At 48.0% G+C, this 143,379-nt stretch overlaps 3 protein-coding genes across 4 annotated transcripts; 1 reads left to right on the top strand and 2 right to left on the bottom strand.

The window, feature by feature from the left end:
- Nucleotides 1-28,554: 28,554 nt before the first annotated feature.
- Nucleotides 28,555-67,817, bottom strand: ATPSCKMT (ATP synthase c subunit lysine N-methyltransferase). Of its 2 annotated transcripts, none has more exons than XM_065397947.1 (6): nt 67,749-67,817; nt 58,352-58,649; nt 56,031-56,168; nt 54,000-54,050; nt 42,466-42,660; nt 28,555-29,572 (listed from the first exon to the last, which is right to left on the bottom strand). In XM_065397947.1, the coding sequence occupies exons 2-6, from the start codon at nt 58,634-58,636 to the stop codon at nt 29,399-29,401; spliced, it is 843 nt and encodes a 280-aa protein (XP_065254019.1). In that variant the 5' UTR covers nt 58,637-58,649; nt 67,749-67,817; the 3' UTR covers nt 28,555-29,398. The 2 variants fall into 2 exon arrangements, with proteins under 2 accessions (XP_065254019.1, XP_065254017.1); XM_065397945.1 differs by lacking the exon at nt 67,749-67,817 and adding an exon at nt 67,349-67,633.
- Nucleotides 67,818-68,027: 210 nt separating this feature from the next.
- CCT5 (chaperonin containing TCP1 subunit 5) lies at nt 68,028-81,737 on the top strand. Its single transcript, XM_065397944.1, has 11 exons — nt 68,028-68,212; nt 71,423-71,483; nt 71,590-71,754; nt 72,263-72,461; nt 74,809-75,001; nt 75,222-75,371; nt 75,708-75,827; nt 76,304-76,489; nt 77,531-77,668; nt 78,567-78,747; nt 81,089-81,737. Exons 1-11 carry the CDS (start codon nt 68,108-68,110, stop codon nt 81,214-81,216), a joined length of 1,626 nt encoding a protein of 541 aa, XP_065254016.1. The 5' UTR covers nt 68,028-68,107; the 3' UTR covers nt 81,217-81,737.
- Nucleotides 81,738-111,730: 29,993 nt separating this feature from the next.
- LOC135874996 (serine/threonine-protein kinase SBK2-like) lies at nt 111,731-125,156 on the bottom strand. Its single transcript, XM_065399965.1, has 4 exons — nt 125,049-125,156; nt 113,324-113,498; nt 112,702-112,904; nt 111,731-112,300 (listed from the first exon to the last, which is right to left on the bottom strand). Exons 1-4 carry the CDS (start codon nt 125,154-125,156, stop codon nt 111,731-111,733), a joined length of 1,056 nt encoding a protein of 351 aa, XP_065256037.1.
- Between the last annotated feature and the right edge of the window lie 18,223 nt (nt 125,157-143,379).

Here is a 143,379-nt window from a genome sequence, read left to right as displayed (position 1 = left end):
GCCGGTGGGGCGAGCGCAGAGGGGGATAATCCCCTTCCGCCGAGCGTCCCGGGCCCTGCCCCACCCCACCCCACTGCTAGCGCGGTGCGCACCACCCGCAGGGCCGGGCCCCTATGTGGGCAGATCCCGTGATCCACCGCTAGATGGACTGCGCTGGGCAGCGAAAGAGCGAGGTTATTGCTCTCTCGCCTGATTCGTCAAAGCACCCTCCAATCAAAGACAGCCAGCTCACCTCTCCCTGAGCGCCCTGTCCCCGAAAGTTGCAAACTCCCGGCCCACCGGCCCCGTCTACCCCCCGCACCTCTGTGCCAGGCAGGAGGATGGGGCGCGTAGCTGTGCCTCTGTGCTCCCATCATGGCAGCAGCTGCTGCTGGGAGAAGATCTGCCACTGCAGCTTCTCCTCCTGCTGCTCTTGCAACTGGCGGAGGCTCCTCCAGCCCCTGTCAGTGCAGAGAGGAGCCTGGTTTGGGGGCCCGGTCTGGAAGCGGAGCTCACGATGCCTGTCAGGTATTTCTACATCCAGGCGGTCAGCGCAGCTGGACAGAACTTCACCCGCTCCCCCCGCTCTCCCCACACACACAGGTACTGTGCATGCATCTGCTCTTTGCCCCCGCCCCTGGTTGTGGCTAGGGGGACCAGATGTCCCGATTTTATAGGGACAGTCCCGATTTTTGGGTCTTTTTCTTATATAGGCTCCTATTACCCCCCCCCCCCCCCCACCCCGTCCCAATTTTTCACACTTGCTGTCTGGTCACCCTAGTTGTGGCTTTTGTTCTCCAGGCTGTGATCTGAGCCGCAAGCCGGCTCAGGGGGGTCTGGGGCTGAGAAAACTGTCACCTGAAGGAGTTGACTCAGGATGAGAAGCGGATCCAAACAGCCTTAAGTTTTTCTCCCTACTCTTTCCCCTTTCTAGCGCCTGAGGCGTTTGGTGTGCTCCAGTAACCCAGGATCAATCACTGCTGCTTTTTCATGTTGCAACGTCAGATGCATTTCACAATAATACACATATGTTTAAACACAAAGTCTCACTCTGTGATAAGCTCACTGAAAACATTAAAATCCTACATTCATAGAATCCTAGAATATCAGGGTTGGAAGGGACCTCAGGAGGTCATCTAGTCCAACCCCCTGCTCAAAGCAGGACCAATCCTAACTAAATCATCCCAGCCAGGGCTTTGTCAAGCCTGACCTTAAAAACCTCTAAGGAAGGAGATTCCACCACCTCCCTAGGTAACCCATTCCAGTGCTTCACCACACTCCTAGTGAAAAAGTTTTTTCCTAATATCCAACCTAAACCTCCCCCACTGCAACTTGAGACCATTACTCCTTGTTCTGTCATCTGGTACCACTGAAAACAGTCTAGATCCATCCTCTTTGGAACCCCCCTTCAGGTAGTTGAAAGCAGCTATCAAATGCCCCCTCATTCTTCTCTTCTGCAGACTAAACAATCCCAGTTCCCTCAGCCTCTCCTCATGAGTCATGTGCTCCAGACCCCTAATCATTTTTGTTGCCCTCCGCTGGACTCTTTCCATTTTTTCTGCATCCTCCTTGTAGTGTGGGGCCCAAAACTGGACACACTACTCCAGATGAGGCCTCACCAATGTCGAATAGAGGGGAATGATCACGTCCCTCGATCTGCTGGCAATGCCCCTACTTATACAGCCCAAAATGCCGTTAGCCTTCTTGGCAACAAGGGCACATTGTTGACTCATATCCAGCTTCTTGTCCACTGTAACCCCTAGGTCCTTTTCTGCAGAACTGCTGCCTAGCCCTTCAGTCCCTAGTCTGTAACAGTGAATGGGATTCTTCTGGCCTAAGTGCAGGACTCTGCACTTGTCCTTGTTGAACCTCATCAGGTTTCTTTTGGCCAAATCCTCTAATTTGTCTAGGTCCCTCTGTATCCGATCCCTACCCTCCAGCGTATCTACCACTCCTCCCAGTTTAGTGTCATCTACAAACTTGCTGAGAGTGCAGTCCACGCCATCCTTCAGAGCATTAATGAAGATATTGAACAAAACTGGCCCCAGGACCAACCCTTGGGGCACTCCGCTTGAAACTGGCTGCCAACTAGACATGGAGCCATTGATCACTACCCGTTGAGCCCGACGATCTAGCCAGCTTTCTATCCACCTTACAGTCCATTCATCCACCCCATACTTCTTTAACTTGCCGGCAAGAATACTGTGGGAGACCATATCAAAAGCTTTGCTAAAGTCAAGGAATAATACATCCACTGCTTTCCCCTCATCCACAGACCCGTTATCTCCTCATAGAAGGCAATTAGGTTAGTCAGGCATGACTTGCCCTTGGTGAATCCATGCTGACTGTTCCTGATCACTTTCCTCTCCTCTAAGTGCTTCAGAATTGATTCCTTGAGGACCTGCTCCATGATTTTTCCAGGGACTGAGGTGAGGCTGACTGGCCTGTAGTCCCCCGGATCCTCCTCCTTCCCTTTTTTAAAGATGGGCACTACATTAGCCTTTTTCCAGTCATCCGGGACCTCCCCGGATCACCATGAGTTTTCAAAGATAATGGCCAATGGCTCTGCAATCACATCCGCCAACTCCTTTAGCACCCTCGGATGCAGTTCATCCGGTCCCATGGACTTGTGCTCATCCAGTTTTTCTAAATAAACCACTTCTTTCTCCACAGAGGGCTGGTCACCTCCTCCCCATACTGTGCTGCCCAGTGCAGCAGTCTGGGAGCTGACCTTGTTCGTGAAGACAGAGGCAAAAAAAGCATTACTCTTCTACTGACCAGTGTGTCTTTCCATGCAACCCTGCATCTTCTCTCCAGTTTCCTAAATAGTAGGAACAAAACAAAACAAAAAACACTGCAAAGTGCAAACGTGTAAAAGCCAAAAATAAGGGGGAGAGGGGTGGCCAAAAATTTTGTTGCTTGGGGCGGCAAAAAAACTAGAGCCGGCCCTGGTAATGTAGACATGGCTAAGTAAACCCAGAGTCCTAAATAGACTTTACTAGCAGTCTCATACCAACTCTAGACTGTGGGTTTTTTTCTGGTGGAAATCAAAATCCGCATGATTAAATACAGATGACAGGAGACTTCTGTCAGGTGTGATGAAGTTGCATCTCCTCACCACGATTTCACACAAGAATTCACACATCCATCAGCATCTGAAGATTCAATGCAAAGAAGTCTGAAATTGCTGTTGCATTTTAACAGACAAATTAAGACAAAAGAACTGATTGCCGATATGCCTTGCTGCATAGAAATAATTTATATGTGAATTGCATTTTGCACAGAAAATTTGCTAGCAATTGAGGATTATTTTTCCTTAGATTTTTTTTTTTCTACATTTTTTCCATCAAACCAGGATAATCATCCCCTCAATGTTGAGCAAACTTTTCCGTTATCACAATCAAATACTTAGGGTGTGATCTAGCCATTCTGTTTCGACTCAACAAAGGACTCCTATTGTATTTTCATAATAAACTTTTTTGTTGAACACATTTCTCTCCTTTCAGCAAGTTATAAGTGTATCTTTATTCAGTATATTAAAAATTTAAGTTTATTCCAAGTGGATTATATATCAGTTTCATGGGCTGAATCTCCTATGTGGCTTTGGAAGCTCATTTTGCAAACTTACATTTCAGACTATTAAAAATAAGGTGGTATGCTTTCTTTAAAAAAAAAACATTTTGATTACAGTTTATTATTTCACTTTGTACAAACATCAAGAAAAGTTAATTAACTGGCATGTTGTACTAGAAGATAGTTAAAGGGAAGCCAAAAGAGTAAACAAACATCTGCAAAGAAAAGTAAACTTGGAATAAAGCCATTTGTATTTTAGATGAAGTATCAATCTTGAATACAATTACAATTTAGTTGTTAGTGTGTCATTCAGAAATATAGTAGATATTTTAATGTTCTACTTTTCAAACTATGATGCGAAACTTTGGTAATAAAGGACAGTTTGAAGAAATGGAAGACCATAAAATGAAAAATGTAATACATCTAGTTTGCAGAAGGGAGACAGACAGGCACATGAAGCATTAAATGGGACTGGTATCACTGTAATATTTTAGAAAAAGGCAAAATATCTGGTCCAAAGTCTCAAGATAATTGGGTAATACAGTGAGTTTGGATATACCAAGAAAAAAAGGACTTCATAGAATCATAGAAATGTAGGGCTGGAAGGGACCTTAAGAAACCATGAAGTCCAGCCCCTTGTGCCAAGGCAAGACCAAGTAAAACTTAGCCATCTCTGACAAGTGTTTGTCCATTTTGTTCTTGAAAACCTCCAATGATGGGGATTCCACAAACTGTCTTGAAAGCCTATTCCAGAGTTTAATTACCCTTACAGTTAGAAAGATTTTTCTTAATATCTAACCTAAATCTCCCTTGCTGCAGATTAAGATGATTATTTCTTGTCCTTGGGAAAAGATATTAATAAAGGATAAAATGTCTAATACAATACAAAATAGGCTCAGACAATAGGACCATCTCAGCAATTGTGCTATGACAAACCCATGTAGCATCAAGATTAAATTATCCAAAAAGCCAATAAATTTCTTCAGGCATTTTTCTAGAAGAGATATTTTTATATCACTCAGCAACTTCATAGTCGTCAGGTGACACATATCTCTCTCTGGTGGTAATAGTACACTTTTGTTTATGAAAGATGTTTATTTGATTAACCTAACACAAAACTGCAATGAACAGTACTGCAGCCGCCTACCTAGTAAATAATCCACTAAATTGATGTATATGGAATCTTCTGGGATTATCAGATGTAACTAATCGACCTAGAGAGAAAAGATAATACCACAACTTGACATTTATTTCTCTAAATATGAACATTCCAAAAATTAAACTATGATTTTTCTTATTGAGTGTAGTACTGATCAGGAAGCAATGCATAACAAAAGGGGGTGGGAGAAAATTTATTAGCTTCAGTGTGGAAGCTAAATCACTTCTCTGCCTGTCACATGACCTTATTATAAGTGTATCCGTTCACCAAGGTAATAGCTAGCCACACTGATGCTCTGTGTATCTTCACAATCAGAACTGGAAAACATTGGGCCAGTCTGGTGGCATAATGACCAGTGGTGGATTAGCCATTGGGCCAATGGGGTCCGTTCCCAGGGGCCCCAGCCAATTGGGGGCCCCCCAGAAAAATGGATGCCCCCACGCCCCGACCCGCTCCTCCCACCCAGCACTCCTGACTGGGAGCGGGGTCAGGGCGCAGGGGCTTCTCCCACTCCGCCAGCCCGTCTGGCACTCCTGTTGGGGAGTGGGTCGGGGCGTGGAGACTTCCCCCACTCCCCCCAATAGAAGCACCAGTTGGGTGGGCAGAGCAGGGCAAGCCTCCACACTCCAGCAGCAGCACCAGGCAGGTGGAGCAAGCCACCAGGCCCCGACCCTGCTCCCCAGCAGGAGTGTGGGGGAGGTTCAAGGGGGCCCCCCCTTGCTCTGGCCCAGGGCCCCACAACACAGTAATTCGCCTCTGATAAGGGCAACGCAGAATGCTGCCAAATCTGGGTTCTGAGTTTCCTGGGTTGACAGAAGCTAGGAGTGCTGCACAGACACCACATCAGCCTCTGGTGGGGGAGGGAAGAAACCCTGCTGAGTGCCAGACAAACACACCTTCAGCCTGTGTCACTGGGGGAGAAGATTGCCTGGACATGGCACATCTGAGGGACACGGGACAATAAAAAAGAGAAAAATAAGGAGACACTAAAAGCCCTTTAGAAACAGTGAGAGGACACTGTGCCAAAGAGAGAGAAGTGTGGTTTAGTGGCATGAGTCTGTACACTGGGAGCCTGGAACTTCCAAGTTTTAATCCTGACTTTGCCACTGGTTCCCTTTGGTGGTCTTGGACAAGTGACTTAACCTCTCTGCTCCAGTTTTCCTGTTTGTAAACAGGGAGGTAACACCTATTTACCACACAGGCATGTTGTGAAAGTTTGGAAAGTGCTTCGAAAAGGGAATAGTGCTATATAAGTGTTAAGTATTATTATTATGGAGCTGAGAGCTAACTCTTTAGTAGCTAGCACTCAGGCTGTCTTGTTCTACACCTATTTCCATTTAATGGTTCTATTTTCCTTCAATGCATACCTGCGAATTCCTTCAGCATTAACGGGAATGATGTGTGCTCATCTAGGGGAGAACAGACCTGTATAATTTATCTCTCATTGCAAACCAGAAATCCTAACTCAGTAACACTGGCTTATTCTCTGGCCAGTGTGCTTGCATTGGATTACTTTTACATTTTCATCCATCATATGAATGTGTTGTAATAATAATCCCTTTTATATGGCAGTATCAAGGCATTGCTACAAGCCACAGGGAGCAAAGCCTGCTATAAGTAAAGAAGAGCAACTGTCTATATTCTTCTAAATTCCTTTACCTCCCTCCTGTCTCCCCCTTTATCAGACCAATCATGTGGAGATCAGTAGCATCAAGCATGTTGACTTCATCAGTCTGATCAGTACAATTTCTAAGCTGTTTTAAAAACTGATCTATTAAGAATTACAAGCAATTTATGCTTAGCAGAATAAAGCATGGTTTCTAAAAGATGACGTGTGAGAACATTTTATGAAACATGACCAAGCAATATTTTTAGTGCTCTTATAATTGTTAATGCAATCTATGCCTTGTGTAGATGTGTGGAATAATGTCAATGTCAAAAAGCAAATATATTTTAGCTGTTCCCACGTGTTACTGTCCACGTGATTCAAGGGAAGTACTGTAGAATTTATTGGTCAGATAGTGTTACATTTTATATGGTCTGTGTCACTGAACACTAAAGTAGTAAAATATAGTGCAGAGTAAGCTACATGCTTAGATATTGTGAGCACCTTGAAAAAGTTCCACTGGTTTGAAAGATTCTACCAGTACTAAAGGATTTTCCCATTTTAAAAGTAGGGAATATGGTTCCAGTCCAACATAGAATCATAGAATCGTATGCTGGAAGGGACCTCAAGAGGTCATCTAGTCCAGTCCCTTGCATTCATGGCAGGACTAAGGCCTTGTCTACACCGGCAAGTTTCTGCGCAGTAAAGCAGCTGTCTGTGCTGTCATTCCCGAGGTGTACACATTGCCAAGCTACTTAGTGCGCAGAAATTGCACAGTTGCAGCGCTGTAAAACAACCACCCCAAGAGGTGTACAGCTTTCTGCACTGTGGCTACAGCGCTGCGGTGCCAGTGTAGACACCCTGGTCGATTACAGCGCTGCGATTGGTCTCCGGGAAGTGTCCCACAATGCCTGTTCTCACCTCGGTTTGAACTCTACGGTCCTGCCCCCAGGTGACCAACTGTCATCCCCACCCCTTAAATTCCTTGGGAATTTTGAAAGTCCCCTTCCTGTTTGCTCAGTGATGCGTGCAGTGGTCTCAGTGCATCTTTCCAGGTGGCCATGCCTGCTCCGTGCACCAGGCAATCCCCCGCTTGAAGCAATGCCGAGCTGCTGGACCTCATCAGCATTTGGGGAGAGGAGGCTGTCCAGTCCCAGCTGCGCTCCAGCCAAAGGAATTATGATACCTATGGACAGATTTCATGATGCATGACAGAAAGGGGCACATTGCAGTGCAGGGTCAAAATGAAGGAGCTGCGGAACACCTACCACCAGGCATGGGAGGCAAACCGCTGCTTCGGAGCTGTGCCCACGAGCTGCCAGTTCTACAAAGAGCTGGACGCGATACTCCATGGTGACCCCATCTTCTCTGTGAAGGCCACTGTGGATACTTTGGTGGCTCGTGTGCCAGTCAAGAGTGGACCGAGCCAGGAGGAGGAAATCTTGGATGAGGATGTGGAGGTGGACCCAGAGGCAGAGGACGACTCAGAGGTCAGAGATGCATGCAGCCAGGAGCTCTTCTCTACCCAGTCACATCTGTCGGATCTTGGTGAAGCGCAAACAGGAGAGGAGGCTTTGATTTTGGGAATCACTAAAGCGAGTTGTAGAGGGCAGGAGGGTTGCAGAAAGCAGGCTTGTGTTACACCACATGCCTACTCTGAACGGCAGAACAGGATGTTGATTGACTCCCTCATTTCATGGGAATCTGCCTCAGAGATCTCCAGGACACTCTCATGGAGATACTGGGCAATCTGCTGCCGCAGGTTCTTTGGCAGCTGCTTTGTTTCTTGCCCCATTTAGGGTAACTTTCCGGCATCACTCAGCGGGGGGGAACCATTGCTGCACACTGGCGAGTCACATAAGGGCCAGGGCGGAAGCCACAGTCTTGGAGAAGACCCTCCCTTGATTCCCTGCTCACCCTCAGCAGCAAGATATCTTCCATAATGATCACAGCCTGTGGAAAATGTGGAGACGGGAATGATTATCAGGCCCCCTCTACAGTGCTGGCTTTCCCCAAGAGCCATGTGCCCCGTGTACAGTACGGTCCTGGAACACTGATTTCCCCTGCCCATGCAGTTACTCACCATTTTGGGGGTCTTGTGGCTCATGTGTGCTTGCCTGGGGTCAGCCAATTAGTGACAGGTGTGTGAATAGTAGCTGTGTATTAAAATCACTGAATCAGTGTTCTCTGTGTTGCAAACAATACTGCTTCTGTAAAATGTTGCATTTTGGCTTCACAGAGGTGACCTTGGGAGCCCAGGCTCTCTCTTTATTAACACCAGCTGAATGGCTGCACAGAATTAGAAAGCGGCCACGAAGAACTAAAGAGGACTTTCTGCGTGAGGTCATGATGCACTCCGTGGCCAAAAAACAAGAATTGAAGGAGTGGCGGGACAGCGGGAAGAGGGACCGAAAGGAGAACGTGGCACACCAGAATGAAGCCACGGAGCGGCTCTTAAACATTATGAGCACCAAGCGGACATGCTCCAGGCGCTACTAGCACTGCAAACTGAGCAGCTCTGCGCCCGCCCTCCCCTGCAGCTGCTGTCACAAAACTCTTTCCCATGCACCCCCCAGACACTGCCAACTCCCTCTTCTCAACCTCCTGGCTCCAGCCTATACCCACAGCATTCCACTCCTCCCTCCTCACAGTCCAGCACTGCGGACTCCCAGTACCCACTGCACTCAACACCCATCCCTCTGCACTTTAGCCCTGCTGAACCACAGTACCCACTGCACTGTACTCCAAAGGAGAAAGTTGAATATGATACCTGGACATATACAAATCTTTAACCATCCTGGGATCCCACCTCCTCCTGGGACCCTCCCTTCCCCCATCCCCCTTAGTGCTGATGTGTTTTTTTTTTGTTTGTCTCTCTCCTCAAGTTGTTATTTTTTAATAAAATAATTGTTTTGGTTTGAAAGCAATCTTTATTCTATTAATTGAAAGCAAACAAAGCCCTGCAAAGCAACAGGCAATTTTCTTAAACCTTCATAATGCATCATCACAATCACCTCCTAGCATTACAAGCTTTCAGCTTCAAATTGCTGCCTCAAGGCATCCCTGATCCTTATGGCCCCACGCTGTGCCCCTCTAATAGCCCTGGTCTCTGGCTGTTCAAATTCAGCCTCCAGGTGCTGAGCCTCAGCGGTCCAGCCCTGAGTGAAGCTTTCACCCTTCCCTTCACAAATATTATGGAACATACAGCACGTGGCTATAAGCATAGGAATATTGTGATCGGCCAGGTCCAGCCTCCCATATAGGCAGTGCCAGCAGTCATTCTGCACTTGCTCAGCCTGTTGTTGAACCACTCCTTGCTGCTGTCAAGTTGCCGCATGTATGGCTTCATAAACCACAGCATTAAGGGGTAGGCAGGGTCTCCCAGGATCACAATGGGCATTTCGACTTCCCCTACAGTGATCTTCTGGTCCGGGAAGAAAGTCCCTGCTTGCAGCTTCCTGAACAGGCCAGTGTTCCGAAAGATGCATGCATCATGCACCTTTCCGGACCAGCCTGCGTTAATGTCCATGAAATGCCTACGGTGATCCACAAGCACCTGGAGAACCATTGAGAAATACCCCTTCTGATTAATGTACTCGGTGGCTAGGTTGTCTGGTGCCAGAATTGGAATATGTGTGCCATGTATCGCCCCTCCACAGTTAGGGAAAGCCATCCACAATGTCACGCACGTTGCCCAGAGTTACAGCCTTTCAGAGCAGGATGCGATTAATGGCCCTGCACACTTCCGTCAACACGAGTCCAACCATTGACTTTCCCATTCCGAAATGGTTAGTGACTGATCGGTAGAAGTCTGAAGTAGCCAGCTCCCACAGTGCAATTGCCACGCGCTTCTTCAATGGCAGGGCAGCTCTCATTCTCGTGTCCTTGCATCGCAGGGCTGGGACGAGCTCATCACACAGTCCCATGAATGTGGCTTTCCTCATCCGAAAGTTCTGCAGCCACTGCTCGTCATTCCAGACGTGCATGACAATGTGATCCCACCACTCAGTGCTTGTTTTTTGAGCCCAAAAGCAGCGTTCCACTGTGGTCAGCACCTCCATGAATGCCACAAGCAATCTTGTGTCGTAGCTACTACGCATGGCGAGATCAATGTCTTTGTCTCTTGCCTTCGCAGTTTAAGGAATAACTCATGCCACTCATGATGAGTTAGTCAGAGCAAGCAGCATACTGGTCAACAGTGCAGGATCCAGTCCTGCAGACCAAAGAGGCGGAGCACGCAGTACACAAACCATTCAAAGATGGCACCAATGTGGACAGAAGCACAAGGATTACTGGGATGCGAAGCAGTGCATCATGGGGCATTGGGACAGGACACAGGATGCCCCGCAACCTCCTCCACCTTCCCACAACTCTTACCAGCAGAAGAGGAAGAGATGCTCTGTGTGATAACTGCCCAGAATGCACCACTCCGAATATCTCTGCAAGTGCCACAAGTGTGAACACGCTATTGCACAGGCAGCTGACAGTGTGAACACACAACAGTGGTTTCCCTTCAGAGCTCTCTGAGCGGCGCTGTAACCATAGGCACCTACTCCGTGGGTGCTCCAGAGCTGGAGCAACCATGGGGAAAAATTAGCAGGTGTTCAGCACCCACCGGCAGCCAAGCTCCCCCCACCCCCGCCTCGTCTCCTCCCCCCCTCCCAAGCGCACTGCGTCCCCGCTCCTCCTCCTCCCTCCCAGTGCTTCCCGCCTCCCCTGCTGCCTAACAGCTGTTTGGCGGCGCTTAGGACTTTCCTGGATGGAGGGGGAAGAGCGGGGATGCGGCATGCTCAGGGGAGGAGGCGGAGAAGAGGCAGGGACTTGGGGGAAGGGGGTGAAATGGGGGCAGGGACTTTGGGGAAGGGGTGGAATGGGGCAGGGCAGGGGCGGGAAGAGGCGGGGCAGGGGTGGGGGCAGGGGCGGAGGGGGTCAAGCACCCACTGGGCAGAGGGGAAGTCTGCGCCTATGGCTGTAACTGCCAGCACTGTAACTAGACTCTGCCAGTGTAGACATACCCCAAGTATTATCTAGACTTGAAGTTAATGGGGCTCCTTGCATGCTTAAAGTTACACATGTACTTAAGATCTTAGGTGTATCAGGGCCAATCTCTGGAGCCAGCAAATTCTGTTACACTAGTGGAACCTTTTAAATGTACCCCTCCCCACCCATTGTACCAAGGTGATAGACATTAGAAATACCGAAGACAAACAGAACTGATAAAACATGATGGAAACCCTTTTTTAAATTAATACAAATTAATACATCAGGTCTAATCAGTAATACAGTGCCGGCACTGTAATCATCAGACAGTTGCAGCAGCAACAGTGGGTTCTGGAGTAGGGGGCCTTCTTCCCCTCCCCCCTTCCCATGTTTGAGCAAAGTTCACCTGGACATTTTCTACTTATTTTAGCATGAAAAAGGTGTGATTTTTAAATGCTTTAAATCTTTATTCAGGGGTTGGGGTTATTGATAGGTTTGAGGTTTTATTTTATTTTTTTAAGTTCAAACTTAGTATGTGTGCAGACCCCAATGAGAAATATATATTTGGCTGAGAAAAGCATTCTGTTTGTGCATAATATATCATTATTCTTATTAATTTAAGTGCACTTCAAGTGCCAAAATCTCCTCTCAGTGGGGTGACATAGCTGTAACTGAGGAGAAATTAGCACAGAGAAAGAATTCAGATTTTCACATGTGTGAACATACACTGCACTGGCTCTCCCGCAATGGAACAAATACATACACATCCCACACACACTGAATTTATTATAATGTTATTTTTATTTTTAAAGTGTAAATGCAATAAATGAACCCTATAGGCTGGATTGTGATTTGGAGTACATGACGGAGCAAGGAAAAAGAAGAAGCCACTTATACCCATGTGTGGGCACCTGAGCCTTAGCTCACAGTGGGGACACACCTCATTACTCCCTCTGGAGAGCATATAGATGGGGGATGGGCAGAGTCTTGACTCCACAGCCTCTACCTGCAGGCAGCACAGCTGTGCAAATGGGAGGAATGTTGTAATTTGCTACTCATTTAAACTAGCAACAAATTACTACCCGTGGAGCAAGGAGGAAGCAGGGAAGGAATTGTGACTGAGAGGCACAGTGCCTCCTGGTGCTACTCTTGGGCAGTTCCCCTGGCTCAGGGCCCTGCCTAGAGCACAATCTAGCCCTATGTTAATACAGATTTATTGGTGCAATTTTACACTGTCAAGAACCATAGGAAAGTCAAACAACATTCTCGTAGTAACTGTTGCTTGGCCAAACTGCACCGTTTATTAAAGGAAAAATAGTGATTTTTTTCTCTAAAATTTCAGAATTATAGAGTCGTGTATGAAAAACAATAGAATGGTCTTGAGGTTACCATCATCCCTGGGATCATATTAACCAAGATGGAAAGAAGAAACTCATTGATATCCATGAGCACAGCGAGTGACTTTGAATGCCCTGTTTTTGTAAGCTTCAACAAAAATTCACAAATTTTATGTGGATAAATAGAGCTTTGCTTTAAATTCGCTTTTTAATGAGTTTGTTGTTGTTTTACTTTCTAAGCTGATGGGATCTGATATTTCTAGATAAAGACACAACATGTACCCCTCCTCCCCCAATGTCATAAGAACAGGTGCTACTGTTCCACTGTCACCTGTGCACTGTCTCTCCTGCTCCAGGGACAGGAGTAAGGGGAATGGGAAGAAAAATTTCCCTGTGAGTCCTCTCCTCTTTTTATTCATACCTAAAAGTCTCACTGACTCTAACTGAAGAAGTTTTTCTAGAACAAAGAGGTAACGAAAACAAGCTACCTGGAATGTCCCAATCCAATTTGGCATTAATGGTGTTAGCTTGTTTTTATGACTCCTATTAGTGACATTTCTTTTGTTACTTTCAAGTAAACTTTTGAGTTAGAAGAAACAGAGCGTTGAGAACTGACAGGGCCAGACAGAAGCCAATGTGGGCTGCCTGCTGCTGCCAAGGGAAAGAAGCAGAGGAGCCAAGTCTGGCTGCAGTCTGTAGTGGCAAGGAAAGAAGGTGGCTTTTGGCAGAAGGGCAGAAACTGCTACGATTCCCATGCTTGCCCCTGACAGCTCTGTAGAAGTGGTGCCCCTGGCTGCTTGCACCTTCACTCCCTCACTTCCCTTCAGAGTTGCCCACTACACCTTTAGGACCCCTGAGTTCAAAAGCAGTAACTCTACTGTTTGAGGTAAAGGAGAACTTCCAGTAGCTGTCATTAGCAGTAACATTAATATTCCCAAACCATTATGATTTGCTGTTAGTTATTAATGTTTGGTCTGAGTAGCACAATTTGAATTTACTAGAAATCTGAGTTAGTGCTTTTTAGCATTCTGGCAGTCTCCATAGAAGTAATGGTAGCCTCTTCATTCTCCAAACCTATTTATAGCAGTACCAAATTACTTTTTGAGCACCTATAGAGTAAAAATAAAGTCCTCGTTGTTAAAAAGATACCAGCTGACAAATGCCTTGTAACATGGTGGGATTCCTCAGCAACAGGGTTTCCTTTTAGTTAAGATTTATGATCCTTGGAAAGCCTAAATTATCTGCTAAAACATAAAGGGAAAATCTCCAACTGCAAAATTACAAATTTCTTCGCTCTGAGAGCCAACCACCACCATTTGTGAACTGTGTCACTCTGCCAGGTTAGATGGCTCATTCTTCCACTGCATTTGACACTTTGGACAGCAGAAGTTAACAGAAGCATCAGTTTTATGGAATCTTGGCAAATGTGAAATATAACCCTTTGCTTGATCTCAGATAGAATACGGTTATAGTTGGAATTTGCAGAGGATTGCCGTCTGCATTCTCACACCATTCCATTCCAAGTCTAGGCTTAATTCCTCATGTTTGTTTTCTCTGTGAGGGAGTAGGGCCATGGTTTATCAATGCTGAGTAAATAACCATCCTCTACCAATCTGCAATCCTCCTTCCTCTGTCTAATTAGCAAGATAAAATAAAATATGTTTTTAAAACAGAGAGCTGGAGTGCTTGGAACAGAGGAGCTCCTATCTTCTCTTTAGAATATAGTTCTAAAGAAAAAAAAGAGAAGGTCACACTCTGCCAAAGGGATCTCTGATGAATGTGCACCAAGTGGCAACTTGCGCACATCTGACTCTGCTTCTGCATGTTAACTGTTGTGATAGTGAAAAAGCTGCAATTCAATCTGGCCACATCTCTGAATGAATCTGATGAAGAGGGTTCTAGCCCATGAAAGCTTATGCCCAAATAAATTTGTTAGTCTCTAAGGTGCCACAAGGACTCCTCATTGTTTTTGCTGATACAGACTAACACGGCTACCACTCTGAAACCAGCTATCTATATTTCTAATAATTGAATCCTACATTACTACTATCTGTCTGTTCCTAACAACTGGTGTCCCCTCCCCTGGAGGGGTTCCTCGGTGTGAGAGAATACCATGACATCTTCTGGAAGGAGGATTCTAACTATGGAATCATTTCCCTCCATTCCAGCTTGATGTTCTCCTTCCCCATGACTTTCATCCTCCTCAACAGCACAGAGACTGTCAGACTAGGGGTGGAACCCCTCTACTGTTTTCCGGAAAGTCTCCTCTCTGTACCTCTCTGTATCCCTTAGCTCCTTCAGTTCAGCCACTGTGGTCTCAAGAGCCTATACGTGGTCTCTGAGGGCCATGAGCTGCTTGCAACATATGCACACATACTCCACCTGCCCACAAGCCAGGTAATTGTACATGATACATGCAGTGAAACAAACTGGATAGATCCCACTCTGCTGCTGGGCTTCTGCCTGCATTATTTTTACTCTTGAAAGAGTTTGTTTGTTTGCTCTGGGGAGGAGGGGTTATTGGCCTAAGAATAGACTGTGTTTATTAGGTGTATCTGCCTCTCACATTCCCTCTCTAAAGTCTCTTGCAAAACTCTCCTGTTTGCTAGCTTCTCTGGTACCATATAACCTGGCTTTTTAAACCCCTGTTCTCCATGCATTATCCCCACCCACTGTCAAGGGATTCTAAAAAGGGGTTAGGGATTAAAAGATCTAGGGACTCACTAGTAAGCTCTCAACCTAACATAGCAAGCCACTTTGCTCAGTACACAGCCCCCAAAAGAGATCACACTATAATCTGCACACAAGCACACAACAAACAAACTAACAGACAAATTTACCCCATGGATCACGTAGTCTTTCCTCTTTCACCTGGAGAACTCCCTCACAAAACTCTCCTATTTGCTAGTCCTGTTCACTAGCTCCTCAAGTCACTTTGAACCCCTGTGCAGACTGTAATGGATAGAGATAACACATCAAAACCCAAAAGGCATACAGCAGTAATGGCAAGGGAACTTGCTAGTTACAGCTACCCTGAGCTAAACCAGCCTTGCAGACGAAGTCTCCATAAAGGAACTAAGAGGTTCTTTTAGAAAGGGAAACAAGCAGAGGAAGACAGACTTTTTGGCAGTGGGCTTGCCATTAAAAACAACCTCCTGAAATCACTGAAACAATTACCTGTGGGCAAAAATGAATGCCTAATGACTCTACAACTTCCCATGGGAAAAATCACGCTTTGAGACTCTGATCAGTGCTTATGCTCCAGCCATGTCTTAAGAGGTCTGAAACTTTTGCACCAGGCAGACAATTAACCATGCAGTTCTCCCAGTCATCACAAACCCAGAAGAAACAAAAGAGCAGTTCTATCATGATTGGGATGACATAATTAAAGCTATACTCAGTGAAGACATGCTCATACCTCTCAGAGACTTTAATGCCAGAGCTGGAAAAGATAGTGAGGCTTGGAGTGGTGTCATAAAAACCCATGGCATCAGAGAAACAGCAATGGTTTCCTCCTCTCAGTAAGCGCACTGAGCATGAGCTTGTTATTACCAACACAATCTTCAGGCAAGCCGACAAATATAAACCTGTTGCATGCAGCCAAGATCAAAGCACTGGTACCTAATTGACTATGTCATTATATGGCAAAGGGACATCAAGATCACCAGAGCAATGCAAGGGGCAAAGTGTTGGACTGACCACAGAATGGTCAGAGCCATTATTAATTTACATGCTGTTGCCCAACAGTGAAAACAATGCTGAACAGATTAAACTGAAACTGAACAGAGCAAAGCTAAAATATCCATTTCTTCAAGAAAAACTGACGGAAAACTTAGAAGAAGAAATTGATAGCATTACATCATCAGCCAATAACGCATTCAAAAAGTCGAATATATTCAAATCAACCATTCTTCAAGCCTGGGAAGAAACTCTAGGCAAAAATCAAAGACGGCATCAACACTGGTTTGATGAAAATGATGAGGAAATCAAAAAGATCCTCAAGGAAAATAATGTGTTTATGTCTTTGCAAAATGACAAAGAATCAACATCAAATAAAGATAAATTTAAGCACCTGGAAGCCACAGTTCAAAGACAGCTTTGTGTCCTAGAGGGTGACTGGTGGGAAAAGAAAGCCGAAGAAACACAATGTTATGTTAATACTAGCAACACAAAGATGTTTTATGATTCCCTGAAGACCATTTATGCCCCGTCAAAACTGGGACCAGCTCCATTAAAGAGTTCAGATGGATCTACCTTAATTAAGGACAAGAGAGGCATCCCTGAAAAATGGATGCAGCACTTTACTGAGCTACTTAACCATCCCTCTACTGTCAACTCACAGACGCTGGAGGCACTTGACCTAACATCCCATATATGAAGAAATTGCCCAGCCAGGGATGTTTGGGATATAGGAGAGGTAGTACCTCTGTAAGTCAGAGCAGTCACACTCAATTTGATCTTCTTTCACTGGTCCTCACTTTTCATTCTTTCTTTCATTGGTCCTCACTTCACACACAGCTCTCACTTGTTACACTACTATTGGTACATGGTTTACTGTTGAAGAACTGGTCTTCATAACCATGCTGAATTATTTAAGATGTAGCAGTATACAGAATGTGGTTTACTTTAAAAGTTTGATCAGTCCAAACACAATCCACTGGATTGTATTGCAGTGACTGGATGGTGTTACACAGGCTGCATAGCACATCACTATGCTAAACCTGAAACATCAACACTGCACTTCAACAGGAAGTCTCTAAATAGACAGCTCCAAATTATGTTTAAAAGGAAAATCAGCAAAAATCCACCTGAACAAACAACAAACCCACAAAACTACTAAATGGACAAAAATCCTGGATGAATTTGCCAACTGGTAAAATATAATAATAATAATAATAATAATAATAATAATGTAAATTCATTAAGTACTTAAATTTCCAAAACACTCAGAATTACTGTAGTCTGAAACTATTTTTTAGTCTAAATACTATGTGGGTGGATGTGTTTTTCTTTCATTTTCTGGAAACAAAGTGGTGCTGCATCAGCATATAGAATGCTAAATAAAACAGGGAGGTAAGTTAAATACATGCTAAAATATAAAAAGAAGGGACATTTCTAAAAATGTATTTTATCCTTTAAAAACTGCAAAGAAGTTAGTTGGCAGAAGGAGGCAGTTGCTTTATAGGAAAAAATAAAAGGGAATGAAAATGAGGGAGAGGAGGACGTGAGATGAGTCTATGAAGGAAAAGGACCAGTTCATAGACAAAGGAATCAGTCAGAGAATCCAAATAAGATCCAAGTCAGAAACCAAATGCTGAAATAGGAGTGAGAGAGAATTCAGACAACAAAGGATGACATTTAAAAAAAGAAAGGTAGAAGTGGTAACTGTAGTTGTAAAAGAATGGAATGTAATATCGATGAAGAGAATGAAAGAATGGACACAAAACTAATTTCTAGTGAGAAAAAAACTGTTTAATCTAAATATTAATTCTGCAGTTTTCACAACCCAGGAATAAAATCTCTCTAGGAAATTACTCATGTACCGATATTATTATTCTTCCCGCACTTCACTCTAAAACACAAGAATCCTCTGTGCACTAAAATTGACCACTTTACTCAAAAAACCCATATAATGGCTGCAACATTAAACCACAGGCACAAAGCTTTCACAGGGTTGGAAAATTCACACAGGGGAAACTAAGGAGCAGAATCGGTTCACTCAAATGGAAGATGGCAACACTAAACATTTTCAGTGGGAACTCCCAATATAGCAGAATTACTCAGGAAGGTAATTCAGAATCCTGAATTTCCATGCTTGGAGAGAGTAGAGGTAGGGCAACCTGACTCAAAACATGAAGCTACACATCCAACTGACCTACCCAGAATCAGGAACACACTGGAATTTAAGCAGATAGTCTGGAAATAAGAACTACTTTGAGTGGTTGTCCACAAAGATTCCACTCTTGGTGTGCATGTGTCCTGTGCATGCAAGATCCAATTTTTTTCAATAGCAGTGTCCGTTGGGGCCCCACCTACATCCCTGTGTGCCTTGTGTTGCTCTGTGTAAGTGACCAAGGCATAGGCAGTCTGGCCTAGCAGCCACAGCAAGGCTGGAGTTCACACATCAAGGATGGCAATCAGTGAACAAGGGTTGGAGGAATCACCAGAGCCGAGTTCAGTAAGCAAAAGTCGGGGTTAGAGTCAGGCTGGGGTTGGAGATCAGAGGTATTCCAGGCTGGAGTCAGGAGGCAAGAGTCAGGGTTAGAGACCAGACATCAGGAGACAAAGTGAGGTCTGGAGTCACAACAGGCCAGAAGTCTGTATGGTTTCCCAGACAATTACCTGGGCCACCCTCTAGGGTTAAATAGGGCACTTAGCCAATCAGAGAGTCATAAGGTACTGTCACTCTGGGTCCCTTGGGTGGTACTTCCTGCAGCACCTATTCTCCACAGTGCTCCATGGCTGTGCCTCTACATGGCCTCCTGGGGGCACTGTCCCAGGAATGTCAGCTGCTCCAGGCTCTGCAGACCCATGTTCTAGTGCCTGCATCCTTACACCCTGTAGCTTAGGGCATAAAGGGTGAAGCAGGCTGAAGCACCCCTCAATACCATCTCACCACCAAGGCTGCAAGACACAGAAGCATCTGTATCCCTTGTACTGTGTGAGTAGTTCGTAGTTAGGATAGTTATAATATCAGTGTAGTTAGTTATTAACAACCTTTCCTTTTTCCTGTTGGGTGACAAAAGACTCAAAGTAGGTAGTTAGGTAAATTTCATCCCTCCCTCCCCAACAAGGATTCTACAAGATGGCAGATAATAAATCACTGGGATTTACAACATGCCCCTAGTGTGGCACAGCTATGCCTGTTAATCATAGAATCATAGGGTTGGAAGGGACCTCAGGAGGTCATCTAGTCCAACCCCCTGCTCAAAGCAGGACCAATTCCCAGACAGATTTTTGCCCCAAATCTCTAAATGGCCTCCTCAAAGATTGAACTCACAACCCTGGGTTTAGCAGGCCAATGCTCAAACCACTGAGCTATCCCTCCCCAACGTGCACTCTTGGTGCCTCATTTACCTCGGGGAGGGGCACATCCTGGAACGTTGTTCTGTGTGCTGTTCCTTCTTGAATCATACACTGAAGATGAAGGAGACAAGACTCAAGTTTTCCTTGCTGAAGATCTATGCAGACCTCCTCTGAGTCCAGGAGATGTTCAGAGAAGCCTCCTCAGATGGGTCAATCTCACAGTGTTGGTGCATCAGTGAGCTGCAACACCACTCCAGGCTCTTGGGCTGCTTCTCCCAAACCCCATTCATCTGCCACATCAGCATCAGCATCTGAGAGGGGGAGGAAGAAGCACCACTCCTGAGAAGAGGGTAGGCACAGACCACCTTCTCCAATGCCCAGCAAGAAGCATAAGACCCACACCACTCCTCACAGCCTCAAGTCTTTCCACCAAAAGACTTAAGTCTGGGACCCATACAGTACCTCCATTCTGAAGACTAAGTCAGCACCAATGGTTTCTTTACATAGCAAAGACTATGCTGCCCTTGGTATTAAGTGCCTCATCTACAACACCAACTGCTGTGTCGGTACCAACAGACCGTACAGCACCAGATATCTTGGTACTTACAATCTCGGCACCAAAGCAGTTCATGGAACCAAGTGACCTCTCACTGGCCCTGGTTCCAATCTCACTAGCAAGAGCAATTAAGGGAGGTTGTAGCTAAACCCCCAGTTGCTCAGTCACCACTGACATTGACATCTGGATATCCTAGACATAGCACTCCAAATAGGACTGCCTTCCCCTTCAGGAGGTTTACTCCTTTCTTTCCTTCTTTGGAAGAGCATAGCAAAGCTTCTTCCCCTGCTCATGACTCATCCTCCCTTGCATGGCATAGTGAGAGTCTGGGAGGGATTCCAAAGATGACTCTGTTAGGGATGCCAGAAAGATATTGGAATAACTTCGGGAACACCCTTGTTGGTACCCAACCCGTGTATCCTCCTTGTTACTTGTACCAGCCATAGTCATACTGATCCCCCTAGGGTATGAAACGCTACACCAGAAAACGCTACACCAGAAAACCATCATCCTCAACCATCTCAACAGCCAAATCTCCTCCCCACAGGAAGCAGATTCAACCTCCCCAACCACCCAGCTGATTTAACCTCAGCTACTGAAGGGCAGTGAGGAGCACAGTGAAGACAACAATCATTCCCCAGAACAGGAGCACCCAGCACCTCCTACCATATCCTCTTCTTCCCCAGACAAGGCCACCAGCCCTCAATCTACAGCCTCAGATGAGTTCAAGCTCTTTCAGGACCTAATAAAAGTTAGTAGAAACACTGGACTTTCCTCTAAAGGTCTTCCAGAAGAAGTAGCATAAACTCCTGGATTTCCTCCATATGACAACACTAGGAAGGCTGGTGATGTCTATAAATGAGGGCTTACTCAAACCTGCCAGGTAATGTGGCACATTCCTGCATCAATCCCAGCTACCTTCAAGAGAGCTGCGAGGTAAGTATCAGGTACTGGTCAAAGGGGTTGGGTACTTTTGCCAGCATCCTGCACTTGTGTCCCTGGTAGTACAAGCAGACCAGGCAAGATCAAAGTAGCAGGGTTATCCAAAGTCCTTGCAAGAAGGACCCAAAGAAGCTGAAAGATATATTCATCAATGAGTCTAGGAATGAGAGTGACACATTTCCCCAGGGTACAATCTGAACTGCTGAACAACTGTCCCCCCTCAATTCTCCAACCTGGGGTGTCTTTTCTATTGCTTTGCTGTAAGAACATCCACTCCTGGCCTGCTCACACACAGCCTCAAGCATGCAAAATCACTCCCAGCTGTTTCATGAATGCTCTGCCAGCCACTCATGAATTGTATTGCAGACACCAGCAAATTCTCAATCCCAGCCCTGTCCCCCAGAAATGTGCCCAGCACTCTAATGGACAATGTAAGCTTATAGAAAGTCCATCATTTCATCAAAGGAAAATGAAATGCACCAGCCTTGTTATGCCAAATGGAGTTTCCTACACACTTAAATCCAAACAAACTGGTTAAGATAAAACAATAAGATAAGTTTATTAACTACAGAAAGAAAAGAAAGATGTTAAGTGACTACAAGTAATGAGTCATAAAAAGTCTGGATTGGTTACAAAAGAAATGAAAGATAAAATGCAACTGACATCTAACTTAAAAAACTAAAATGGATTCAGAGCAAATGTCTCTCTCTCACCTATAAGCTATAATAGGCTGGATTTACTTCCAGCCAGGAGTCCCCCAAGCAATTCAGTGTGTTCCTTCTTTGTTATTCAGATGTTGATGATGTTGTGAGCAGAGATAAAGGGAGGAGTAGAGTAAATGTTTTACCCCTCTTTTATAACTAAGTCCCACAGTCTGAGACTTCAACTAGGCAATACTTTTGATGCCAATGTCAAGAGCCTGATTGGACCACCACTGTAGTGTTCAACCCCTCCATTTGGCAACCATCTATTTTCTTTTCAAGAAGCCTGAGCTAGGGAAACCTTGGAATGGTAGGTCCTGGAGATTGTAAACAAGGAGTATCCCATCCAGTTTCAGTCTATTCCAACTCCTATCCCATGCTCTCTGTCCCGCTTCAGGGACCTCTCTTACAAATGACTGTTGAAGCAGGTGGTAGAGACTCTCTTTAGCACCTGGGAGCAGTGGAGGAAGTGCCCTTAGAGTCAGGGGCAAGGGCTTTTATTCCCACTATTTCCTAATCCCAAAGGAGAATGGTTGGAGACCCATCCTCAATCTTTGACATCTGAACATTTCTATTCATTGTTTCAAATTCTGCATGGTTACTCTGACTTCCATAATCTCTGTCTTGGATGCTATGGACTCGTTTGTGGTTCTTGACCTGCAAGATACATATTTTCACATTGTGATGCATGCAGCACATAGAAATACTTCAGGTTCCTGGTAGGCTCATCACACTACCAAGAGTTTTCACCAAGGTTCTGGCTGTTGGGGAAGCTCAAAGAATGCAGGGACTCCAGGTATATCCCTATCTCGGTAACTGGTTAGTTCGAGGAAGATTTCCTCAGGAAGTGATCTACTCACTTTCTGTGATTCTAGATCTCTTTGCCTTGCTAGGACTCAAAGTCAACAGGGAGAAATCCACACTAACTCCCACCCAGAGCATTGAGTTCAGTGGGGCACTATTAGACTCCAGGTCAGTGAGGGCATTTATTCCTCAACAGAGATTCCGGAAAAAACAGACCTCATCAACTAGCTCCAAGCACAGCTAAGGACACCAGTGGGAACATGCCTCAGACTCATGGGTCAGACATGCACCTATGTTACAGAGAATGCCAGACTTCACCTTCAGTCCATGCCAGGGTGGATGAGATCAGTATACCCACCCAAAGGCACTGCACAGATTTGATGATCATAGTCCTACAAGAAGTCCTCTCCTGAAACTGGTGAGCAGAACCAGGTGTGCAATGGAATTCCTTTTTCCATGCCTCCAACTACAAAGACTTTAGCAACAGACGCCTCTACTCAGGTATGGGGCAGAAGGGGGGAGTGCATGTTGAACAACAGAAAATTTGAGGGATATGGTTTCTTCATGAGGCCTACCTGCACATAAGCATTCTGGAACTCAGGGCATGCAAGGCTTTCTTACTCCTTCTTCAGGGTTTAGTAATCCAAGTGCTGACAGAAAACTCCATAGCAATACACTATATTAACAGACAAATGGGAGCAAGCTCCTCTCCACTCTTTCAAGAAACCATGTGTCTCTGGGATTGGTCATATCACCCTGGTATCTCTCCACCTACCCATTCTACAGATTACCCTAGCAGATCAGATCAGCAGGGACTTTTCCAAAAATCATGAGTGGTCCCTGAAAGATTCAATCCTGAAGGTGAATTGTTTGTGACATGTCACAATAACAAGTATCAAATATTTTGCTCCAGAGGGAGATCAAGCCCAGGCTCCCTGACAGATGCCTTCTTCATTCTGTGGACATCAGGATTAATGTACATCTTCCCACCAATACCCAAGATACCTAGGATTCTGAGAAAGCTGAGCCAAAATAAAGGTTGCATCATCGTGATAGCCCCAGCATGGGTCAGGCAGTCCTGGTACTCAGTCCTGGTGAATCTATCAGTACAGACCCCAGTTACCCTACCAGTTCTGCCCAATCTCGCTTCCCAGCTCAACATTCAGATCCGGCAGCTGAATGCAGCACTGTTACACCGGACAGCCTGGAAGCAGGCTGCATGAGGTCCATAGAAAGAATCTGCTCATCTGAGGTTCAAAACATTTTGCCTCAAAGCAGAAAACCTTTCACCAGACTGACAAACAAGGCCAAATAGAACAGGTTTGCTCAGCACCAGCACAACTGAGAGCTCCAATTCCAGCCATACTAAATTATTTGCTAGCCCTCTGGACTATCCATCAGTTCAGTAAGAGTCTATCTAGCTGAGATATTTGGAAATCACCCTCCTGTCCAGGGCCACACTGTATTTTCACACCCTGCAGCAGGGGTAGGCAACCTATGACACGAGTGCCAAATGCGGCATGCGAGGTGATTTTCAGTGGCACTCACACTGCCCAAGTCCTGGCCACCGGTCCGGGGGGCTCTGCATTTTAATCTAATTTTAAATGAAGCTTCTTAAAACATTTTAAAAACCTTATTTACTTTACATACAACAATAGTTTAGTTATATATTATAGACTTATAGAAAGAGACTTTCTGAAAACGTTAAAATGTATTACTGGCACGTGAAACCTTAAATTAGAGTGAATAAATGAAGACTCGGCACACCACTTCTGAAAGGTTGCCGACCCCTGCCCTACAGTGACAAAATTCCTGAAAGGACTGTAAAAAGCAACAGAGGGTCCTGTGGCACCTTTAAGACTAACAGAAGTATTGGGAGCATAAGCTTTCGTGGGTAAGAACCTCACTTCTTCAGACTTGCAGCTGAAGAAGTGAGGTTCTTACCCACAAAAGCTTATGCTCCCAATACTTCTGTTAGTCTTAAAGGTGCCACAGGACCCTCTGTTGCTTTTTACAGATTCAGACTAACACGGCTACCCCTCTGAAAGGACTGGTTTGTTTTCCCCTCAGCTAGGGAGCCCCCTCCTTCTAGGGACCTTAATATAGCACTAGCTGGTTTGATGGGTCCCCCTTTTGAGCCCAGGGCAATCTGGTCCTTTTACTGTCTTTTAATTAAAATGGCTTTTCTGGTGGTCATTGCATCAGCTAGGACAGGGAAATCCAGACTTTCCAGGAGGGGAAGGGAAGGGAAGGGTCCCTTGTCTTTCACAAGGACCGTCACCCTTAGACCTAACCCAGAGTTCCTGTCTAAGATGGTTTCAGAATTCAACATAAAGATCAATCTTTTCACCTCCAAGCCTCATTCTAACCCAAGAGAAGCAAAATCCCATGCATTAGATGTAGTGGGAGCATAATATTTTTATTTAGATAGGACAAAATCTTTCAGGAACACTCCTTGTGGCATTCACTGATAGGGTCAAAGGCCTATCTAGAGGTTGTCCAAAGTGGGTCTCTGATTGCATAAGGACTTGTTACCAACTAAGCAAGAAAGAACCCCTGGCCATAATATTAGAGCTCAGGGGCCCAGACTGACTGCTACCTGTCTGGGTAACATTTCCATACCTGATCTATGTAGGGCAGCAATATGGAGCTTGATCCACATACTTACAACTAGTCCAGGCTTCCAGATTGGATGCCAGTTTTGGTAGGGCTGTCCTGTAATTGCTGTTCAAGTAGGACACCTCTTACCTACCTCCAAACAACTGGGCAACTGCTTGTTAATTGCCCGGTCTACACTACGAGTTTAGGTCGAATTTAGCAGCATTAAATTGAATTAACCCTGCACCCGTCCACACAATGAAGCCATTTTTGTCGACATAAAGGGCTCTTAAAATCGATTTCTGTACTCCTCCCTGACGAGCGGAGTAGCACTGAAATCGACATTGCCGGTTCGAATTAGGGTTAGTATGGACGCAATTCGACGGTATTGGCCTCCGGGAGCTATCCCACAGTGCACCATTGTGACTGCTCTGGACAGCAATCTGAACTCGGATGCACTGGCCAGGTAGACAGGAAAAGCTCCGCGAACTTTTGAATTTCATTTCCTGTTTGCCCAGCGTGGAGAGCTGATTAGCAGAGGTAACCATGCAGAGCTCATCAGCACAGGTGACCATGCAGTCCCAGAATCAAAAAAGAGCTCCAGCATGGACTGTACGGGAGGTACTGGATCTGATCGCTGTATGGGGAGACGAATCCGTGCTATCAGAACTCCGTTCCAAAAGACGGAATGCCAAAACATTTGAAAAAAATCTCCAAGGCCATGATGGACAGAGGCCACAACAGGGGCTCAACACAGTGCCGCATGAAACTTAAGGAGCTGAGACAAGCGTACCAGAAAGCCAAAGAATCAAACGGACGCTCCGGGACAGAGCCGCAGACATGCCGCTTCTACGCAGAGCTGCAGGCAATTCTAGGGGTGGCCGCCACCACTACCCCACCCCTGTCCGTGGACTCCAATGATGGGGTACTCTCAGTCACCATGCCTGAGGGTTTTGCGGACGGGGAAGATGAGGAGGAGAACGAGAAGGAGGAGGTTGAGGAGACCACACAGCACACCTTTCTCCCCAACTGCCAGAATCTTTTTCTCAGCCTGACTGAAATACCCTCCCAACCCTCCCAAGGCGGTATTCCAGACCAGGAAGCCATAGAAGGGACCTCTGGTGAGTGTACCTTTGTAAATATAAAACATGGTTTAAAAGCAAGCGTTTTTTAATAATTAATTTGCCCTGAGGACTTGGGATGCATTCGCAGCCAGTCCAGCTACTGGAAAAGTCTGTTAACATGTATGGGGATGGAGCAGAAATCCTCCAGGGACATCTCCATGAAGCTCTCCTGGAGGTACGCTAAAAGCCTTTGCAGAAGGTTTCTGGGGAGAGCAGCCTTATTTCGTCCTCCATGGTAGGACACTTTACCACGCCATGCTAGTAGCAAATAATCTGGTATCATTGCATGACAAAGCCTGGCAGCGTATGGTCCCGGTGTTTGCTGGCATTCAAGCAACATCCGTTCTTTATCTCTCTGTGTTATCCTCAGGAGAGTGATATCGTTCATGGTAACCTGGTTGAAATACGTTAATTTAATTAAGGGGACATTCATAGGTGGCCGTTCCTACTGGGCTGTTTGCCTGTGGCTGAAAAGAAATCCTCCCCGCAGTTAGCCAAGCCGTGGGGGGGGGGGGGGGGGAGCCCATTGGCACTGAGCTGTTTGCGTTTGGCTAGCAGGGATCTTCCCTGATACCAGCCATGCGGTTGGGGAAGGGTTAAAGCGATTATCGCAGAGAAAAGGATGGGGGGGCTTCACGCTGAGCTGTTTGCATTTGGCTAGCAGGGATCTTCCCTGATACCAGCCATGTGGTGCAGTGGGGGGAGGGTTAAAGCGGTCATCCCAGAGAAAAGGAGGGGGGGTGTTAGTTTGGTTTCTGCTGCTGCTCGTTAACACGAAAACTGCAGCCCTAAATGCACAACTCAATGGGCGGATTTTGCTTGGTATGGGAAAGGAGGGCACGGCTGTTATGAAGGTTGCAGAAGCCGAAAGACTATGGCTTACCATGGCCGCCTGCAAGCCAAATTCTGTTGCCTGGCGTGTTTGATGTCTAAACACCAAAGTCGCAGGCACTCAATATAAGATGCAAAAAATGACCTTGTACCGAAATCACATGTGCTATGTAATGTGAATAGTGTTGTTCACAGTGAAAGAGTATACCCATTGTTCTGTAAAATGTATCTTTTTAAATACTTCTCTCCCTTTTTTTCCTCCTGCAGCTGCAAATGTTTCAAGCCTCCTTCCTCCGTCCCAAAGGCTATCTCAGATAAGGCGGCGAAAAAAATGCACACACGATGACAGTGGACAGAAGGCTGCCATTCAACAAGTATTGAAGTGGCCTCTTCCTTCCCTCCTCCCCCACCCCACCCGGGCTACCTTGTGAGTTCTCTCCCTGTTTTTATAATCAATTAATAAAGAATACATGGTTTTTAAACGATAGTGACTTTATTTCCAATCTGTGATCGAAGGGGGGAGGACGGTTAGCTTACAGGGAATTTTAGAGTCAACCAAGGGGGCGGGTTTTCATCAAGGAGAAACAAATAGAACTGTCACACCGTAGCCTGGCCAGTCATGAAACTGGTTTTCAAAGCTTCTCTGATGTGCAGCACTTCCTGATGTGCTCCTCTAATTGCCCTGGTGTCTGGCTGAGCGTAATCGGCCGCCAGGCGATTTGCCTCAACCTCCCACCCGCCATAAACGTCTCCCCCTTACTCTCACAGAGATTGTGGAGCACACAGCAAGCAGCAATAACAATGGGGATATTGGTTTCGCTGTGGTCTGAGCGAGTCAGTAAATTGTGACAGTGACCCTTCAAACGTCCAAATGCGCACACTACCACCATTCTGCGCTTGCTCAGCCTATAGTTGAACAGCTCCTTACTACTGTCCAGCGTGCCTGTGTATGGCTTCATGAACCAGGGCATTAAGGGGTAGGCTGGGTCCCCAAGGATAACTATAGGCATTTCAACATCCCCAACAGTTATTTTCTGGTCTGGGAAGTAAATCCCTTCCTGCAGCCATTTAAACAGACCAGAGTTCCTGAAGACGCGAACGTCATGAACCGTTCCCAACCATCCCACATTGATGTTCGTGAAACGTCCCTTGTGATCCACCAGTGCTTGCAGCACCATTGAAAAGTACCCCTTGCGGTTTATGTACTGGCTGCCTTGGTGGTCCGGTCCCAAGATAGGGATATGCGTTCCGTCTATCGCCCCACCACAGTTAGGGAATCCCATTACAGCAAAGCCATCTACTATGACCTGCACATTTTCCAGGGTCACTACCCTTGATAGCCACAGCTCAGTGATTGCATTGGCTACTTGGATCACAGCAGCCCCCATGGTAGATTTACCCACTCTAAATTGATCTCTGACTGACCGGTAGCTGTCTGGCGTTGCAAGCTTCCAGAGGGCTATCGCCACTCTCTTGTGAACTGTAAGGGCTGTTCTCATCTTGGTATTCTTGCGCTTCAGGGCAGGGGAAAGCAAGTCACAAAGTTCCATGGAAGTGTCCTTACGCATGCGAAAGTTTCGGAGCCACTGGGAATCATCCCAGACCTGCAACACTATGTGATCCCAACAGTCTGTGCTTGTTTCCCGGGCCCAGAATCGGCGTTCCATGGCATGAACCTGCTCCATTAACACCATGATGTCCACATTGCCGGGGCCCGCACTTTGAGATAAGTCTGTGTCCATGTCCTCATCACTATCGTGATCGTGCTGTCATCGCCTCCTCGCCTGCTTTTGCAGGTTCTTCACATACTACAGGATAATGTGCGAGGTGTTTACAATGCTCATAACTGCTGCCATGAGCTGAACGGGCTCCATGCTTGCTGTGCTATGGCGTCTGCGCGGAAAAAAGGTGCGAAACGATTGTCTGCAGTTGCTCTAACGGAGGGAGGGGCGACTGATGACTAGCTATCCCACAGTTCCCGCAGTCTCCGCCAACCATTTGAATTCTGGGTTGAGCTCCCAATGCCTGATGTGGCAAAAACATTGTTGCGGGTGGTTCTGGGTACATGTCGTCAGGCCTCCCCCTCCCCTCCGTGAAAGCAACAGGAAAAATTTGTTTCTCGCCTTTTTTCACTGTCACCGTATTTCTACTGGATGCTGCTGGCAGACGTGGTACTGCAGCACTAAACAGCAGCATCCCCTTGCCTTGCCTTGCGGACGGCAGATGGTGCAGTATGACTGGTATCTGTCATCGTCGTCCTGTGGGTGCTGCTGGCTGGCCTCGGTGAGGTTGGTCGGGGGCGCTTGGGCAGACGTGGGTGCTCCTGGCCGGCCTCGGTGAGGTCGGTCGGGGGTGCCTGGAAAAAAAAAGGGAATGACTTTAGGTCATTCTCTCTTTAAGGTCTGTGTAATGGAGATTCAGTCCTGCCTGGAATATCATGCCAGCTGGAGGCTTCTGCCTCAGGCTGCTCTCCCAGGCGGCAGCACCGCGTGGTCGCACCTACCCCAGCCTACCCCTTGCTCCCATGGCTCATGAAGCCTGGACAGTAGTAAGGAGCAGTCCAACTATAGGCTGAGCAAGTGCAGAATGGTGGTTCACTCTACTTCCCTGTAAGCCAACCGCCCTCCCATCCCCCCTTTGATCTCTGCTTGCAGAGGCAATAAAGTCAGTGTTGTTTCCAATTCATGCATTCTTTATTACAGGGGTAGGCAACCTTTCAGAAGTGGTGTTCTGATTCTTCATTTATTCACTCTAATTTAAGGTTTTGCATGCCGGTAATACATTAACGTTTTTAGAAGGTTTCTTTCTATAAGTCTATATTATATAACTAAACTATTGTATGTAAAGTAAACAAGGTTTTCAAAATGTTTAAGAAGCGCCATTTAAAATAAAATTAAAATGCTGATCTTATGCCACCAGCCTGTTTAGCTCGCTGCCAGCCTGGGGTTCTGTTCACCTAGGCCAGCAGCGGGCTGAGCAGGGCCTATGGCCAGGACCCCAAACATGGGGGGGGGGGGGGTGTTTCTGGGGTCAGGGCACAGGACTGGGGGAGGGGGTTCAGGGCAGAAGGCTGGGGTGGGGGGGGTTCAGGGATAAGGGCAGAGGGCTGGGGGATGTGGGGGGGTGCAGGGCAGAAGGCTGGGTGTGTGTTGGGGTGGGGGGGTTCAGGGCAGAGGGCCGGGGGTGTGGGGGGTGCAGGGCAGAAGGCTGGGTGTGGGGGTGGTTGAAGGGTCAGGGCAGAGGGCTGAGTGGGTGGGGGGGGGGTTCAGGGCAGAGGGATGGGGCTGTGGGGGTGCAGGGCAGAAGGCTGGTTGTGTGTTGGGGTGGGGGGCTCAGGACAGAGGGTGTGGGGGGTGCAGGGCAGAAGGCTGGTGTGTGTGGGGGTTCAGGGATAAGGGCAGAGGGCTGTGGGGTGTAGGGGTGCAGGGCATAAGGCTGGGTGTGTGTTGGGGTGGGGGGGTTCAGGGCAGAGGGCTGGGTGTGTGGGGGCATTCAAGGGTCAGGGCAGAGGGCTGGGGGCATGGGGGTGCAGAGCAGAAGACTGAGTGTGTGTTGGGGTGGGGGGGTTCAGGGCAGAAGGCTGGGGTGCTCGCCTTGTGGGGGTGCTCCCAGCCCCCTGCCCTGAGTGGCTCATGGCAGGGGGCTGGAAGGGATATGCCCTGTTCCACCCCCTTCCCCCAGGCTCCATCCCTACCTCTCTCTGCCTCCTCTACGGAGTTGTGTGCATGCTGCTGCTCTTCCCCCTCCCCCTCGCTAGGGCCATCAGCTGATTGGCGCAGGGAAGGAAGGGAGGAGGGGCAGGGAAGAAGCGGGGGAGGGGGAGAAGCTTGGCTGCCACAGAACCAAGCTTCTGCCTCCTGCCCCCGCAGGGGAGAGCGGTGGGCGGGGAGGCTGAGTGGGAGCACAGCAAGCAGGAGGCTCCTGGGAGCAGCTGGCCAAGGATTCCAAGGCATAGGGCAGGAGCATCACGGCTGCAAAGTAGCAGGGGAAGGGGCACCTGAACACATGCTGCTGGATGTGTGCAGCTCTGCTAATGAAGTATGCGGCACTTGATTCACTCCTGGGTGGCCGGGCAACCACGCAGATTAGAGCAGGGGTGGGCAAACTATGGCCCAGGGGTCGCATCCAGCCCTCCAGATGTTTTAATCCGGACCTCGAGCTCCGGCTGGGGAGTGGGGTCTGGGGCTTGACCCGCTCCAGCCGGGGAGTGGAGTAGGGGGCTTGCCCCACTCCACATGGCTCCCAGAAGCAGTGGCATGACCCGCTCCAGCTCCTACACGTAGGAGCAGTCAAGGGGCTCCACATGCTGCCCCTGCAGTGCCCACTGGCTGGGAACCATGGCCCATGAGAGCTGCAGGGGCGGCGCCTGCAGTCAGGGTGGCGTGCAGAGCCGCCTGGCCGCGCCTCCATGTAGAAGTCAGAGGGGGAACATGCTGCTACTTCTTGGAGGTGCTTGAGGTAAGCGTCGCCCAGAACCTGCACCCCTGAACTGCTCCTGCATCCCAACCCTCTGCCCCAGCCCTGATCTCCCTCCCTCTCTCTGAACCCCTCAGTCCCAGCCCGGAGCACCCTCAACTCCTCATCCCCAGCCAGAGCCCTCAACCCCCCCCCCCCCCCGCCCGCACCTACCCCCAATTTTGTGAGCAGTCATGGCCCGCCATAAAATTTCCATACCCAGTTGTGGCCCTCGGGCCAAAAGATTTGCCCACTCCTGGCTTAGAGGGAACACAGCTGAGAATCCCTGGTTCTTCCATGCGCCACCCACACAGATTTTCACATGGAAAAGTACTATTAGAGCCTGTTTCATCAGTGGGGGGGCGGATGTCTAGCAACAGCAGAAGCAACTTTACCAATGTTATATAATCAATTAACCTAATTACTGAAGCTATTTACCTTCAGATGGCTTTCTTTGCGATCATACTCCTGCCTTGCTCCTTCTGTAGCCAATAGCCCTGTGCAACATGAGTGTAAAACACTACCAAATCAGAATGGTAGCATTTTGTACACACTTTGCACAGGAGTAAATGATGCCACAAGGAGCAAGGCAGTGGAGAATCAGACCCATACTTTATTTTTGTTGTAGTCTGGTATTAATCTAGGTTGCAAAGTGCATCTGCTGTTCTTTTTCAGGCAGCAAATTACAGTTAATTAAGGGCACGTCTTCACTACCCGCCGGATCGGCGGGTAGCAATCGATCTATTGGGGATCGACTTATCGCGTCTAGTGAAGACGCGATAAAATCGATCCCCGATGGCTCTGCCGTCGACTCCGGAAATCCACCGCGGCAAGAGGCAGAAGCGGAGTCGATGGCGGCGCGGCAGCGGTCGACTCGCCGCCATCCTCACAGCCAGGTAAGTCGACCTAAAATACGCAACTTCAGCTATGCTATTCACGTAGCTGAAGTTGCGTATCTTAGGTCGACCCCCCCGCCCCCCCGTAGTGTAGACCTAGCCTAAGAAGATGAAATTGATGAAGCACACAGTTAATGAAGACAAGTACAATTGAAATCATAGGAAAAAACAATATACATAAGTGTAAGAATAAGATAGGTATAGGGAAGCGGTTTCCTGCATTGTTCAGACTTATAGTCTTAGATTCTGCATACTTCACAACCTTATAGGGACCATTAGAAGCAAAGATGGAAAAAAGTACATGGAGCTCACCCCAAAAGAAAAACTTCCTACCCAGTTGTCCCATGTCATCATCTTGGCATCCCAACAGATTGGATAGCCACATCTTTTTTTATACACCTTTTCCTATTCTACCTATATGTCCAGGATCATATTTGATAAGGTTTCAGCTGCTGCCCAAAGAAGTGTGGTTTTCCCTCCATACCGACAGGAAAACTCAGTCTATGGGGAAACCCCTATAGTTGGCAGGTGTGTGAACATGGTATTCAACCCCCTCAAGAACATATAAACTTATGCTGACCATGCAGAGCAACTGAATCTGAGACATTTGCAAACTCCACCACCTGAAGTTTGGGTCACAGGAGTTCCCAAACTCTGCAGTGCAACTTAGTACCTATGCAAATTCCACCGGCCACACTAGCTGGATTGGAGGACTTTTTTTTTTTTTTTTTTTTTAAATTAGACCATGCTTATTTCCTGACTTTCAAACATTTGTTTTCTATATTACTATAACGTTCTAGTAAAGTTATTGCAAGTTAATGAGTTTCTATCTACAACCAGCCGTCTGTCAGTGTGATTTGCTTTTTTCTGTGCTATAGACATAGCAAGGGTTTCTCCATCATCCAGATACAGCATGGATTTCACTGCTGTTCCTCTAGAGAAATGCTTTTGTGTACAACAGACACATGTGTGTGTTAAACTGTATTGGCATTTGAGTCTACAATTGACATAATGTATGATCTAATTGTGGCTGTCCCTGATGTGAGGGAAACATAAATGACTTGTATTATTTTTAGTTAGTGAAAGCCAAAACATTGTTCATTGCAATAACAGAGCACATCTCAGTGGATCTAATAGTTGATGAACAATTTTTTCCCCCAACAATGAAAAGCTGCTATAACTGGCTCTATTATTCTTTAATCCTGCAGCAACTAGATATTTCATATTTGAATACCTTTACTTGGTTTAGTGTGGAAAATACTTTTCCCCTAGTATATCCACCAGTCACAGAAGAACATCATTATCTTTCCAGCTACTCTGCTCAGGAGTTGGGGGAGGGTACCTCAACACCCTCATCAAGGTCTCCAAACATTAGGAACATTAGGCCTTGCTGTTAAGAAATTTTCTTACATATTTTGAGCATAAGAAGGGGCATACTGGGTCAGACCAATGGTTCATCTAGCCGAACATCCTGTCTTCTGATAAAAAGAACGAGGAGTACTTGTGGCACCTTAGAGACTAACACATTTATTTGAGCATAAGCTTTCATGGGTTAAAGCCCACTTCATCAGATGCATGCAGTGGAAAATACAGTAGGAAGATATATCTATCTACATGGATATATAGCTATAGATATATACACACAGAGAGAGCATGAAAAAATGGGTGTTGCCATACCAGCTCTAATGAGACTAATTGATTAAGGTGGGCTATTATCAGCAGGAGAAAAAAACTTTTGTAGTAATAAAACAAAAGTTTTTTTTCCTCCTGCTGATAATAGCCCACCTTAATCAATTAGTCTCATTAGAGTTGGTATGGCAACACCCATTTTTTCCATTCTCTCTCTCTATATATATATTGTGGCAGAGCTCTGACCTTGTCCCCGTGGGTCCCACGCTTCTAGGTGGTTTAGGCTAGCCTCAGTGGCTCACTGCAACCCTCCACATAGCCCTTCTCTCTCTAGGGCCAGGGTTACAGTCTACTGAGCCCTTTTCATCATAAGCCAGCAAGGAGGTTAGTGAGAGAACTCCCACAGTCTCTGTTGTCTCTAGGGCTTATTTCAGAACAGTTTAGCCTCCTGTCCTGACAGGGGCCTGTCTTCCCTTCCCAGGCAATGTTTCTGTAGTGGCAGGTTGGGGGGAACCCAGGCCCACCCTCTACTTCAGGTTCCGGTCCAGGGACCCTAATGGTAGCAGCTGTTGGCAGCCAACCTTTCACTGCCAGAGTTGCTACATTTCCCTGGGCCATTTCCCCACAGCTCTCCTGCTTCTCCCTTCTTCACCCTTACCTTAGGGTTCCCTTACCAATGGTTTGAGGGTGTCTTCATTAACCAGCCCTTCAGCCACACTTGCTCTCCCCACCATGACTGAAGTGAGCCCTTTTATAGTACCAAAAGGGCCTTAACTAGAGTCAGGTGGTCACATTACCTTAATGGACTCACCTGACTCTTTGCAGGTTAATTGGAGTCAGGTGTTCTCATTAGTCTGGAGCAGCCCCTGCTCTGGTCAGTCAGGGAACAGATGCCTGCTTCTCCAGTGGCCAGTAGAGTATCTCTCTTTGACTCCTCTGCTGTAGAGGGAAGGAGGGAGAGGGCTGCTGTTGCTGTTCCTGCTGGGCCCTCACTACTGCTGTTGTTGCTGCTCCAGCTGCTCCCCTAGCTGGGCTAGACACCTCCACCAACCACCTTTCTCTGTTACCTGCCTGCTGGCTGGCTAGTGGATGCCCCCCCCCCCCCCACCCTTGGTTGCTGCTGTCACTCTAACTACGGCTCCTTGGGGATGGGGGGGGCTGCTGGCTTGCTCCCCAGAGGAGGGGAGTGAGGGACCCCAGCTCCAGCCTTTGTTGCTGAGGACACCATCACAACCACCACCATCTGAGCGGGGTCCCTCCTGCCTGGCCACCAGACCACCACCACCTGGACCTGTTGGAACCCTGAGGAGGAGTAGAAGAGGACTACCCGCTGCTGAGGGAACACATGGAGGCTTTGAAGACCACTGTGGAGGGGGCATTTCTGGACTGAGTATTTTTCAAACTGTGCTCTTGTTATGGGGGTCTAGACTGTGTTTGTGGGGACACCGGGGGTGTGGCGTGGATCCTGCCCCCGGTCTATCCGTGTCCCCCTTTGCCCCCACCACCACCATCGTTTGCCCCCTCCACCACTCCCACTGGCTGTTTTCCATCTGCCTCGTCCTCCTGCCTCTGGGACTGAGCTGCTCGCCTGGCTTGCCATGCCCACTTCCACCATTTGGGCCTGCAACAGCAGCCTGCCTAACATTGATTTTGCGTACAAGGGCTCGTGGGCGCACATCTTCCCCCCGGACTGACCCCCTCTCCTTTGCAACAAGCCCCCCCCCATCTTATCCCTTGCTGCCGACCCCATTTGCCCCTACAGCCTTTGCCCCTCCCCAGCCTCAGCTTCACTTGGTTTGTCTGCCCTGCCCATTTCCCTCTGCAGCCCTGATTGTCCTGCCCCAGCCCCAAAGCTAGCCCCTTGGTCCCTCCGCCCCATTCCCAGCTCGATTCTTGTTCCCCCTAACCCGTAGTCCCCCCAGCCCTGATTAGCCCCCGCTCGTGCGCCCATGCCCCCTCCCATGCGCTTGTACCCCTCCCCTGTTTGAGTTTACCCTTGTTCACTGCACTCCCTTATGCTGTTATCACCCCCAATCCCCTAGTGCAGCTAGAGGAGCCAGAATTCCACTCTGAGTCAGTTACTGACACCCTCCCCCCCCCCAAGTCCTTGATAGCTCCCCAAAACCCATTTAGCCCTCCCCTTCTGGCGCCCTCCTCCCCTGCCCGCAGCCTAGCGGGGAGAAGTGGTTGCCTCCTCTCCCTCCCCTCCCTGTTTGTCCCCCTCCCCGCTCTCATTATGGCGGGGGACACGGCCGGGGAGACCCCTCACGATGATCCTACCACCCCTCCTCCACCTGCCCCTGTGTCCATTCCCCAAGCCTCTACCTCAACCACCGCTGCCGACCCACCTGCTACCACCACCCCCCCCCCCCGGGGCATCGGCAGCGGCGAGTACCGGGAAGACCTCCGCTGCTGCCTCGCCCCTTCTGATTTGGGGGGAGCCCCTCAGCCGGCGGAAAGGTCAGGGAAGAAAGAAGGGTAAGGGCCCCGCTAAAAAAAACGGGCCCTCCATGGCAGGGGCTACCCCCGCTGCCGCAGCCCCGCTACTCCCTCCACCAGCTCTGCAGGTGCCCCTCCCCCGGCCCCCTGGGCATATGCCCAGGTGGCGGCGGCCGTCCCGCCTGCTACTACTCCTCCGACCACCACCTCCACTACCATCTATAGCGGCCGGGGCCCCTTCCCCACCTTGACCAGGAAGCACGGCATCCGTTGCCTCCTGGTGCCCGCCTCGCCCCACGTGGAGACCTATGTGCAGGCGTTGGCGAGGGTGGTGGGGCCCACGGTCATCGTGGCGGCCTCCAAAATGTATGGAAGGGTAGTCTTCTTCCTAGCATCGGAGGCCGCTGCCCAGGAGGCGGTAGAGACAGGCCTAGCGGTGGGGTGTGTGTTCGTCCCCCTGGAGCCGTTGGAAGATCTGGGGGTCTGGTTAATCCTGACCTCCGTCCCTCCCTTCCTACCCAATGCCACCCTGCTGCCTGCCCTTTCTACCCTGGGGCGACCTATCTCTGTTATCAGCCCTCTTCCGTTGGGCTGCAAAGACCCCGCCCCCCGCCTTTGTTCGATCCCGCATCCGCCTCCTTCGGGAGATGGATCGCGGCTCCCGCTTCTTCTACGCCCTGGAGAAAAAGAGGGGGGGGCCAAGAAGCATGTCACCTGCCTCCTGGCGGAGGACGGCTCCCCCCTCACGGATCCGGCGGAGATGTGTGGAAGGGCCAGGGCCTTCTACGCAAATCTTTTCTCCCCGGATCCGACCGATCCTAACGCTTGCAGAGTGCTCTGGGACAGACTCCTGACGGTCAGCGCGGGCGACCGTGACCGGCTAGAGCTGCCTCTCACTCTGGCCAAGTTCTCGGAAGCCCTCCATCGCATGCCCACCAATAAGTCTCCGGGCATGGACGGGCTGACCGTGGAGTTCTACCGCGTGTTCTGGGACGTCCTCGGCCCAGACCTAGTCACCATCTGGGCCGAGTCTTTGCAGAGCGAGGTCCTCCCTCTTTCGTGCAGGCGAGCCGTGCTCGCCTTATTGCTGAAGGGGGACCTCCACAACTTACGGAATTGGCGTCCCATCTCGCTCCTCAGCATGGACTACAAAATCATGGCAAAGGCCATCTCGATGCGGCTAGGGTCCGTGCTGGCGGACGTGGTCCACCCAGACCAGACCTACACCGTCCCGGGCCGCACAATATTTGATAACCTGTATCTGGTCCGGGACCTCCTGGAACTAGGGTGTAGGGATGGTCTGTCGTTCACCCTCTTGTCCCTGGATCAGGAGAAGGCATTCGACAGGGTGGACCATGGGTATCTCCTGAGCACTCTGCAAGCGTTCGGCTTCGGACCCCAGTTTGTGGGTTTTCTCCAGGTGCTGTACGCTTCTGCAGTGTCTGGTCAGGCTTAACTGGACCCTGACCGAGCCGGTCAGCTTAGGGCGAGGACTACGGCAGGGGTGTCCCCTCTCGGGTCAGCTGTACGCTCTGGCGATCGAGCCCTTCCTCTGTCTCCTCCGTCGCAGGCTGACGGGGTTCGTGCTCCGAGAGCCAGAGCTGCGGCTGGTCCTGTCGGCGTATGCCGACAATGTACTCCTCGTGGTCCAGGACCCGGGCGACTTGGCGCGGGTGGAGGCTTGCCAGGCCATCTACTCGGCAGCCTCCTCCGCCCGGGTCAACTGGGTCAAGAGCTCTGGCCTGTTGGTCGGGAACGGGTGGCAGGCGAGTTCCCTCCCACCCGCGCTTCAGGCCATCCGGTGGAGCGCGGGTCTGCTGCTCTATCTCGGCGTTTACTTTTCTGCCATGCATCCGTCTCCGCCGGAGAACTGGCACGGCTTAGAGGGCAGGGTGACGGAGCGGCTCCGGAAATGGACAGGACTACTCCGGTGCCTCTCTCTTCGAGGGACAGCACTGGTGCTCAATCAACTAGTCCTGCCCATGCTCTGGTACCGGCTCAACACCCTGGTCCTGGCCCTGGCCCTGGCCCTGGCCCCGGGTTTCCTGGCCAACCTCCAGACAGCGATTCAGGAGTTCTTTTGGCCAGGAATGCACTGGGTCTCTGCAGGGGTCCTCCACCTGCCCCTGGAGGAGGGAGGACAGGGCCTGAAGTGCCTATACAGTCAGGTCCATGTCTTCCGCCTCCAGGCCCTGCAGAGGCTCCTGTATGGTGCAGGTAGTCCGACATGGAGAGTACTGGCGCACGCCTTCCTGCGCCGCTTCCGAGGGCTCCGATGCGACCGGCAGCTCCTTTATCTCCATCTGAGAGGTCTTCCGCGAGACCTCTCTGAGCTGCTGGTCTTCTACCAAGACCTCCTCTGGACCTGGAAGCTGTTTTCAATGACCAGGTCCGTGGCGGCTGATCTCCTTGCGGAGCCCCTGCTACACAACCCTCAGCTTCGTGTGCAGGTGGCGGAGTCCCCCGCGGTGCACCAGAGGCTGGTCTTGGCAGAAGTCACCAGGGTCGGAGACCTCCTGGACTACGACCGGGGAGACTGGCTGGATCCCCTGACACTCGCTCAGCGCATGGGGATCTCTAGACCTCGCACTCCCCAGTGCATACTTCAGGAGGTGAAGGCCGCTTTACCGCCCACTGCTCGGGCCTACCTCGATGGGGTCCTGCGAGAGGTCACGCCCCACCCACCCTCCACCCCAGGCCCAGTGGACCTTTTCATCGGGCCCCTGCCCCGTGGACCCAACCACCCCCCCACCCGCCCTTCCACTGTGAGCCGGCTGCACGATCTGCAGCCGGTTCTGTTCCAGACCGCGCCAAAGAAGCTCGTGCTCCACACCCTTCACTTCCTCACTCTCGCGTCCCGCCCCGACACAAAGTGGTGGGACCTCTTGCCACCTCTCGAGGGTGAGAAGCCCCGGTGGGTCAGCCTATACTCCACCCTGGTTCCAAGGCCCGCCGGGGATATCAGTTGGCGGCTCCTTCACGGGGCCGTGAGCACGGTCGTGTACTTGGCGCGGTTTACCCCTATCCCAAACACCTGCCCCTTTTGCGGCATGAAGGAAACCCTGGCGCACATTTATCTAGAGTGCGCCAGATTGCAGCCCCTATTCCGGCTCCTCTTAGATATATTATTACGTTTTTGGTTGCACTTTTCCCCTCACCTGTTCATCTATGCACTCCAGCCGCACTCTTCTACACCAGGGGCTGCAAGTGGCTGGTGTGGAAACCAGCTATGGAAGCTGTACTCTAGCTGGGGACTCCTTCATGCCAGAGCACCCCACTGGGAGAGTTCAGTGGCCTTTTCAGTGCATTTGTGCTACCAGATGGATGCACAGAGGTTGCAGTGAAGAAAATAACCTGGTTCAAAAGAGATGCCCTAGTTATGAGCACAAGCCTATAGATTAGCCACCAGATGGAATCGAACATTCATTCCTGGACAGCAACTGCACATTTATCTTCCAGCAGCCTGAAAACAAGGGGCCCTAAGTCTGCTCCTGTAACCAAATTTCCCACATAGTAAGAGTCCTGCATTATATTTTATGAAGCTAGCTGACATAGGAATTGCAGCAGTGCATACAAGTAGACTTTGGTTCAAACATCAAAAGTAGAGATCAAGGGCTATCACAAAACTTGATGTGAAGAATAAAAGGTGAAGTGCTAAGTAAATATTGCACACTTATTAAGAGATTAGATAATCTGTAAAATCATATTTGATTAGAATATTAAGAATGATTTTTTTAAAATTATATAAGCTTTGTCTCTTTAAAAATAGTCTAAGAACACTTTCATCCCAAATAATTAACATACGAAAGCATGGTCCTGAAGGTCAGCAGAAAAAGCTGTCATCTTTGGGTGGGATTTTTATTTTATTTATTTTTTTTTTTTTAAGATGGACGGGAGGAACAGGAAAACAGAACTGAAACTCTTTATCCAAAGCCATAAGAGAAAAAGAGACAAAGGCTTTTATTCTATTCCAACTAAACCAAAGGCAAATCTATCTGGCTTAGTTTTTGCTCAGTACTGTGATCTGAGACACAGGTGGAAATAGGACCATAGATGAGAATCATGTTTAAGGTGCATAGTGACTGATATACAAAGAAAGCCTGAATATTTTTGTGGGGGAAGAGTGGGAGGGGCTTCTGCTTGGTTTTTTGCATTAGAAATACCAGGTCTTGTGCTCCCTATTTTGGCTCCAACCCTTCCCTGACCTTGAAGGACGAAGAAACTAGTTTTTTGGGCCTCAAACATGCAGCAGTGCTGAGTCTCTCTCTCAAAAAAAGCTCTTCTCTCAAGTGTTTGCCAAGAGTTTAAGTTAAATAGGTGTTAATAAAACCAAACTAAATTCAAGTATCAGGGGGTAGCCGTGTTAGTCTGTATCCACAAAAACAATGAGGAGTCCGGTGGCACCTTAAAGATTAACAGATTTATTTGGGCATAAGCTTTTGTGGGTAAAAAAACCCACTTCTTCAGATGCATGGAGTGAAAATTACAGATACAGGCATATTATATGTAATTTATGTTACTATCTGTAATTTTCACTTATTCTCTTTTATATATATTTGCCTGTATCTGTAATTTTCACTCCATGCATCTGAAGAAGTGGGTTTTTTTTTACCCACAAAAGCTTATGCCCAAATAAATCTGTTAATCTTTAAGGTGCCACCAAACTAAATTCAAAGAGTTTTAAATACTGTGAAAAAAACTCTCTCTCTCCCAGTTGCAGATTTCAATCTCCTCGGATCTCACACTAGCTCTCCAGTCTTCCAAAATGCCCTTCTAGAAAAAATGGAAGGGGTGTGTGTGGATTTTCAGGCCTTTTTGATATATGATAAAGCAGTAGAAAGGACACAGATATATTTTCTCCCCAGGTCACCTTGAAGTCCTTTGTTTTGTCACATTTGTCAACAGAGAGAGTGACTCTGGTGTAAGGAAAGTCTTGATAATTTGCAAACACCTATACCAGTAGAAGTCTCTCCTAAATCATCATTTCTGCAATTTTGCCTAAAACTATTCAATTTAACGAGGCTATCAAGAGGTGTATATGCCCTACTGAGTAGCTGGGTTAGCTTGATATTGTAACCCAGGTCCTTCCTCTTCCCTCTATGACAAACAAGTGAGGGTCAATCTGAATTTAGAATGTAAGCTACTCAGGTGCAGGGCTATGGGCCTGATTCTGCACTGCCTTGCACAATTAAGTCCAGTGAGAGTAAGGTAGCTGCAACTTGCCATCAGATCAGAGTGCTAACATTTTACACTAATTTTATAGATGTGTTAATGACTCCACTGCTTTGCACTTTGAGTTTCGGACTCCAAGTCATTACTTGTTTCTGCAAAGCAGCTTGCCAACCACTTCTGGATACCCAAAAGTAATAAATAAGCTTATGAGCACCAATGATGAGAGCTCAAAAGAGGGCCAGACCAAAAACAGTTAAAAATAACTTTATTAGTAGAGCATTTAGTTTATACGTGTGTCCTTAACACTACTGAACCCTTTCTGCATCCTACCACTTTTCATGTAAAAGATAGAATTTTTTAAAAAAATTCTAACAAAATTTCTTTAATTTCTTCTTGTAATCAATGCATACAAGTCTTTTTTGCATTTTTCCATGGTATACCTTGTCTACATTTTACTGGCCTTCGCTTTGCTGTCATATAAAATAAGACTACAGTGCTGTTTTGCTTAACACCACAAGACATTCTGACAATGAAATGGGTTTGAGAAACATTCAGTGTTACTTATTGTTATCCTCCCACCACTTTAAGTATACTAAGAACCAAATCAGATGGTCACCATTTAAAGTTAGCTCCAACATTTTTTAACCTGAAATCTTACAAAGGATGCATCTTTTGCACAGTTTCTGAGCGTCTTTTCATTTCCTTTGAAAGCTTTTGAATCATAGGCCCACACCACGTCTATTCCTTCTCCAGTAGTATGATCTGGCATCCAATGTGGGAAAGGAAAACGGCAGGCAACAACTCTGGCATTGTGATCAAGTTCTTCTTCAAGCTTCTTCTCTAACTGTGGCATCTGTGGAGCAACAACAAAAGCCCTTCAGATGGTGTGCAAGACAGAAGCGTTCCCACTTGAAACTACTTCAGGCACTCAAAACTAATCCAAGGCTTGAAGATCCCTGTTTTAGTCTTAGGCTATGTCTACACTACAAAATTAGGTTGGATTTATAGAAGCCGGTTTTATAGAAACTGGTTGTATGCAGCCGATTGTGTGTGTCCCCACATAAAATGCTCTAAGTGCATGAAGTCGGCGGACCGCGTCCACAGTACCGAGGCTAGCGTCGACTTCCGGCGCATTGCACTATGGGTACCTATCCCACAGTTCCCGCAGTCTCCGGCAGTCTCCGGCGCCCATTGGAATTATGGGTTGAGATCGCAATGCCCGAATGATGCAAAACAGTGCCGCGGGGGGTTCTGGGTACCTTGCGTCAGGCCCCTCCCCCGCCGTCACAGCAACGGCAGACAATAGATTCGCGCCTTTTTACCTGGGTTACCTGTGCAGACAACATACCACGCCAAGCATGGAGCCCGCTCAGCTCAGCTCACTGTCACCATATGTCTTCCGGGTGCCGGCAGACGTGGGACTGCATTGCTACACAGCAGCAGCAGCTAACTGCCTTTTGGCGGTAGACGGTGCAGCATGAGTGGTAGCCTTCATCGGCGATCGGGATGCTGGTAGCTGTGGGGCTGGCAGCCGTAGGGCTGCATTGCACCAGCCCCTTGCCTTTTGGCAGTGGATGGTTTATTACGACTGGTAACAGTCCTCGTCAGACAATCATGGATATCAGTCATAGTATATTATTTTCTGCCAAGTATTGTCTGCTGAGCACCCAGAAGAGGCCGAGGGCGATCTGGGTGCTGGCAGACATATGGCTGGCACACGTGGGGCTACATTGCTACACAGCAGCAACCCCTTGCCTTTAACCGTCCTCGTTGGACAATGATGGCTACAAGTCGTAGTATACTATTTTCTGCCAAGTATTGTCTGCTAAGCACCCAGAAAAGGCAGAGGGCGATCTGGGTGCTGGCAGAGATGTGGCTGGCACACGTAGGGTTACATTGCTACACAGCAGCAACCCCTTGCCTTTTGGCAATAAATAGTATATTATGATTGGTATCCATCATCGTCTTACTGGTACGCGCCCAGTATTTGCTGCCAAGCACCCAGAAAATGCCGAGGGCTATCAGTCATGCTGCACTGTCGTCTTAAGATGTAAAAAATAGATTTGTTCTGTATTCATTTCCTTCCCCCCTCCCTCCGTCAAATCAACGGCCCGCTAAACCCAGGCTTAGGAGTTCAATCTCTGGGGGGTGCATTCTGTGTGACAGTTGTTTGTATTTCTCCCTGATGCACAGCCACCTTGCTTGATTTTAATTCCCTGTACCTGTACGCCATGTCGTCACTCGCCCCTCCCTCCCTTCTTCCCCTGGTCTTTAGATACTAGTTTCGCGCCTTTTTTCAGACCAGACGCCATAGCTATCACTGGGATCATGGATCCCGCTCAGATCACCACGGCAATTATGAGCACTGAACACCACGCACATTGTCCTGGAGTATATGCAGAGCCTGGACATGCCAAAGCAAAACCAGGACCAGCTGAGGAGGCGATTGCAGCGCGGCGACGATAGTGATGAGGAAATTGACATGGACCTCTCACAAGGCACAGGCCCCAGCAATGTGGAAATCATGGTGTTACTGGGGCAGGTTCATGCCGTGGAACGCCGATTCTGGGGCCGGGAAACAAGCACCGACTGGTGGGACCGCATCGTGTTGCAGGTCTGGGACGATGCCCAGTGGCTGCGAAACTTTCGCATGCGTAAGGGCACTTTCATGGAACTTTGTGACTTGCTTTCCCCTGCCCTGAAGCGCCAGAATACCAGGATGAGAGCAGCCCTCACAGTTGAGAAGCGAGTGGCGATAGCCCTGTGGAAGCTTGCAACGCCAGACAGCTACCGGTCAGTCGGGAATCAATTTGGAGTGGGCAAATCTACTGTGGGGGCTGCTGTGATCCAAGTTGCCAGGGCAATGAGAAACCTGGTGATATCAAGGGTAGTGACTCTGGGAAATGTGCAGGACATAGTGGATGGCTTTGCTGCAATGGGATTCCCAAACTGTGGTGGGGCGATAGACGGAACCCATATCCCTATCTTGGCACCGGCGCACCAAGCCACCGAGTACATAAACCGCAAGGGGTACTTTTCAATGCTGCTGCAAGCCCTAGTGGATCACAAGGGACGTTTCACCGACATCAACGTGGGCTGGCCGGGAAGGGTACATGATGCTCGCGTCTTCAGGCACACTGTTCTGTTTCGAAAGCTGGAGGAAGGGACTTTCTTCCCGGACCAGAAAATAACCGTTGGAGATGTTGAAATGCCTATCATGATCCTTGGGGACCCAGCCTACCCCTTAATGCCATGGCTCATGAAGCCGTACACAGGCAGCCTGGACAGGAGTCAGGACCTGTTCAACTACAGGCTGAGCAAGTGCCGAATGGTGGTGGAATGTGCATTTGGGTGTTTAAAAGCGCGCTGGCGCAGCTTACTGACTCGCTCAGACCTTAGCGAAAAGAATATCCCCATTGTTATTGCTGCTTGCTGTGCGCTCCACAATATCTGTGAGAGTAAGGGGGAGACATTTATGGCGGGGTGGGAGGTAGAGGCAAATCGCCTGGCCGCTGATTACGCGCAGCCAGACACCAGGTCAGTTAGAGCAGCACAGCAGGGCGCGGTGCGCATCAGAGAAGCTTTGAAAACTAGTTTTGTGACTGGCCAGGCTACGGTGTGAAACTTCTGTTTGTTTCTCCTTGATGAAATCGCCAACCCCCCACCCACCCGGTTAACTCTACTTCCCTGTAAACCAAGCACCCCACCCTCCCCTCTTCAAGCACCACTTGCAGAGGCAATAAAGTCATTGTTACTTCACATTCATGCATTCTTTATTAATTCAGCACACAACTAGGGGGATAATTGCAAAGGTAGCCCGGGATGGGTGGGGGAGGAGGGAAGGAAAAGGACACACTGCACTTTAAAACTTATTGCTGTGGAAATCATCTAGGGTGGAGTGATTGGGTGGCCGGAGGCCCCCCCACCGTGTTCTTGGGCGTCTGGGTGAGGAGGCAATGGGACTTGGGGAGGAGGGCTGTTGGTTACAGAGGGGCTGTAGCGGCGGTCTCTGCTCCTGCTGCCTTTCCTGCAGATCAACCATACGCAGGAGCATATCACTTTGATGCTCCAGCAGCCGGAGCATCGACTCTTGCTTTCTGAGTACAAGCTGACGCCACTTCTCCTCTTCAGCCCGCGTTTCAGCACGCAAACTCTGCTCTTCAGCCCGCCACCTCTCCTCTCGCTCATATTGGGCTTTTTTAAAATCAGTCATTGACTGCCTCCACGCATTCTGCTGTGCTCTGTCAGCGTGGGAGGCAGTCTGTAGTTCAGTGAACATTTCGTCACGCGTCCTTCGCTTCCTTCTTCGAATATTCACTAGCCTCTGTGAAGGTGAAACATTTGCAGCTGGTGGAGGAGAAGGGATAGGTGGTTAAAAAAAGATACATTTTAGAGAACAATGGGTACACTCTTTCACGTTAGATTTTGCTGTTCACATCACACAGCACATGTGCTTTCGTTACAAGGTCGCATTTTTCCTCTTATATTGAGGGCCTGCCGGTTTGGTGTGAGAGATCACTCACGCAGTGCCAGGCCACAGATTTCAGCTTGCAGGCAGCCATGGTAAGACACAGTCTTTTGGCTTTTTTAACCTTGTTAACAAGTGGGGATGGTTTAAAACAGTACTGCTCTCATTAACCATACCAAGCACCCGTTGGGTTGGCCATTTAAAATGGGTTTGCAATGTAAAAGGAGGGGCTGCGGTTTCAGATTTAACATGCAGCACAAACCCAACTAACTCCCCTCCCCCACACACCCAATTCTCTGGGATGGTCACTTCACCCCTCCCCCACACCGCGTGGTTAACAGCGGGGAATATTTCTGTTCAGCAGAGCAGGAAGGGGCACCTCTGAATGTCCCCTTAATGAAATCACCCCATTTCAACCAGGTGACCGCGAATGATATCACTCTCCTGAGGATAACAAAGAGCGATAAGGAATGGATGTTGTCTGCATGCCAGCAAACACCGGGACCATACGCTGCCATGCTTTGTTATGCAATGATTCCAGACTACGTGCTACTGGCCTGGCGTGGTAAAGTGTCCTACCATGGCGGACGGGATAAGGCAGCCCTCCCCAGAAACCTTTTGCAAAGGCTTTGGGAGTACATGAAGGAGAGCTTTCTGGAGATGTCCCTGGAGGATTTCCGCTCCATCCCCATACACGTTAACAGACTTTTCCAGTAGCTGTACTGGCCGCGATTGCCAGGGCAAATTAATCATTAATCATTAAACACGCTTGTTTTTAAACCATGTGTAATATTTACAAAGGTACACTCACCAGAGGTCCCCTGTGTGCCCACAGGGTCTTGGGTGAGTTCGGGGGTTACTGGTTCCAGGTCCAGGGTGATAAACATATCCTGGCTGTTGGGGAAACCGGTTTCTCCGCTTCCTTGCTGCTGTGAGCTATCTATGTTCTCTCCATCCTCATCTTCCTCGTCCGCCGAACCCGCTTCCCTGTGTCTTTCTCCAGTGAGGGACTCATAGCACACGCTTGGGGTAGTGGTGGCTGCACCCCCTAGAATGGCATGCAGCTCCGCGTAGAAGCGGCATGTTTGCGGCTCAGCCCCGGACCTTCCGTTTGCTTCTCTGGATTTGTGGTAGGCTTGCCTTAGCTCCTTAATTTTCACGCGGCACTGCTGTGCGTCCCTGTTATGGCCTCTGTCCTTCATGGCCTTGGAGACCTTTTCTAATATTTTGCCATTTCTTTTACTGCTTCGGAGTTCGGCCAGCACTGATTCATCTCCCCAGATGGCGAGCAGATCCCGTACCTCCCGTTCGGTCCAGGCTGGAGCTCTTTTGCGATCCTGGGACTGGGACTCCATCACGGTTACCTGTGCTGATGAGCTCTGCATGGTCACCTGTGCTCTCCACGCTGAGCAAACAGGAAATGAAATTCAAACGTTCGCGGGGCTTTTCCTGTCTACCTGGCCAGTGCATCTGAGTTGAGAGTGCTGTCCAGAGCGGTCACAATGAAGCACTGTGGGATAGCTCCCGGAGGCCAATAACGTCGAATTCCGTCCACACTAACCCAATTCCGACCCCCTAAGGCCGATTTTATCGCTAATCCCCTCGTCGGAGGTGGTGTAAAGAAACCGGTTTAAAGGGCCCTTTAAGTCGAAAGAAAGGGCTTCGTCGTGTAAGCATGTCCAGGCTTAATTCGATTTAACGCGGCTAAAGTCGACCTAACCTCGTAGTGTAGACCAGGCCTTAGAAAGCTTCCATGATGCAGGGTCATATGCGAACTTTGATGTGCAGGTACACAGTATATGAAGCCAGATCACGGTCTTTAATTTATTCTGATTAATGGTAAAATCAAGAAAGTTTTAAGTTTACATAACTTTTTAGAACTTATATATCACATTTATTGGGAGCTATATCATCCTCTACAGGGAAAAACTTGTGTAGGGGGACAGGATACTCCACAAGTTTTGACTCAATTTAATCCAGCTCACTGGACTGGGGGTGGGGTTTGACCCTCTATGGAACATCCATGTGGTTTCAGACCCCTAAAGTTTTATTATGTTCCAGGATCCATACACATCTTGGAGAGTGCCTCTAAGCTGCTTCATGCCCCTATGGCAGCTTTTGGAGAAGTCAATGGATCCCTGATGGCTAATGATCAAATCAACAGGAGTGGGGGTTGGAAGGTGGAGTTACTGAATAATATTGTGATTGAAGAGGAAACAATGCTACAGAAAGGCCAGTCCCCTTGGGTCTACCCTCTCACCTTGTGCAGGTTAATCCCTCCCACAATAGCACAGGGCCAATATGCATAACTCCCTTTACACCTACAACCCTCTGGCCCGAGATCCACTCAATCCAGCTTCCCTCCACTTGCAGAAGGCTGAGTATATAGTCAGGGACAAAGAAAATAGGATTTGCCTGACCAGAACAGACCAATGGTTCGTCTAATTGGTCATTTTACCTCCAACAATAACTTATACCAGATGCTCAGAGGAAAGTGAAAAAGATCCAAAATGTACCTAGACCTAAAAGGAATTCCTTCCTAACCCCAGATGCTCACCACTTTATGACCTGAAGCAAGAAGGCTGACAGATCTTCTAATTTGTATCCTGGCTCAGAAAAGGGCTCATGGTATGCATATACCTATCCAAGTTTAACTGTTTAGATTTTTGCCTCAAAATCTGCTTGTGGCAGTGAGTTATACAGACTATCTGTAGTGCTGTGTGGAAAAGTATTTCTTTTTATCTACTATAAATTATTTTCTTTTTATTTTCTAAAAAAATGACCATGTGTCAAAGAAGAAAAGACTAATTTATGCATATAAATAAGTTTAAAAAGCCACAAATCACAAATACAAATTCTGTTAAAAGGACCCAAAGTTTCTCAAAAATACAAAAAATGTTTTATATGGGATTCTCCATGTCATCAGTGGCCTCAGTCAGACAATAAGACATTCTTTCACTAGGACCAGAAGACAAATTTAGAGAAACATTATCAAAGGTTGTAAATAGTATCCACTATCAAAAACTTTTCTACAGCTGCAGAATACCTGTTATAATAATTCTATTAATAGCTAAATTAAAGTTTCAAATGGATCATTTCCTTTGAGGCAATGACATTAATAACTTAAAATGTACCAAAGAGAACTTTAAAATAATGTACTGTCCCATACTCTGATTTTGTCCATACAAAGAATGATTGTGAACATTCATGTTGATATTTCTTATAGTTTCAATTATTTTAAAATGACATTAGAATCTCAGACTGAGCCAAGATAAACCTGAAAAGAAAGGAGCCAATTCTGTATAGAAATTAAATCACTAAAGCATGCATAAATATGCAACTAATCTAATTCTTAATATACAGAATACGAAGTGGTTGTGTGTCATGTCTGCATAGTATCAGGCATAATTATGTTTGAGAGTTATATAAATTCATTAATTGTAACCCAGTTATAACTTTTATCCCTCAACTGACAAAGTACAGATATAAAAGATCTTAAAATAAACTGGAATTTACCCATAAAATTATTAGGAACAATAAATGTCTCGGACATTGACTGTTTAGATCAGGGGTCGGCAACCTACGGCACGCGTGCCAAAGACAGCACGCGAGCCAAGTTTGAGTGGCATGCTGCCTGCCCGGTGAGAGGAGGAGGAGGAGGGGCAGGAACACACCACGCCGGGCGGGGGGGAAGCTTGGCTGCCACAGGACCAAGCTTCTGCCTCCTGCCCCCGCAGGGGAGAGCGGTGGGGGGGGGGGGCGAGGGTCCCGGCCCCCAGCCCCACTCAGCACCCGCGCCCACTGCTCTCCCCTGCGGGGGCAGGAGACAGAAGCTTGGTCCTGCAGCAGCCAAGCTTCCCCCCTCCTCCACTTCTTCCCACAGCTTGGTGCATTCCTGTCCCTGCCCCTCCCCTCCCCTCCCCCTCCCCGCGCTGATGGCCCTTGCGAGGGGGAGCCGAGCCAAGCGGCAGCGTGCTCGCTGCTCCGTAGAGCAGGCAGAGAGAGGTAGGGATGGGCCTTGGGGAAGGGGATGGAATGGGGCATATCCCTCCCAGCCCCCTGCCATGAGCGGCCCCACGAGCCGAGCACCCCAGCCCTCTGCCCTGAACCCCCCCGACACCCAGCCTTCTGCCCTGAACCTCCACACCCCCCCCAGCCTTCTGCCCTGCACCCCCCCACACACCCAGCCCTCTGCCCTGACCTCGAGTCCTCCCCACACCCAGCCTTCTGCCCTGCAGCTCCACACACACCCCAGCCCTCTGCCCTGCACCTCCACCCCCCCACACACACCCAGCCTTCTGCCCTGAACCCCCCCCACACCCAGCCTTCTGCCCTGACCTCAAGTCCTCCCCACACCCCAGTCCTCTGCCCTGAACCCCCCCACACCCCAGTCCTCTGCCCTGAACCCCCCCACACACCCCCAGCCCTCAACACTGAACCTCCCCACACCCAGCCTTCTGCCATGCACCCTCCAGCCCTCTGCCCTGACCTCGAGTCCCCCCCAACACCCAGCCTTCTGCCCTGCACCTCCACACACACACCAGTCCTCTGCCCTGAACCCCCCCACACACCCAGTCTTCTGCCCTGCACCCCCCAGCCCTCTGCCCTGACCCCTGAATCCCCCCACACCCCCAGCCTTCTGCCCTTACCCCTGAATCCCCCCACACCCCCAGCCTTCTGCCCTGAACCCCCCACATCCCCACTGCCCTCTGCCCTGAACCCCACACACACCCAGCCTTCTGCCCTGCACCCCCCCCACACCCAGCCTTCTGCCCTGACCCCTGAACCCCCCCCCCCCCCCAGATCTGGGGTCCCGGCTGCCAGCCCTTTGCCAGCCGGCATCCCGGTTGCAGGCCCCGCTGAGCCCGCTGCCGGCCTAGGTGAACAGAACCCCAGGCTGGAAGCGGTCTGAGCAGGCTGGTGGCGTAAGATCAGCATTTTAATTTAATTTTAAATGAAGCTTCTTAAACATTTTGAAAACCTTGTTTACTTTACATACAACAATAGTTTAGTTATATAACATAGACTTAGAGAGAGACACCTTCTAAAAAACATTAAAATGTATTACCGGCACGCGAAACCTTAAATTAAAGTGAATAAATGAAGACTCGGCACACCACTTCTGAAAGGTTGCCTACCCCTGGTTTAGATAATTGGGTTTTTATAGAAGGATGCTGATTTTTATTTTGTGCCAGCACATGCTCATAGATTTATTTACTTCAGCTTAACAGACACTAAAGCAATAGGCACTATACAAATATATTATAAAATATATACAAAATTTTCACTGGATTAACATGTTTAAAAAAATTTCCCCAACCCATCCCAAAGTTCTCTTTCAGTTCACCCAATATCACAAAACATCTCCATCCACCACAGATAAGATCCTCTCCCTTCAATCCACCCACATGCATATACTGATCGACCCTCTCCTTCAGAGAAAGCATGTGGGAACAGAGGTCTTGCTGTGTGGCCTGTGGATCAATAAATCCAGGCCCTGTCTTTGTAAGTTAGTCTTAGACATTAAATAGAAAAAAAGTAATATGCTCATGGCTTCAAACTAGGCCAACATTGTAACTGACCTTTCTATAAGTAATAAGATATATTCATCCACAGAAAAAATGAGAGAGAAAATGTGTTACAAAGCATCCTGAGGCTGGGCTCTCACAACCACGATACTCAAGTCAATGGGGGCATTCCACAACCATAAGAAGGCCCTCAGCATTTACTTCAGACATTTGGGCCCATTGCATTTATGGCAACATTTGTGATCATACCAAAAAGTATTTTATTACTGGAGGGATTAAGAAAAAAAAAAAAAAAAAACCAAAAAAACCACCACAATATTGGATGAAAGAAGTAAAATACTCTTTTCTTCGCAAATGTTGTGGCTCTTCTACCTTATTAGGCCAGATAGCAACAATGACTAATTTACCTCATCTTAGGCTGCTACTAATTCTGAAGTTTGTTCCAAACACATATGTCTAATCAATTTGTTCACATTTGTTTTTCTGTGCAACTGTTAACTTCTTATTTGCCAAATAGTCTTCCTGCCTCTGCAGCTTTGCCCTTAGAGATTCTGCAATGCGGCTACAGAATTTCTAATTGCAAATTCATATCTGTACTGGCAAGTGAACCAGAGTGTGATCATAATATCACTCAGTTCAGAAAGGGTGGTCTAATTTCCTCACAAATTAACTGCTTCAAAGAACAATTACTACATGACAGTCTTGTCAAAATCATGCAACTGAACACTTTGTTTTGTAATTACAGATATCCCTGTAACAAAGGCATCTGCTGCCCTCTCCTGGAACAAAGATTGATACGCTGCAGTAAATCAACCAAAATGGCTGGGTTATTACCCAGTCTCTTGGGAATGCATACAATAAAACTGCTGGAACACTTGATAATGCAGACTTTCCTTCAATATGCCAACTACAGAAGTAGAAATAAAACTACATTTTAAAATACAGAGTTTTCAAAATGAGAGTGCTGTGGTTGGTGTCTGAATAAGATAAGCTTTTAGTCCTACTCCCTACAAGAGAAAAAAAGGACAGAAAACAAAACAGAATGTAGGTATTATTATGCTTCCTACTGTGACTCCCTGTTTATGTTACAACAATATTTTAATCACACGCTGTTCCCATTTTACACTATGACCATATAACACACTGCTCTGGCATAAACTCTTTACACATTCCATCCCACACAGTCGCCTGCCCTAAGGAATGAAACTACTTACAAACATTAATGGGGGAGTGAAAGGGAGATATCTCAGTGCATTCATAACACATACAAAGCAAGAGCTCTTATAATACTACTGTCATAAAAGTATGTAAATGGAATAAATAAATCTTATATTTTTACATTTTCCTTCAAAGGGCAAGAAAATACAACCAAATTGCACTTGAAAAAAAACACAAAAATGAATTTTAAAGTTTGAATAAGTCCATCTACTGTACCATAAAAGTGGTCTCTCTAGAAATACCATTTTCACAGTAATTTTAAAAAGCCATACAATTTCATCTGGAACTTGACATTTTATGGGTGATACACAGCTTTCTCAAAGTGAAAAACAATTTCCCTGTATGCTCTGCAAACTAGCAATTATATTAAAAGCACCCCATCTTACTAATCTTTACAAAGGCAACTGAAGACTATTGCAGAACTACGAACTGATACACCACTGAGGTGCTTTCAGTTTTTGAAAAGTGCATAATCAAAGTTCAATACTCTGTTCTTTACCATATAAATCCACAGAAGTGAGTTGAAACTAGTCAATACTCATCCTCCCTGAAAACTATTTTACTGAAAATCTGGAGAATGATCAATTTCTATGATCAAATGGAAATTGGAATTTCAAAATGGAATTTTGAACATTCCATTAACTTTTCAAGCAGTTTAAGCTGTTTGTAAGAGTTCACAGAACTATGGTTCTGAACTATATTGGAATTTGGACTTCATGAGGCAGTGCACAAATTGGAATTTCAGAACAGATAGACAATTGAGATTTATATCATCTGCACAAGTTTCAAGTTGTAACAACAGGTTGTATTATTTAAATGTCTATAAACTATAATCAGCATTTTGTCAAACCAAAGACTTGAATGTCAAAGGTCCTGATAAGTGGACTCACTTTACAGATCAATCTCTCTATGCTGAATGCCTTGCTATTATGGTCATAAAACACAATAAATACAATGAAAGAATGAAAAAAGACTTACCATTTGAGGTACCCCAAAAACAACAACATTTGTATACTGGGAAAAGCTAACCTATTAAAAAAAAATTATATATTACCGTCATTGTGGATGATTAATATTTATAATATGAGTGGATACTGGAGGGAACATTAGTAATAACAGTCTTCCCTTTATTCACACCCTTTTTCACAGCCAGGCCTCCTACACCAGGGACAAGGACAGGAAATGATACTGAAGCCACTACGCCAGCTTAACATAGCCAAGGATTCCCCAACACAGGGTAGCTTTGCACCAATTGAGTAGCACAAAACTGCTTCAATGTCACCAAGGCTCTGGCCCTAAGTTCCATAATATTAATCAATTCAGAGAAGTTGCACAAGTTTACTCATTTTTACTGCTGTTCTTATCCCTAAGGAAAACATCCTAACTTTGCCACCTGTCAATTAAGTCTTTAGCAATATATCTAGAGTTAAAACTGACTAACCATTTCTATTCCAAGTCTGTGTTTTGAGTCCCTCACAACTTTCTGCAGTTTTTAATTATTGGGAAGGAATTATCTGGGTCAGTTCTCTGCCTTAAGGTGAATTTTTTTAAAAACTCTCATTCAAAAATAATTGATCTGTTTTTGAATATATGGGGGGGGGGGGGATACACTTTTCCCATTCTACAAAATTCTTGCCATACTTTTTCTTTATCACTCAATGGCTGAAACAGCAAGGGGTAGGGTAAACTGAAATCTTGCAGAGAATTAATTACTAAGAAGTGTTCTGATAGAAAATTATTCTGATTCATCTGAATTATGAGGTTTTTGAAAAAAAATCAAACCATACTACGTTGCTTTAAAACAGCTCTGTTCAAAAATTGAATGCGCGCGCATGCGCACATACTATATACACATATAAAATGAAAGATAGTGCTACATGACGTGTATGCACAATAAGGAAGCTGCATATGAATATGCACTTCTTATACAGTGCCTATTGAGGCCTGATCCTGCACTATTACAGAGAATAGCCTTGCCACTGATTTCAATGAATGCAGGATTAAGATCTGTCTAAGGCAGGACTTTGTAGCACCCAGCCTCATTCAGTAAGTACTTAAATGTGAGCAAAATACTCAATGAATCAGGGCTCCAAAAGAGCCCTTGCAAAGGGAGTATATCTGAGGACAAAAAAACAGCAAAGCATTTAAGCTAGTGAGTAGTCATAGTTAGCATGTGCTTGTGTACTTTGCTGTATCAGGGCTTGAAAGATCACATTATGGGGGACAACATTCCAGTGGTGTCTAATAAAATAATTACAGATTATGAAAATTTTTTCTTTCCTTTTCTTTACAAGAAATACCTGAGACTTCCATTATTTAAAAAAAAATACTGCAATAAGAGAATGTTGAGGCTGCACAGTAGCATACTCAAGTCAGTAAATGCTAAAGTTGAACTTGCCAGTGGAACCATAACTCTTTTCCCTTGTGCACATGAATCAGTTACATAATACTACACTATTCTCAAATAATACAAAATAATCTAGTTAAAGTTGTAGAAACTATATATTTTTATATATTAGCATATTTAAAGTTGTAGAAAATATTATATGATATAGGGTATTATTTGAGAAACAGTGTGATTATCTAATTAATATCTGCATCATAATGCATGAGCACATTAGCTTTGCATCTTTACCTTTGGTATTTCCTGACTTTTGAATGCCTATATGTATAACATTAACATTATTTTAGCATAGTTGTTTTTTTTAATAATTATATTATCTGCAGTTGTGTGTTTTCAAATTGATCACTTGTAATTCACCAGTGAAATTATTATTACATACACCTCTACCTCGATACAATGCTGTCCTCGGGAGCCAAAAAATCTTACAGCGTTATAGGTGAAACTGCGTTATATTGAACTTGCTTTGATCCACTGGAGTGCGCAGCCCCGCCCCCCTGGAGCACTGCTTTACCGCGTTATATCCGAATTCGTGTTATATCGGGTCGCATTATATCGAGATAGCAGTGTACTTTGATTTCTATAGGGCTTTTTCACAAAACACATACCTTCCACAAATCTGAAATATAAAATTTGGCATTATGATGCATCCCTTCTCTCCAAGCACGATATCTGGAGTACCAGACTAGCCAGGGATTTAATTCATAACCAACAGCTTTGAATCCTTCTTTTGCAGCTGCTATCACCTACAAAAAGACAAAGTACTCTTCATTCAGGGCCAGAATAAACTACAGTAGGACACTATTTATGATAGAATTGTGCTTGCAGGAAACGTAATAAAATTATACTATTCTCTTAACAGCAGAAACCCCCCCGCCACATATGTCTTTATTAGTTGTGTTTATCCACCTTTGGCTGCTTGAATACTAAAGCCCCAATCTGCAAACAAACACTTACACACGTGCTTAACTTGAGTATCATGAGAAGCCCCATTGAAATCAACAGAACTACTCATGGTAGTGAAGTTAAGCACAGGAGTATTTGCTGGATCAGAGCATAAGGCCCCCATACTGCCATGACATATCCATATGCTCAATTTTAAGCATGCAAGTAGTTTCAGTGACTTACCTGTAAATTAAATGTACAATTGGCCAGGGGCATAGCAGTAAACACTATACACGTACATGCACTCACCTAAGATCAAAAATACAAAGTGACCTACCAACACTGAGTGATATACAACCCATCCTGGACAACGATCCCTCACTTTCACAGACCTTGGGAGGCAGGCCAGTCCTCGCCCACAGACAACCCGCCAACCTTAAGCATATTCTCACCAGCAACCACGCACCGCACCATAACAACTCTAACTCAGGAACCAACCCATGCAACAAACCTCGATGCCAACTCTGCCCACATATCTACACCAGCAACACCATCACACGACCTAACCAGATCAGCTACAAGATCACCGGCTCATTCACCTGCACGTCCACCAATGTTATATATGCCATCATGTGCCAGCAATGCCCCTCTGCTATGTACATTGGCCAAACTGGACAGTCACTACGCAAGAGGATAAATGGACACAAGTCAGATATCGGGAATGGCAATATACAAAAACCTGTAGGAGAACACTTCAACCTCCCTGGACACACAATAGCAGATGTAAAGGTAGCCATCTTACAGCAAAAAAACTTCAGGACCAGACTCCAAAGAGAAACTGCTGAGCTCCAGTTCATTTGCAAATTTGACACCATCAGATCAGGATTAAACAAAGACTGTGAATGGCTATCCAACTACAGAAGCAGTTTCTCCTCCCTTGGTGTTGACACCTCAACTGCTAGCAGAGCACCTCACCCTCCCTGACTGAACTAACCTCGTTATCTCCATACTGATTTATACCTGCCTCTGGAAATTTCCATTACTTGCATCTGAAGAAGTGAGGTTCTTACCCATGAAAGCTTATGCTCCCAATACTTCTGTTAGTCTTAAAGGTGCCACAGGACCCTCTGTTGCTTAGTTTAGACAATACATTTTCAAGATTTAAAATTGCCTGATAATTTAGTAAATGTCTTTCAATGAGTTAAATTCTCCTTGGTGTACTGATATGAGTAATCCCACTGAACTCAGTTGGGCAAACTAATCTAGTAAGGAAAATACGTTTTGTTCCCAAGTCTGCTGTATTTATTGATCTGTAGCATCAATCACTCTCACTCTCCATCTAATTTTTTAAATAAAGAAAATATACTGTAAATCTCACACACAAATAAAGCTGTGCATCCATGCCCTCATTTTTCAGAGGGGGATAATTAAAAACAATATAGATTAATCAGGGGAATATATGGTAACAAAATTAGCATCTTTCAAGCTATGCAATATGTAGGATTTAAACTACTTGACAAGTATCTTTAAATAATAAAATGACTCAAATCATGTAAAAATAAAATTAAAAAATTCTGTATTAGAAACGTATGGAAAAGTAGAAAAGAGTAAGAAAGTAAATATTTTGTTCCTGAATAAAACTAGTCAAATATTCAAATAGTTTATTCCACACATTTTGAAGTTTTCCATATCAATTAGTTAATGCAAATTTTTTCCATTATGCACTATAAAAAAAATTCAAACATATTCAAATAACCTGACACTTTCATATTATTTGAAGAATACTATTTTCATTATTTGCCCAAAGGTATTCCTGAATTAGTGTCAAACATTCTGAAGCCTGTAATATATACTCTTAAAAACAGTCCAATTGATTTTGTCTGAATTTTTGTGGGACGGGGAGGAAAACTTAACACAGGGTACAGAACCTTCACAAATACCAGGAAAAAGGGGTGCATAATGGAAAATATCTACTACAGTAGCTCACTTCTTTAACACTGTTAGATGTACATGAATTTAGAGGAGCCAGAGTTTTATAACTTACAATACGTCCATCGCCGCTACCTATGTCAACCAGAGATCCACTTCTGTACTGTAACATTTTCAAAACATTTTCAATCTGAGTTGAAGTTGCAGGTACAAAAGGAAGGCAAATTTTTCTCAGTGCTGGAGTTATGAATGGAGTGGCAACAGCATACAGTACCACCAATGTCCCACCAACAATGCCAGTGACCAACAATCCCCAATTTCTTTTTCTTGAGCTGTCATTATCAAGATTCATATGCAAAATGTCTTGGGTATGGCTTTCTCCTTGAAGTACTTTTGACATCGACAAAGTGTACCTGAAGAAAGGGAAAAACATATGTAACATGACTCCTTTGAAATGCCAAGTACATATCTATTTATTTCTACAGACAAAGTCTTGCTGGTAAATAGCATACAATAATAGAATCACATACTAAACTCTAAGGCTTAAGCTACACTTTATATAAAGCTTACCTCCTTTTGAGCTGGGATGTACTTATAAATCCTATTAACAAAATATTAAATGGCCTTGGAGAAAATCATCAGAAAATAATTGAATTTTAAAATCTGTTCTTTCTACCATAATTGACTTTTTTGCTCACTTAGGGCCCTCATGAATGTATTGGAGAGCAAGGAATATATACTAAGAAGCACACAGCCTATATTCATCCAGAAGACAGGGAAATTACGTATTTACCTCCCATTAATGCAAATAGAAGTTAAGTACATAAATCCCACATACACAGAAATGAAAACAACACCTCCACTCAAAAAACCTGTTCTTGTGCATAATGATTGCAAAGTTTTTATTTTAAAGTATCAGTAGCGGTTTTCTCATCAAAATAGAACGGTTTTCAGTCATGAAAGGAGCAGGTTTTCTTCCACTTAGAACAGAGAAAAATAGGTAAAAAATCAAGTAGTTAAGAAAGCACAGTGCACAGCCTGCTAATAAACCTATGGTTCAATGTAAAGTGTACAACACATTGTTCATGTACTGTATTTAATATCCAAAGCTAGCCAAGCATTCTTTGGAATACTATGTTAGCACCCTGGTCCTTAAGGAACAAAGGCCTGGTCCACACTAACCCCCCACTTCGAACTAAGATATGCAACTTCAGCTATGTTAATAACGTAGCTGAAGTCAAAGTACCTTAGTTCGAACTTACCGCGGGTCCAGACGCGGCAGGCAGGCTCCCCCGTCGACTCCGCGTACTCCTCTCGCGGAGCAGGAGTACCGGCGTCGACGGCGAGCACTTCCGGGATTGATCCCAGAAGATCGATTGCTTACCGCCGGACCCGGAGGTAAGTATAGACATACCCACAGATACATTATTTCTGTACAACTGTTTAAGCCTGATTATTTTTCTTTCAACTCATTGTAATATCATATTAACACTCCAGAAACAATATGCCTTTAAAATCTTAGAGGGAATCTGAATATCGTATTTTTTATGTGACATAAATATAGTGCTCATGAAAGGTGTTGACCTGACAACCCTGTCTTATATTTTGCTATATAATATAGCAAAGTCAGTGAAAGTACAGGCTTCCCCACATTGTCCCACTGGTGGGCTTCCATCTTGACCAATTTCTTTGAGAACATCAAAACAGTTCATACGATGTTGCTAAACTTACATACACAGGAGAGTCCCCCCCATGTCATAAGACATTGTCCATACAAGTGTGACATTTACCACTCATGATCCGGTACCACATGGTGTTGAGAGCAAGCTGCTTTGTGCCAAAAGAGCTATGGCATGATAGAAGTTTGAGTCCTTTGCAGAATCAGTGGCCAAGACTTTTAAAAATGAGTTCCCAAAGTGCCTAAGCTCTATTTTCAGGCACCTAAGTAACTGTCCTAATTTTCAAAAGTGACGAGCAATTAACAGCTATTGTTGACTTAAAATAAGAACAGCCGTACTGGGTCAGACCAAAGGTCCATCTAGCCCAGTATCCTGTCTTCCAACAGTGGCCAGTGCCAGGTGCCCCAGAGGGACTGAAAAGAACAGGTAATCTTCAAGTGATCCATTCCCTGTCGCTCATTCCCAGCTTCTGGCAAACAGAGGCTAAGGACACCATCCCTGCCCATCCTGGCTAATAGCCATTGATGGACCTATTCTCCATGAATTTATCTAGTTCTTTTTTGAACCCTGTTAAAGTCTTGGCCTTCACAACATCCTCTGGCAAGGAGTTCCACAAGTTGACTGTGCGTTGTGTGAAGAAATACTTCCTTTTGTTTGTTTTAAACTGCTGCCTATTAATTTCATTTGGTAACCCCTAGTTCTTGTGTTATGAGAAGGAGTAAATAACACTTCCTTATTTACTTTCTCCACACCAGTCATGATTTTACAGACCTCTATCATATCTCCCCTTAGTCGTCTCTTTTCCAAGCTGAAAAGTCCCAGTCTTCTTAATCTCTCCTCATATGGAAGTCGTTCCATACCCCTAATAATTTTTGTTGCCCTTTTCTGAACCTTTTCCAATTCCAATATATCTTTTTCGAGATGGGGCGACCATATCTGCACACAGTATTCAGGATGTGGGCATACAATGGATTTATATAGAGGCAATATCATATCTTCTGTCTTATTATCTATCCCTTTCTTAATGATTCCCAACATTCTGTTAGCTTTTTTGACTGCAGCTGCACATTGAGTGGATGTTTTCAGAGAACTATCCACAATGACTTCAATGGAAATTAATGTAAAGTACTTTGAGATCCTCAGATGGAAGACCCTACAGAAGTGAAAAGCAGCGTTACTACAAACATGTTTTATAAACGTGACTGTAAAAATATTTCTCATGATGACCTGCTCAACAGCCTTCTGGCAATGCAATGAGAGATATCCGAGGACTGCAGAAGGGGCAAATTTAGTACCTATCTTTAAAAAGGGGGGGGAAGAGAACTTAGTGATTGACCGACGGGGCAGCCTAACTTTGATACCTGGAAAGATACAGGAACAAATTGCTAGACAATCCATTTGTAAGCACCTAGAACAGTGGTTTTCAAACTGCGGGTCGCGACCCAGTACTGGGTCACGGAAGGTAAGGCACTGGGTCACGGCAGCTCTGGTCAGCACCACCAACCAGGCCGTTAAAAGTCCCGTTGGCGGTGCTGCCCAGCTAAGGCAGGCTAGTGCCTACCTGTTCTGACATCGTGCTGCACCCCGGAAGCAGCCAGCAGCATGTCTGGCTCCTAGGAGGGCCACGGGGCTCCGCACACTGCCCCTGCCCCGAGCACTGGCTCCGCACCACCACAGGCCGGGAACCAGCCAATAGGAGTTGTGGGGGGCGGGGGCGCGGCGGAACAGCACCTGTGGGCCAGAGTCACACTCCTCCGCCAACCAGCCAGACCTGCTGCTGGCTGCTTCCGGGGCACAGCACGGTCCGCAGTGCCAGGACAGGCAGGAAGCCTGCTTTAACACCTCTGCTGCGCCGCTGACTGGGAGCCGCCCGAGGTAATCCCACGCCTCAATCGACTGCCCCAGCCCAGCCCCCCCAAACCCGGAGCCCCTTCCTGCATACCAAACCCCTCGTCACCAGCTCCACCCCAGAGCCTGCACCCCCCAGCCCAGAGCCCTGATCCCCTCCCACACCCCAACCCTCTGCCCCAGCCCAGGGCCCCCCCACACCCTGAACCCCTCGTTCCTGGCCCCACCCTGCAGCCCTCACCCCTGAACCCCATCTTTCTGCCCCAGCCCTGAGCCCCTCCCACACCCCAAACCCTTCATCCTCAGCTCTGTTGGGTCACGGGCATCAACAATTTTCTTCAACTGGGCCAAACCAGCCTAATGGATGGATGGGGGGGGGGGGGAAGAACAGTAGGTATGATGTATCTTGATTTTAGAAAAGCTTTAGGCAGTCTCATGAGACACTCATGAGCAAACTGAAGAAACACAGTCTAGATGAAATTATGAAGTAGGTGTGCAACTGACTGAAAAATAATACTGAGTTATCAATGCACAGATACAAAATGAGGAATAACTAGCTAGACAGAAGTACTGCTGAAAAGAATCAGACTTATAGTGGATAACAAATGAGAGTCAACAATGTGATGCAGATGCAAAAAAGGCTAGTATTTTGGAGTGTATTAACAGGAGTGTTTTAGGGGAGGGATAGCTCAGTGGTTTGAGCATTGGCCTGCTAAACCCAGGGTTGTGAGTTCAATCCTTGAGGGGGCCACTTAGGGATCTGGGGCAAAATCAGTACTTGGTCCTGCTAGTGAAGGCAGGGGGCTGGACTCTATGACCTTTCAGTTCTAGGAGATAGGATATCTCCATTAATTTAATTTTAATTTAAGACCTGGGAAGTAATTGTCACACTGTATTCAGCACTGTCGAGGCCTCATCTGAAGTATTCTATCCAGTTCTGGGCACCACACTTTAGAATACATGTGGATAAATTGGAGAGAGTCCAAAGGAGAGAAACAAAAATAATAAAAGGTTCCAAAAACCTGACCTATAAGGAAAGGTTAAAAAAAACAGGCATGTAAAGTCTTAAGAAAAGACGACAGGGGGTAGAGAATCTGATAACAGTCATCAAATATGTTAAAGGCTATCATAAAGAGGATGGTGATCAATTTTTCTCAAAGTCCACCAAGGATCAGACAAGAGGAAATGGGTTTAATCTGCAAGAAGACAGATTTAGGTTAGATACACCTCTACCCCGATACAACGCTGTCCTCGGGAGCCAAAAAATCTTACCGCGTTATAGGTGAAACCGTGTTATATCAAACTTGTTTTGAACCGCCAGAGTGCACAGCGCTGCTTTACCGCGTTATATCCGAATTTGTGTTATATCGGGTCGCGTTATATCGGGGTAGAGGTGTATTAGGAAAAACTTTTTAACTATAAGGGTAGTTAAGTTCTGGAATAGGCTTTCAAGGAATGTTATGGAATTCCCATTAGTGGAGGTTTTTAAGAAGAGGTGAGACAAACACCTACGAGGGATGGTCTAGGTCAGTGGTTCTCAAACTTTTTTTTCCGCAGTCCACTTGAAAATTGCCGAGGATCTTGGCAGACCATTTAATGATCTTTCCAAATTTTGTTTGTATTGTTAGCTAATTATTGTAAAGCGCTTTGGATAAACGCACTATATAAAAAAACCTTAATAATAATGTTTTTTGTTCTACAAATAAAAGCACACAACTCATCTTTTAATATCAGTAGTCTTACCTTTCTAATGCGATGGATATGCCCTCTCTCCCCTGCCATGGCAGCACCCGAGCTGGGGCTGGGAAGGAAGGGGGGGCTGTCTCTCCCTCTCTACCCCACCGCAACAGCCCCCGAGCTGGGAAGGAGGCGGGTCACTCACCCACAACAGCCACAGAGCTGAGGCTGGGAAGGAGGGCCATCTCTCCCTGGCAGCCACAGCCCTGGAGCTGGGGAAAGTCACCTCTTTCTCTGGCCACCACAGCCCTGCACATCCCAAATTCCCCCCACCCCTTTTCTCACCCTACTGTCCCCTCCCACCTACCCCCATTCCCCCCAAGGCCACCACCTCAGCTTAAATGTGCATCTTTCTCCAGGGTCCAGGCACCTAATTAGTGGAGCCATGCCTGCACGGCTCCACTAATTAGGTGGGTGGCCCTTCATTCTCTTGTGTGCAGCTGCCAAGGTGCGCACCTTAGAGGGAACTGTCCACAGACCACTTGAATCGAGCTCATGGACCACTGGTGGTCCATGGACCACAGTTTGAGAACCTCTGGTCTAGGTTTACTTGGTCCTGCCTCAGTGTAGGTGCTGGACTTAATGACCTCTCAACGTCCCTTCTAGCCCTACATTTCTATGATTCTATAATTTAAAACTACAGTAGAACCTCAGAGTAACCAAGACCAGAGTTACAAACTGACCACTCAACCACACGCCTCATTTGGAACTGGGAGCACAAAATCAGGCAGTAGCAGAGACAAAACTTAAAAAGAAAAGAGTAAATACAGTACAGTATTGTATTAAACTACTAACAAAACAAAACAAAAGAAAGAAAAAGAAAAAGCAGCATTTTTCTTCTGCATAGTAAAGTTTCAAAGCTGTATTAAGTCAATGTTCAGTTGGAAACTTTTGAAAGACCTACCATAATGTTTTGTTCAGAGTTACGAACATTTCAGAGTTATGAACAACCTCCATTCCCAAGGTGTTCATAACTCGGAGGTTCTAGTGTATTTTTAGAGAGAAATTATGTGTGGATAATCATTTTGCAGGATTCAAGGTTTTAAAAAATATGCAAAGACAGTTATTTAAAGCTATAGATCTCAATACTAAAACCCCAACCAATTCAAAATCCTATCGCAAACAAAAGTATGATGTAATCCCACAAATACAAATGAGCTGGCTTTGCCCAAGTTTAGAACCCTACCTATACCTAACAAAGCATATATTAAAGTTATGGAGGCTCAAGTGATCTTCAGTAGGATACTACCTGTCCCTAGAGGAGAAGAGAGAAGGCAAGACAATTATGATTAGGGCCCTACCAAATCCATGGCCATTTTGGTCAATTTCATGGCCAGAGGATTTTAAAATTGGTCAATTTCACCATTTCAGATGTTTACATCTGAAATTTCACCTTGTTGTAACTGCGGGGGTCCCCTCCCAGAAGGGGGATCATGGGGAGGGTCCCAAAGCTGTTGGGGGGGGGGGTCCACAGGATTGACACCGTCACTTCTGTGCTGCCTTCAGAGACGGAGGAGGGTCCAGAGTTGGAAGTGGGTCCCATCTCCCCAATGCTGCTGGGAGCGCCCCAGCCAGGGGCTACTAGTCACAGCCAGTGGTGGACTAACACAAGGGCTCCAGGCAGTACCCCGAGCCCTGGCAAGAGCCACACGGGGGGGGGGCAGCCGCGGGGGGTGGGTGGAAGCCCCAAACCCAGGTGCCCCGAACCCCGATACGAGCCGTGTACCACCCTCACTTCTGTGCTGTCTGTGGAGGTGGGTCTGATCTCCCCCCCCATAACAGCCATGCAGGGGAAGGATTTTGGGGAGATCAGATTTCACGGGGTAAGACTTTTTTCATAGTCCATAACATGTTTTTCATGGCCATGAAATTGGTAGGGCCCTAATTATGATGATCAACAGATGGCTCTGGCAACGGTGCTATAAGGAGGGGTTTTAGATGTCTGAACATTCACTGGCCGATGAGTGTTCTCATGGGATGGACTCCACCTAAGTAGGGAAGGAAATAGACTTCTGAGATAGAGGGAAGTAGTTAGGGAAGTGGACTGGACGGAAGAACTCAAGGATCTGAATGTGTACGAGGCTTGGAATTACTTTAAGTCAAACATGTTTTTACAAAATGGTAGATTGTGCCAGACCAACCTGATTTCTTTCTTTAAAAAGATAACTGATTTTTTTAAACAAAGGAAATGCAGTAGATCTAATCTACCTGGATTTTAGTAAAGCATTTGATACGGTTCCACATGGAAAATTATTAAACTGGAGAAGATGGAGATTAATATGAGAACTGAAAGGTGGGTAAGGAACTGGTTAAAGGGAAGACTACAACAGATCATATTAAAAGGGGAACTGTAAGGCTGGAGAGAGGTTACTAGAGGAGTTCCTCAGGGATCAGTCATGGGACAAATCTTATTTAACCTTTTCATTAATGACCTTGGCACAAAAAGTGAGTGTGCCCTAATAAAATCTGCAGATGACACAAAGTTGAAAGTAATGCCAATAGTCCATTCTGGCCTTAAAATCTGAGTCTATGAGCACTGGTTATAAGAGATGGAAGACTCCGTTACCACTGCAACAACATAGAAGACTGGCTATCAACCACTATTAACTAGCTACTTGCAACTTTCTTTACCTCACCTGAAGTAAAGTATACAGGCCACTATAATTTTAAAAAGTGACTTTTAGGTTTTCAGACTTTAAATAATCAATTTTAATCTTGTTTTACATTTGTACTTTTATATGTTCCTAAAGAAAGGTTGATTTGCACTGAAACATAGATTCATAGAAATGTAGGGCTGAAAGGGACCTTGAGAGATCATTCATCCCAGCCCCCTGCGCTTAGGTAGTAAACCTAGAACATCCCTGAGAGGTGTTTGTCCCACCACTCCTTCAAAACCTCCACTAAGGGGGATTCCACAACCACGCTTCGAAGCCTATTCCAAAGCCTAACTACCCATATAGTTAGAAAGCTTTTCCTAAATATCTACCCTGAATCTCTCTTGCTGCATGTTAAGCCCATAACTTTTTGTCCTTTCAGTGGACATGCAGAATTGATCACCATCCTCTTTATACAGGCCTGAAATTGGATGAGTTTTATACCAGGTCCGCCCTCAGTCTTCTTTTCTCAAGACTAAACAACCCCAATTTTTTAAAATCTTTCCTCAGAGATCAGGTTTTTAGAACCTTTTATTATTTTTGTTGCTCTCCTCTGTACTCTATCCAATTTATCCACATCTGTCCTAAAGAGTGGCACCCAGAATTGGACAAAGTACTCCAGCTCAGGCCTCACCAGTACCAAGCAGAGCAAAATAATTATCTTCTAATGTTTGATATATGACACTCCTGTTAATACGCTCCAGAATATTAGCCTTTTTGGCAACTGCATCGCACTGCTGACTCATTCAATTTGTGATACACTATAACTTCCAGATCCTTTTCAACAGTACTACCACCTAGTTAGTTATTCTCCATTTTGTAGTTGTTAATTTGACTTTTTCTTCCTAGTGTAGTACTTTGCACTTGTCTTTATTTAAGTTTATTTTGTTAATTTCAGACCAATTCTCTAATTCAGGGGTGGGCAAACTGCAGCCCTCGCGCCGCACCAGCAGCTTGGCCCTGCTCCAGTGCTCCGGCCAGGGCGCTGGGTCAGGTGCTGCACCACAAGGCCAGGACAAGTAATAGGCTAAAACTGCAGCAAAGGTATATGCTACACATCAGAAGAAAAAGAACTTCCTGTCAGGGTGGTTAAGCACTGCCACAAATTGCTTAGAGAGGTTATGGAATCTGTCACTGGAGGATTTTAAGAGCAGGTTAGACAAGCTCGTGTCAGGGTCAATCTCTAGAGAATACCTGATCCTGTCTCAGTGCAGGGGACAGGACTGGATGATCTACCAAGGTCCCTTCCACTCCTGCATCTCTCTGGCAGCAACTTCCACTCTTAGGACTTCAATAGACGTAATAAAGGAAAAAACCAGCAGCCGGAGCCAGCTTCCCCCAGCGCGTCGCTTCAGGAGCTGGCGGGCGGGTCCCGGGTCAACACGCTGGGGCGGCTCCACCATTAGCCAAGCCGGAGCAGACAGGCCCTGCCCCCTGGAGGGTGGGGGTGGCACGGACCCGGTCCCGCACGGAGGGACCCTCTCCGCTCACCGAGGGGCCGATATCGCGAGACTCGGAGGAGCAGGCGGGAACTCCGACCGACGCAGGCGCACCGGAGTGGACGATACCACCTGAAACGCGGGGGGGGGCTCACCTGTGGCAGGCTGTATAGCACTGTAGAGTAACGTACCCTGCCTCGCAGCGCGCATTTGCGCCGTCTTTTTTTGCTCTCACTGTAGTGCCGTGGACCCTGCGAATATGATGTGTGTCGGAGTTCCGCTTAGTGGTCTCTCCCACTCTGACTTGCGCCCTTCTTTCCGTCAGACGCTTCCAGAAGGGCTCAGTGGGGGCGGGTCCCAGCTAAGAAATCCTTCCGGTAGTAACCCGCGGCGCATGCGCGGCGCAGAATCTCCCGGCCGTTACGTTACGTTACGTTACGTTGGGTGTGGTGGGTAGCAGCCGCGGCTCGTGCTCCGTCGGTTGGTGTCAGAGCGGCTCCGGTGCGGCAGGACCATGTCGGCGATGGGGACTCTCGCGTTCGATGAGTATGGGCGGCCCTTCCTGATCCTCAAGGACCAGGATCGCAAGAGCCGCCTCATGGGGCTGGAGGCGCTCAAGGTATTTGCGCATGCGCCACCCGGGAACCGACGGTTGCTAGCCCTGGATCCATGTGCTTTCCCCCTCCCCCACTCCGGGATCAGAGACCCCCCCCCGTGGTTGGTCGCTAATCCCCTTCCCCCTGTAGGGTCTGGAGCCGCCGGACCTTTGTGTGTCTCTCACCCCTCCCCCCGGGCTTCGGGCCGGGCCGGTGCGGGAAAAGCCGTGACCGGTGCGCGGAGCTCGTAGCCCCGCCCCCATCGGGGCCGCCCGGCCGCGGCCAGAGCGAAGGCTTTGATGACGCGCACTAGGCCGCCCAGAGCTGCTGCCTCGTGCGGATGGAGCGGGGCGGCTGGATCCGCCGGGCGCCTTGTTAAACGCCAGGGCCGGGCCCTGTGGTCGCTCAGTTACTAAACTAACGTTAAGCTGCGGCTTTCCCTTGAATCTCTCACACACTGAACCAGGCTCTTCTCCCCCAGTGCAAACGTGCGTTAGTCTCTCCTGGCTTAACCCCCGCCCCGGTTCTGGTCCCGTCCTATAACCAACCGCATTGAGCACATTGTTTGCAGCCCGTTTCCTCCAGTCCGCGTTTCTCTGCCTTGCACTCAACTGAAACCACTCAAGGTCTCTGATGATCTCAAAGCTCACAACCTGGATGTTATCCTCATTCTCTTTGACCTGCCAGCTGCTTTTGATACAGTTAACCACACTCCTCCTCTTGAAATGTTGTTCTCCCTTGGCTTCCTTCTCTTGGTTTTTCTCCTACCTCTCTAACTGCTCCTTCAGCATGTCCTTTGGAGGATGCTCTTCACCCCCCTTCCCCTTTCAGCTTTGGGGGGGAGGGGTCCACAGGGCACTGTGCCTTTCTCGTTTCCCTTTACACCTTTTCTCTGGGTATCCATTTCATACACAAATACAAATAAAATGACCACATGTATGTTGACAACTCATGCCCTGCAGCAAACCTGTCTCTTTCTGTCCAAGCTAAAATCTTGGCCTCTCTCTTTGACATTTCATGGATATCTAGCTGTCAGCTCCAAGTGAATATGGCTATAACAAAGCTCCTTATCTGCTCTCCCTGCTACTTCCTTTCTCAATTACTGTGGACAACACCACCATCCTGCCTGTCACTTACGCCCTGAAACTGGGCATTGTCTTTGACTTGGATCTCTGTATTGGTCTTCATATCCAGGTGGTGTGTGAATCTTGCCAGTTCTTTGTGGCTAACATGGTTAAGATATGGCCTATCTACTCCATCCACACAACTAAAATTCTTGTCCAGGCTCTTGTCATCTTGCATCTAGATTACTGCAACATTCTTTTCTCTGATTTGACAGATGCAGTTGTGCTCTGTTCATATCCATTCAGAATGCTGTTGCAAAAATCATTTTCCTATCCTGTTTCTTTGACCATGTCAGTCCTCTCTTTGCTTCCCTCCACTGGCTCCCCCTTCTCAGTCACTTCAAACATAAGCTACTTGTCTTAATTTTCAAGGTGTTTCATGGTCACGCTACCTATTATCTGTCATAGGCTATTGAGCTGTTCATATTCAACTCCAGTCAGCCCATGATGTCAGTCTCCATTGCCCACTTGTTACATTTTTCAAAGTACCTTTGTCCTTTCTCTCATGCTGCCCCTCATATTTGGGAAGCACTCCTCATAAACTTTCTCAAAGCTACCTCATTATCCTGCTGATCCTTCTTCCTAAGGGCTTGTCTACATGGATGTGGATTATGGGGGTGTGAATTGCAGTGCACTATAGCGTTGCATTTAACTACCTAGTGTAAACCCTGCTAGCGTAAACTAAAAAGTACCCAGTTCCCATCAGCGTAGTCCTGGAAACATGAATTAGGGTTTACATGGTGCAGTTACAGTACAACACTTCGGGGCATGCAACTCATATGCCCGATAGTCCAAACTTCAAGGCTATATAGACAAGACCTAAAATTTTGTTTTACCATGTTGCCTACGAAATACTGGGCAGCGGGTGTGCCGAGACCATGTATCGTCTCATTGTTTACTTGTACTCCATTGTCTGTCTGCCTATATCCATCTGTTGGCTCTTGTCTCGTACTTAGTGTACATCTACGCTTAAAATGCTACAGTGGCACCGCTGCCATGCTACAGCGGCACCTCTGTTGCGCTTCAGCCCAGACACAGTGTACAGTGACGAGAAGGGTTGTCCCATCACTGTAATTAATCTACTTCCTTGAGAAGTGGTAGCTAGGTCAACGGAGGAATTCTTCCATCGACCTATTACTGTCTACACTGAAGGTTAGGTCGGCATACTTGCGTCTCTCGGGTGAAGTTTTCAGTGTAGACCAGTCCTTAGGTTATAAACGATTGGGAGGGACCATATTTTTTTGTTCCATGTTTGTACAGTATATAGCACAATGGGGTCCTGGTCCATTATTAGGGCTCCTAAGCGCTTTGGTAACACAGATAATAAATGTGATGCATTTCAATCATTCACCTGTTGCATCGCTGAAGGAGACGAAAAGTATAATTTTAAAAATCCAGTATTTTTGGTGTTTTGCGCCTGCAGAGGTGGGATGCTCTTGTTGTATCCTAGTGGATAATCTGAGCAGTTTGACTATACTAGCAATGCAATGGTCTATTGAAAGGTCAACGGATTTTTAAAGAATGACTGAATGTTAACAATCCTTTATCTGGCGAAAGTCCTTCCCAGATCATCACTTTTGTATGAGAGAGTTAGAGTTCACAGGCAAAGGTCCAGCCCACTAGTCAGATGCCTTTAATGCATCTGCTAGCGGGAGGGCAGAAGGAAAAGTTTGGGTATATCAGTTATATATCAACACACACAATTTGCCTGATCTGGGTATAATTATAATATAAATTTTCACATAGTTTAACTTCTGCTTGAAATAGAGAAAAATCATCTGTAGCAGTTGTTTTGTATCTCACCCCCACTTAATGCTGTTTTAAAAAAAGGGGGGGGGGGGAGCTACTATGCCTTTTTCATTGCCAGTGCAAGTTTTATTCATATTTGCACCAATGGAAAACATTGGAGATGGGAATTGCTACTGGCTAAGCGATGGCCCTGAAAATACTGACACCTAATTTTCTCTGACACATAAGTGTACCTGCAAACAACTAGAATCCAAGGACTTTCTTTTTCACTATTTATTTGCATACTGTTACTAACAAAGTATTGTATTTTTAAGGATGTGTCATAATGATTGAATTTATGTTTGCATTTTTGTTTCATAGTCTCATATAATGGCAGCAAAGGCTGTGGCAAATACATTGAGAACATCACTGGGGCCCAATGGTAAGTATGAGAATGTAAGTTTAAACACTTTTTTGGGGGGGGGGGCGGGGGGGTAAGGTTTCTTTGATTATTTATAACTTGTATACTTTTTGAACACTTGTTTTAGGTCTTGATAAAATGATGGTGGACAAGGATGGTGAGGTGACTGTCACGAATGATGGGGCCACCATTCTGAGTATGATGGATGTGGATCATCAAATAGCTAAACTTATGGTAGAGTTGTCTAAATCGCAGGATGATGAGATTGGGGATGGAACTACAGGAGTTGTGGGTAAGAGACATTTCAAACCTATCACCTTTGAAATCAGGTTATTTAAAGAGTTGGCCCTACATAAACAATTAGCATCTCAAACAAACCTAGTAGAGTAGCTAGCATTTTAATTCTCTTGCAGCTCCTGTATTGCGGGCTCTCTATCAGAAGGATGGGGTAGGGGGCTGTTTGTTTTTGTTTTTAAAAGGGTAGGCTAAATTTGCAGGCAGTATTGACACTCCATCCCTTGTATTAAATGCATCCATGTATTTATTTTTTCACATATCTTAAATAGTTTTCTTCCAATTCCATCTTCACTCCTTAAGAAAAAGCAATAATTGGGTAGTTTCCTCACTAAGATTGGTCAACAGCTGTTGATGAATTTTAGAAACTTGTGTCTGGCATAGTGTAAGCCTGCAAGGGCAAGTCTGTTACACACACTTTCTGTGCTCTAACAACGTATTGCAAGATTAAAATAACTTAGTAAATTGATGGAGGAAAGTAAATTCTTGTTTTTTGTGTTTTGTAGTTCTGGCTGGTGCATTATTGGAACAGGCTGAGCAGTTGTTAGATCGCGGTATTCACCCTATGAGAATAGCAGATGGTTATGAGCAGGCTGCACGCATTGCCATTGAGAATCTAGACAAAATCAGTGACAGTTTTCCAGTTGATCCACAGAACAGTGAACCTCTCATCCAGACTGCAAAGACAACTCTAGGTTCTAAAGTGTAAGTTTATACTGGGAAAACCTAACTAATGAAGTTTCATACTTGAAAGCATTTTTGGGAAAAATCATTGACAGTTGTTTGGCTTTTTTAGCTGGAATATAAAATTCGTTACATTCCTCAATGAAATTTTTCCTTAAAGTTAAACGTCACTTTTTATTTTTATTTGGGCATAAGCTTTTTACCCACGAAAGCTTATGCCCAAATAAATCTGTTAGTCTTTAAGGTGCCACCGGACTCCTTTGTTGTTTTTGTGGATACAGACTAACACGGCTACCCCCTGATACTTTTTATTTTTATTACCAGTTAATTTCTCTACTGTAACTCCCTGATGCGGCAAGTTTAGGAGGAGGCATTAATAAGCCATTCTCTTTACACGTTTGATGAGATGTGACAAGCAGCTGCAATAGAAATTCCTCTATGCTATCTGTCTAATTCTTTCTTTTCCACTTCCACGCTTCCTAACTTCCCTTTATATATTTCTGTGTGGTTGTTTCCCCTCACTTTTAAAAGATGATAGTTTGCTTAAAGAAAAGATGACACTAGATGGATTTCACATGTGACAAATAGCTAATATTATTATAACCTTATCTGCTACCTTTACTTCTATTAAGAGTAGTGACAGAGCAAATTATTTATTTGGCTATAGTAAAATGGTATTTAGATAGTTAATTTGATACTCATCGTGGGTTAATTAATGAAATGTGGCTCTTTAATTTGCCGGGATAGTGATTTGATGGCATAATATGGTTTTCTGCTGACAAATGCGGATCAGCCCAAAGTGGTGCATGCATTTTAGGTGAGAGTCTCACAATCTTTTCAGGTTTGCAGCCCCTTCTTTGAAGTCAAAGGTTTTCACTACCTCCTTTCATTTAATTTATATCAGTGATGATGATAATAAGCCTATATAATTTGTGTGTATGTTGAGAGGCCGACAAAGAATATTTAACCTTGAAAGGTAATGGGGAGAGGAGAGAGATACACCTCTACCTCGATATAACGCTGTCCTCGGGAGCCAAAAAATCTTACCGCGTTATAGGTGAAACCGCGTTATATCGAACTTGCTTTGATCCACCGGAGTGCGCAGCCCCGCCCGGAGCACTGCTTTACCGCGTTATATCCGAATTCGTGTTATATCGGGTCGCGTTATTTCGAGGTAGAGGTGTATGTCCTTTGCTTTAGACTGTTAATAAATGTTCGTGACCCCTCGATTGATGTTCATGACCCACTAGTTAAGAAACACAGTATAGGGTAACCCAGCATGATGCATAAACAAGTATTCAACAAATCAATTGACCATTGACTGTTCTCAGTTCCCTTCTCAGGTGTGAGTTATCTTTTTGTGCTGGGCTGCCAGACACTTTAAAACAAAAGTTATTTTTCCTCCCTTGGTATCCTGCTGTTAATTGATTCATCTCGTTAGACTGACCTCACACTTGGTAAAGCAACCCCCATCCTTTCATGTCTTTATACCTCCTCCTGTATTTTTCACTTCGTGCATCTGATGAAGTGGGTTCTAGCCCACGAAAGCTTATGCCCAAATAAATTTGTTAGTCTCTAAGGTGCCACAAGGACTCCTCGTTGTTGGGTTTGTTTTTTTTTAAACAAAAGTAATCCTGTTGTTCCTTCCTGTCGCTATTGGAACAAAGGAAAAGCTACAAGTGATGCTTGACTTAACTGTAAATCTGATCAACACTATTTTGTTTGTTCTTAATGTAGGGCAGTTAAATCTGTGACATTTGCTGCTTGTCTTACGTTAACGAACATTTCAGGTCTCTCAGTATACTGTTCAAGTTAGTGTCGGAGCTGGAGACAACTCTCCCCTTCCCCTGTCTTTGGGGCATATTAAAGTGGATATATCAAACCATTTTGCTTTAATCTTAAAGAATTTAATCTAGAGTTTAACTTGTTCTGTGCAGCCAAAAATCTACATATGGTCCAGCACCAGTTGTCTATACCATGCTCCAATATATCAAGTATATGTAATCACATTAAAAGAGGTCCTTTCCCAGATGTACCTTGCATGTTGTTTGGCATGCACCCTATAGGTCCTTTATTGGTTATAACTCACTTGTAATCAGTTAAGTGTGAGAGCCCAAATCTGCCTCTTGGTAAGATATTCAAGAAGAGGTGTCCATCTCCACTTCACAGGCATACAAATTCAATTCTTTATCTCCTGTTTTGTAGTTTAACTATCTTTTTCTCCTCTTCTCTTCTCTCATCTTCCTACAATGAACAAACATTCAAAGCTCAAATAACGTTTGTTCTCTATTAGGACAATTGTTCTCTTGGGGAGGGGGGACGTTTTGAACAATCTTAACTAACTTCATTACATTTTGCTTAAATTTAGAATTAATCGTTGCAACAGACAAATGGCAGAAATTGCTGTAAATGCTGTACTGACAGTGGCTGATATGGAACGCAAAGATGTTGATTTTGAGCTAATCAAAGTACAAGGCAAAGTGGGAGGGAGACTGGAAGATACCCAGTTGGTTAAAGGAGTGATTGTGGATAAAGATTTCAGCCATCCACAGATGCCTAAAGTGAGTCAGTCTTTTTTGGTAGTTATTTAAACCATCAAGGAACTTTTCTTTGCCCCTCTAACTGCTGTATCTGAACACCTCTCATGTACTCTAAAATAGAAGTTTCTCTTTCCTAGCTTGTAGAAAAAATAGCTTTATTAGTATGGGGTGGGGGAGGGGGGAGAGTGCAGATATTATTGAGGTCAAAATAATTAATCTTTATCTTTATTTTAACATATAGGAAGTTAAAGATGCTAAAATTGCAATTCTCACTTGTCCATTTGAGCCACCTAAGCCTAAAACCAAGCACAAGCTTGATGTAACATCCGTGGAAGATTACAAGGCACTGCAGAAATATGAAAAGGAGAAATTTGAAGAGATGGTGAAACAGGTTAGAGTTTATAAATGTATTTATCCCTGATGACTTTTCCCCAGTGTATACAAGAGTGAAATATTTTGCTTTTCATGTATGATTTGACTAGTAGTCTCATAAGAAGCAGACCTGCTTGCATACATATACTTTTAAAAAATTACAACTGAATTACAAACTAACAACAACAAAATAGCTGTAATTAATTAATTAACAGACTGCAGTTTGAAATTCAGTTCCATGGTTAGTGTCTTTACGGGTCATCCTTTGTATCCACTGTATTTTGGTACTTGTGAGTTCAAATTAAATCCATTGTATTGCTTTTAACTTAGCAACATATATTGGAATTGCTTTCAGATTAAAGACACTGGTGCAAACCTAGCTATTTGCCAGTGGGGTTTTGATGACGAGGCAAATCACTTATTGCTTCAGAATGAGCTGCCTGCTGTTCGTTGGGTTGGTGGACCTGAAATAGAAGTAAGTAAACTTCTTTCCGACTTCATTTTGCATCTGCCTTGACTGGCTGACAAAGGATTTAACACATGATCACTTCAGAAGCTCTGGCTTTCAGGAGGAGAGCAGCACAACTAATATACATGAGTCTAAATGACTGATTGTAAAATAGCACTTGAGAGAAGGGCCCACTGTCAATGGGGCCATGATCCACAATTTAATCCTCTAGACACTACCCCAGTACACATAATAACTGATGGATGGGAGTTAAAATTGAGCTTAAAAAGTGTGATGGGTAATAGGTGACCTAAGACTCCATGTTTAAAATTTCATTCCTTGCTCTGCAGAAGCAACTCATTCCCTGAAATACTCTGAAGGAGGGGAAGCATCCATTTCAGAGTCTAGTCCATAAGCTGGCCTTCTTCCACCTATCTCCCACAATTAAAAAAACCCCTTGAGAAAAAATTCTTTTCAAAATGACTTTGTTTTTTTACTTGTAGTTGATTGCCATTGCAACCGGAGGGCGCATCGTTCCTCGTTTCTGCGAACTCACGTCTGAGAAACTAGGCTTTGCTGGCATTGTCAGGGAGATCTCATTTGGAACAACAAAGGATAAAATGCTTGTTATTGAGCAATGTCAGAATTCCAGAGCTGTTACCATCTTCATTAGAGGAGGAAATAAGATGGTGAGATGCTCAATATGTAAATGAGAGTTTGAACATGTCTTCTGCTAATTCCTATCGGCTTGCAAAATCAGCAGGTGCATCCAAAAGAAGCCTCAATGTTGTACTGTCTTATCTGAAGTGTGGCTAGAGGGAGTGAACAAGTCAGTAGTCCACTTGACTAGGACAGTCAACAGTGATTGCTTGTTAAGAGTGGCAACTCGCTGTGCAAAGTACCACTAGATTCACGTTGTTTGGTGTTGAGTAAAACTGATGATCCTTTGTTATCATGCACTATGAGTAACTTTACTCTTGTGCCTAGTGCCTTTTACTTTTAATGGACTGCTCGTTTGAATAAAATTATATTGAATAATTTGGAGGATCAGGCACTTACTCATTTTCACATAGCAGTAGATATCTAATCTTCATCTGTAAGTCTTGGCTTGACCTTTAAATAAGAATGGTGTCTCCTGTAGACAGAAACCAAATTTCAGAACTTTGCATTAAATCGATTGGTGTCTAGTGTGTTGCGCTTATCCTGCTGGTACTTAAGTCCTATTTGGAGCCAAAAGCATAAGAAAGAGGGGGAAACTGAGAGGGTACAAATAAAGAGTTAAAATAGATTTGTAATCTTTTTTTTTTTTTTTTTAACTGCTTTTGAGGTTTGATTAGCTTTTTTAAAAAAAATAAAACGCATCAAGATATTAAATGGACTTTCTGAAGTATGAACCATAAATATTTTAGTGTAAAAACCCTTGTTTTTCTCTTGGAAATACCCCAGGCTTGAAAAGCGATTTGGTCATCCAAGTGAAGGGTTGAAAATCTTTTAAAATGTGCATGTGTAATTTCTAAGTATTGAAAAGCTGATTATTTCAAAATGTAAGGTTTCATGAAAACAGTGAATTAAAAAAATCTAGGTCATTACAACAATAGATTTCTATTCAGATATTACTTGGTTGTGTGGAGTTTCTGATTCTGTATTAGGAAACCTTGACGAAGTAAGATTTTCGGGACTCTCCTAACTTTACGTACTGTAACATAACTTGTTATATTCTAAAATTCAAGATTATCGAAGAAGCAAAACGATCTCTTCATGATGCGTTGTGTGTAATCCGGAACCTGGTTCGTGATAACCGCATTGTGTATGGAGGAGGTGCTGCTGAGATCTCTTGTGCTTTGGCAGTTAGTGAAACAGCAGATAAGGTAAAAAAAAAAAAAAAAAAAAAAACCTTTTTCATCATTCTCCTGCTCAAGGAAAACATCAACCTTTAGTATCTGTAACTGAAAAACAAGTGTATGTTAAGGAATTTCATGCTTTCACTTATGCACAGCATCATGTAGTTTTAGTTTTTCACATAGTAACTGCTTCACCATAAAAAAGCAAAGTAGAAGAAGAAAAGCTGTTGTGCTTTTAAAAAAAAAAAAAAAAAGCTGTTGTGCTTTAGTAAACTACTTTGTGGTTACTGATTAAATGATAGCGTGAAATTTTCTATTGGGTTGCTAGCTATCTTTCCAGACTGATGTACTGTTATCAGTGATGTTCCTTTTGCAATACTGATATTGTCTTTTGACAGATGAAATAGGACAACTTAAATTTATCAAAGTCATGTCTGAATTCAAGTACAGATCTTAGGGTTTTGTTTTAAAAGGTGGTAACCTTAGCCAGGTCAAAATGTGCAGCTCCTGGAATGGAGACTATGGTTGTAGATGGGGCATTCAGTGGCACATGACTCCATCCCCTACCCCTAGACCCTCATTTCAATATGATAATAAGATTGCAGTCGCTCCCACCATTCATGCCAGGACTTTTACTGCACTGTAGCAGGGTCCATGTGATGAGTTACTGAGCGGCCAGCTGATGCATTGTAGAGTCACACAGTGAAATGGCTTGCCATGTAAACAAGCCGTTTGTTCTTAAGACTGATGTAGGATGTATTATGCATATAAGTATGTTGGCACCACATATAAACATCCTGTTGGGTAGGATGGGCCATGTTTTTAAGGAACACTTGCATCTATAGTATATGGATAAATTCTTTCACTGTTTCAATGTGGTAACTTGGTTTTGCCAACAGTCTAATATAAGCCTGTACTCTCCTAGTGCCCCTCTTTGGAACAGTATGCTATGAGGGCTTTTGCTGATGCCCTAGAAGTCATTCCCATGGCGCTTTCTGAAAACAGTGGAATGAATCCCATACAGACTATGACTGAAGTGCGAGCTAGACAAGTGAAAGAAAACAATCCTGCTCTTGGGATCGATTGTTTGCGCAAAGGAACAAATGGTAAGAAATCCTTAATACGCTGTGAATATTGTGGAGAGTTGCTAAATGGAAGGCATTTCTCAACAAATGTAAAAAGCTGTAATAGACTTACCGTGAGTACTACAGAGACTTCGGAAAATGTCCTATGAAGAATTTAACTTTGTTGGGTTACTGTGTATAATGAAGTTCTTGTTTGCGGCTACTTATTGGACTAATGTGGCTCCTAAATTTTCTGGTAATTTTTGTAATGGGTTAAAAACACCTGTTGTATCTAATAGTAAACTATGGTTCTAACTTTTTCTTCATTCTTTTCTCTTAAAACACTTGTGTAGAAATTATTGTCCTCTCTCTAAGAAAATAGTGTTATTTATCCCATCAAATGTCCAGTTCAGGTTACTAGAACAGAGTTAAGAATTTTTATAATCTGAACACTGGATCCCAGAATTGTTTTGGTACAGAACATTATAAGAGTAATGATTTTTTTTTTTTTTCAGAACAGTATTATAGTTTAAAACTTTTTTTTAAATGGTGTTGTGAAAAAAAATCAATCCAATATTATCTATTTTATACTAATACCAAGGCTAGGTCTGCGCTACGAGCTAGGGACGGGATTCCCCTGCTCGTGTACATGTGCTTGTGGCAGCTTGATGAGAGCTAGCAGTAGCATAAATAGCAGTGTAGCTTAGGCAGCTGCAATGGAGACACAATCGAGCTATTCTGAGTACAAACCCGCCTGAAACTGATACGTATGTACCATCCTAGCTCCGCCACGCCTCCGTTGCCACTACCTATGCGACTGCATCTTCACTACAACATTGTTTCACCCATGCTGTTTTCCTACTTAAGACATGTTTTTCAGAGAAGAAAGTAGGAACTTGAACAAGTGAGTTTAAGGCACAGTGGGAAGTTTTTCATAATATGGTATTGGCACGTTTATCCATACAAAATATACTCTGTAATTTTCTTTATGCCTGGTTGACTTCCTTGTGATGAAAGTACTTAAGCTGCTACATAAAGGACTGTTGTCGGTGTGCCTTATGGTAGTCTATCACTGGCACATGGAAGCTGCATTTATTCTTTTCTATGAAGTTAAAAATCATGCTAGAGGGGAAAGAGATGGGAATATTCAGGGGGCGGAATGTTAGAAAAGAGAATCTGGATCCTCTTATTTAAGATCACTGTGAAAGGTCTAAAAGTTACTCACTTTGTAAATAAATGTGTAGCTTGATGAGATTTTTAAAAATATCAACAGTCACCTTTTGACCCTCAAGGTTGAAAGCACTAATCAAAATACATTGTAGGGGTCACATAGTAAATTACTTACTTTAATCCAAGAAATTTAAGAGTATTTTATGACATGTAAACAATAAAAAGTAAAAATGTTTTGAATCAGATGCCTTCAGGAGACCATAAATTCTTTATTGCTCTGCTGAGCATTTTTGTTTTGTTTTAATTTAACCCCAAATAATTATTTGTAATATTTGTTAAACTCACTTGTATGTGTGGTCACCCACAACATGTAAAAAATCAAGGCTGCAACAAACAGGTGAGTGTCCAAATGTATGTTTATGTTCTCCAAATTTGGGTGCCTATTGACAGATTTTCTAAATGAGCTCCTTACTGGGATTGATTATTTGGATTTTCTGGGTGATTGACTTCATTTTGAAAAACGCTTATCTACCAACCATTGTCTATTACAACATGAATTTCTGAATTCAAGCTCTTGAAACATGAATTAATCACTTAGTACTTCTTCATATTTGAAGAATTTGAAATAAAAACCTTAATTTTATACCACATGAGTAAAACGTTTGGGCATAAGTAGAATGAGTTCAGATGAGGATTTGACTTGGAACTGTCTTTACTTTTGTAAGTGTCATGTTCCCTTCATTGTTTTCATGCCGTGCCTTATTATCATGATTAATGTAATGCGTTGCCCTAGTGAATATAGAGAAGTTTAAAAAAAAAAAAAAAAATACTGTGCTCCAAGTTGGGAACTTTCAGCTCAAAGCAATTTTTGAGACTGAGATGTAAACCTGAAGTCTTCTTTTTTCAAGAAATGTCTCAGCTGTAGCATGAGCACTTGACTGGCCAAACAAAGTGTACAATGTCAGAGAAATAAGTCAGCTGCTCGTACCGGCATGTTTTTCTTCACTATACCTTACTGTGATCTCTAAACAGCTGAAAGGGAATAATATGCATGTAGAATAAAATTCTGAGTTTTGGTAGAAGGGTGTGATTGTACGGAGGTAGAATTTTAAATCTGAAATGTGATTTGCGCTCTGCGGGCTCTTTTAATGTGTCTAATTTGGTGGGTTTTGACTTTTGGGGGGATGTCTAATTATTTCCCCTCTTTTGACAGATATGAAGAAACAACATGTCATAGAAACCTTAATTGGTAAAAAGCAACAGATTGCTCTGGCTACTCAGATGGTTAGAATGATTCTAAAGATTGATGATATTCGTAGGCCAGGAGAATCTGAAGAATGAAGGCTGAAAAACAAGGAATAAAATGTAATGGAGCCACTGCACTAAGAAAAATCAGTGGGATCTCAACAGTTCATCTTCAGCTATTTATTTCTTGACAACTTTTCTTTTTGTTTTAGATACTGTAACTGCTAGTTGTTGAAGACAATAAAGTACCATTTAGCAGTTGTGGCTTTGAGTTGTTTGAGGCATCATTGTATGTTCTTACGTGTTTCCTAGCAAATATTCACATCCTTTTATATTGACATGTGTCAAGAAAGATAGCTCAGATGTTCTATTGTTCAAATTATTTATGGCCCTTCATCTATTGTCCCTGCAGCAGACTACTCCTGTTGCCTGTAGGCAGAATCTCTTACCATTGAATGTCCAGTGGTCTGGATTCTCTAGCTCTTCAGTGCAGCAGACTGGAAATTCTGTGTCAATTTACATAAACTTTAAAAATGGAGTCTTGTATGGAATTAAATATGCACATGAATAATGCAGTATTCTTTGTTCACATGATAATAAACTTGATTTTACACTGTCCATCCTCCCTAATTTTCAGTTTGTTGCAGAATTTTGTATTAGTCATAGCTGCATTTTAGAAATGTAGAAAGTCCAGTCCTTTCATTTTCCTCTAAAATTGGACTACATCATTTGTTCTTATCTTTATTTTGGCTCAGTTTCAGCAAATCACTTAAATCTGCGCTTAACTTTAGTAACTGGGACTACTTGTGCTGAAAATTACGTATGTTAAAGTGCTTTGCTCAATAAAACTACTTGTATGCTTCAGTGCTTTGCAGAATTAGGGGTCTTTGTAGCTGGTCTGTTTTAAAGCTTCCATTTCCCTTATGTGAGCATTTAATTTTTATTGTTCTCTAAACTAGTAGTTTTAGCTGCTTTTACTTAAGTAAAATGCACTAATAATTAGTGCATTATTAGTAGCACTAATAATGATTAGTGCTACTCCCTATTGTTGCCACTTGGGGTACAGCTACACAGGGATAAAAGACCCACAGCATGGCCGTGGTTGACCCGGGTCAGCTGACTTGGGCTTTGGGGCTAAAAGTTGTTGTGTAGATGGTTGAGCTCAGGCTGGAGTCAGCTTTGGGACCCTCCACCCTCACAGGGTCCCAAAGCTCAAGCTCCAGCCTGGGCCCAAATATCTACATAGCAGTTTTTCAGCCTTAGCCTGTCAGCTGACTGGCCAGCCATGGGTTTTTATACCTTGTAGACATACCCTTGAATGCTGACACATGATGAAACACCACCTCACAGGAGAAACTAAAGACTAACATGATAAAACTCAGTGGAGACCCAACGGCAGTGTTTTACTGCAGTTTAAGAAGGAAAGATTAAATTCTTTCACTTGGGAAATTTAAATCACAAAGTTCAAAAGCTACTTTCCTAATAAGTAAGCATGTCACCCATTTCTAATAAATGAAGTAAAACTGAACTTCAACTTCCATGTGCTTCAACTGCACAGAGGAGCTTTCTACTATGGAAAGTGACATACTGAAGAATAATCTACACTATGCTTCAGTAATGGCTATTTATAGTGTAAACATTGAGAGGTGTGGATTCTTGGTTGTTTCCAAAATAAATGATCAATCATGCCAACAGCTCCAGTATTGTTTTCCAGAAATATTGTAGCTGTCATTTCAAGATATACTTGTTTCAAAAGTGTTCCAGTACTGCATAGTATATTGGGAATGGTACAATAAAATTGCTCAGAAGACCTTAAATGAGAAATGGCTGGCAAGTTACTATTCCACTGTAAGTTATTTGTGTGTTAAATCTCAAAAGGTGTAAGCTAATATCTAAAAGACCTTTTCATTGGTGCCTACCTGTTAAATAGATCTTTAAATGTGCAATTCTATAGGAAGAATTGAGGAGTTGTTGACTCAAGTCCAAACATTAGATTAACATCAAATTATATTTTTTTTTTAAATGCCCTAAAGTTTTAGTTGAGGCTTTAATAGGGAAATTCAGTTTATGGTTTCCTAACTCACCTGTGTTAACTGCATGCATCCATTTCAATAGTTACCATATAATTGTGCTGTGCGGGGCCACCACAATCTGCCTGAGCATTAGGGCTGCCACAAGTTACGGGATCCTTCATGGGCCTTGCCCTGCTACCATGTTTCCATAGTTGCATGCAAAGTGCTAGCTTGGTGCTTCCAAGGAAGCCTCTGCCAGATTCTGAGGCAGCAGATAGATATAGGAGCAGCTGCCTTGTATAGTGTTTGAGGCTACAATTTCAAGCTCCCCTTTTTTGCTACAGAACTTACGTCAGTTCCCATACATGGGTAACATGTTTAGTTTTGGGGGAATGCCGAGATGATCAGCCAGGAAGTAGGGGAGGAAGAAGACAAAAGAAATTAAAGCCCTCAAATCTTTCCTCCCAAAATATTAAATTAACAAGTGAGAGAAAATAAGAGTGGAGCTAGTTCACATCTACGCAGCCTTTGGAAGGTAGGGGTGGAGAGGGCTCCAACAAAATGGGTTGTGAATCATAAGATTAAAGTGGAGCTTCTTTTATGTTGTATTACTGGCAGGAGATTGTCTCCTTGCTTACTGTGTGATTCTGTACTCAAAAGCTATTCTAGGCAGGGCTGATACTACTTCCTCTTAAGGCTGCCTGATACTTCCCATTATAAGATCCTGTGTTCAGTTGCTTAAACTTTGCCAAACTTCAACTCTTCAGAGTGAAATTTTCCAAGGCAGGTGTCAGCCTCAGGCTGAATATCTTTGGAAAATGTCAGACAAAACTGTTCTGTTTCCAAGAACAAGGCTAGAGATTAGTACAATTTGCCCATATTAAATTGTGGAAACCTTTTCTTTGAGATGGTCTAGCACCTCCAGGCCATAGAGTAGGGCTTTTGCCATGCCTGTGAAAATTCACCTAAATTTGGCCAAGTGCTATGCGTTTGAAAAATTGCAGTTTGCACATTCTTGGGGTGATGTGGGAGCTTGGCAGCTAAATTCCCTAAAGCTTCCATTTGTGCTGAGCAGGACTTTCCCTGCATTTGTAGCTGTGGGCTCTCACTTGTGCTGTCAGTGCCTTCCCTGATGACACAGCCACCATGGAAGAGGAAGTTAACTGCTTTGAATGCAAAAGGGGAAAGAGCCACAGTTATTCATGGAGATGGGGGAGATTTGGAAAAGGATCCTTTGTGAAGGGGAGAGTGACGGGCTGGACTAGGATGCTGGGACTATGAAAAGAAGTCTGAGGAGTGGAAACGAATTGGGTAGGCAAGATGGGACTGGCATGAGGAGCCAGGGGTATGGAAGTGATAGGACAGGGACAGATTGGAGGGAATAGAGCAGAAGTGTCTGTTCCCCGCTACGCTACAGAGCCTGGAATGGAACCGAAGATTCCTGCATCTCATCATTCCTCTGCTGTCAGCAAATATCTGTGAAACCCACAGACAGAGTCTGTGTCTCTCCCTCTTGTAATGCTGGTCTATGTGGAGGATGACAACCTACTGTTATTATCAATTATTCCTTTAGTTCAACTGGCAGAGGTCTGTGCAGTGAATCTAAAGGTTCCAACCCTTCTGAAAACACACACGGGCTCAATATGGTTCCACAAGACAAAATTTGATTTTTATTTTGTTTTTTTAATTTAGAAAATTACATTAAAAATATATTAAAAATGTTGCAAAGTCAAGCACTCAAAAGTTAGGAAATGCCAGAGTTAAGGTTACCAGTTTGTGTGCAGTATGACAGTATTTAATTACATGATCACATACAATTTTTCCACAAGACCATTGCCTCATTCAGTGCACAGACTGGACTCTGCTCTGGGAATGAATCAGGGTTAAATACTATGTAAAGTACTGGTACAGGCGAGTCTGGGCCTACCCAAAACTAAAGGTCCTTCCCTTCAACTAAGGGAGAAGAACCACTAAGTCCAGGTGCCAATTGATTATGGAGGACAACAAAGGAGAAAACAGGAACACCAGGGAGGTCAAAGTTTAAAAATCAAGAAACCAGAAGGGGACACCAACAAGAGAACCCCAGACAGAGCCCACTGTCCCTCAGGCTTTTAGGGAGTCAGTGGGCACTGCCCAGAGGAACTCTGCCAGGAGATGTGATAGGGTAAGGGAATGGAAACAGGCCCCACAGTTGCAAAGTACCCACCCCCATCCTGCTTCCTCCTCCTGGTACGGTAGATGGCCACCATGGCCAGTGTCAGGAGGAAGTTGATGAGGAGGTCCCATGACTTTGTGGGGCCACGGATGGAGTCTGTAGAAATCAGACGATGCAGGGAAAAGTGAAGCCAGAACCTCAGCAAGAGATGCTGCAACCTGATACACCATACCGAGATCTCCCTCTTCCTGCAAAAGGGACAGGTGTCCGGTGAGTTCACGAACCACAGCAGGTGTCCGGTGAGTTCACGAACCCTGTGCTCAAGGTTCCATGAAGGTGCTGCCAGCTAATATTCCTGGAGGGCCCACCAGGGTTCCTCACCCTCCTTAGGTAACAACAGGTCCTGCCATTTTATGTCAGGGTGCGACACAAAGGCAAGAAAGTGGATGGTGTGAAGCACGAGCGCATACAGATGTTGTTGGGTGCAGTTCAGAGGCAGACCAGCTAAATGTTATGCAGTCAGCTGAGGTGGCATGTTGGGGACACACAGGGAGAGTCGTTGGGCAGGGTACCAAGGGGGAATTCTGGAGGGCCAGAAGTGAGGCGTGGGTGGGGATCACCCTCCCACAGGACCCACTTGTGGAAAGTGAGAGAAACAGGAGACAAGGCTGCCCTCATTTCCTGGAGTACACAATTTGCGGGAGTGTTGAGCATCCACAGCTGCAATTAATGTCAATGGGATCTGTGCTTTGTACATTTAAAGTTCTATATAATGCTGAGTGTCCACATGCTCAGTTATGTTGCTGTGGGAACCTTACATTCTGAAGTCTTTGACTAGTGATTAAAATCTCAACCTTAACCTTGCATATACGTAGTGATGTGCATGTACCAATTTTTTCAATGTGAACATGAAAAAGAAAATACTAGAGCTACAGTTAGAACTGCAGGGGGCAGTATAACTCCATGACTCCCCTCTGTGTGGAATCATCATACACACTATAGAACAGAAATACATTTACAACAACTTTTGTCTTGTTTCTTACCAGAATCAAACTCTACTTTAAAAAGTTCATTTCACAACCAGAATTGGGTTATAGCTCCTAATCATGCTTTACCAACAAGTATAATCCTAACAGTCAAACCCTGTTAAGGTTATGGACATGTAAGCTCCATGTGTGCCTATCAGCAATGTTCTGACAAACTTTTCTTGATCATTATGCTCCTGGTTGCCTGACCTTCCTGCCCCTACTTGCATGCACTTCCCATTAAGAATTTTGTGTGCACAATGACTGCAGGATTAAACCTGGAAGAACACCAGCCTGATAATTAGTTGCAGATCTACCTTTATTTCATCACAATACAACTTAATCATTTTTTAAACTAATTGGAAGTTGTGTAATGTTTTTAAATTAGTTTGTAATATTCCAAAACCACCACCTTTAAAAATACTATTAGAATACTGTTTTAATAATGGAATGGTGTCAAATTCAGGTCAGTATTAAAGTGAAAAATTAAAGTAATTTCTTTTCTATGATGCTGTGCATTTCATCTATCTTGGACAGTGAAAAGAGACAAGGCAGTTTAACATTTGTCTATACTCACTGTGGGTGGGACCCACAAAGGGATTTAGGCATTGCAATGCTGAGCATCACGGTGCCTAACTTTCAGGTGCCTAGGAAATCACAGGACCAGCACTGAGGTCCACAAGCCTAGGCTCCCTTTAGAAAGAATGGGATAAGATAGGCACCTTAGGTAAGGTCTACACAAAAAAGTTAAGTTAACCCAGCTACATTGTTCAGGGGTGTGAAGAATACACATCCCTGAGTGACAGTTAAGCCGACCTAATCCCCAGTGTAGACAGCACTAGGTCTAAGGAAGAATTTTTCCATCGACCTAGCTACTGCAATGGGAGAACCCCTACCATCACTTTGGTGAATGGCTACACTGAAACGCTATAGCTGCAGTGATGAAGCTGCGCCACTGTAGTGGTTTAAGAGTAGACATAGCATTAGATTGCAATCAACAAAGCCAGCACGCACGCTAGGCAATCATCTAAGGTATCCAGTGGGAGATACCAACAAAAGAGGTGTGTGCTAAGCCCTACCCCTCTCTGATAGATAGATGCCTAAATCTGGGAGGCACCTATCTCTGCTTAGCAATCTACAAAGAGGAACCTACCACCTGGAGTCAGGTGTTTCTTGTAGGAATGAATTAGATGCCTGACTTGCTCCATGCAAAAAGTCCAGAGAAGCAGGTGCTGATCTTGTAACTTTTAGCCCCATGGTCAGAACATGCTCCTGGGTTGTGGGAGACCCAGGTTCAATTCCCCCCTCCCTGCTAGATGGGGAGAAAGGATTTGAACAGGAGGCTTTAAGCAATGAGCTATAGGGTATTATGATGTGGGGCTCCCTCAGATTCTCCTGTTGTAGCAGTTCCATTCAGGAATCTTGGGTTCCTTTTAGGGCTCTGGAGGGGAGTGTTCTTTAGGGGTCATAAATTTTGAATATTGAGCCAACAGAAGTTTTTCTTTAGCCTTGCATATGTCCTCTCCATTTCCAGCAGAATGACAGTTGTGAATTAGTAGCATTAACTGGACACAATGCTTTGTGAGCACAATTGTTTGTAGAGCTTCCTGGACTTTTATTTTTCCCAACTAGGGCCTCTCTGTAAATCCTTCCCTCTTCTGTAAAGAGCTTCTCCATGGCCTTACAAAGGATGGCTTCCCCCATGCTCTCCAGGGAGGTATCTGCACTTAGTTCTCCGGCAAACTTTATTTGGCTTTTGCTTGTACTGAGAGCTGCCTCAGCTAAGGGTGGTGAATCCTCACTCCCCTCGCTTAGAGACTCATAACTACTTTCTGCTGATAAGGGTGCACAAGACTCCTCTCCCTTCTCAACTACCTCTTTCTCCTCAAAGCTTACCTCTAGGAACCTGGGGACATATTCCCTCTTGCTACAGGTCACAATAGTAACAGCTTTGTGGAGTAAGATATTATGGAGTAAGATACTCTGCGATGCAATCCCTCTCCCTCTAACTCGGGCACAGTTTGTCCCAGCTGCGCAGTCCCTGTGAGTAGTACACAGGGGCTGAGGGCTCTGTCCTTGTAATTCCAGTTTTTTAAGATCATACTGCCTTTTTCTTCTGTTTTTCTTGGGCTGCCATTTCCCCTCCTCCTTTTTTTCACAGGCTTCTGCTACCCACTTTCACTCTTCTGCTTCCAGCTCTTTTGCTGGGGCCAGCATTTTCCTGTCCTGGGTTCTTTCCACTATATCCAGTTTTATGACATGGCTTGGCCCATTCTCCCTTTCACAACAAGCTATTAACCCCCTCTCCCTGTCTCAGTAAACACCAGGCCCTATTGCAAACTAACAATCTAGCTCTGACAGTGGTGTTTTGCCAGCTTTTTAATATTGCCCCATAGGAGGAGGTAATTAAATTGTGGGAAAGCAGCGTGTTGATCCTCTGTCCTCTACATCGTCGCTCTCTGCATAGAAGTGCTTCTGCACTTCCGCTTTTGGAGGGGTTCCCAGAAACTCACCTGCTGCCAAGAGAACATTTCTCACCCTGTTAAAGAGCCAGTTAAATGGAGTGACAGTGTTTGGATTAGAACTACCTCAACAAATCATCTCTGGTGCAACAGGCAGTGCACTGAGCTGGGTGGTGGTTTGAACCCATCCAGGGATGTAGCCACTTCCTCTGTTTGTAACTGATCGTCCTGGGATGGCTGCCTTCTGCAGGCGGGCACTGCCTCACACACTTGTGCTGTCAGTGTGGGACCTCTGTGTGAGTGCTGCTAGAACTAACATTCACCAGCTGGGAGTTCTTGCTGGGAAATGAAGTTGTTATTTAGTATACTTAAGAAGAGGTTACATGGTGAAAGAACTAATATGAAGACAGGTACACACTCTCTCTCTCTCTCTCTGACAGTTGCCCTCCTGAGTGGGGAAGGGTAGGTGAGGAATTGTTCCATTATTGAAGAAGACTGGGGCAGAAGTCTTTTCATTCACTCCGTGCAGTGTGGTGTGACATTACAGCCCCCACCTCCAACTCTGTGCAGCAGCAGCTACTCCAGGTCTTTCAAGGGAAGAGGTTAGGTTACATGAGAGTTTCAAGTGTGAAGCTGCAGTTTAACCCATTATCATGCTTTCTGCTCTTCAAGGGCTTCTACTCAGCTGTGTGTTACAGGCTTTGGTCACATTAGGGGACATCCTTCTGGCTCTGTGTGAATGCCTCTTTGTCCTTCTTTCTATAGCTGGCCTGCTCCTTCTCTCTTCTCTGCTTTCTTCTTGTGCCAGGAAAACTTGCCTTCACCTCAGTCAAACTCAACCCTAGCTTGGTGGATAAAACACTCCCCCTATTTTTGCCCATCTGCAGATGGTTACAGGAAATGAGCTCATTTATTCACTGAAACCCTGCCGGGGAAAAAAGAGAAAGCTTGTCATGCTTTTATTTCCCTAGTTTGTGCTTTTTCCCCAGTGAAGCCCCAGAATGCTGAGCTGATCAGTGGCTAGAAGAGAGCTCCGCTAAATGACAAGCCACAACTCCATCTTTATGTTCATTGTTCTATAGCCAGGTGTCATGTGCGCACTCCCCATATCCCCCAAAGTCTGGGATGGCCTTGGGCCAGGCAATCAGGGAATCACCCTAGGTGCCAACTTCCAGGGGTGCCAAATCAACATCTGGCAGGAGTGCCACCCACCTACTCACTCACTCAGCTGTTTGTTTTATTTTTCTCAGGCACTTGGGGCACCAAAAATGTTTTCCTGGGCAGCAAAACACCTAGGGCTGGGCCTGCCCACTCTTCCTTTAATAACAACTCTTCCACCAGGCCAGGTGCTAATGGCTCTAACTTGCTCTGATCTAGCTCTGTCCAGTGCATTTTGGACCTGCCTTATATGAGACTAAGTGTGAGGGGTGGGTGCAGAGAGTCTTTAAAAGCCCTGGCTCAACTATCTCTCTAAAGAGCCAGCACAGCTTATCTCCCAGGTTCTATTACAAGGAAATGGAATGTACAATTGGAAGAGCGTCTAGTTTCATTCCCTCATAAAGGGCAATGAAAATGTGAGGGTGAGGTTTGGGGACACTGCTGGTTGATCTTCTGTCCTCTAAACTCCCCTCTCCCCCGCCACAGGCAAATAACTCCAATCTTCACATCATACAAGGCTGTCAATAAACTGAGCTGGAGCAATAGTCTCCCATTGCCAGTTCCATCCCTCTAATTCTTCTTACTTTGGTAAAATATCGGTGGCACAAGAGATTGCATTTAGCTCTCAGCAGGTTGGTGGTTGAGCTCCTCCAAGCAATCGTGCCATGGCCTCTCTCATTGCAAGTTCTTGGTTTGTCCATGGGCATCGCCTCGCCACTGGCTTGCTGATCTCAGATGGGAGCTTGTGGATGCTAACAGTGACATTAACTGGCAACAATGTTCTGAAAATGTATCATTACCCTAAATGACAACTTGTCTGAATCACCCAGATGAATAAAGAAAATGGACCCGAGGCCAAAGGGCAAGAATCAGAAATGAAAGATTCTGTCTGAGGGCAGTGAGATGCTCCTTGCTACCCCACATCACATGGGAACCTGGAGAAAAGGGAACAGCTAGAAAAGAGACTTGATGCCTGCCATTCCTGAAGGGAGTTGCTCCTTGCAAATGCTCTCTCTCTCATATCAAGCACACATTCCTTATTGCTCTGAGCAAACCGCTCCAATTCCAAGTCTTCCTCTCTGCCTCCTCCCTCCCACTATCCATGGGGGCTGGGGTGATTATGGATAATCAGCAATTCACCTGCATCACCCACAGAGCACTGAGATTGAGCTAAGGGTGAGTACCCTGCAAATTATAAATGAGAGAGCAAAATCCTGCTCATTCTAGCCTGCTTGTTCTCTCTCACCTGCTCCCCTCATTTGTACAGCTGCAATTGCTGGATGCTTTTGCAGCCTAGCCCAGGCAGGATCCTGGGAGCAGGGACTGAAGACAAGTTCCAGAATGCCCATGCTTCAAGAAACAAAACCCAGAGCAAAGCTATGGGTCTGAATTGGCCCTAGAAAAGCTGGGAACATGGGAGCCACCATGCCCCATGACCCCTGCCTGCCCCAGCACTGGAGCCTCTGAGGAGAGTGGTGAGGTAAGTGCTAAAAGTTGGCAACTTGAGCTCCAAACAGAATGAGTAGGTCTATTTCAGACAAGCTGAAAAAAATCAGGCCATAACTGGAGGGAAGGCCAAGAGCAGGGTGTAACACGGTATGATTGAAACATGACTAGTTATATCATTAATATTGCCACTGTTATCAAATTGCAACAAATCTTGTATGTCATGTAAGGTATCTATGGATAAGTTACAATCTATCAAATATGATTATCCTTTTTGTATGCATGTATCCTCTTTATATCTAAAATTATGAATATTGACTATGTACCAGTATTCTAAATGTGTTCTCTCCTGGGGTAACACCCAGAATGTAATTTACATCCAGTCTGGCCAGCACATTGTGAATGGACTATTCAAGTTGATGGCTATCAAAGAACACTTAGTTCCCACAATGGATATAGAAGCGGCTCATCTCTGCCCGGTGAGCCTTCCTGTACATGTTTTAGCCAGAATATGGGTAATGGCTACTCCTATGAGTCATCAAAGCATGCAAGGGCATGTGACTCGCTCATGTGACCCTGGACTCCATTTTGTGCCGGTAATTTTCCACAAACAACTAAGACTGAGAGTATCCCCTCCACATGGGAGAAAGTATAAAAGGCCCTTGGAAGCATCTCCATTTTGCCTCTTTCCTGCTCTGATCTCTGGACGTACGCTAAAAGAAGCATTCTGATCAATAGACTGAGAACCTTCCAATCTTTTGGAAGTTACCAGAGACTTTACAAGCCAGCAGTTTATTCCATCAATGCTTCAAACTCTGATACAAGAACTTTGCAACAGTTGTATGTATTTGATTCCTTTGACCATTTAAACTCTCTCCTCCTTCGTTTTTCTTATAAATAAACCTTTAGATATTAGATACTGAAGGATTGGCACCAGCTTGATTGTTGGGTAAGATCTGAGTTATATATTGACCTGCTATGTGGCTGATCTCTTGGGATTAGAAGAACCCTTTGTTTGATTAAATTGGTTTTAAATAACCACTTTTCATAAAGTCTAGTGTCTGGATGACGAAACAAGGGCTGGGATGCCTAAAGAGACTGCAATTTGGACTTCTTGTTAACCAGTGTGGTGAGACAGAAGATTACTTTTGTTTCTGGCTGGGTATATTTTATGGAAGAATAACCACCAGTTTGGGATGGGTCTGCCCCATTTATCACCAGTTTGTCCTGAATCTGGTATTCTTGGCTGCGACCCACTGAGGCACAGTGACACAGGGCTAGTTATCATCACCTTATCTCCTATGGGAATCTAGTTTCTCTGGACAGAGAGTAGAGGAACAGAGAACTCCTCTTAAGCAACTTTCTTCATCTGTGAATGTAAATGTAGGATAGGAATGAGACCCAAACACCTCGTTTTTGTCAAGCTTTAGTAAGGGGGTTTGGATGTACATGTGTATTAGAACTTGTGAATCTCCAGCTGGCCAGATGACCAGCTTCTTATTCTACAATCTGTGGTCAAATAATAAACTTCTCGAGTGAGGTAGTTGAAGGTTTCATTAGTGTCTTGTTGTAGTGATTAATTCTGTGCAATCAAAATCATTTGCCTTTTTCTTGTTTCTTTCATATTGTGTTCTGTGTTGTCATACTCCTGGCTGGGCTGTTCCGTTGAATTCTAAACTATTCAATGATGAGGAGGGGCAGTCTTGTCTGTGGTGAAGGAATGCACTCTGATTTGGGTGTCCTAATTCCAGATACTGCATGAGCAATAAAAATGACCTTACTAGAGGAACCCAGTGTTGACACAGCAGATAATGCTCCATGGCCATAAATACAGAAAGGGATAGAAGTTAAAACATACTCTAGTGAGTAAATCAATGATTGAATCACTATAGTATGCAGCTTTCACTCCAAAATCAACTAGCACCCCTATAGGCCTACACAGCACTGCACTTTAGTGTGGAGGTAATTACAAACTTGTCCAACAGGGGAAATGCAGGGAGGCAGCGTGTTGCTAAACAGAATATGCTGGCATAGGCCAGAGGCAGAGCTGGGCTAGTCATTCCATGCAAGCCATATTTCTTGTTATATTAGCCCTTCCTCCCATTCCTGAGTTGCTCAGGACTCACCCCTGGTTTCTGCTAATGTGTTTGTTGTTCACCAGTGGTAGGGTTACAGGAAAGCAACTGTGAAAAAACGGGATGGGGGTGGGAGGTAATAGGCACCTATATAAGAAAAAGTCCCCAAAAACGGGACTGTCCCTTTAAAAATGGGATATCTAGTCACCCTAACCAGTGGGAACAATCCCAACCCATGGGACATTTGCCCCCAGTACTTGACTCTTGGCTGTGGTCTGTCACCTATGCCCCGTGTTCCTGTCACTAGAAGGAATGATCCTTTTTCAACAGGATGGCGGTGCATAATAAACAGGTTATTTTCTGGGGGGCATTTTTAGATGGGGAATAATCATGATAAAATGCATGCAGCTTTGGGGATCTGTGCACATTTTTATCAATACATTGGCTGTCTTCTGAGTGCTCCCACCCAGGAAACATCACTGAACAAGACAGAAGTGAAGTGCACATAGGGTTGCATTCTGCTGTCAGACAGCTTGGCTCAGGACACTAGCAATCACAGCCCAGCCATCACAGAAAGGGCCATAGGATTGCTTGTCCAAAGCCACCCAAAAACTTGTGGCAAAGCCAAGATTAAAAGTCTGGCCCTCCTGAGTTCTAGCCCGAGTCTTCATTGTCCAGAGCACACTGTTTCTAAGGAAGATAGCCCTATGGCAGTGGTTCCCAAACTGGGGTTCGTGAATCCCTGGGGGTTTGCAAAATGTTACAGGGGGTTCTTGGGGGGGGGGGGGAAATTCCCTAATGGCAGACAGAGCTGTCCCTAGGGACCCCGGGCAGCATGGGGCCAGCAGTCCGGAGCCCCTGGACTTCCAAGAGCTAAGCAGATCAAAGCAAGCATATCTATCACACTGAGGAGATTTAAACTTCAAGACTCCTTATAAGAAATGGAAAGGGAGGTGGATATTTTTTGCTGTTTTTAAAATTAAATAGGCAGTTAGTATTGTTTTTAAAATTATTATGAAGAACAAGTTTAAGCTTTGTTGTAACGTGCGTTGTTTGCCTGGACTGCTCAAGACTTGAATGCTTGTGTAGGAGGAACTCTCTGAGTTGGCTTCTTAAATATCTTCATGCTGTTTCACATCTGATACTCCTTGATGAAACATAGGAACCTTGTCTTTTAACAGGCTTATTCAAAGTGATACAAGCTATGAAAGTGAGATCTCGGAAGAGTGTTGCCGTTTTCATAATGTAATAAAAATACTGTAATGATAAATAATAATAAATAGTGTGTAATAAGCATGTCATAAAAACAAATTTTATATTTCCAAGATCACTGCTTTTATAAGTTGTACTCAGGTAAAGGAGAAAATCCCTGGAAATATTCATTTTTAGGAGGGGGTTTGCAAGACTTGACATTTTAGTGAAAGGGGTTCACAGGTTGTTAAAGTTTGGGAACCACTGCCCCAGGGGAAGCACCTTGTGCTTCGGCAAGGAGGGGCACGGCTTTTGGCTGAGGCTGAGCACCAGTGTCACTGCAAAGCCAAACCCTCAGCTCATCTTGGAAATAGATGGAGCTTCTTGAGTCTCACTGTGAGACAGTGGCGTAGCCAGCTTCTCAGTGCAGGGGGAGCAACCATAAAAAAGGCGCCCCTCCTTGGCTCCTCCTCTGGCCACGCCCCCCTGGCTCCTCCTCCGGCCACTACGCGCGCCCCCCCCCCCCCCTTGGCTCCTCTGGCCACGCTGCGCCCCCCCCTCAGAGGGGCTGGGGGGGGGTAGGGCGTGGGGAAATGGGGGGCGGGCGGGCGCTGTTCGCTTCTCCTGGGGGCTGGGGAGAGCGGAGCAGTGGGGCGGGCAGCAGCTGGTGGGCAGATCCCCTCTCCCCAGCAACTTCCTGGTTCCCTCGCCCGGGCAGCCCAGCATTTTTTTCAAAAGCGAAGCCTGCCGGGCAGCCGCTGGGCTCCTGCAGGCAAGTTGGGGGGCAGCACGGCTGGACTCCGGGGGCGGGCGCGGACAAAGGAGCGAAGCGGCCGGGCTCCTCAGCCATCGTGCCCCACGCTCAGCACGGCCGCCTCCTGCGGCGGCTCAGGGCTCGGCGGCCGAGCGCTCCGCAGCTGGCGGGCAGATCCTCTCTCCCGAGCAGCTTCCTGCTTCCGGGCCGAGGGAAGCAGGAAGCTGCCGGGGAGAGGGGATCTGCCCACCAGCTGCGGAGCGCTCGGCTGGCGAGCCCTGAGCCGCCGCAGGCGGCGGCCGTGGCAATGTTGGGGCCGCGCTGAGCGTGGGGCGCGATGGCCGAGGAGCCGGCCCCTTCGCTCCTCTGGCCGCGTCTGCTGTGCCCCCCCACCCCCAGTGGCTCCTCCGGAGTCCGACTGTGCTGACCCCCCCCCCCCCCCCACTTGCCTGCAGGACCCCAGCGGTGGCCCGGCAGGCGCCGCTTTTGAAAAATGTACTGAGGGGAAGGGGCTGCTTCCCCTGAACCCCCCTAGCTACGCTACTGCAGTGAGATGGAGCTTCCAGACCTTGAATCTCACTTGTTTGGAAGTGTAGACACCAGAAATAGAGACAGTATTCTCGTAACTGTCTCCCTAATGACATACACAGAGGTAATGCCACCTCCCTACACCCCATTCAATACTCCCCTGCTTATAAATCCAAGCCCTGTTGCTCCCCAATACAGGGATGAATTCTTTGGCTGCAATGTCCCTAACAGATAAACTCTGAGGAAAGCTGCTGAGATGCTGGTGGATTGAGAGTAGTGGGTAGGGGATGGGAAGGCAAGGCTGCCTGCAGCTGTGGACATGTGGGTTACAGATGATCACTCAGTGCTTTGCTTGCTGAAGGCAGTTAGAGAAATGCTGGGTCTGAGCTCTGAGCAGAGGGGATACAGCAGGGATGTTGGTGCAGGCATAGGGAAAGGCCAGGGCTGGAATCCCCAGAAAGTCAGATAGAACAGGGTGTGGTTTCTAATGGAGGGCTGGGAGTCAGGACTTGTAGGTTCTATCCCCCAACTCTGCCGCTCCCTTGCTGTGTGACCTGGGGTACAGATTAAATCTTTGCTCTGTGCCAGAATTTCTCGCCCTGGATCCTTGCCGGATGCGGAATTGAATGGATCCTGCTGGGCACGGGGCATGGGAAGTGCTGCTGAGGCAATGAGTGAGGTTGAACCTTGACAACCTACAATGTGGGTGGCATAGGAATAATGAAAGCCATCCTGTCCCATCACTGATTCCTGCCCACCCTGTCCCCGCAGCCTGATCCTGCCAGCCCCTTTGTGGCTCCAGGGAGGCCACCAGACACCACATGCTGTAAGCTCATCTCCTCTTCCTGGGTGATGAAAGGAAGGGAAAGGACAGAGGGCTCCTGTTTCAGCCTGGCCTCTGCAAGCCATATCCAATTCCTGACATGTGCCTGTTTAGCCAATGGCTTGGCGCTAGGCAGCAGCCTTGGTTGGGGGCTTCAGCTCCTACCTGGCCTTGGCCAGTCACAGCCCTCGGCAGCCGTGGCTCCCAGTTAATCCCCATACACCCAGTTTAGAGCCCTTCTGCACCCGCAAAAGGGACTGTGTGGCTTAGCTGTTCCTTGGGAGCCTCCCATTCCCTTTGCTGTGCAGATGTGTAAGCTCAGGCACAGATGGGAAATGACTGCAGTGAAAGCCAAGCAGCAGGTCAGTAGGAGTCAGAACTCTGGAGTGCTAGCTCTCAACCCCCTGACCTGGTCATTAGACCCTACTCACCTCCCAGAATTGGTGATAGAACCCCGGAGTCCTGGCTGCCAGCCCACCCCGTTCTAACCAGCAAGCTGTTGCTCTTGGGGTGAGTATTTACATATGCTCCTAGCAGAGGGACACACAATGCAGCTGTGAGATGTTCAGTGGGGGGTGGGGGACCACACAGTTGTTAGAGCCTTCACTGGAGAGAGGGACTTAAGGTGTGAAAGGAGAAAGGTCCCCGCTGCCTAGTCTCTCGGTGTGTGCTGCTATCGCACCAATAAGGGTGGGCAGTGCCCAGTTACCCCATTGCAGGGTCGGCTGGGCAGCCCCTGGAGACTGAATCCTCAGTGCATGGGGTGGCAGCAGGCAGAGCTCCCTCCTCACACAAATCCCTCTGGGGGTGGGGGGGAGCAGAGGGGCACTCAGTGTCCTGGCTGGGCAGAAGTGAACTGCGGTGCCCCCAGTACTGGTGGGTAGCAGTGTGCACGCAGGCCCCGGCCCAGAAGTGCTGGGCGACTGCACTTACTGCTGCTCCCCATCTCAGCCACGGGGGGCGGGGGACGAATGAACTGATTCCAGTGAGTGGAGTGTAGGTGTGAGAGAGAAAGCAGCGCCTCCCCCTGGCTGGAGGGGAAGCAGCTCAGCTGTGCACCAAGCACCCTCTACTGCTCCCTGCCAGTGCAGTCTCCCACAGCTCACAGGCAGGAAGGCTGCAGTTGGAGCAGAGGGGTCTGAGCTCCAGAGAGGACGAGGGGAAGGAAGGAGGAAAGAGAGAGCAAGATGGAGACTGGGCTAAGGAGAAGGACGAGTCAGAGAGTGAGAGCAGTGAAATGGTATTGAGGGAGGAGGTTCCCCACAGGCTCCAGGGCAGCCAAGGAACGGGAGGGAACCCTGCTGGCTGCATCGCCATAGCATGAGGGGTATATAATTCTTCTTCCCAAGCCTATTGGGGCGGTGTGGCATTCCCCACTCTCATGCGGACAGTCACGCTCATTGCCCAGGCAGGTCACATGCCAGCTGGGCCATTTGGATCCCTGCGTATGGCTCAATAATGATGAAAATGCCTCTGTGGTAGGCATGGAGGTAAGTCATGTTAGGAGTACTGAGCTGTAACCATTTTATGAAAACTGGATCAGTGAGGGGAAGTGATTGTATATGGAGTTATTAGAATTCCCTATGTGACTCTATTGATCTAGCTTATATTGGGGGTAGTGGAATGTTTATTATACACTTCCAATGTCTAGGAAAGGTGACAAAATGGCTTCCCACATAAACACACCAAACCAGACACTTGAAAGACAACAGGACAGGCTGCTGGCTTCAAAAATCCTCTCTCCTGTTGTAAGCCTTGTTTTGCCTGTAGACCAAGGCCGCCCAGAGGATTCAGGGGGCCTGGGGCAAAGCGGGGGAGCTGTGGCGCTTGTACTCACCCGGCGGCGGTCCGGGATTTCGGTGGCAGAGGGCCCTTGAGTCGCTCCGCGTCTTTGGCAGCACTGAAGGGCCCTTAGAGTGGAAGGTGGTGAAGTTTGTGATGGTTCTTTGTTCCTGGGGGAGTTCATTCCAGAGTCCTGGATCACCACCAGAGAAAGTTTTGTCTCCTGCGCAGATGAGCTTTACTCTTAGTGTTGAGAGCTCCATTGTGAGAGAGGAGCAGAGTTGTTTACCATGGTCTTCATCCCAGAGCTTTAGATAGTCTTTTAGGTATTGTGGTCTCAGGCCATGGAGCAGTTTGAAGATAAGGACCGAGACCTTGAATTTAGGGTTACCATCCATCCGGGTTTCCCCGGACATGTCCAGCTTTTTCAGCTTTAAATGGCCGTCCGGGGGGGATTTCTAATAAAGTAGAAATGTCCGGGATTTCCCCCTTCCCCTCATGCAGAGTGCGGCGCGGCTGATTGGACGACTGGGCCTGATTGAAAGCCGCTCGCAGCCACTGGGGCCTCTAGCAGCCAGAGTCCCTCCCCGTCCCCCGCTCCCTCCTCCCCCGCAGAGCAGCGCCACAGTGTTTGGCTGCACGTGGAGCTCGCAGCTCTTCCTCAGCCTGGTGGGGGGGGGGGGGGGGGAGCAGGCAAGGGACAGGGAACGGGGGGGTTAGATTGGTCGGGGGCTCTGGGGGGGGGCTGTCAGGAGAAGGGGGTATAGAGAGCGGTTGGGGCAGGCAAGGGACAGGGAACGGGGAGGTTAGATTGGTCGGGGGTTCTGGGGGGGGCTGTTGGGAGAAGGGGGTGTAGAGAGCGGTTGGGGCAGTCAGGGGACAGGGAGCAGGGAGACTTAGATGGGGGGGGGGTCCTGGGGCCAGTTGGGGGGGGAGGGGTCTCAGGAGAGGGCAGTCAGGGGACAGGTAGGGGTAGGGGGATTCTGAGGGGGGCGGGAAGTGGGAGGGGGCGGGGCTGGGGCAGGGCTAGGGTGGCACCCCGTGTCCTCTTTTTTGATTGTTGAAATATGGTAACCCTATTGAATTTGATTCGAAATTCTATGGAAAGCCAGTATAGAGAGTGGAGCACAGGTTTCATGTGCTCCCAGGAGTCTGTGTTGCTGAGGAGACATGCTGCAGTGTTTCGTACTAGCTGAAAATTCCTAAATGCTAGATTCCTTCCTGCCCAGGTATATTGCATTGCTGTAATCTAGCTGAGAGGTGACGAAGAGGCATGAATAACTGAGGCCAGGTCTTCGTTTGCCAGGATGGGACAGAGTCTCCTAGCCAACTGGACATGATGGAAAGCATTACTCACGGATGCTGCTAATGGAGCTCAGCGTTAGCAAGGAATTCAAGAGCACTCCTAGATTACAGACTGAATTAACCAATTGTGGGTGTGTGCCTTCAACCAAAGGAGATTGAACCAGGGCTTCAAACTCTTCAAAATGCTTTACTCTTTACCACCAGCAACAACAGACCAAAGGGCACTATGAACAATTAATCAGTGTTTTGAATCATGCAAAGGAGGGTGAGTTGCCAGGGAGTGTCAGTAAAGTCTGAGTGGGAGTAAAGTTGACACTGAGCGTGGAGGAGTCCATAGGGAATTAGTCTGTCCAGGGTTGCCCATGGAACATGGTTAGGCCCTTTGTAAGCAGGCATGCACCGAGGCTGTTTTATTGTTTTTAAGACACATTTTCTCTGAAGTGCTTTTGTTCTAAATAAATAATCCTTTGTGTTGCTGTCATTGCCCTAGAGGGAACAGAACTGCAGGGTCTGAGTCTAAGTCAGACCTCCTGAAGTAATCACGGTGGATACACCGCAGACTGCAACCCAGCACCCAGTCCAAGAGTGGGGAAATTATCTGATTCCACCCCAAGAGACTACAAGGGACCTGAGACCTAGATAGGGTGCACTCGGAGAGACCTGTAGGGTCAGTGGTGCAGTTAGAGCCATGTGACAATTATGACAACCTCCTGTCACCACCTTGGGCCTAGCCAAACCCCCTTTCCCTCTCTCCTACACACAACCAAGCCAGTATATGAGTCTTATAAATATACCCAGCTGCCAGTCAGCCCAGGGGAAGGAAACAAATGCCCCCATAGCAACAGGCAGCTCTGAATGCCCAGAGGTCCCCACTGGGACAGCCACAAGACTAGAGCACAGGCCTGGCCAGGTCAGGCCTTGTGAGGAAGACAACCCAGGAAACCCAGAGTGCTGCGGAGAGCAAAGTGGGAGCTTGAAAAGGGGCACTCTCCTCACAGCCATTACACACCCCAATGCTCCAGCACAGCATTAGGAGCATAAGCCCTGGAATCGAATCCCTGCATCCCTCCAGGTCAGCATGGGATTATGTTACACAGTCCACCACACTGCTCCCCAGTTTGAGGGGCCCAGGCAGTCGCCAAGCTACTCCACCAGGCATGGAAGACATCAGGCCAGTCACTTTGGGCCCCTCAATACGAGGCATTTCCCTCTGGCTCACACTGTCCCTGACCTCTGGGCTGCATGAGCCAGTAATGGAGGGGCCTGGGCTGCAGCACCACAAGGCATTGTATTCCTGTCTACACGTTTTCCTGCCAAGAGCACGTCTCTCCTGTACGGCTTCTCCAGCCCATCTGGCTCTGAACCTAAAGGTCTCAGTCCCTCAGGGCTGCAATAAGGTCATCTGATGTTGTCATGACTCCTCAGCCAGTGACAGTTATGGACCATTTCAGAGCTATTGTCTCAGGCTCTCTGCAGACTCAAGCAGGCAGCACTGTGTCAGTTATTCTGGTTGTGATCATGACCCTCACTGTGGCTGATGGGAATGGAGGATGCTAAACAGCTTGCAAGCTCCCACTCAAAATATTCCCCAACTGCTGGTTCTCTCCTCCCTGTCATGTTTTGCAGTAAGTGTAAGGGCTCCAGGCTGGCTTACCTTTGAAATGCAAGCTGAGATTCTGGTGAAAAAGGGAGCCTAGGAGGGGGGCAGCATTGCGGCTCTGTGCAGCCCCATTCCAGCCTATTAGCACATGCAGGAATACCAGTCCTCTCCTCCCCTCCCACCCCCAAAGCCTTCAGTTGCTGGCCCTACTCCTGCAATAGTATCTGCCATTCTGTCACTTAAACCTATAGTGAGTAGGGCTCTGCATGGCCACAAGGGTCCCCTTGCACCATCAAGGCCTGACATGGTGGCATTTGGGAATATTTAGGGCCACGCCCTTTCTAGGCACATTGCCTCTGCTCTGGGAAGCTCCCAGCCCCAGTGATGATATGTGGGTTCCCAGGCAGCAGGGGGAGATCAGGGCCGGTCAAGGGTCCAAGGGCAAGAAGGAGGCAACAGTGATGCTGGAACAATTTGTATAGTGGAGGTGCTGAGAGCCACTGAACCAAACTGTAAACCCTGTATAGGATGGAAACCACTTCAAGCCAGGGAGTGCGGCAGCACCACCAGCACCTCTAGTTCCAGTAGCTATGGGAGGCAGCCTGGCATTGGGGACTGTGAGGCAGTTGCAGCTTGGGACAGAGCTGGCCAGTGCCATGGAAGTGCTGTTCAAGGCCTTTGCCAGACGCAGGAGGTTAGATGAGACCAGAAAGGCGACAGAAGGTACCCCACATTGTTGCTGGATGCTTTAGATTAGCTCCCTGCACCACAAGCCTCTGGAAAGAGCTCCAGGTCCTGGCCCAAGTGGGGCCACAGGCAGCCTCCATGCTGTGCAATGTCAGTGGCTGAGCCCCCTGTTTGACAGCATGTCCCACCCCAGCCCTGCATCCTCCTGGAGCTGGAGGGGAGATGGGCCAAACCTAGTGCCTAGCCTGTCCCTGTACTGTGGGGCCTGCATCCAGCCAGTGCAAAGAGCCCGGTTGTGGGACGGCCCAGGGTATTGGGGTGCTGGAGTCCTGGGTAAGAACCCCAGTGCGCTGCCTGAGCCCTCTCTGCAGGAATCTCCCCTTTAATTCCTGGAGGTGGCTGGTTCGCTGCTCAACTGTTATCACCTCCCCAGCTAATCTACTCCTCAGCTGGCCACAATTATCACCCTGCACCAGTTCTATGCCTATAGCCCTCTTGTGGTTTCCCCATCCATGCTGGCTTCTTTGCCCCCTCAACTCCCACTTCACTTGCTCCCAGGCTGGTCTGGCCCGGTGGGCTCCCCAGCCACTGCCATGCTGCTTCCATCCCCCAAATGCCACCATTCATCTGCTTTCTAACTATTGTGGCACGGGGAACTGCACTGAGCTGCCTGCAGGGCACGGCTGAAGAGCTCCCAGCTCCAAGCATCATCTGGCCCTGAAAACACAGCCCGACCCTGCCCTTCTCCACCCTGCTGCTGCCCTGTCCTCACCTGCCTAGCCCTGCCTGCATCACAGCCCACATGCTCTTGCAGAAGTACGTACATGGGGAACACATATTTCATAACGCGCTCTTCAAGTCTAGTAGAGAAAGGTAGAACATGATGCAAGGCTGGAAGTTGAAGCTAGACAAATTAAGACTGGAAATAGGGTGTACATTTTAAGCAGTGACAGAATTAACCACTGGAACAACTTACCAAGGGTTGTGGTTAGGGTTGCCAGTTTTGGTAGGATGTATTTCTGGAAGTTTCATCACATAACATAATCTTTAATTAAAGATTAATCTTTAATTCCTGGAGACTCCAGGACAATCTTGGCGGGTTGGCAACCTTACTTGTGGTGGATTCTCCATTACTGACTATTGTTAATTCAAGGTTGGCTGTTTTTGTAAAAGTTGTGTTCTAGGCATTAGTTTGGGGAAGTTCTATGGCCTGTGCTATATAGGAGGTCCGACTGGATGATCACAATGGTCCTTTCTGGCCTTGGAATCTATGAATCTGTTAAAAAGCAACTGCCCACACAGCCGAGCAGAACACTCAGTGCACGACTAAAAACTGAATAGCCCTGTCCTGGGTGCAGAAGAGTCCAGACACCATGATGCCAATGTTGGAATCCTAACTCCCAAGCCTGAGCCTCTCAATATCCACATCCCTGGCCTATGGGTTCAGTGGGCTCTGGGCATTAGTGCCAGGATTCACACAGTGCAATGGGCTCTGTACTTACCCCCTGTTTCTCTCTTCATTCCATTTCAGGGAGGAGATAAGTGCTGGGTTCTTTCCTCCCCTTTTCAGCCACTCGATACCTCCTCAGGGGTGTCACCAGATCCGCCCCATGCCTGCATTAGCTGAAGTGTTGCCCTTTAGTGTGCCCGGCATCTGGCCAGCCCCCCACCCCCCTCCACCCAGCCGTGAATGGCTGAGCGTGCAAAGGGCTGGCATGTTTGCACACAGAGCTGTTCTGTTTGGCTTCTTTCAGCAGCTGCTGCAGGGGTGACAAGGGTGAGAAGATCCATTTCCAGCCCCCCCAGAGAGAGACTTCAACATGCCTGCTTATTAGTTGATTTAAGAAACCTGACTGTGAGCATGAGGACCCAGGGAAAGGGAGCCCAGCCCAGGGGCATGTGTGGAGCATCCGTCCCAGCTTGCCCAGGGACTTGTGCCTCTGAGCCCAACCTGTGGGGAAGCCAGGAGCACTGTCTTTATGCTGGTTTCACCAACACCAAAGGTGTGGTGCAGTCAGAGTGCTGATCTTGAGCTGTGCCCCAGATAGAGCTCCCTGGAGGCAGAGATCCTGCCGATCCAAAGGGTCAGGACTCTTTGACTTAGAGGAGACATGCAGGACAGTGACAGACAATCCTGGGCACTGCCATAGCTGTGCACTTCACCTTGCAGCCCCTCTGGGGTGGCTCAGAATCACTGCACCCCACTGGCAGAGGTGGGCACTGCACCACACAAAAGGTAAGCCCAGACCAGGGGTGGGAGGAGAGCAGTGATTCCATTTTGTGAAGAAACTTGCTTGGAACTTGGAAGGAGGAGCACAGGTTGCAGGAGGGAAGAGTTTGGATGAGGCACCAGGAAGTCAATCTATGTGCACATGGTTAGAATGGCAGCTGCTGGTGCAGCACCTCTCTAAACAGTCCTCTTAATAAGCGCCAGTTTAGTTTAGAGCCAGTAACATGGTCCTGTCATGTTGTTACCCAGTATGCAGTACATGAAACATGGTGGCTGTTGACCGGTCAGTCTAGTGAGACTCACAGCAAGGAACAGAGTGTTATTAACAGGCAAACAAAGCAGAGCACTTAGAAACAGAGCAGAGGCAGCATGGAGGGACTCAGACCACTGGGAATACTGGATTTCAACAAAAAAATCTCGCACAACATGCAAGCAAGAACTGAATCTGTACACAGAGCTGACCATGGGGTAAACATGAGAAAATGAAGGTAAAGCTTTTTTAGTATCTCACTGGGGAAAAAAGACGAGAAGTGAGTGAGACACTATTGCCAGGAATAATGCCCAAAATACTGGAACTGCTAATAAAGATGTTAGATGACTACTTTGATCCCAGACGGAATGTGGCTGTAGACAGAAGCTGTTGTTTACCCAAAGCCAAGGAGCAGAAGAGGGAATAGATATTAGGTTACAGAACTGAGAACTCTGGCATCCGCATATAACGTTGGAGACATTAAAGATTTCCTGTTAGAGACAGCATCATTTGTGGGACACATGATTCCACCTTACAGGAGAGATTGTTGAGAGATACAGAGCTAACCCTAGAGAAATGCCTCCAAATAGCAAGGGCAGCTGAACTCCCCAGGGAAAGATCAAAACAGTGACAGCCACCAGTGCAGAACAAGTAAACAGGCTCAAGCTAAAGAAACCCCAGAGACAGGCTGACCAAGAATGAAGGCATCATGGTCCTGTATATATATTAAGGAAAGCAATCTGAAAAGCAGAAAGAAAAAAGCCCAGCCTATGGGCAACAATGGAAGAGGTGGATGAGAAATAGAACCACTCCTGTGTCCCAATGCTGCAGCTACTCTAGGAAGAAAAAAGCAGCAGTACATGCTGTGATTGAGGACCTAGACTTCCAGCAAAGAGGAGAGTATTTGCAGTATGACTTTAGCACAGGGGTCGGCAACCTTTGGCACGTGGCCCATCAGGGTAATCTGTTGGCGGGCCGCGAGACATTTTGTTTACATTGACCGTCTGCAGGCACGGCCCCCCTGCAGCTCCCAGTGGTGAACCGCGGCCACTGGGAGCTGCAGGGGGGGCGTGCCTGCAGACGGTCAATGTAAACAAAATGTCTCGCAGCCCACCAGCAGATTACACTGATGGGCCACATGCCGAAGGTTGCCGACCCCTGCTTTAGCAGATCCAAAAACTCTGTGTACGTGCACTGCAGAAAAAGGCTGCCAGTCATTCAGCTGCCATATTTGTAACTATGCTATTAGATCAACAAGCAATTTGATTCCAGGTGGATTCTGGAGCCAGCTGCAATGTAATCCCAGCAACACTGGTAAGCAGCAACATTAGATGAGACAAAGAAATGTGGAGAAATGTGGCCAAGTGCTTGGTGATGGGCTGTCAATAAGAAACTCACAGAACAAGAAACGTTATCGCTTGGAGTTTAGCACAGTTGACACAACAGTACCACCCACCGCTAGAGTCCCTATCAGAAACCTGTGAGCCCTTCAGCCCCAGCAGTTGACACACAATGATGCAGCATGGGGAAGGTCAGAGACCCAAGAACAAGCATTGGAAAGAGTAAAGAAAACCATAAGCAATGCACCAGTCCTAAAGTGCGACAACCCTATGGCACAGCAAGAGCTACAGTGCGATGCTCAAAAGGAAGCCTAGAAGCAGCACTGATGCAAAGCCACCTGCCCATAGCATTTGCTAGCAGAGCTCTGACAGACACAGAAAGGGACTATACTCGGGTAGAAAAGGAGCTACAAGCTGTGGTCTTTGGAATGGTACAATTCCAGTTCACTGTTGAGCACAACATGGATGTGCAGTGTGATTACATGCCATTAGAAAGCATCATGAAAAATCCACTGCTGAGTGCACCCAAGTGACTTAAACACGTGTTACTGAGAATCCAGCGCTATGATGTTAGGGTAAGTTCCTGCCCAGAAGAGTCACTACTGGTGGCAGATACAGTGAGCAGGGCGTAGCTTCCAGACTAGAACCCAGATGGCTCTGTGGAACAGGAGACAGAATCTACCAACATGCTACAATCCCTTCGCATCTCTGATGAGAGGGCTCCAGACAATCTAACAAAACACCAGGCAGTAGAATGACTGATACTCCGGGTTTGGCCAGATCTCAAGGAGCAAGTGCCACAGGAGGTTACCCCTACTACCGGGTGAGGGATGAGCTGTGTGTGCAAGGTGGGATTTTGTTTAAAGCAAAGTGAGCGGTAACCCCAGCAGATTTAGGAGCTGACATCATGAGATGGATACATGGCTCACACCTGGGTATAAAGCCATGCCCTAAAACAGCCAGGGAATCTACTGGCCAGGCATGAATGCCCATTTGTGAGCATACATGGAATAGTGTAAGGTGTACAAATAGTATAGTGATCAACACAGGCGGTGTGTGAGTCTTTTGTTTGGGGATGCTACTTCCAGGAGCGCCAGAAGCTCCCTAGAAGTGTGGGGGGAGGGCACTGTGGCCCCACCCCCACACCCCCTGAGGCCCTGCCCACACGTGGCCTCTTCCCCCAAGGCCCTGCCCTTGCTCCACCTCTTCCCGCCCCACTCCACCTCTTCCTCCAAGGCCCCACCCACTGCTTGCTCCTCTCTGCCCCCTCCGACCCATCACTTGCCCTTAAGGGGAGGGGAGGGGCGGAGCGGGGCCATGGTCTGGGTGCCGGTGGCCACCCCTCTTCTAGGGAGCTTCCAGCACTCCTGCCCCCCAGGGCGCAAAGGCAGTGGGCCAGCGCACCTCCAAAGGGAGGTGACCTGTATCTGACATTTTCCCCCTGCATAGCCAACCTTTTTTATTTTGAGGAGGTTTAGCCTCCCCAAGCCTTTTAGATGCTCCTCCCATGGTGATCAACAACAGAAGAAGACTATGCAGCCTCAAGAAATCCCTGCCCCACCCTGGGAAAAGGTCAAAACAGACCTGTTCACTTTTAATGACAGGAACTACATGGTCACAGTAGGCCACTGCTCCAACTTCTAGGAGGTGGATTATCTGGACAACATTCAGGCAAGAACTGTGATCAGTTCATATGAGGTAGTTACAGACTCAGGACAGCAGTGATGATGAAATCGAAGACAACTGTGGAGTAGCGGCAGACATTTGGCACACGCAGACAGACAGGCCCAAGGCCAGGACCAGGAGAACATAGAAAGAGCCTCTGCCATCAGCTGATCTGATTTACGACAGTCAGAAACTAGGTATATGAGCAACACGGGACCAACAGGACAGCACCCAACAGGAAGAGCAGACCAGCAACAGTGTAGAAGTAAGTGTCCTACAAACAGCAATAACACAAATGACAAGTGGGAGGCTGGTTTGAAGACCAGTACACTTGAAGGTGAGGCTTAGCAGGCTACAATGGAATGGTGAAGGCCACATACCTAGAGTATGCTATGTACTAGTAACCTCTGGTCCTAGCAAGTCAGCAAATTCTTGCACATTGCACAAAGACAAAACAATAGCAACAATTATTAAAAGGAAAGATATAGCAACCTGTAACGAAGTTGGAGACCGGTTGCAGGAGGGAAGAGTTTGGAGGAGGCACCAGAAAGTCATTCTCTGCACATGGCTAGAAAGCTTTGCAGCATCTCTGTAAATAGTTCTCTTTAAAAAAGAGCCAGTTTAGTTTTGCAGTCATGAAGTCCTTTCGTGATGTTACTCAGCCCACAGTACATAATACAGAAGAAACCAAGAGATGGAGAATTCACTGCATTCTTAATAGTGTGGTCCAATGGTTAATTACCTTCACTGGTAAAACACAAAATGTGATTCATTTCCAGTTTGAATTTGTCTGGCTTCAGCTTCCAGACATTTGTTCTTATTTTACCTTTCTCTGTTAGATTAAAGAGCCCATTAGTACCTTGTTTTTTCTCTCTGTGGCAGGGTGTACCAACCCCCCACTGGGCCACCGGGACTGGACCAATCACTGTGGACCCAGGAGACCATACCCCCTGACCCCAGCTGCACATGCTCCATAAAAGGAGACAGCTCAGTCTGGGCTGGTGGAGGAGGAAGGGGGAGGGACGGGACGGGACGGGACGGGACAAGACAAGACAAGACAAGACAAGGACGTGGACGTGGACGTGGACATGGACATGTGTTGCAGGCCTGTATAGAGGTGCCTGCAACTCTCCAAGCAGTGAGTCACTGAGCTGCTGCCGCCAGCCGGGGAGATGTCCGAGATGCACCTTGTGGTAGGAAGTGATTGTTGGACTGTAGTAGAAGCTGACACTTAAACCCTTAACAGGGAATTTCCCTGCTTTGTAGGGCCCTGGGTCAGAACCTGGTGGAGAAAGATGGGCCTGGGTTCCCCTACCCCCCCACCCCTTTGACACTAGGTGTGGCCACTGTTTGTTTGCTCTGCCCCACCTGGGGGATACAGACAGACTGATTGTTCTGCCCTGTGGGGGCTGAGGACTGATTGTTTGCTTGACCGGGCTGGGGTCCTGAGCCCTACTTGTTGCAATTACCTGATCCCACAGGGACTCCCAAGGACTGTGTGATGGGGTGTACCAACCCTGCACTGGGCCAATGGGGGCAGCCCTGCTTCACATGCAGGTTTCCCCATGACACTCCCCATAGAGGTAGTTATACACTATAATCAAATCATCTCTTGATATTCTTTTTGATAAACTAAGCAGATGGGGCTTAGATTTAAGTCTTCTACTCTAAGACATTTTCTCCAGTCCTTGAATCATTTCTGTGGCTCTCTTCTGCACCTTTTCCAATTTTTCAACATGCTTTTAAAATATAGATACCAGGACTGTATGCTTTATTTCAGTATTCGTCTCACCAAAAATGCCAGGTACAGAGGTAAAAATCATCTCCCTCCTCCTCCTCCTTCCCCTATGAGACACCCTAAATCACAGGCCCCTTTTCAAAATGTGGTTCCTGTACACTGAGCCTGGGGTTTTCAGAGTAGTGTCAGTGCCTAGATCACATAGCGTTAGTGGGAGCTGGGTGCTGAGTGCACTTGGGCCCCCTCTGAAAATACCACCTTCCACTTGGAGCTCTGACTTCCCCAATTTAACTCTGCCCTAGCATCCAACATTGCAGTGCTGCCAACTCTCCGCATGTCTGGTGTTTCCAATAAATCCCCAGCTCCTGGAGTCATGGGATTATAGGACAATCTCATCTTCCAAAACAAACTGTGTTTCTCACCCTTGGGGTGGGGAGAAAAGCTAGCAAACAAGGCCCTCTAAAGGCTCCAACCCCAAAAGGCTCCACATGGATTATTGTGTAAAATTTCATGATTTTGAAGCCAGTCTCTGTATTTTGGGGCCTGATCCTGGTGTGGGGCTGGTGACATAACACTGAGCTCTCTCCACGCTGACTGTGACTATGAGTTGAGATGCCCTTCTTGTGGGATGGGGAAGGCCTGCTGTCGCTCGTAGAGATACTGAGCTACTCATACTGCAGGGTTCGACCCCTACTCTGGTTAGCAAAGCTGATCCCTGCCAACATATCTCAGTGACACCTAGGCTAATGGCATGCCCCAGTGCCAAGTGCCCCACATCTCACATGGTGCTCTGCCCCCATCTTGTCATGCCTGCTTCATTCTCACCCACCCGCTGTGAGCAAGCACCCCCCTGCACTGACTGTCCTAGCCAGTTTTTGCTGGTTCTTGTGTTGCTAAAGGGCTACAATAGTAATGAAAGCCTTCATGATCATTGTTCCAACATCAGGCAGGAAACGGTGGTTGAGGGTTTGTGCAAAGCCAACCCTGGAGACTCCCACTGTAACAACCACCCTATCAGCCCATTATCAAACACACAGCAAAGGGGAAGAAACAGTGATAGCACTGGGAGGGAAAACACTCCCTGTGGCTTCCATTGGAACAATCCCCTTAGCCCTTTCCCATTGGCTGGAGAGGCTTTTCTAGGGGAAGCACCTGCCAGGGAATCTGTTTGGCTGGTATTAACTGTCCGTTTGGGAACAGGAGCAGAGATGGGCTGGAGCGGCTGTGGTTGTTGCTGGAGTCTGACCTTGGTCCATTTAAGACAAAATGAAACAAACTGGCCCAGGAGAAAGCGAGCGAGAGAGAGAGAGAGTGTGTGTGTGTATGTGTGTCACTGACTCTCGCTGGTAGGTCACTGCTGGAAATCCCAGACCCAGTGTATGCTCTGAGCAGCCACAGCCAGGCCTGGTAGACTTGTGCCAGCGTGGGGCTATTTAAGGCCCTGCTTTAGCTGCCTCTCTGCTCACAGTTTCCCAGCACTGCTGCAAGGGGTCTTGGCAGCTGAGCTGGACACTTATTAGATAGAAACAGAGAGCGAGAGAACAGGACACTACAGAACTACATCCCCAGCAGCCTCCCAACACCAAGTCCCCAGCTACCCCCTTCCAGCAAGACCTGGCACCCATCCCACGACAACCACATTCTAGCCCCTCAGCCCCCCCCTAACTCCTTCCTGCCCCCAATACCCATCTACCCACTTCCTGCCAGACCTGGAACCTATCCTCTAGCTGCCTCCTTCCAACCCCTTGGCTCCCCAGCTACTCACTGGCACGCTGCAGTGGACCCTGGGCAGAGCTCCCAAGCAGGGAGAGAGCCCGTTGTAACCCGTTCTCACACACTATACAGGCCCCTGCTTGGAGATTTTATTACAAGTGAAAAAGAGCCACAGATGGGAATTTATTGATGAATAAATCTCTATTTCTGTAATAATGCAATGGCTGCGGTGCACAGAAACTGCTCCAGGGGGATGTGCTCCCCACAGCAATGAGACCTGCCTTTATCAGGGAGGGGGTGTGGTAGCTGGGGGGTGGGGATTGGCTCCCATTGCTGAATCAGTGCCTGGGGGAGAACTGGTGCCTGGAGGGGATCAACACGCGGGCGGGGGGAAGTGGCACTAATTGGGGAATCAGTGGCCAGGGCAGATCTGTACCCAGGGGGATTGGTGTCTACTGGGGACAGTGCCCAGTGGGAACTGGCACCTGTGTGGGATTTGGCAGGAACTGGAGCTCAGTGCTTTGGAACAGATCTTGCCATGGCTGGTATTTTGAGAGCCCCTTTCAATGTATTCCTGTCCTGCTGGAGGCACGTTGTAGGGCCTTAGATACTGATCATCCTATAGACAGGCCCCACAGGGAGATGGCCTCCACTCCCCCAAAGGAGGTTCTCTAGGACCCCACAGCCTGCTCCTCACCATGCCAGTTCTCCACTCTCCAGGGGCAGTCGACGTAATGCAGGGCCCCGCTGACAGGGCTGCGCTGGGCAGGATCCAGGACCAACAGGCTCCGCAGCATGTGGGTGGCCTCAGCCGTCAGGCGCCTCCAATGGCGTGGTAGGTCCTCATCCAGGCCTGACTCCTGCCACAGCATGAAGTCCTCAAAGAAGGGGTCAGCTGGCAGGCTTTGCTCCCAGGGGAAATAGCCGGTCAGCAGGCAGAAGAGCATCACACCAAAGGCCCAGGCATCCAGGCTGGCATCGATGGGCAGGCCCTGGGCACTGGTGGTGTTGCTCAACTCCGGAGCGGTGTAGGGGATCACCCCAGCCACCAGCTTGAGCCGGGTGCCCTTGGGCCGGGTGAGCCCGAAGTCGGTCAGCTTGATGAGCCGGCACTCAGGGTCGAAGAGCAGCACGTTCTCGGGCTTGACGTCTCGATACACCAGCCCCCGGCTGTGGATGAACTCCAGGGCACTCACCAGCTGCTTGGCACACTGCTTGGTAGCTGGTTCGGGGATCCCGTCCTGGACAGGGACAAAGAGAGGAGATGTTGCAACCCATAGCACCATTGCAGCCCCGCCAGCCAAATGTGCACCAGCCAGCTTTGCATTCAGGGGAGACTCTGGCACTTTGAATGTTGGAGATGGAGGTTCTCTGGGTACAGTCATTACCCCCAACCTGGGGCTGAAGAGGAGATGGTGCCCCTAGTGGGGCAATGCCCATTCCCTGGGCAGGGCCCATTCTCTGCCCCCCTCATCCAGCTAGTCCCACAAGCTGGGGCTGGATCAGAGCTGGTGCCCCCTAATGGGGAAAGCCCCATCTCGACACCCCCTAAACCAGCTAGTCTCCCACAGATTGGCCAGATGGGTGCTAGTGCCTCCTACAGGAGAAGGCCCCATGTCTCATTCCCTTTCCTGGCACTCACCCGTGGTTTGATGATGGAGATCAGGTCTCTGTGCAGCGCTGGCTCGTAGAGAAAGCCGTAGTGCTGGCTGGACTCAATGGCAATGCCAAACATGCCGATGATGGCAGGGTGGGTTGCGAGGGAGAGCGCCACGCAGTACTCATACAGGAAGGTGTGCAGCTTGGTGTGAGCTTTGGGCAGCAGCTTGAGAGCCATGGGGGTCCCTGAGGATGCGGGAGAGAGGTTAGGCTCCCCTTGAAAAGCTGCTCACACCATGGCCAGACAGGCAGGGCATTGGGCAGCCATGGGGCATGGAACCGTGGAACTCACTGCCACAGGGGGATCTCCAGCCAGATCCTGAGGGCAGGTGTTCACTGTAGGAGCTGGTTAAGAGGAATGGCCATTCTGAGAGTGGGCCCAGCCAGCTGCACGCTGTGTGGGTAGGGTCTGACCTGGGGCAGCAGGGGGTGGGGGATACCAGACTAGATAGACCCATTTGGTCTGATTCAGAGCAATGAGAGGGAGGGATTCCAGGTTAGATGGGACCATTGGCCTGACCCAGGGCAGTAGGAGAGAGGAGCTGAGGGTCAGAGAGAGCAGAGGTGGGGTGGCGTGCAGGTCCAAGGTGAGGGCAGCTCCTTACCTCTCTGCCTGTGTGTCACCAGCACCACATGGCCATACTTGCCCCTGCCTAGCTCCCGGATGACCTGGTAGTGCTCAGCCACCTCAGTGCGCACCAGGCTCTGGGCTGTGATTTCCAGCATCTCGTCCAGCACGGCCAATGCTGCTGCTCCTGGGCACTGGGCCATCACTGAGTCCTGCAGAGACACCACAGGCTGAGCCGCGGCAGCTCCCACTGGACATAGAGAGCCAGATCTGGACCTTATACAGCACTCCATCCCTAGGTGCTCTACGGGAGCCTGGGGGCCTGCTGGGAGTGGTGCCTAGCCCAGCACCCAGGTGATGGTGCCCTGTCTGCCCAGCAGCCTTCTGCACTGCAGGCACAAAGTGACAGGTGAGGGGAGAACTGGCTTGGTGACCTGATCCCCCTTTGTTTGTCCTGGGTGAGGAGCTGGTTAGCCCTGGGTGGAATGGGCACTGTCCAGAGGGAACCCAGCTGAGACTCCCGTTCATCTCATACAGGCCAGGGAGATGCTGCCTCCGGTGGGAGGAGGGACTGCTGCCAGGAACAGCCCTCCCAAGCCTCCCCAACCCAACTCTGCGAGTGGAGGGCAGGATCAGCATCTTGTGAGGCTGTGCCATCACCGCTGCACATGGCAAGAGGCTCAAATGTGCCAGTCTCATTCTCCATCCCCGGTGCGGGGTCCCTCTGGCTCAGAATAAGGCTTGGAGCTGAGTTAGAGCCCTTCCAGCAGCCCTTCTAAGTGCTTTTGGAGAGACCAGACCCCACCTAATGGGGGAGTGGACAGATTATCCCATGGACAGTGCGCTCACAGTGTTCTGTGTTCGGAAGCCACCAAATCCCCACCAGAGCAGCAGTGTGTAGATGTGGCTAGGCCTTGCATGCTGTGTATATTTGGGGAAAATCCCCCAAACCCTGCCCATGTGGATCGTTCCTATTGCAGATGCTGTGTAAGAGAAAAGGCACAACAGCCCTACACAGTGCCTCTCATGTGCTGCCAGCCCGTGCAACGCAGGGATCCAGCCAGAGGCACAGTGGGTAAAGGGGAAAGGCCTGACTCCTCAGCACACCTGAGAGATCTGTAAAGTCTGGCACTGCACAGCCTCTGGCTGTGAGGAATGGCCACCTGCCCTGACATGGCTCCTGAGGCGTCCGCACTTGGATCCAGTGACTGCTCCCTTGCTGCTCAGGACACACTCAGGAGTGCCTGGGTCTAGTGCTGGGGGAAGAAGTGATTTTTTTTTTTTTGGGTTCATTGACAATTTCAAACTCAAAGAAAAATCGAAACATTAAAATGTGTGCAGATTTTTTTGTTTTTTTCAAAACAAAGAACTCTGTGAAACTGACACAAATTCTCAAAACGTTTCAATGTTGCTGAATCTGCATTTTTTTGCTGAAAAGAATTTTGGTACCAAAATGTCCCCCAGCTCTCCTGGGGACTCTGGCTGGGCGTGGCAGCTCCAAACATCCCCAGGCAGCCAGCCCCATCTGTGCACTGAACAGAGCACCCTCCTGCCCAGATGGGAAGGTTGTGGCACTACCCTGACCTGCAGCTCTACACTTGTCCCTCCCTGCCAGCTGTGCCATTCAGGGTCCCTGGTGCGTCCAGGCTTGGAGCGGGCAGAGCCCTCTCAGAAGCACTGCACTTTCCTTCTGACGCTGAGCCTGGCAAGGTCCCCTGGAGCCTGGGCATCTCAGACCCATTTTACAGGGAGCGGTGGGGGTGGGAGGGGAGCAATACCCAACTCATGAGACCCTCCCACTCCCAGAGACCAGGAATTGATCCCTTCTGATTAGGGGTGCCCTCACCTGGTACTGCTTAGTTCTGGCCAGGCCCTATTGGGGGGCCCTGGTGGTAACATTGAGCAGTGCAGGTTCCAGAAAGCCATAGGGTCTGTCCATGTCCAGCAGCCTCTTTTTAGGCATCGCAGCTAAGCTCTGGTTCTGCTCTACCTTAGGGCCCCTACAGCGTCTATCTGTCCCATGCTGTCACCCTGAGCTTCACTGGTTTCTGCCAGCCTGATGCCAGCAGCCAGGGCAAACCACACTGGGTGGATGGAGTCATTCTGGATTTACAGTGGTGGGAATCAGGGCAGAGCCCAGCCCCTCGAGTCCATTGAAACCAAACTCTCAACTGATTATTTCTGACTTGTGTGATCTGAAGTTTGGATGTCATTGTATAGTGATTAGATGCCCTTCACAGATCTATCATCTAATCTATCCAGTGCCAAATGACATCAGAGGTTAACTGACGCAACTCATTCTCATGCCAAGTTTCCCAGAGAGCTGGATACACAGCTGGTTCTGGGCACATTGGGTGTAGAGCTCTGCGCGACAGCGACTCTACCCCCTTTCTCCCTCCCTCACTTCACGTCCTCTCTCAGGAACTGGTGCAGTGCCATGGGGCCCGAGTCTGCCCTATGCTGTTTGTGGCAATTGTCTCTAGGCTCTGCTTTCCTGTCAGGCCCCTGGCTCTGCTCCTGCTCCCCCCTGGGATTTCAGTGCTTCTAAACTGCTCACCATTCACGGTGCTCTGGGGGCAGGATCCAGTTCCTCTGCCCCCCACAACCTGACCCAGTGCAGCCTCTGGTCTCTATAATGACCCCCACTCACAGCACCTCAGTGGGCAAAGATCCTGAGCCAGCAGCACAGACCATCCTCTATAGCTCAAGCTAACAGGGTCCCAGCCTTAGATAGCAGCACTAGTCACTTGGCTGGACTGTGGTACACACTGGACTGGTAGATCAGAGCACCTTGCCCCAAGTGTCTAAGCCAGACACAAGAGATCAGAGCCCCACAGGCCTGCTGGGACTTTTGCCCTGAAAAACTCTGACTCTATTGAGTGAGGGGCATCATGCTGCTATACAGGCAGGTGCAGCGGTGGGAGAATGAGCAAGAATAACAGGTATGTAGCCTTTTCCCTTGGGTTTACATCGCTTCATCTAAATCAGAAGCCAAAGCTTGTGCCTCCTCCATCCTCCCCGCACCCTCTGCTGTTGCTAAATTACACCAAAGCTCTGGAATCTAGTGATTTAGCCATGAAATTGCTAGAGCTAGGGAAAGCTCTAAGGGCCAGATGTGATGGGGCTCAGCATCCCCAATTGGGGCTAGCTTCTCAGTGAGCACAGCTAAGAGCATCTCTGGAAACCTGCCCCCAGTCAGGGGTGCAAAAAACTCACACCCCTCCTACCCCCCATTTACCCAGAATTGAGAGAAGCAGCCGGGACCCCCAGAACCCACCAAGCGCTGTCATATGGGCTGAGGTTCAGCATTGCTTGCTCTCTGGGTCAGCTGCAGCCCTTGCCCAGGTGAGGAGTCCTCACTGACAGGCGTGAGCCCATTGGGGAGGATGGGCATAGGGGCTGGGTTCAGAGTGTAGGAATTAAAATGATTATGATCATCTCAGGAAAATGGATCCACCAGGGAACATGGCACTGTCACTGGGGAGACTCAAGCCTGTGTGCACGGGAATGTCTTTACCGAAGGAAGTTCAGGTTACACACACACCTTAAGGGTTTGTGGGATTGGGCCCTTACTGCCTCAGGGACAGGGCCTGCAGCATCAGGCCTGTAGCTTGCCCAGCCTCTACCAGAGCAGTTCTCCTCCAGAGTTGCTGGGCTGCCTCTGGCGGGTCTCCTGTCATCAGCTCTAGAGGGGCAGCACCACTCTTGCCTTGAGTCACAGGGTTAGGGTTTAGCCTAGTGCTCTTCGCCTTGGTGAGGGGTGAGTAGAACCAGAGCTGGGTTGCAGCTGGCGGTCTCCCAACATGGCTCTGTGTACTCTGCTGTGGGTCTGTGCCAGGCGCTGAGCAGGTAACACTGTTACCCTCTGTGGCACCTGCCACGTCAGCAAGCACAAGCTGCAATTTGCAGAGCACATGGTGCAACGACTAGAGCTGAGGATGAGGACCCCAGAGCCCTAGCCAGGGCTTATCTCCCCTCAGCTGAGCTGGAATTGGGGAAAGGCTGGATCCTTTATGAATCCATCCCTTCTCCCCATTCTCCCTCTGGGCTGTATCCCAACCCCCCTGGGGACACTGCTGCCAGTTGTCAGCACCGGAGACCTCCCTCCCTCTCCCCCCCGAATACTCTCCAGTTTACAGCAGCACTTGCTGCATGGAGCCCTGAGCTGCTGGGATTGACAATGAGGACCTGACCCTACAGCAGGACCCTACCCATTTGCCTGCTGATCCTTACATGCAGGGCTTTTGGGGGGGGGCAGGTGAAAGCTGATCGCCTGAGCAGCACATCCTGAGCCCGCATCACCGCAACCACCCTTCAGAGTCCAGCTAACCTTACCCACCCCCTTGCTGGGGGGAAGAATTCCTCCCCAAACACCATCCTGGAGAAGCACTAAGTCACCCATATCCCCGGTGCACTCACCTCCCACACAGGAGAGGGCACTGCCCCTCTGCTTCTTCCTGCCCTGTGCATGCCTGTGTCTGCTTTCCCCACAGCCTGGCAGGTCACCTGCCCTTTCCTGCTCATCCACTGCATCGCTCTCTTTTCAGCTGATTACTAGCAATGCTATTATTATCGATAATACAGCTAATGCTTACATGGAAGGCTGTGTGATTAGAGCACAAGGGCTGGGAGTCAGGGCTCCTATCCCCAGCTTTGGGAGAGGAGTGTGATCTAGTGGGTTAGAACAGGGTGATTGGGAGTCACACTCCTGGGATCTAGCCCACCTCTCTTCCTTGGGCAGGTTAGGGGTTGAGATAGTACATGAGGATGGGAGATGGTCTGACTGTGTTGTCCTTGGAACTGTATTAAATGCAGTAACTGCATATGCTGAATCACCTGATAGACAGCTGCAATTCAGCTCCTTCCTGAACAAAAAATAGGCGCTGTAGGATGAACGATTATTATTGGTTACTGTTAGTTACTGTAGGTCCCGAGTACATCCCACATTCCATGCACCTACAGATCTGTCCACCTCTGACTTGTTTGGAGAGCAGTACCAGGTTTACAGTGGCACCAATGGCACCGTCATGCTAGGCCCACACTCTGGGGCCCATTATGGTTGCCAGGCAGGAGCACCGGAAGCTCCCTAGAAGTGGGGGGACCACTCGCACCCAGACTGTGGCCCTATCCCCCTGCTCTACCCCTCTCCCTGTGGCCCTGCCCACACTCCACCCCCACTTCACCCTGAAGCCCTGCCCCTGCTTGGCCTCTTCCCCCCAAGGCCCTGCCCACTGCTCTCTCCTTTCCACACCCCCAGTGCTCACCCTTACGGCAGGAAAAAAGTGGGAGGGCTAAAAGTGATAGGGCCATGGCCCCCTGCCCCACCCCCATTCTGGTGCCCCTGTTGCCAAGTGTCTGGTTTTCGCCAGGAAAGTCCAGTCAAAAAGCAGACCTGGCAATGTCTGGTCAGTACTGCTGATCGGCCACTAAAAATCTGACTACAGGAGTAACCGCAATCAGCCTCCCCACCAGGAGGGCAGGAAGAGCAGTTGCTGTTGCCTGAAGGAGCTGCAGCTCAGCTGGAGAGAGAGAGAACTGGATCCTGAAGACCCAGCTCCAGCAGAGAGAGGTAGGTACCGGCAGGGCCGGTGCAACCACTAGGCGAACTAGGTGGTCACCTAGGGCGCCAAGTGGTTGGGGGCTCCAAAAAGTGGAGGCACTGGAGAGTCAGAGCATCAGCTTGCGGGGGTGGCGAGCCCCAGCCATGGAGGAGCCGGCACGGCGCAGGGGGGCAGCAGCCCTGCAAAGGCGTCAGCGCTGCTAGGGGGGAGAAGCTGCGCCCCCCGCCCCTCCTGCCCAGGCTGTGGCCCGGCGCCTGCCTCCCCCCCCCCGAGGGCTCCTGCATGCAGGCGGTGGCCCCCGTGCGCCCCCTGGCTCCCCCGTAGCCGCGCTTGGGTTCTGCAGCTCCTGGGAGTGTGAGCTGCTGCCGCCGCCAGGGCCCGGGACCCTGAGCCTGCTCTGAGAGGGGCAGTGGCGGCGGCGGCGGCTCACACTCCCAGGAGCCGCAGTGCCTGAGCACGGCGAGAGGGGAGCCAGGGGACGCACGGGGGCTGCCACCTGCATGCATCTGCTGCAGCCTGCAGGAGCCCGGCTCCCCCTCATCACGTTCAGGTTCTGTGGCTCCCGGGAGTGTGAGCTGCCACTGCCCCTCCCGGAGCTCCCCCCCTCCCGCTGCCTCAGCACTCTGCCGGGGAGGGGCTGCACGCGAGGCAGCCCAGCAGCCTGTTTTGCCTCCACGTGGAGCCAGCATCTGACCGGCATGGGCATGGTAAGGGGAGTCCCGGGGGGCAGTCAAGGAACAGGGGGAGGGTTGGATGGGTCAGGAGTTCTGGGAGTCCTGTCAGGGGGCGGGGAGTGGTTGGATGGGGTGTGGGAGTCCCGGGGGTCTGTCTGGGGGGCGGGGATGTGGATAAGGGTTGGGGCAGTCAAGGGACAGGTAGGGGGTGGAGTTCTGGGGGGCAATTAGGGGCAGGGGTCCCAAAAGGGGGCAGTCAGGGGACAAGGAGCGGGGGGTTGGGGGTTCTGAGAGGGACAGTCAGAGGGTGGGAAGTGGGAGGGAGTGGATGGGGGTTGGGTTAGGGTGCGGCTCTCCCCCCGTCCTCTTTTTTGATTGTTGAAATATGGTAACCCTAGGCGAGGGGGGAGCCGGGGGGCGCATGGGGGCTGGCGCCCGCATGCATCTGCTGTAGCCTGCAGGAACCCCCAGGGGAGGGTGCCGGGCTGCAGCCTGGGCAGGAGGGGTGGGGGGTGCGGCTGCTCCCCGCTAGCGGCAGCATCGCCGCCTTTGCAGGGCTGCTGCCCCCCTGTGCCACGCCGGCTCCTCCATGGCTGGAGCTCGCCGCCGCCACAAGCGGGACGCTCTGGCTCTCCGGTGCATCCGGAAGGCGGCTCCTCCCTGCCAAGCTGCTGCAGCGGCCCAAGCCCGGCAAAGCCAGTGAGTGGCCTCGGGGCGGGGGCCGCCGGGGTGGGGTGGGGAGGGCTCATGGGGGGGCTGTGCACCCTCCAGGGGAATTCAGGGGGCGGGGAGGGGGGAACCTGGTCTGGGGAGCAGCCCTTGGGCACGGCTGGCCCCTGGGGTCTATAAAGGCTCGTTGGATTTGCCCCTCAATGAACCGATGTGCAAGGGGGGGCGCAAGGTGGAAGTTTCGCCTAGGGCGCAAAATATCCTTGCACTGGCCCTGGGTGCTGGTTCCACACCACCCTGGGGATGATCCTGTCCACTCCCCTCCTGTTCCATTGTGCTTGCCCCCGACCCCTGCCTTGCTCCGGGGACCAACCTCTCCTCCTGTCTTTTACAATCGTCCCCCATGGGGGCCCACACATATGTTTGGCGCCGGGCCCGTCTGGAGAGCACTAGCTAGTGCAGCAGTGGTTGGGAAGAAGAGGGAGGATATAAAATGCAAGCCAAGGTCACTCCTGGAAAATCACCCATTCTTAGAAAATGCTCCTGAGAATCTGTGCAGAGGAGAGAGGCCATGGAGATACAAAGTCTCAGCCAGCACCCTCACCCCACAGTTATCACCAGAGGAATCTACTCCTGGGTAGGTAACATTGTCCTGGTGCTTTTACTAGGCTGATTGGCACATGAGTGTCAAAAAAGGGGCACTCCATGCATTCCAGGAGCCAAAGTTAGACAGAGCCATGTAATGATCTCACTGAGACAGAATTATGTAACCGTACATTCATAGAGCCATAGATTTTAAAGCCAGAAGGGTCCATGTAGTCTAAACTCCTGTGTATCACAGGCCATAGAATTTCACACTTTCACAGAGTTACCTGTGTATCAAGGTCTATAACTTGTCTGGCTAAAGCATATCTTCCAGAGAGACAAGGTGGGTGAGGTAATATCTTTTATTGGACCAACTTCTGTTGATCCAAGAGACAAGTTTTCAAGGCACAAAAAGATCTGCTTCAGGTCTGGGAAAGGTACTCTGTCTAGATCTACACTTAAAATGCTACAGCTACACAGCTGTGGCGCTGCAGCCACACCACTGTAGTGCTTCAGTGTAGATGCTACCTACGCCAATGGGAGGGGTTCTCCCATCAACATGAAGTAGTCCACCTCCCCAAGAGGTGGTAGCTAGGTCAAAGGATGAATTTTTCTGTCAGCCTAGTGTGGTCTACAGTGAGGGTTAGGTTGGCTTAACTACACTGCCATGGGGTGTGGCTTTTCACCCCTGGGCAACATATTTAAGACAACCTAATTTTATGGTGTAGACCAGGCCTCAGAGTGTTACAGCTATATACAAAGTGGAACAAATTGTTTAGCATAAGTAGTTAACACATATTCTAAGGGCCCATTCAAGATGAAGGGGCCCATTAAACACTCCTGCAGTCATATGACAAAAAGGGGAGGGGCATAAATCCAGTGTTGTAATGAGCCATAAATCCAGTGTCTTTATTAAAACCATGATTTTTAGTGTCTAACAAAGTTATGAATTTAAGTTCTCAGGCTCATCTTGTGAAGGTGTTGTGCAGGTTTCCTTTAAGGACGAGGACCAAGAGATCAGATATGGAGTGGTCATTTTGTGAAAAGTGTTCCCCCACAGGTGATATGGTGTGTTTGTCTTTTATCATCCAGAAATGTTTACAGTCTTAATCTAAAGACTTCAAGAGATGGACAATCCACCACTTCCCTTTTTTTGTTTGGTTCAATAGTGAATCACCCTCACTGTTAAAAATTTGTGTCTTATTTCCAGTTTGAATTTGTCTGGCTTCAGCTTCCAGGAGCTGGTTCTTGTGATGTCTTTCTATGCTAGATTAACAAATCCTTTAGTATCCTATATTTTTTCTCCATGAAGGTGTTTGTACACTGTAATCAACTCACTTCCTGGTCTTCCTTTTGATAAATTAAACAGATTGGGCTCTTACTCTAAGGCCTGGTCTACACTTAAAACAGTACAGCAGCACAGCTGTAGACACTACCAAAACTGACAGGAGGGGTTCCCTCATTAGCATATATAATCCACCTCCCTGAGAGGCAACAGCTAGGTTGAGAGAAGATTTCTTCCATTGACCTAGCACTGTCTATATAGGGACTTAGGTCAGCTTAACAATGCCATTCAGGAGAATGGATTTTTCAGACCAAGGTAGTTAAACCAATCTAATTTTCTAGTGTAGAGGAGGCCTAAGGCATTTTCTCCAATCCACGAATCATTTTTTGTGGCTCTTTTACCCTCTCCAGTTTTTCAATATCCTCATTAAAATGTTGAAACCAGAATTGAACGCAGTATTCCTGTATTGGTCTCACCAATGCCAGATACAGATCACCTCTCTATTCCTACACCCTGCTGCCTTATTTATACATCCAAGGATTTCATTAGCCCTTTCTCCCACAGAATTGCATTGGGAGCTCATGCTAAGTTACTTGTCCATTATGATCCCCTAAATCATTTTAAGAGTCACTGCTTTTCAGGATACACTCCCCAATTCTGTAGGTATGGCCTGCATTCCTTGTTCCTATGGGTATAACTTTGCATTTGGCTGTATTAAAATGGAGCTGAGTGAATAATTGATTTGGGGGTTCAGGAGCCAAACTATAAAAATCTAAAAAAAAATTATCTGTTCAGTTTGAACCAAAACTGAGGGGTTTTTGTTTTTTCCCATCAAAACAAAAACAAAAAAAGGGGGGGGAAATCATTTTTGTTTGAACCAAACATTTCTTTTGACCCCCAAAATTTTTTTTTTCATTTTTTCATTTTGTTATGGATCATTTTTAGATGTGTTTCACCCTTTTTGGTGTTTTGTTTTTTAAATAGCTAAATTTAAAACAAAACTGTTTCAAAATGAAACATCAAAATGAAACATTTTCTTTTCTGGCCAAAACTACTCACCAACTTCAACCTAAATTCACAACTAGTTTTGATCCCCCCAAAATGCATTTTTTTGGTGAATGTACCACTCACCAAAATTGTTTTACCCAACTCTATATTAAAAAACATTTTGTTTGAATTGGACCAATTTATCAAGCGATCCAGATTGCGCTGTATCACTGCTCTGTGCTTGTCTTTATTTATCACTCTGCCAATCCTTGTGTCACTCACACATTTTATTAGCAGTGATTTTATATTTACCTCCAGATCATTGATAAAAATATTGAATAGTGTTGGGCCTAGTACCAATTCCTGTGGAACCCTACTAGAAACACCCCCATTCCATGATGGTTCCCCACTGATAACTATTCATACAAATTCAACATGACATTGATACAAATTCAATATGGCACACATTAAATGGATTAAAAACTGGCTAACTGATATGTCTCAAAAAGTAATACTAAAGGGGGAGTCATTATCGAGAGGGTCATTTGCAGTGAGATCCTGTAAGGATCAGTTCTTGACCCTACGCTATTTAACATTTTTATCAGTGACCTGCAAGCAAACTTCAAAGTATTACTGATAAAGATTGCAGATGACACAAAGATTGGGGGAATGGTAAATGAAAAGCCAGGTCACTGATACAGAGCTATCTGGATCGCTTGGTAAGCTGGGTACAAGCAAACAATAAGTGTTTTAATATGGCCAAATGTAAAGTCATACATCTAGGAATGAAGAATGTAGGCTATATTTACAGGATGGGGGACTCTATCCTGGGAAACAGTGACTCTGAAAACAACTTAGGGATCATGGTGGATAATCAACTAAACATGAGCTCCCAGTGCAACACTGTGCCCTAAAGGGCTAATTCAGTCCTTGGCTGTGTAAACAAGGGAATCTAGAGCAGAGTAGAGAGGTTATATTACTTCTGTGTTTGGCACAGGTCTGACCGCTACTGGGCTACCATTTCCAGTTCTGGTGTCCACAGTTCAAGAAGTATGTTGATATACTGGAGAGGGCTCAGAAAAGATCGACGATAATAAAAGGATTAGAATACATGCCTTATAGTGATATACTGAAAGAACTCAGTCTATTTAGTTTATCAAAGAGAAAGTTAGCGGTGACTTGATTATAGGCTGTAAGTACCTACATGGGGAACTATTTGATAATGAGTTCTTCAATTTAGCTGACAAAGGCATAAAAAGATACAATGACTGGAAGCTGAAGACTCAAAATAAGGTGTACTTTTTTTTAACAATGAGGGTAGTTAACCACTGTAACAATTTAACAAGGGTCATGGTGGATTCTCCCACACTAGCAATTTTAAAATCAAGATTGAAAGATTTTTTCAAAGATATGCTCTAGTTCAAACAGGAACTAATTCAGGAAAGTTCTAGGGGGAATCAGACTAGATGATCACATTGGTCTCTTCTGGCCTAATAATCTATCTTCAGCTTTTTAAAATCAGTCAGCGAACCAGTTCTTAATCTCCCTGGGCAGAACCATGTAATAATCTCACTGGGACAAAGCTGTGTAACATTTTCACCCAGACAGAGCAGTATAACAATCTCACCGGACAAAACTATGTAACAATCTTACCGGACAAAACCATCTAACGATCTCTCCAGGATAGAAGTGTGTAACAATTTCACCAGGACAGAGCTGTTAAATTATCTCACCAGGCAGAACTGCATAATGATCTCACCGGATAAAGCCACGTAACAATCTCACCAAGCAGAACCGTGTAACAATCTCACCATTGATCAGATGGCACTGGTTGCCAGATGTCTGGAACTGCTGGGCTCCATGTTGTGCAGTGCATTATCCCTGCTTTCTGGCGCTGGTTTTGGGGATACCTAGTCATGCCTCTTTGTGTGCCTATCCTTTGTCTTTGACAGTGACTGGACTGCATGACCCCCACTCCCCTGCCTGCCCCAAGCCTCTCACCTTCTCCAGCAGCACAGTATTGACTGCTGCAGGCTGTCCTGCTTCTCCTGTTGCTGCTGCAGGGCTCAGCTCAGTCTGTGCTGTGCAGCTGGAGGGGCTGTCAGGCATTACGGGGCTAAGCGTGACGCTCCGCCCCCTCCCCATATTTCTGGCCCTGGGGGACTTGCTACTTCTGCTCTGAAGGTGACAGCAGAGGGGAGGTGTCTCGTGTGTTATCTATCTGATAGGGCACATGGAAAGGAGGGTGATACAGGGTCCTCTGCCCTCACAGCGCTTGGAATGGGGCTACTGCTGCCCACGGAGTCTTAATCCCATGAACCTCAGGGATGCTCTGGGTTGAGAGGGCATCTGCGGTTTGGGGCTCGATCAGTGGAATTGGGGACTGTGCCTTTAAGGGTTGAGCTTTCCTGGCAAGGCGCTGTGAAGCGCTTGTTGTGCACAGCTAGTTGCAAGTTGGAACCTGACACAGAACAAAGCAGAGCTCTTATAGGCGCCGTTGTAGCGCAGTAGTGTGAACATTTATTATAGAGACAGGAGGGATTCTTCCCTTGCTGTAGTAAATCTACCTCTCTGAGAGGCAGTAGCTAAGTCAATGGAAGAATTCTTTCTGTCACCAAAGTGGTGTCTACACCAGGGCTCAGGTTGGCTTAACGACATCACACAAGGCGTGAAGTTTTTCAGGGCCCTGAGTGATGTAGTTAAACTGACCTAACTGTGTAGTTAGACCAGGCCTGAGTAATCACTGGACACCACATCAGCTCCCTTCCATAGCCCTCCTCGAACCCCCACCCGGCCCTGCCCCCTGCCCTCAGTGATGCTGCAGAGACAGTGACTCTGTACATGGTCATTGCTGGGGACAGTGCGCAAGGAAGGGACCTTCTGGAGCCACACCCCCTGTGGAAGAGCACAGCACCACTCTCCAGCGTGGCACCATGGCTGCTGAGCAGCAAACGACCCAGGTCACAGTTATCTGCCTTGGGGAGCCCCAGGGGCTGAAAGTGGCAGGGGCCTAAGTCACCACAGTGGGGCCCAGTGGGCCCAGCCAATTCACACTGACAGTTGCGACTTCTGGTGCCACAGGGGATGATGGAAACCCCCAATGGTAGGTGCACTGACCTGCCCAAGGGTATGCCCCATAGCTGCAGCCAGCTGGCCCCTGTGCAGAGATTGTCTCCTTGGCCGGGGCTCAGCTGTTTTCTTCTCATCATGGACTTGTGGGAAGAGAGAGAATCTGCTCCCAGTGATGACACTGACCTGACCCAGATCACAGCACTTGACTCTGGGGCAGGGGTCTGTGTTTTGGAGCAGATGGTCAGTGCTGCTTGTGTGCTGTTTAGCTGGTGATTGTGAGGCCTGTGTATGTGCAGCTGCGTCTCTGGCATGGGGCAAGTGCTGTGGCTCTCGCATGGCTTTTGAGTGCTCTGCTCTCTGTTCTGCATGACCAGAGCAGCACAGGTGACCTGCCCATGCTCAGCTCTCACTGCCACTGCTCTGGGATCCCTGTGAAGGCAGCGCTGTCTGGGGCAGAGTCTGTCCCTCACCATGGAGAGCCGGGAGGCCTCGGCAAGCACAAGTGCCCGGGGTTCTGGGGCTGCTCTGCTCCAGCACAGGGACTGAGCCCTTCTGTGTGCTGCCCAGAGGGAGGGATATTTCACCAAGGGCCTGTCACTGGGTGCCCTGCCTGATGGGAAGGCAGTGAGGAGAGACCCACCTGGCCTGTTACGGACCCACAATCCCTTGGGGAACGAGACTCATCCCCTGTGCCTCACAGCCAGGTCAGGAAAGCAGAGAGCAAGAGGAGCACAGTCCATCAGGATCAGGGCTTTGCCCCTGCATCTGGGCAAGAGAAGGGCTCTGAGTGTTGTGGTTGGGTGACTGATGCAGCAAAGATCCCGTGGCAGCTGGGCTGATGAGGGCAGCTCCCCCTCCACATCCCATGCCTGAAGGCCACACACCTGTTCCAGAGCTGCAGATAGAACCCAGGTATCCCGACTCTCAGTTTCATAACTGACTTTTTAACAACCCGCTTTCCCGTGTCCTGCTCCCTTCCCATCAAGAATGTGACTCTCGCCTTGTGTTTGGCTCAGGGACAAGGCAGCTGCCATAGCCTCGGCTGGATCTGTGTCCCACCAACAAGCAGCTTCCTCTGGCTTCAGCCGCCATGGCTGAAGGATCCCCTCCACTCGCAAGGACCCAGCCCACTGCTCATTCCTTCCTGGCAGCTGGCAATGGCTGTGGAGGGGAAGCAGCCCCAGTCAGCCCACTCAGCCCCAGGGTGGGAAGTGTCACTGTACTGCAGGGTAGAGCTGGATGCAGGGTATTCTGCACTGCAAAGCCCACTGCAGCCATGGCTTTGGGCTGTGTGCAAGCATGACGCACTGGGGCTGATGGCCAGAGGGCTCCCACCGGCAGAGGAACTCTCATGGCAAATGCACTGCTCCAGCCCAATGCTGGTGCCACTCAGAGCAGGGGAGACCCCAGCTCAGCAGCTCTTGGAGAATGTGTTCCAGGGCAGGGCGCACACAACCCCCCGCACCTGGAGGTACCTGCTCTAGAGTCACTCTTCAGTTTCCATGGCTGTTTGGTCCTTGGCCTGTCTGCAAGGGATCCCATTACTGGCTCAGCTACCATAATGATGCACAAAGAGATGATAGGTTTCAGAGTAGCAGCCGTGTTAGTCTGTATCCTCAAAAATAACAGGAGTACTTGTGGCACCTTAGAGACTAACAAATTTATTAGAGCATAAGCTTTCGTGGGCTACAACCCACTTCTTCGGATGCATATAGAGATGATAGATGAACAGGTAGATTTGTATGGGACTCCAGATTGCAGGGAAACAGCAAGGACTCTGGGACAGGAGCAGCCGGGATCCAGGCTGGGCTGGTGGGCAGGAGGGGCAGCAATGCTGTCAGTGGGGAGCAGGGAGGGGATTTTCATTTGGTGCTTCAAGCCATGCCAGATGGAGCTCTACTCCAGTGTCCATCAGGAGCTCTGTGAGGCCTCTGCACCTGCCCCCAGTGCCATTCACCCCCATTTCCCACATCCTCCTCTTTCCATGGAGCTGCCATTGCACTGTCAGTCAAACTGAGGTGCAGGGCAGTGGGCCAGTGTGTGGCAGCCAGGGGCAAAGCTGCTGAATGATATGCATCTCGTATGACATTCATACATGCAGCGGGTTTGTCACGCATTCCCGGAGCTCAGAGGAAACATCATGTGCTGTATTTGGGGGCTGGGGCACTGAGATGCAGGCTGGGAGTTCTAGCCCCTGTTCTTCTATTGACTGCAATCAGCCTTTGTGCGCTTCCACAACCCTTATCACCAATGAAGGCCTCACACGTCTACCTGTCCTGTCATGCACCCATTTCACCACTCAGGTAACTGTGAGATTGGACACAGTCAGTACAGGCAGAGCTGGAGATAGAGCCCAGGTTTCTGATATGACAAAGCCAAGTCTCAGCCACTGTGTCATGCTGCCTTTCAGAAGGAATGGTCCAAACTACGTACTTAACTATGCTGTCTCTAACCACTAGACCACACTTTGCATCCAGAGTCATGAGCATAACCCAGGAATCCTAACAGCCAACATTCCTCTGGTGTCGCACAGAGTTGTGTATCCCACTGGCAAAGTGTGTGCTGTGTCTTCCTCTGTGGCTGGATAACATCAATTCACCAGCCATTGCTCCTATGGCTGAACTGGAGGCGGTCTACGCGGTAGAAGATCTACAGGTCCTGCACTCAAACCCTGCTGATAGCCCATGGGCAGGGCTGGAATTATACTATAGGGGGTTTGTTAGTGTCCCTTATATTTAGGTTGCCTCAACTTTTCCATTATAAAAGATTCCTTTCTTTGAGGAAGCTCTCATGTCCGTCCCCCACTGCTACTGCTGCTTTTTGGTGCTGCTGAGCTTTGATATTCTGCAGCAGAAAAGTCCTTGAGCCACAACATTGCCTCTTCTTTGCTCTGTGAAATTCTGTTGTGTTTGGCTAAGATATAACATGTTAACTATCACCATTTTCCATCTCTTGCTCAGGAAACATAGACAGCAGCCAAAATCATCTGCTTTCTTATGGCATTCAAAAGGCATTCTAATACTTCTGGGGTTCCTAGGTGGATCCCCTTATGCCACCACTCTAAGTATGAATGGGGCAGTTGTCCATAATGTGTTGCATAGTTTATACTTCACCACAATCACAATTTAGTGATTCTTTAATTTTCCATTTGTGGAGGAGACATCTACACCTTCTGTGCATTGGGGAGGAGATGACAACCTTCATGTGGTCTCCTGTTACGTTTGAAGGAACAACAAATGTCATAAAATTGGTGACCAAATGTCCTTTAAGGACCTCCTGGTCAGAAAAGCAGCAGCAACCAAAATAATAACTGAACATGAACATTCTCAAGAGCCAGACATGCAGCTACACTGCAAAAACAGCAGCTACACTGCAAAAACAGCAGCAGCAACAGATACTGCACCAGGAACAACCGGGAACTACCACTATATGAGGGCGGTTAGCCGAGCTGGAGGTCCCACCAAACAACCTCCCAGATCCAGCACCTGATTCCCACTGCCCAGAGTAACAGCCTGCTTTAGCTACCAGCAAATGTACTCAATTCTGTAGCTTAAGTGTGGCAGTCAATGCTGAAGGCTCAGTGTTGAAATCCTGCTGATGATGCATAATAAAGAAGTCATTATAGTTACATTTAATAGAATTTGTGTTTACCTTTGTATGAAAAGGAACCTAGGAAATTGCACACAAATAAACAACTTTACAAGAACATTAAGGTTGCAAAGTCAAATACTCAAAGGCTAGATTTTCAGTTGGCTGGAGAACCTTAACTCTGCCCCTTAAAACAGAAAACTGCTTCTCTCTGGCAGGTGTGACATTAGCAACAGCTGGGACTTACTGTACATCTCCAACGGGCTAAAGAGCCTCTCATCTGCTATTCCCCAGTGTGAATCTAGCCCTGTACAACAGCACTAATAGCTGTTCCCAGCTAATGGCCAATTAGTAGCCCCTATGTGAAATTAGTTTGGTGGGTCTCATCTCCAGCTCCCTTTTTACAAATTCACTCCCATCCTCGCTCTGCACAAACAAGCAAACTCAGCAGAGATACCAGGAACTGCCTGGGCTATTGAGAACAAGCTGCTTAGGTGAACCCCAGTGACAGCACCCCCACACCGTACCAATGCTGAGGGCAGCTGGCAGAGCTGTATGTGGGGAAAGCTGTCCTGCATACATACAGGGCTCCGTTTACCAGGACTCTCATGCTGATGCTTTTCACCAGCACTTAAACTATTTTTAAGATGAAGTTTATGGTAATATGTAAGCTATTTACATATATGCAAATAGACCATTAGAATTTGCATAGAACGACACCATTGGCAGTTCTGCACAGACACTATGGTCCCATGATGCCCAGCTCTGCTGTTTGGGCTGCATTTGCTCCCCCCTTCCAGAGAGCACCAGCCTGCTTGGAGCCTGAAGCTAGGGCGGGGGAGATTCCCCTGGCTTCCCCCCATCCCTCTCCCTTCTCCTACTATTAATATACCTCTGACCTGCCAGCACCCCTGCCCAGTGCCAGCAGGAGGCCAAGCTGTGCCAGACAGTGGTGCAGGATGGGGGTGACCACTCTGTTCCCATGAAAGCGGGGCTGGGGCTGTGTGCTCACCCAGCTCCCAAGCATAGGTAGGGCTCTCAGTTGCTGCTGCCAGCTGCACAGGCCATTTGTGCTGTGAGGTCATTTTTCTCTATGCCATCGCTTTGGAATCTGCTGGCCCCCTTCCCAAAAGTGCAAGGCAGGGTCCCACCCCCACCACGTGACAGAGTGACAGAGTGCAGTGTGAGCCAGCATCCTGCTCCCCAAGAACTCATCCCACCCATCTCCTATGGCCCAGACAGCACTTTAATATCCAGGACTCTGACCACAGGAGCGTGGGCTGGGGAGCTCAAATCTGGGGGCTCCAGCAGCAGGGAGATGAGACACAGGGAACTGGGCAATTGGGTTTCATGGAGCTGCCGCAGCCCTGGAATTAGGGGATTTGGACATTGGGGAGGCAGATCTAGTTTGGGGATCAAGGAGGATCTCACTGCCAGGATCCTTCCCCAAGTCCCACCTGCCAGCCTGATCTTTTTGTGCTACCCAGATCATCCACTGCCATGAACCATCCCTGATCCCACCCTGACTTGTCCTCACCACCCACACACTTACACACCCACACATGCATAAACACACACACAAAGGGAGCAAAATAGGACTCAGTGGGGAGCACTCTCCCTTGACAGTCAGCACTGACCCCAATGCCCCAGTGCTGCACTAGGGACCTGTGCTGCAGGGAGTGGGCTGGAGGCTCAGTACAGGATGCATTTTACTCTCTCTGTCCCAGTGGGCTCTCCTTGTGCCCCCCGCCCTGGGCTCAGGCATGGGCCGCACGTGCAGAGCACTCAGTCCATGGTGTCCTTGGGGCTAAATGGCCCATTGACAGTACTAGGTGTGGATGGAGAGTTGCAGAAGAGTAGCACCCCCTGCATTGCCCCAGCCCTGGGCTATGGCTCAGGCTGCATGGGATGGGGGCCAGCAAGGGCCATAGGGCAGCTGCACTCTTCCAGAGTGGGGAGATGGTCTCAGCACAGATCCCCTCCCCGCCCTCTGGGTGCAGAGACTCCCTGTGGGCACCCTGCAGGGGAATGAACTGCACTGTGTCTAGTTGGGAATGGAACCCACCAGCCAAGCCTGACTGCAAAATGGGTTTGTGAATGACATGGGTTCCCAGCCACATCGGGCCCCCAACAGGAGTGGGGTTTAGGGGTGACAGCAAGGGGGGTGGAGCTGGGAGCCTAGACTCTTGACTTCTCTCCCTGGCTCTGTGCCTGAGCTGCAGAGTGACAATGTGCATCCCTTCCCATGTCAGTGACTCAATTTCCCCATGAGCATCCTAGGCAATGACAAGCAAATGCTCCATATTGATGAGGTGAGCAGTTCACACAGGCCTAGGGGACCCCCCCCACACACACACACACACCATGCAGAAAGAGCCCAGCCCTACTAGAGGGAGGGCATACTCAAGCTGACCCCCAACTCCCCTCTGCCATGATTCCCAGCACAGCAGGCTGGGCTGGCCAGGCCCCCAGGTGCATGAGAGGTTGACTTTGTGTGAGTGAGGCAGGGCGTGGATATCTGAGGGCTGTCCCAGGTGAGGGAGGCTGTCCCAGTATTGCCAACCTCAACAGATCAAAACCCATGAGTCAGACCCCAACAAATCATGAGAATTTATCTGAATTATATTGTGTTTTTTGGTCTTTTGATTTCCAAACTACCCCACCCACTGTGTGTGTGTGAAATAATAAGCGTGGCCAATGCTCCCAAATGTATTGGGTCAGGTGGTTCTGTCCCCACTGCTGGTGCTCACACCCTACATCTGCTTAGACCCTGCCCTGCAAGTAATTCTGCTTCCAACCTCCAAATCAATCCTGTCCCCCCAGTCCCTTCAGGTCAGGCCTCCAGCCCCCCTCTGCCCCTTCCCCGCTGGCTGTTACAGGAGAGGGAGGGGAGCAGATGCATCAACTTGTCCCCATTGCTCACAGGAGGGGAGAAAGGAGGAGGAGTGGAGCCGTCCTGGACTGCTGGGCTCTTTAGCCTCCTCCTCCCCTCACCCCTCAGCAACCCAAACCGGTGTTTGTGGGAAGGGTGGGGGGAGGAGGAAGCTAAAGAGCCCAGCAGCCTGGGGCAGCTCTGCTCCTCCTGCCCTCCATCCCATGAGAGTATCTTCGCACTGCTGAGGAGAGGAAGAGGGAGAGGGAGGGAGGAAGGGAGAGAGCTGTTCCTGCAGCAGCTCTGATTGGTTGCTGTGCCCCAGGAGGTGGGAAGGTAGGGCAGGCAGCCAATCAGAGGGGGTTTTCCCATTATACGGGTCTCAAGTTCACTAGGGCTAGAAAAAGGCCACTCAGCCCAGCCCAGCCCAACCCTGCCCTCGCCCCCACAAGTTGACTTTGCTGCTGTCAGGGGTAGGTGCTGCTGGGGGCAGGGGCTGAAGCAGGGGGTGGGGAGGCTGCATTAGGTCACATTTTGAAGAATTGCCACTTGGCTACAGTGCTATGGTTGCCAACTTTCTAATTGCACAAAACCAAACATCCTAGCCCCGCCCCTTCCCAAGGCCCCGCCCCCTGCTCACTACATTCCTTCTCCCTCTATGGCTCGCTCTCCCCCACCCTCACTCACTTTCACTCGACTGGGGCAAGGACTTCGGGCACGGGAGGGGGTGAGGGCTCTAACTGGGGGTGCAGGCTCTGGGGTGAGGCCAGAAATGAGGGGTACAGGGTGTGGGAGGGGGCTCCACGCTGGGGGGGTAGGTCTGAGGGATTCGGAGTGCAGGAAGGGTCTGCAGGTTAGGCAGGAGGTAGGGGTGCAGAAGGGTGTATGGGCTCTGGGCTGGGGGTGCGGGCTCTGTGGTGGGGCCGGGGATGAGGAGTTCAGGTTGTGGGAGGGTGAGGTTCCAGGGGGGCTCAGGGCTGGGGCAGGGGTTTGGGGCACGGGCTTACCTAGGGCGGCTCCTGGTCAGTGGCACAGTGGGGCTAAGGCAGGCTCCCTGCCTGTCCTGGCACCGTGCTGCACCCCGGAAGCAGCCACAGCAGGTCCAGCTCCTAGGCAGAGGGGCCAGGAGGCTCTGCGCACTGCTCTCCCCCACAGGCACTGTCCCCACCCAGAGTTCCCATTGTCTGTGGTTCCTGGCCAGTGCTTGGGGCAGGGGCAGGGGCAGCACATGGAGCCCCGTGGCCCCCCTGCCTAGGAGCCGGACTTGCTGGCTGCTTCCAGGGCACAGCACAGTGCCAGGACAGGTAGGGACTACCCTGTCTTAGACCTGCAGCACCGCCGACCGGACTTTTAACAGCTCAGTCAGCGGTGCTGACCGGAGCAGACAGGGTCCCTTTTCGACCAGGTGTTCCCATTGGAAAACGGATGCCTGGCAACCCTATATAACAGTGCAGCCTCCTTCCCGGGTAAGGCAAGGGGCTGGCCAGGCAGCAGGCCCTGGGCGTGGCAGTGAGCCCCTGAGCTGGCACTGTGATGGTGCAGGATTTGAGCCTCATCCCGCTGCACCTGGGGAGCTGATACTTCCTGTGCACTGACATTTCTGAAAAGTAGCTTCCTTCCAACCTGAGCAGTGGCTTGGAGACAGCAGGACAGCGCTGTGCCCGGGGGTGGCCTGAGGTCCTGATATCTCTAGGGCTTTGTAGGCAAAAGGCTACTGTTTGAAAACATGCCCTCTGGCTTGCGTCCAGTGTCTTTCACACAGCAGCAGAGACATGTCCCATGTTGTTAGTCCCATTAAAGAGAGGCAGACCCACTGCTGCCTTGGGTTTCACACCCAATGGTGCTCTTGAGGGCACTGTGGACAGCCCTAAATTCCTCGTGCTCTTGCTCTGCTCCCCTTGCCAGGACCACAGGCAGGCTTTGGGGATTTGAAACAGGCTTGAATTTCGGTTTCCCCATTTGGTTGATTCATTTGGGAATGCTGGGGCAGAGAGGATTATGGGATTGACCAGCTCCAGGCATGGGAACTTTCTGGGAACTTGCCTGTAAAAATGTCTGTATTGTAACTCCTGAGACACACAGTGGTGTTGTGAGTGTGCAGACACCACTCCCTGCCCAGGACCGCCAGAGCTGCGGGGCAAGACCCCACTTTATTGCCCCATCTCACCCTCCCAGCACAGTCCCTTGGTGCCTGCAGAGCCTAAGCTTCAGCCCCGGCCAATCGGGATTTTTGTGTGTGGAGGTTTCCCAGAGAACCTGACCCCCCATCTAAATTGTCAGTGACTGAGAAGCCTATTGGTTCCCTTTCCCTGACTAGCTTGTCCCCGCTTGTATCCTACGCCTGCTTGGGGAACAGCCTTCAAACCAGCCTTGCCTGTAGGGGCCAATCCCACCCATGAGGATGAGAAGGGTCCTCAGAGCACAAGAGCCTTTTACAGCTCGGTTCCCAGATAATCAGTAGGAAGCTAAGGGATATTTCTGGGAACATTTCTCACCCTGTGAAAGGGGTCTTTATAAACTCCTGGGAGAGCAAATCCAGTCCCAGCTCTGCCCTCCCTGGCCAGTGAGGGGAGAAAATAAGACCTTGAGCTGTGCTGTGAAACACAGACTCCTGGAAGTAAACCCCCAAAGCACTCCCCTGTTGGGAGGGAACAGCATGGTGGAGTCTGCAAACAGGTCCCTGCGTCAGAGCCCCACCCACCCATGCTGGCATAAACTGACGCATGAAATCCCTCCTGAGCTGATGAAAAGTCTCTCAGCTCCCTGGAGAAGTGCCAAACTCACCTCCCCCAAGTTCCAGCTACTGCCCCTGTCCAGGGCTTAGCTCTCTCCCAGCTCCCAATGTGCCCAGAGATGCCCAAACTGCTACCAACCCCCAGCCACCCCTGTGACAAGCCTCTGATGTACCTCAGCAGCCAAGGAACAAACTGCCACTACTTCATATACAGCACCATCCAACCGGCCTGCCTTTGGATCACTCTCCCTGGGAACACTGCTCAGTATTGGCTGCAAGGACAACACAATCTGGAGACCCTTGACCTAATGCCCATTCATGTGTTTCACTGCAAGTCTGGGAGAAACTACCACCAGAACAAAACGCTGCTCACATGGAAACTTTGCTGTGGGAGGGACTGATGAATACTGGGTGCAGCTGCATCAGCTCCATTAACATATCACCCCTGTATCAGGTAGGAGATGCTCAGAGCATGAGGAAAGGGGATTGTACAGCTCAGTGATGGTGATTTGTAGTAGAATTTCTCTATATAAAAGCTAGGTACAGTATTACTAATTCCCAGCAATTACTGGGGCAACCTAATGCTAATGGCTGAAATATGCCAGCTGACAGATAAGCAATAAGAAAAAGCACAGCTGGTGCATCACATACTGTGCTCTGACAAGTGTAGCCTCACTTTGGCTATTCAGAATGGCACTGCATAGTGTAGAGGAGGATCTTCACTAGCTTTTCCTGCCAGTCTTTCTTTCACACACTTTAGTTTTATTTGCCTATAACGTCAATGGTACAACACATACAGACACAGCACTGCTGCCCACAGTGCACCAGGCACTTTCCAAACACAACAGCAAGTTCCCCTCTGCCCCAAAGAGCTAATCACCTGAAAGAGCTTTTGGAAACCTCACACACATCTTCACTAGCTTTTTCTTGCCAGTCTCTCTCCTTTGTGGGTTTTGGGACTCCGTGCCTATAACAGCAGTGCATGCGCGCACACGCACAAGCACACATGGGCAAAGCCCTGCTCTTTCCTAATCCTAGTTCTCCACAGTCCTAGTTCTGAGACTAAACAGTGGCTAAATTATCCTTCCTCAGCTTCTTTTGGGTGCCTGAGGTTATGATGGCCAGGTCAACACCTTGACGACCAAAAGGATCAAGCTCTAAGGCTTAGATCATTACAGATATTTAAGCACCTAATTTCCACTGATTTCAGTGGGAGTTAGGCCCAGATCTTCAAAGGTATTTAAGCATCCAACTGACCCCTTAGGCCTGTCTAAACTAGTGCGTGGGGGATGATCTCCTGCCAGTGTAGCTTCCCTAGAAGCACAATGCTGGGAGTGCTAGTGTAGAGTGGCCATTGCTGATTTAACCATCATGTCCTCTAACCCTCGGTGTTAACAAAATGGCATTAACATGCCAGCAGCTGGTTTGCACTAGCACTCCACCACTGCTCCTTCTGGGCAAGCTGCACTGGGGATAGCGCCTGTGGGGAGATTCTCACAAATATGCTAGTGCAGACAGGGCTTAGGGAGGAAAACTGAGACATAGCTGGAAAGGAGTTAGAGGGACAGAGCCCCGCAGTGGGTGGGTGAGGATATGCTGGCAGATTGGCCAGAGACAGGGGCAGAGCAGAAAGGACCCTGTTGGCACAGGATGCATCTGCACACAAGGCATTTTCTCTTCTTTGCAATGACACACAGGACCAACGCTGTAGCTGTTGCTGAGTACCAGGCTGGAGATGTTGTGCAGACACAGCAGCTTTTAACCGTCAGCCCATTTTCTCTCCTGATTTATGATTTTAACTAGATTTGGGTTGTTCTGAGGTCAGGTCCCTGCAACACATCAATGAAGGGAAGAGACAGTGTGCTGAGCTCTCAGCAGTGGCATTTGGGAGAAACACAGCCCATCAGCTGAGTCAAACTCCGGGAAGTGCCCGCCAGACGAGGCCATCGATCAGGGCCACAGGGAGCCAGGGGACCAGAAGTCGCAGTTCCCAGAACGAGTCTGTGTCCCAATAATTGCTGTCATTGAGGCTGTTTCTGGTTATAAGCCAGAAGGAGTCAGTGCTGCTCCAAGCAGGTTCTTAACCAAGGAGGAGGAATCAGATTTCTGGACACATCAGGTGCGCTGCATGCTACCATATCACATATACCCATGAGTGTCATCAAGAATGAATGCAGCTGACCCCTCCTACTCCTCAGGATGTATTCTCCTCTCCAAAGACTCCCCCTCCCGCTCTTTAATGGTAGTGGGCATTACATGGATGAATTTCCTGTATCCCATTGCAGCGTTAACTGAAACAGCATTTGATACAAAGCCCCAAATGCAGATCTGAGACAGCATGCCAGCCAGGGGAACTATATTTACCACAAACCTGAGTAGACAATCTATATTTTAAACCACAAAAAGTATGTAGCAAATAGAGTATGGCTGAACTAGCACAGGAATTACAGAGCTTTACAGGGAATAGTTCAATGCAACAATCAGCTGGTTCTGTGATCATCAGCTAAGCAATTATTGGACAAAACAAAAACCTGAGGATTAGGTACAGAAATTAAAGCTTTGTGCTGCTACTCAGAGTCAGAGAGCACACTGTGCCCTGATTTAGCTGCTCCGAACCTGTGCACCCTGTGCTGGGGGGAGTTTGGACACTGAGCCTCAGGCTTGCTCTTGTTGGTAAATTGTTCGCTTTTTACAGTGTTTCTGGAGCAGTGCGGAGCTCCCAGCTCTAGAGTCTCTTCAGTGGGCAAGGTCTGCTGGAGTCTGCTGGGGTCTGCTGGGGTCTGCTGGAGTCTGCTGGGGTCTGCTGGAGTCTGCTGGGGTCTGCTGGAGTCTGCTGGGGTCTGCTGGTTTTTGACAGATCTTTGCTGGATAGGCTGTTTGAGAATGCCCAGGTGGCTCTGCACACGTGACACGTGAATGCAAGAGGAGATGACCCAGAGAGAGGGTGACAGGTAGAGGAATTGTCCATTTCTCTCCCTTTCTTTTGGTGATGATGTTTCTGTAGTGTTTGTGTTTTCCCCTTCCTGCCCTGGCCCGTGGGGAGAAGAATGAGTGCTCTTGTGCACTAGCAACCACCCTTCCTTCTGGGAAATGGGCTCAAATTGGGTAAAGAGAAGTCATGGTGCTATTCCAAGTTCTGCCCACAAATACAGCTCCGCACATCTGAGATACAAAAATGAAATACCAAAATGAGATGCAACTCACAGCAGATTGTGCAGATGTTCAGAATATGCTAGTGTGGCTTGCTAGGCTCCTGAGGCTTGGATACCTCTGGGTGGGGCTGGTTACCCCCTGGGCACCATGGGGCTCAGTGGGTACCCCTCCTTGAGGCCTGGGTAACCCTGGGTGGGGCTGGATACTCTCAGGGGCTCTGCCAAATTTACTGGGCTCCTCTGAGGGCTCCACCTTGGTTGGGCTCGCCTGTCCCAAATTTACACCAGGATAACAATTTGCTACACTCCTGCTGGTTGTATCCTGCTGATAGCAGAATCCCGGGGCTCACTCACATGCTGCTGGGTGGGACCTGCACCAACTAATTCACTTTTACACCCAAATCACACTACAGTTCCCAACTGGCTCCTACTTGTTGGGGCTCAGAAGTCCCCCACAGCTTTGGGGGGGGGGGGTTGGCTCCTGAGTGGGGCTTAGATGCCTCCCAGCCACATCTGACCTGGCTCCCTTGTAGAGGGACTTAGACATGCCCTGGCCTCTGCTGGGCTCCTCTCAGCTCTGGGACTTGATGCCCCCTTCAGGGGGCTTGGATGCCGGGCTGTGCTCTGTTGCGTTTCTCTGACCTGGCTTTCCCCATAGTTGGACTCTTGCTCCTTGGATTCCCCCATAGAGGGGCCTGGATATTCTCTGCAGCTCTGCTGAGCTTCACTGGGCTCCTCCAACTTGGTTCCCCCAGGTTCTGCTGGTACTTGGGCAACACTCCTGCTCAGAAGAGGTTGGATTTCCCCCCCCCCCCCCCCATCAGAACTCTGGGCTCCTCCGGTTTGGATCCCACACCAGCTTTGGCTCCTAAGGCTCACATCACTCTGGGCTCCACTCAGTTGGCTTCCCACTGGTGGGGCTGGGCTCCTTGTGTTTGGCTCCCCTTCAGTGGTGGTGGGAAGCCCTGCTGTGCTCTGTAGATTTGGCTTCCCCCCTTACTGGATCTCAGATGCCTCTGGTGTTCTGGCTGGGAACGGGGCATGTCAGCTTCTACAGTCAGTGTAACTCTCCAGCCATCTGGGTATGTTTACACTTCAATTAAAAACCTGTGGCTGGCCTGTGCCAGCTGACTCAGACTAAGGGGCTCAGGCTAAGGGGCTATTTAATTGTGGTGTGAGCATTCGGGCTTGGGCTGAAGCCTAGGCTCTAGGACCCTGAGAGTTGGGGGTTCCCAGAGCTCCCAATTGTTCCTGCAGGTTAATGGTGATCTAGCCACATACTGCTGAGGTGACTGACAGCTCTAATGGCACCCAGCTACCTGGGGAAGGACCCATGCACTCCATGGTTTGTGTTTTATCCGACAAAGGGAAGTTTATGATCATAGTGCCAGGAGGGTGGATTTGCAGCTGACACACAACAAATGTTCCCGGTAGAATGAGCTGGAATGGCAAATGTAGCAGCATATCATACAGTCTAATTCAAGTCTTTGGTAATTATTACATTAAAATATCTCCAAGTTGTTATGTGACAAATTGCCTAGTGCTGTACGATTATCCTGCTTATCTGGGAACCAGCTGTAATTGCAGTCTTCTCTGCCTCCTGGCACAGATTAGATCCTGCTCCCATATTTCTGCAGCTACATTGCTGCATATGAAACAAACATCTATTATTATAGTAAACAATGAGAGAAATAGTTCTGATTGCATGGAACACACTTGGAATGTGGGACGGTTAAAAGCACATGCTAGGTTGAACCTCCCTGATCTCCTCTGCCATTGTGTGTGTAGCAAATGCTGAAATACATCAGCTCATCAGTTAACTTCCAGAACTTCCTGTTCTTCTCTTTGGGTATGTCTACACTACGGGATTACACCGAATTTACAGAATTAGATTTTGGGCAACCGATTGTATAAAGTCGAGTGCATGTGGCCACACTAAGCACATTAATTCGGCGGTGTGCGTCCATGTACCGAGGCTAGCGTCGACTTCCGGAGCGTTGCACTGTGGGTAGCTATCCCATAGCTATCCCATAGTTCCCGCAGTCTCCCCCGCCCATTGGAATTCTGGGTTGGGATCCCAATGCCTGATGGGGCAAAAAACATTGTCGCTGGTGGTTCTGGGTACAGCCTCACCCCTCCCTCCGTGAAAGCAACGGCAGACAACCGTTTCACGCCTTTTTTCCTGGGTGAAGTGTGCAGACGCCATACCATAGCATGGAGCCCGCTCAGCTCAAGACAGCAGTCATGAACATTGTAAACACCTCGCGCATTATCGTGCAGTTTATGCTGAACCACAACCTGGAAAACCAGGCGAGGAGGAGGCTGCGACTGCAGCGCAGCGACAAGAGTAATGAGGACATGGACATGGACACAGAATTCTCTCAAACCGCGGGCCCCGGCGCTTTGGAGATCATGCTGTTAATGGGGCAGGTTCTAGCCATGGAACACCGATTTTGGGCCCAGGAAACAAGCACAGACTGGTGGGACCGCATAGTGTTGCAGGTGTGGGACGATTCCCAGTGGCTGCGAAACTTTCGCACGCGTAAGGGCACTTTCATGGAACTTTGTGACTTGCTTTCCCCTGCCCTGAAGCGCCAGAATACCAAGATGAGAGCAGCCCTCACAGTTGGGAGGCGAGTGGCGATAGCCCTGTGGAAGCTTGCAAAGCCAGACAGTTACCAGTCAGTCGGGAATCAATTTAGAGTGGGCAAATCTACCGTGGGGGCTGCTGTGATCCAAGTAGCCAACGCAATCACTGAGCTGCTGCTACCAAAGGTAGTGACTCTGGGAAATGTGCAGGTCATAGTGGATGGCTTTACTGCAATGGGATTCCCTAACTGTGGTGGGGCGATAGATGGAACCTATCTTGGCACCGGAGCACCAGGGCAGCCAGTACATAAACCGCAAGGGGTACTTTTCAATGGTGCTGCAAGCACTGATGGATCACAAGGGACATTTCACCAACATCAACGTGGGATGGCCGGGAAGGGTTCATGACACTCGCGTCTTCAGGAACACTACTCTGTTTAAACGGCTGCAGCAAGGGATTTACTTCCCAGACCAGAAAATAACCGTTGGGGATGTTGAAATGCCTATAGTTATCCTGGGGGACCCAGCCTAACCCTTAATGCCATGGCTCATGAAGCCATACACAGGCAGCCTGGACAGTAGTCAGGAGCTGTTCAACTACAGGCTGAGCAAGTGCAGAATGGTGGTAGAATGTGCATTTGGACGTTTAAAGGGTCGCTGGCACACGTTGCTGACTCATTCAGACCTCAGCCAAACCAATATTCCCATTGTTATTACTGCTTGCTGTGTGCTCCACAATCTCTGTGAGAGTAAGGGGGAGACCTTTATGGCGGGGTGGGAGGCTGAGGCAAATCGCCTGGCCGCTGATTACGCGCAGCCAGACACCAGGGCGATTAGAAGAGCACACCAGGAAGCGCTGCACATCAGAGAAGCTTTGAAAACCAGTTTCATGACTGGCCAGGCTACGGTGTGAAAGTTCTGTTTGTTTCTCCTTGATGAAAACCCGCCCCCTTGATTGACTCATTCCCTGTAAGCAACCCACCCTCCCCCTTCGATCACAGCTTGCTTTCTAAGGAAATAAAGTCACTATCGTTTAAAAATCATGTATTCTTTATTAATTGATTATAAAAAGAGGGAGAGAACTGACAAGGTAGCCCAGGTGGGGTTTGGGAGGAGGATAAGAGGGAAGGGAAAGGCCACTTCAAAAGTTCAAAATAATGACAGCTTTTTGCTTGGGCTGTCCACTGGGGTGGAGTGGGCGGGTGCACGGAGCCTCCCCCCCCACACGTTCTTACACGTCTGGGTGAGGAGGCTATGCAACATGGTGAGGAGGGAGGGCGGTTATACAGGGGCTGCAGTGGCACTCTGTGATCCTGCTGCCATTCCTGAAGCTCCACCAGACGCCGGAGCATGTCAGTTTGATAACACAGCAGCCCCAGCGTTGCATCCCGCCACCTCTCATCTCGAGCGTCTCTCCTTTCCTCACGTTCGTCCCTCATGGCCTCACGTTCACTGGCAGCTTTCCTGTACTGGGATAGGGTGACCTTCCACTCATTCAGATGAGCTCTTTCATTGCGGGTTGATTCCATGATTTCCGAGAACATTTAGTCTCGTGTCCGTTTTTTTCGCCGCCTTATCTGAGATAGCCTTCGGGACAGAGGAGAGAGGCTTGATAAATTTGCAGCTGTGGGAGGGAGGGAAAAAAGGGAGAGAAGTATTTAAAAAGATACATTTTACAGAACAATGCTTATACTCTTTCACGGTGAACAACACTATTCACATTACATAGCACATGTGATTTCAGTACAAGGTTGCATTTTGCATCTTAATATTGAGTGCCTGCGGCTTTGGTGTTAGAGATCACAGCTGCAGGTCCGGGCAACAGAATTCGGCTTGCATGCGGCCATGGTAAGCCATTGTCTTTCGGCTTCTGCAGCATTCATAAAAGCAGCGCCCTCCTTTCCCACATACCAAGCAAAGCCCGTTGAGTGCTGCGGTTTTCCTGTTAACGTGCAGCAGCAGAAACCAAATTAACCCCCCACTCATCCAATTCTCTGGGATGATCGCTTTACCCCTCCCCCCACCGCGTGGCTGGTATCAGGGAAGATCCCTGCTAGCCAAACGTGAAAAGCTTAGCGCCAATGTCCCCTCTCTCGCCCCGCCCTCGGCTTGGCTAACTGCAGGGAAGGATTTCTTTTCAGCCACAGGCAAACAGCCCAGTAGGAACGGCCATCTCTGTCCCCTTAATTAAATTCCCGTATTTCAACCAGGTTACCATGAACAATATCACTCTCCTGAGGCTAACACAGCGAGATAAAGAACGGATGTTGCTTGAATGCCAACAAACATCGGGACCATACGCTGCCTGGCTTTGTCATGCAATGA

This window comes from Emys orbicularis, chromosome 2, assembly GCF_028017835.1.
Source record: "Emys orbicularis isolate rEmyOrb1 chromosome 2, rEmyOrb1.hap1, whole genome shotgun sequence".
NCBI classification, from domain to species: Eukaryota; Metazoa; Chordata; order Testudines; family Emydidae; genus Emys; species Emys orbicularis.
This window is presented reverse-complemented; position numbering and strand designations above follow the sequence as displayed.

What these genes read in the sequence shown, in the direction of transcription:
- ATPSCKMT (XM_065397947.1), bottom strand. Translation starts at nt 58,636, where the DNA reads ATGTCAAAAGTACTTCAAGGAGAAAGCCATACCCAAGACATTTTGCAT. An exon ending in TTTTTGGGGTACCTCAAATG is followed by an intron (nt 42,661 to 53,999) that starts GTAAGTCTTTTT and finishes GTTGCTCCACAG; the next exon opens with ATGCCACAGTTAGAGAAGAA. An exon ending in GTGCAAAAGATGCATCCTTT is followed by an intron (nt 29,573 to 42,465) that starts GTAAGATTTCAG and finishes TTTTTTTTCCAG; the next exon opens with GCACCCCCGACCGACCTCAC.
- CCT5 (XM_065397944.1), top strand. Translation starts at nt 68,108, where the DNA reads ATGTCGGCGATGGGGACTCTCGCGTTCGATGAGTATGGGCGGCCCTTC. An exon ending in TTGAAGAGATGGTGAAACAG is followed by an intron (nt 75,372 to 75,707) that starts GTTAGAGTTTAT and finishes AATTGCTTTCAG; the next exon opens with ATTAAAGACACTGGTGCAAA. An exon ending in TTAGAGGAGGAAATAAGATG is followed by an intron (nt 76,490 to 77,530) that starts GTGAGATGCTCA and finishes CTAAAATTCAAG; the next exon opens with ATTATCGAAGAAGCAAAACG.
- LOC135874996 (XM_065399965.1), bottom strand. Translation starts at nt 125,156, where the DNA reads ATGCCTGACAGCCCCTCCAGCTGCACAGCACAGACTGAGCTGAGCCCT. An exon ending in GGTGACACACAGGCAGAGAG is followed by an intron (nt 112,905 to 113,323) that starts GTAAGGAGCTGC and finishes CCGCATCCTCAG; the next exon opens with GGACCCCCATGGCTCTCAAG. An exon ending in TCTCCATCATCAAACCACGG is followed by an intron (nt 112,301 to 112,701) that starts GTGAGTGCCAGG and finishes GTCCCTGTCCAG; the next exon opens with GACGGGATCCCCGAACCAGC.